We start from the raw sequence: 144,179 nt of genomic DNA on the forward strand, positions 1-144,179 counted from the left end.
ATTTGGATAGTTTCAAGCCAATACTCTTACTGAGTGGGAGGTGGCATTAGGGCCTTCCAGATCAGAATTCCTGGAGGGTGTCAGAGGGAGGGAACCAGAATGGAACTTTTGTTTATCAAAAGCATTGTGGATTAAAAAAATAAAATAAAAGACTGAGAAACTGCCTTAGATTGCTTTGGCTTTTTTCCATTTGTAAGTCAAGTTTGAGATGCCGTTGGCTACAGATGTCTTATTATTTTAAGCATCACTGTGAAAGAAAAAAAAATAGCTGCCCATTAAATTCTGACACAATGCTCATAAGCCACCTGTGATTGGACACATCCTACTTTTAATCACAAAAGTAAAATATAGTTGTTGATAGGCTATGGGATTTGCCTAGGAAATTGAATCTTTCTCTAACTTAAACTGTGTTTGATATTCCCATTTAAATGAAGAGAGTAATCATGGTATTCACCTTTCAGAGTGGTAAGGATTGAATTGGTTTGTGCAGAGTGCTCAGAAACATTCCTGAGCACACAATAAAGGCTCAATTAGCCATTGTGAGTCACTGTATAATCCACAAATACTTGCTCAGTTGAAGTGTGAATGTTTTCCTGCCAGGGGAACCAGCACGCTAACACCCACACATGGCAAACCATGATGTTAGGGAAATGAAAAGGCAGGCCAAATGGAGAAGATGGTAATAGATCATTTCTCTTTGTCCTTGTCTCTGGGTGATTTCTTCAAGTACAGCCTGGCTCCCACAGGCTGACCTGATAATGCTTGTGTTGTGGGAAGCATTTTTGCAATCATGATGCTCTTAAGTATCATTTCTGCCAAGTTTTTTGTTGTTGTTGTTGTTGTTGTTGCTCTAAGCACTTTTTGGAACCTCCCCAGCCATAGGAAGATTCTGACCTCAGGGAGATGCCAAGCAGGGCTTGATGCAAACAATCCATGCTGTGCATGAGCCAGATGGCTCCACTCAGCAAACACTTATTTCATTCACAAAAAGTCAAGAAACAAGATGATTTCACCGATTTCAGGCCCAATGAACGGAAAAGTGAACAGTCTCAGCTTGATGGGCAGTCACAACTTGACGTGACTCAGATTTGCCAATAGACAAACATAGGTGCAAATGAGAATTCCCAAAGCACTTGCCGGTTACATGTAGATTGCGCAGAACTCCCCCCTGCCCCGCCCCTGCCCCCTTCACATAGGGCAAAGCTCCAAGTTCACATATGTTTTCCAGTCTCTTGGAAATTCTTGCATTTTGCTGTTGTCTTTAGCCTTCTGCTATTCCTAGTTTCCTCCTGAGGTTATTCAAGAAATAGACATTTGGATAATTAGAATATCATCTAGCTGGCACACATTTAAAGGTACATGACTGTTTGTATACCCAACCAAGCTTAATAATAATAACAACAACAATAATAATAAAAATAAACAACTGAGTGGGAGTTGGCACACTGGAGCTTACAATGTTTAGATTCAGAATTCATAAAAGCTCTGGACAGAGGTGTAGGAGATCTAAGTTGTATTCTCCTTTTTTTTGGGTAAGTCAAGTGCCATTTCTCACCACTGCCTGGCTCTTAGATTTCCAATCAATAGACTACCCTAGCTCTAAGTTTCCACGAGTAAGGAACTTAGTCAGTTGATTCTGCTGGCATATTTAAATGTCAGATGAAGATTAATTTCAAATACATGAGGATTGTCTAGGTTCTGCTCAGTGTTTGGTCACACACTAGTCCAGATGTTGCTGTGAAGATATTCTGTAGAAACAATTAACATGGATAATTAGTTGACTTCAAGGAAAGCCGAGTGTTTGTTCTGCATGAGATGTGTGGGCCCTATCTAATCAGTTGAAGTCTATAAGGGCAAAGACTGAGGTCTCTTGGAGCAGAAAGGATTCTGGAAGGATTTTGCCTGAATTGAACTCTTGTTGGCCCACTCTACAGATTTCAGGCGCAATGGCAGCTCTTCTTTGAATTTCTAGGCTACCTGCCCTATGGATTTCAGAGCTAGCACCCTTCTCAGTAATAAAGGACAATGAAAAAAATAAATCTCTCTCTTTCTCTTTCTCTCTCTTTCTCTTTCTCTCTCTTCCCTTCCTTCTCTCTCTCAACCATTTTCACTTGACCTTCCTGGCTTTTGGCTGAGTTTTCCATACTTGCCTTAGTCCTCAGCATAATAGTTCCCATTTCAACCTTGTGTTTTTCTCTTAGATGACCATGATTTAAACTTTCATCTTGGCCTTAGCTGCTGTTTATTTACTGAATAAAACTTCTGATCTTCCTCCAACACCGAGGACTCACAGATTGACCCAGAGGGACCTGGACAGGTGTGGTGGGCAGAGTTCAGCTAGATCAAACAGGAGTATTCACATGCTCATGGCCTCCAGGACTTCTGCCTTTCGTGCTTCGATGGTTTCCAGAACTTTCACCCTACATATTTGTACTCAGAAATGACATTCTTTGCACAGTCTTCCCATACTCCAACAAAAAAGGGTTAAAACCCAGCTGGCTTCATTTCTATCTTCTGGTTGTTGTATTTCTTATCCATGTCTCAGGAGACATGTGGTTAAAGCAGTGCATGTTTGTTAATTAAAAGGGAGTGTGTATAATCATGCTTTTTCTTACTCACATAGTTGTGTGTGTGTGTGTGTGTGTGAATGTAAAGTTATTTCACAGTAAATGTTTGCAAAGCTCTTAGAGATCTCTGGAAGGAAGTTGCCTGGCCACTGCCAAAAATTATTAGAAATACAGGCATTACTATTGTTGGCCCTGCCCTAAGACTCTTATCATGTATTGAGTGTTTGTCTTAACAAGGGACACTTCATAGGAAGTCTAGGGCACACTAGGACTTCAGTGCCTTGCATGTCTGTCAAAATCCAAAGTGTTCTATACATAGTCTCCCAGTCTGTGGTGTGTTTAAGCCATTTAGATATTTTCCTCTGCCTTGTGCTCTAGTGGAATCAGGCTGAGCTCATGTTATACAACACCGCAGGCTCACTCTGCAATGAGCAACTTCTAAGGAGGAGGCAGCAGGGGAACAAAGCCACCTGGCCCTTGCCAGCCCCTCTGTGCTCTGCCAGTGCACCTGCAGAGAGCTCCCAGCACTTGGCCTAGAAGAGAGATTGCTTATTATGTTTCATTGCGTGAGATGACACAGTGCCTTTCCAGGACAGACTGGACTAAAAAAAAAAATCTGCTTTGTTTCTGGGCCAGGTTTCATGCAAGTTCTCCTGAGGCTTAAGGATCACCAAGCAACTGCCTCATTGAACTCTTGTCTCTCTCACCTCACCTGCTTTGAGAAATTTGATCAATTCAGACAGAGACATGACATATTCATAGGAAGCTCCCAGTGAGCAACATCTTAAGAGCTTGTAGGGTTAAATCAGGGAAAGAGTCATGTGTTGGTTTTATGCATCAGTAGAGCTTGTTTATATTTTATGTCAGACTCATTGGGGTGTTAAATCAGACTGCAGTTTCACCACCGTGTTTTCACTGTAAGAAAAATATCATACTCTCTCTCATTGCCTGCTAGAGTAAGATGGGTTATCAGCCTCCTTGCTGGTAAGGCAGAAAACTCACTTTAACTTGGTTTAACTAGGCATGGAATGTATTGGAGCAACTCACTAAAAAGCCTGAGGCCAGGCTGGCTTCGGGAATGGCTGGCTTCCTGACTCAGATGAGGCCCTCAGTACTTGGTTTCTCTCCATCTCTAGACTTTGCCTTCTGTTCGACTGGCTTCCTTATAATCCTTCATGTAGCCGGCTCTAACAGTTCCAGACTCCCCCTTGTGGTGGCAAGATGGCTGCAATAGTTCCAGGCTTCATAGAACAAGGCAGGCGTGTGAATGAACTTTGGTGCAATGAAAACACATCAGCTTCAGGGAGGAAAAGTTTTTTGTGGCTCCTGGTTTCAGAGGCTTCAATTCATAGTCACTTGGTCCTGTTGCTTTGGGCTGGTGGCATCACAGTATAGTATGGTGGGAGTGCAGGGAGGAGCTGTTCACCTCATGGCAGCCAGGAAGAAAAGCAGGAGGCAAGGTCCCAACATCTCATTCAAGGGTCTATCCTCAATGACTTAGCTTCTTTATGCCAAGCCTTTTCTCTGAAAGGTTCTGTTATCTCCCAATAGTGCCATAAACTGGCAGTGAAGTCTTTAACACATGGACCTTTGGGGCATATTCAAGATCTAAACTATAGTAGCAAGTGTTTTCCTCTCTTACCAGTACCCCACCCTCCCATAAAGGTGCCAGATAAGAACTAGTTTAAGATTGGTGGAACAGGTAGTTTTTACTGCAACTACTCGACTCTGCTGTTATAATGCAAAAGTAGCCAAAGATCATACATGAATGAATGAACATGGATATATTCTGATAAAACTTTATTCATGAATTCAGTAGTCCAGATTTGGTCTCTAGTTTTCTGACTCTGGAATTATAAAGCAGTTGGGAAAAGACTGCTCAGCCAGAGACTAATCTTTTAGCTTCCCTTGCAATTGAGCGTGACTGTATGATTGGATTTTTTTTTCTTCCAATTTTTTTTTATTGTGATTAAGTGGTTACATAATTTCCCAAATTTCACAGTATTGTGGGATAGTGATGTTTAGTTATGATTGGATTTTTGCTAATGGTGGAAGTTGTATAAAGACTCAGACATATCTTTTCACACCCACTTTACCTTCTGAAGATGAATGTATATAATGATGGCAGAACTTTTCAGGTAAAGAAATCTGATTCCTGAATCACTTTGGTGTGGAGTGGAGCCATCCAATTACCAGGTACAATTGCTTCAGACTGTTATGCAAGTAGAAAACAAATTTCTAGTGTGTCTGAGTTATTATATTTTGTATTTATTTTTAGCAGTTTTTCTACCTTAAATTAGTGCAGAAGTTATGTATGTAGACGTAAAATGGTTCTTAAAATTTTTCCCAGCATAATTTGGAAGTCCAATCAAGTAAGTACTGAACCCCAGGCTCTAAGAAACACCCTTATGAAGAGACAGAAGGTTGGTATGTGTTTGAGTTGGGTCCCTTGTTGCTTATAACAAGTGAGTGCTAGAAAAATATGACCCCTGGCACCTTTAATCACTCTATAAGAAGAAAAGAAAGGAAAAAAAAGAATACTTAGACTTGGAAAAGCCTGTTGATTCTGAACCCCAAATTGAGAGTAAGAATAGAAAACGAAAACACACACACACACACACACACACACACACACACACACACACACCAGGAGAAAAGATCATGAATAATTCTAAGTTACATATAACAGCTCAACTCTCCAACAAAGATCAGATTAAGGGTGTTTACCTGTCTGCCCAAATCTATTTTTCAGATGGCCTAAAGGGAGTTGCCATGAGGGAAGCTATGAAGACAAGAAGCAAATAACTCAGGCTTTTAGAACTCCCTCTAGGAGAGAACTTGGGTGTGGTTGCTGGCGATTAGAATTTACTGGAAGCTAGTAAATGAGATGTTCATTGTTTTTGAGGGACTTGTGTTATGGCTCAGTGAAATACTTATTGATTGTTTAAGCCTTACCTTTTAGTACTAAACTTGTATGAGCAAGAAGTGGGTATAAAAGCTGTACAGTCTTCAAGGAAGGGACTACAGAACTGGCTCAAATGCACCCTCGGGGCACAGTAAAAACTCCTAAAGAAAAACAGATAAGAAATTCTTCACAAAGAGCCAAGGTCATTGAGGGACTGACCGCCTACCTTGAGTATCCTATTACCCTGCTAAGCAGACTATGTTCTTCCTGTGTGTGTGTGTGTGTGTGTGTGTGTGTGTGTGTGTGTGTGTATGCGTGTGCCAGTCCTGATGCTTAAATGCAGGCCCTGAACAATGTCTTTGAGCTCTTTTTTACTCAAGGCTACCACTCTATCACAAGCCACAGCTCCAGTTCCAATTTTTATCTTATTGGAGATAAGAGTCTTACAGTGTTTCCTGCCTGGGCTGGCTTTGAACTATACTCCTCAGATCTCAGCTTCCTGAGTAGCTAGAATTACAGATACAAGCCACCAGTGCCTGGCCTTTTAAAATTACTTTAATTTTTTAATGTATGGGAGTCTTATGGCAGTTATTAAGTTTGTATTCCATCATGGTACTGCTACTATGTGTTCAGAGGGGAGATAACTGGTCTTTTAGCTAGTAAACTGTTAGACCAATGAGGAATGATATTTAAAAGTGGTAAGAAGACATTGTACTCTCAAGCATCCTGGATCTCAGAGCTGGGTGTAGTGACAGAGTGGGACTTTGGGTTATCTTTCTTGAATATAATCTCTGTGTGGGTTCCAGGGTCGTAATGGATTATTAGTGTCTAGAAGGGTTGACTGTAATAGACTGGTATTTATATACTAAAAATTCATTCATTAAAGATTCATTATCTTTTCTGGAAACCCCAGTTTCTGGGGCCATAGGAAGTTAGCATCATGAGGGAGCAATGGCACTAACATAGACCCAACATGTTTGTGTCCTTCCACAATGTCAGAGGTTTTTCAATATCAATAGATGCACAAGATTCACTCATTTCAACGGTTTTATTTTGTTGAATACTGCTGGTAGTTGTGATCATGACAATCATAATAAATTATTCCATTCTACCCTCAATCACATATCTATAACACTTAACAATATCTATAATATTCAATGGTTTTATTAGAGTTAGAATTAGAAAACAATAAACAGGCCATAGGAATGCAAGGACTCAAAATAAAGAGCCAGTATAAATGCAGAAGAGTCACTTTGGAGGGTTAAGTACTGGGCCATGTCTTATTCCAGGTTGTTAAATCAAAAGACTAAAGAGAACTTTCAAAGTAGGTGTAGTAATGTCACAGCAAGGACTATTGATCAGGTAGAACAATAGAAGTTCTTTTTGCTTGATGATCTGCTGAGCAGAGGCCATGATGGATATACCATATAGCAAATTTATGTTTGCCATTGAAGTATTCTCCCAGCACCTTTTTAAGGTTCTTACCCATGTAAAGAAAATTCTTTCCCTATGATGAATTCTGCAGCTGATAACAGTGTAAACATTCTTAAACCATTTTTAACCTGTACATAAAACTTTATTTAATATGTACATAATAGCATATGGTCATTTTTAGATCAGGAACAGTGGCTCACACTTGTAATCCTAGCTACTTAGGAAGTAGCATTAGGAGAATCATGGTTCGAGGCCACTCAGAGAGGAAGGCTGTTTTTATGATCTTGAGTAAATAAAAAAATAAACTCTTGTTTTTGTATAATTATAACATTTCGTGTACTTTTTTTTACCATTGCTGGGTCTCTTGAATGTAAGAAAAACAAGGTTCTCACTGTGTCTGACTAACTCCCCTTTTTTTAAGGTCTTACTTTGAAATGTTTATAGTTCATCTTGTAACTGTAGAGATACAGGAATCTACTTTTATGCTTCTGCTTTTGCATGTGTATATCAAATTTTCCCACCACCATTTGTTGAAAAAAACTGTCCATTTTCAATCTATCCTTAGCACTTCCGTTAAAAATCCAGTGGCTGAAGATGTTCTCTTTTTGGTTGACTGGTTTGTGTGTGCTGAAGTTGTTATGATAAAACCAGCTATTTTACACAAGCATGTTCCATGGGGTTTATCCCAACCCATGTGGTTTGTCAAAACATTTGTTACAAATGTACCTCTTTTTTTTTCCTGAGAAATTCTGGTATCCTGAAATTCCCTTCCCATTTCCAGTGACATTTTTAATTACTCTTGTGAAATTTCACTACTGATTATATACTATCATTCCAAGTAAAAACCTATCCGTTTTCACCTAATATAGCATCATTAAAATCTTTTTTTTTCTCTCTCTTTCTCTTTGCTTTAGGCAATAAACCAAGACTTTGCATTTGCCTCAGAGTGGCTTCCACCTGCTTCTGATGTCACAACAACAAATCATGTTTGGGGAAATTCTTTCTGTAACATGAATTCTAGTTCTAACTAGTAATATCATTAAACAATTGAAAGCTTGTTTTTAACCTTATTAGGCCATTGGTTAGTCTCCAGCCTGTAGAAGAAGAGCTCAAATCAGTATTTCTCATCTGAGTCCAGTATCCCAATGGCATGGGCTACTTACCAGAGAATCCCTTCCTTTGCCTAATTGAAATACTTGGGGCTTCTGCTTAAAATTTTGCTCTGTATCCTCTTTGCTGAGATTCTGCATGTTTCTTAGATCTTGTAAACCAACCTGTCCTAGAGACTGGACAGTGTCTCTTACATCTGCCTCTTCTGTTTGTCAAGCTGTTATGGTTTGGATCTGAAATATCTCCCAAAGGCCATGTACTAAAACTTTGGTTGCCAACTGATGACATTATTGGAAGGTGCTGGAAACTTTAGCAGGGCCTTGTTGGAGGGCCTTGTTGTTAGGTCACTGACAGCATGCCCTGGGTATATTTTGTCCCTGGCCCCTCCTCCCTTTTTCTCTTCTGCTTCCTGGCTACCATGAGATGAATAATTTTATTTGGCTACAGAATCCATACTTGCTTTACTGCAGGCTCAGAAACAATGGAGCCAAATGACAATGGACCTAAGCATCTGGTGAACCATACAAGTCTTTCCTGCATTAAGTTACTTTTGTTAGGCATTGGAATGGAATACAACACCGACATGGATTAGGCTCACTTCTGGGCTGACCATAGAAGGGAACAATGCTGCTGTCTGCCTGGCTTACAGGGCCCCTTCTTACATGCCACCAAGGAGATAGCTTAAGAGCCAGCAGGGCACAGTATTTTTGCATTGAGAATGTTCACTGTTCACCTTCTTATTGCTTCTCCCATCTGTAAATGCTTTTTCTGGAGCTCAGGTTTGCGATCCTGGATTCCTCTACTTGCTTCTTGCCCTATAATTTTTTTTTTTTGGTCAGTTGTGAGACTTGACCTCTAGGCCTGGGTACTGTCCCCGAGCTCTTCAGCTCAAGGCTAGCATGCTACCACTTGAGCCACAGCGCCACTTCCAGCCTTTTTTTTCTGTTTATGTGGTGTTAAGGAATCAAACCCAGGACCTCATGTATGAGAGGCAAGCGCTCTACCGCTGAGCCACCTTCCCAGCTCCTTGCCCTTTAATTTTGATGCCTCGTTTGTCTTTGTCTCTCCTTCGTGGCCTTAGCTGTTTCACTTCTCTTTTGCAATGACCAAGCCTTGGAAGGACATCTATAACTCAATTTGCTAATGCCCCCCTTGGCTGCCCCATTCTTGGCCAACAGAGTTATCAGATTTAATGAATTAAGAATAAAGAGTACCCGTTAAATTTAAATGTCAGATGAACAACAAATAATATTTGCATGCCCCATGTAATATTTGGGATTTTTACTAGAAATCATCTATCCTCATATGAACTTCAAGCTTAAATTTCGTGTACTTTATTCCTAGATGTACAGTTCCTTAAGCTCTTCTTCATTTTAGATTAATTAATTACATTTATTTTCTCCCTGCTGAGAATGGAATCCAGGATCTGGGACGTGGTAGGCTAGCACTCTGCAACTGAGCTATAGTGCCAACACTTTAAGCTCTTTTTTATGCAAAAGTAGGTAGTTAAGCTCAATTACATAGGATCACACCCACCTTCATCCACCCAGGTTTCATAGCTGATGGCTCAGAGGTGAACATAATGGATAAAAGCTAGTGCATAGATAGATCCTTTACAGTCTATAAGGCAGTTGGATACAAAAGATTTGGGAAAGAAATAAAGTGAACCAATCAGATGTTTTGGCTCAGGGATTTGAACTCATTAAGTAAGAGGATTAGTCAAAGGAACAGAAGCCAAATGATACTTAAGAGGAAGAGGCAGTGAGGAGAAATCATGGAGTTGTAGAGGCTCAGATCAAGTAGCTCTGAGGTGAGCTCAGAGGAAGGAAATGGGGAGGAGCTGGTCAGTAGAAACCAGAGCAGTATTAGAGGGAGTGAGGAAGGAAGTTAACTGAGCCCTAGTGATGGTAGGACATTAGAGGCCACTGAACCCTGTTCTGAGAGCCCACATAGCCTGGTGATGGGGCTGAACTACAACTGTCTCATTCCCAGACCAAGAGCCAAGCTCCTTGAGGTCCAGCTTCTTGTGCAATCTGCTGTTTCTTTTTTCTTTGGTTCACATGAAGGAGCTGTCTATTTAGCTGACCTTTCTTATCTCTATTTCTCTCCTTACAATGAACCTCCATTATTTCAGAGATTGGGCTGATTTCACCAGGAAAAAAACATCACTCTCAGCCTGTCTGTGATATTCTACAGCCCATCCAGAGGAAGGGGATTCATGGCCCTACCTCCATCTCTTAGACCAGGCAAACTTATAGATACTGATGCTTACGGAAACTAGCCTGGAGCTTTGCAGACTCTGCTGAATTCCACTGCCTGCCCTTACCGAATTTTGGTTCTAGTATCTTTCCGTCTCCTCTAACCTAATTCCTGGAATAGAACCTGGCATGTCTAGTGTTTACTAAATACATACATGAAGATCCTGAGTCTCCTTCAGGTCATGTAGTCAGTTGTGAGGTTGGGGAATTAGAAATCCTACAAGTTCTGGCTTTGCAGTCTCCTGCTTTCCTAACTAGCCACAGGCAAGCAATCAAATTTTAGGCATTTGTGAGGTTTTAAAAAAGCAGATGTGTGAACATCTATACATAACAAGCCTTCAAGATATTAACTATATCTGGGTGTGTTTTTTCTGTGTTTTTTTCTTTGAGATACTAGGTATTGAACTCAGGGCTTTGCACTTGCAAGGCAAATACTGTATTACTTGAGCCATGCTTCTAGCCTCTTTTTGCATTGGTTATTTTTGAGGTCGGGTTTCTCTTTGTGCTCAGGTTGGGCTGGGCTTTCATTCCCCTACTTCTGCTTCCCCACATTTCTGGAGTGACAGGTGCTGGCCACTGCACCCAGATATTGTGTTCCATGTATTGGGATAAAAAGCATGCAATACTGTTGCCAGCCATTGAGTGAGATTCCCAGGTTGGCCTGGAACCTGTATCCCAGGGTCCTTGCCTTCCAAGGAGTTAAGATGACTGGCTTGAGCCATTGTGTCCGGCTAGGAAACCACATTTTATTGGAGGCTTGCATGTTATAACCTCATGTAAGCAGTCTTACAAGTCTCTTTTTGACAAATAATGGCAGCCATGTGTATCAGCCAGCTGGAAAGAGAATAAGCAGAATTTATAGCTCGTTCAACTTTCAGGCTGAAAATGTTGCAATTTTGGAAACATTTAAAAATCTAGAGTTACTTGTATTATTTTCAAAATGGAATATTACTTTTACATTAAACTCTTAAAAACATACCCAAATTATATTTGCTTAAACTATCCCTACACCCACCTGCGTGATTTGAGGGAGATTTAGAAAAGGAAAAGTGCACTTTGTGGTGGGAGATGGATGGCTTTGGATGTCCTGAGCAGCTGCCTGTGCCGGTATTGCCTTGGCCTCTGGAGCTGTTCAGCATTCACTCTGGAATTTCTAAAATGCCATAACAGTGTGCTTTCGAGACAATATGCTCATGTATCCCTATCCCCCCCAAGTGGGTCATATTGTCACGGTGTCTTATCTCCTGCCACATATCTTGCGCATGACGAATCCATTTCCCCAAACAAACCATCACACATGTCCACACTGCCCATTAAAATGTTGAATTCTGACATCTATGCCCTGGCCCTCTGACGTTTGGATTGGCATACATTGGGTACAATTGGAGGGCAATGTTTTTGCAAGAACAAAGGGGATGTCATTCTTTTCTTTCTGATGAGTCCCTTCTGGAGAAAGTGATATTAGAAGCATGCAAAGCTTAGGCCCATTGGAAAAAGCCCCAGATACTTCCCTAGGGTAAGAGACTCAGCAGGACTAATCTGTAAGTATCCCCTCCTCTGGGAGGTGATAACAAGGTCACTGTGTACTTAGATTTGGCATTATACTAATACATCTGGCATCAATAGAGTTTCTTTCCAAAGTGTTTTCCTCTTTCTGATCTCATTTTGCCCTCACAGGAGGAGGAGGAAAGGGAGTTGGTTAGGGTAAGTAAATCTAAGTTTCTCCTGCTCTGCAGCAGGGAGGTCATTTCCCTATTCTCAAGTTCAGTTTCTCTATCTGTAAAGTGGTATTGCAATTGCTGTTGACTCTTCAGGGTTGTTTCAGTGCAAATGTGGCCAAGAAATGCAGTGGACAATACAAAACACAAAACCCAAACCAAACAAACTATAGCCAGAAATGGGCTGTGATGTTAATAGACATTTATGAAACATCCTGAAAGTTGTAGAGATGGAAGGAACCTACGAAATTACACAGTACACTTGGCACCAGTGGCTGTAATCCTACGTACTCTGAAAGTTGAGACCTACAGGATCACAGTTTGAATCCAGCTCATACAGAGAGATCTGAGAGACTCCATTTCCAAAAAGCCAGGCTCGAGGTGTGGCCCAAGTGGCAGATTGCCAGCTGGGCAAGCCTGAGTTCCTGAGTTCAAGCCCTAGGATTGCCAAAAAGGAAAGAACACATTAAAGATATTCTTCATCTTTATTTTGCGAAGACACACAGGTGGCTCGTAGGTATACACAGGGTACATTACTTTTGTAAGCTCTGATTTTTAGTCTCTCATTTTGAGAGACACCTAAACTGTAGATCAGCTGCCATTGTGGGCACTGGCACACTCTGCGCCCACTCAAGAATTGCATCAGAATGCAAATGAGAGAGGAGTTCCGATGATGACAATCTTGATTTTATTTTTAGAACAATGAAAGCACACTTTCAAAGTTTTCTTTTCTCTTTTTATTGGTACTGGGGTTTGAACTCAGGACCCTGTGCTTGTTAGTCGATCTACACCCTTGTTTTGCTTTTAGCTTTTTGCCTGGGTTGGCCTAGACTGAAGTTTTCCTACCACACTTGACTTGTTTGTTGAGCTGAGATTGTGCTAGCTTTATTGCTTGAGCTTACTTTGAACTATGATACTTCTGTTCTGCCTACTGAGTAGCAGGGATTGCACGTTTGAGTCACCTAGCTTGGCCTTACAATTCTTATATATATGTAAAAACTTATATGATCTAGACAGACTTAAGATGAAATTTATTGACTTATGAAACACAAGAATATCCAGGAGTAGATGTTTCAGTTATGGCTGGACCCAGAGACTCAGATGGTTTTTCCTTGGCTTGGACTATTTAGCTGTCTCTAGAATCTGCCTTTTTTTTGTTTTGTTTTGTTTGTTTGTTTGATATTGACTTTGTCAGACTGCATCTCTTTATGAGTGACAAATAGCGTCTGGCAGTCTTAGGCTTATATCCTCAAAGATTAGCACCTTCTATGAAAAGAGAGCCTTCTTTTCCTAATGGTTTCAATATAAATCCTGGGATTAAGACACACCGGGCAGATTTGAAATCACTCCTTCCTGCTCCTAGCTCAGCGATTACTATAGAGGCAAGAGGATGTGAGATCAGTTTGGCCTGTCTCCTCTCTATCCCTTCTTTCCAGATTGAGAGGCATGGGGAGATGGGGTTAGACTTATCTGAATTAAGAATGGGTGTAGGGTATCCCACCACAAAGAAGACAAACCCATCTGCCCATTTAAATTGTTTTCATAACAATTACAACATAAATTGTTTCCATGACATAAACCATTTTCATAACAATTTAAATTGGCAAAACCAATAGTTACCATAGCAAACATGATACTTGGACAGTTACTAACATGCATTCCCAATGGCTGTGGCTTACTAGTCTATTAGAACAGTATGGACGGATCTAATTCAACTCTCTTACCTGTAATGTTTTTATTGTTGCTTCATAGGCTTGTTTTGGGTATTATGAGGGAAGTTAGACTTGTAATTTTGACACCTCAACATTTCTCAATGGAAGGACCAATTTAAGAGCTCTTCTGGCAAGTTTCTCAAAAGATTGCCCTTTGGAAGGGGCGGAGGCCAGCGTTACCTGGACAGCATCTGGACTCTTGGTGTGGAAAACAAAGCCTTAGAAAGCATAATACCTTTACTTTCCCAACATTCTCATGACCCGGAGGTGGTGGAAGGAAGTGTGTTTTATCACCTAGATTTAGAGAAAAGAAAACTGAAATAGAATCAGGCTCATGTGTAGGCAGCAGATTTAGCTACCACCTCGATAGTATGATTGATAAGCAGTCCCGTGCCAAGACTAGGTAGTGCAAACCATGCAAAACATCCTACATTAGTAGTCTAGTCAGGATCTAAAGACAAGCCTTGGTGACATGACCCACAATAAGGGTGTCTTCCAGACCAGTTTCTTTTCTTTTAGCCTCTGCTTTTCATTGCTTCAGAGAAAGTCCCAGGGAGAGTGTTTCTGAGGCTCGGCAGAGGGAAGGCAAAAGTTCAAAGTTTTCAGGAATGTTAAAGTTAATGTTAATGTTAAAGACCTGTTCCAGTGAAATCATCTTCCTGCCCTTGACCTCAGACCTGCACTGTGGAGCCACGAGCCTCTTTTGAGGTACGGGAGGATTATAGAAATAGCAGCAAGGCCCTCAGGGGAGCTTCATTAGTTGGCCTGGTTAAAATCTGCTCTCCCCTGGGCGCTAGGTGCTGATTCTTGCAACTGGGAAGCTGTTAGCTTCTTCCTGGAATCTACACTCCACTCTGCACCTTGAAAATGGAATAGAAGGATTCCAAGGGCTCTAGGCCTTGTTTTCTACCTCTGTATCCACTGAGCCCCCTAATTGGTGTTGGCAGGAGTTCGTTTCCATATGTTTTTCTCAGGTAGCTAAACTTTGTAAAGAGACAGCTGTTTCTTCAACTTTGTACCTAGCTTGGGGAACCTGAGCTTTCTGGAGAAGGACAGGGTCCTGAGTATTATGGACAGTGTGTGTTACTTGAGCATTTATTCCTATATTGAATGAAAGTAAGCACCAACAATGTACTGGAAATTGTGCTAAATCCTGAGAATGGGGAAAAGAAGTGGCATAGAGTCTGCCACCAGGGAGCTTGTGGTTGTGAAAGGCTGACACAGATGATGCTTAATATGGTTGGGGAGACAGGGAAGGTTTCTTTATGGGAAAGCCATTTCACAGAAACCTTACAGATGAGCAATAATGAAGACATGTGTTAGGGCAAGAGTGGCTCATTCTAAGGGAACAGGCTGTGAAAAGGTTCTGAGGCAAACAGGAAGGTGAAATCAGAGTTCAGAGAGGGAACATGAAGTAGATGGAGGGTTGGAGCAACTCTTGCCTAACATAGCAGCTCCAGGTTTGCTATAGTTTCAGTGAGTGTCCCCTCAAAGATCCAAGTATAATGGCTGGGTTCCCAGGTTGGCAGAAGTTGGAAGGTGCTGTGGACCTCTTACCTATGGTGCCTACTGGGAAAGTTTTAGGTCACTGAGGATGTACTCTGAAGTGCTGCCTTCACTAGAGGCACAAACCCATGTGGCCTCCCAATCTTGGACTTAAACCTCCAAATCACGAGCCAAAACAAGCCCCCTTTTATTTGCTTAGGAGTCCGGTCCAGGTATTTTATTATAGTAATAGAAAGCTGACTAAAACAAATGTGAGACTTTACATTCTCTTCCCAGTTTTCTTTAATCTTATATATTTAAGGTATACAATAAGATGTTTTGTTATAGGTAGTGAAATGGGTATTATAGTTAAATTAGTCTATCCAATATCATTCATAGTTATCCTTTATTCTGTAGGTGTGTGTTAAGAACAAAATGCTGAAAGAAGTACAAAAGATGAGCCACTGCAACAATGATACTCACAGAACACTATGTCTGAAAAGGGGGGAGGGAAGGGGTAGTGGGAGAGCAATAATGGAGTAGGAAACAATGCTCACTGAGAAATGTACCTCACTCATGTAAATGTAACCCCTCCGTACAGCATCTTTACAATAAAATAAAATTTAAAAAAAGAACACCTAACACTGACTCTTTCCAGAATACAATAATACAATATATTGTAACTGTGGCCTTTACGCTTTTTATGCTTTCTTTTCCTTTTTTATTCTTTTTTTTTCCTCTCTTCTCTTTCTCTTTCTTTCTTTCTTTTTCTTTTTTTCTCCTTCCTTCCTTCCTTTCTTCTTTCCTTCCTTCCTTCTTCTCTTCTCTCTCTTTCTATCATTACTAATGTTGTTATTAAGTAGTTAAGGGATTAAAATACCATATGCCAACTTTTAAGAACAATGCTTCTTAGTCAATGTCACCCCTTCCTTAGTTGTCCCGTTTTCCCCCTTTCAGTTACAAAGTGTAAACATCATATTTTATATTAGTTCACTAGATTTAGATTTATTCATTCTTCATATCTGTAGCAATACTTTTTTGACCTACAGCTCTTCATTCCCTCCGCACCTCACACCCCAGTAACCACTATTTTATCCTGTTTCTATGTACTTGACTTTTATTTTACATGTCACATGCAAGTGAGATTATAAAGTATTTTTCTTTCTGTGCTTGGCTTATTTCACTTAGCCTAATATCTCCCAAGTTCATTCATATTGCTGAAAATGGCAAAATCTCCCTTTGAAGGCTGTGATACTTAGGTTGTTTCTAGTCCTTCGTTGTTTGCACTTGACAGGTCCCAGTGAACTGATGATCACAGTGTAAGACAAAATCTGTATAGCGATTTTAAAATCTATTCTTCTTCTTCTCTCCCACTTCCTTGTATCGTGTGATTCCAATCCCACCTAACTTCAAAGGAAGGAAGGAAGACCTGGTTGGTGACAGGTCAGGCAACAGCAGCTTTCTGTTTTGCTTTCTCTGTTTAGGAGAAGCCTCTCTGCCTGTAGCTGCTGGAAGCCCTCTTTGTGCCAAAGCGCTGGGAGAAGCCATGGGGACAGGTTGTTTTCACAGCTGTGCTGCACTCTAACCCCAGAGCTGTCCATCCCTCACACACTCTGCTCTCTGGCAAAGAGGGAAAGGATGTAAATCCTTCCCTCCCACATGTGTTCCCAGCTCACAGGACTCCAGGCCTCATGCAGGGGCCTCTGAAGCTCTATAAAGCAGGGGAGCCAAAACTGCAGGAAAGGTGACTCTTTAGCATAACAGCAAGGCCTGTGTTGGGGGCAAAGCTGGCTGAAGTCTGCAGGTGTGCCTCGCTTCCTACAATGAGAGCATTGACAAAATCCTAGACAGATGGGACTACAGGCTGGTCAGGACCATCGCCTTCCTTAAGGGGGGGGGGGGGGGGACTGCTTTTCTACTAAGCACAGCGAACAAGATGTTTTCCAAAGAATAATGTTGACAGTGTATGGTTTTCTGAAGATGCATAGCTATCAGATTTTTTTCTCAGTGCATGTAGGAGCAGAATTGTTTCAGAGCTTCAGACAGTACAAAGCACTTTGTGCTCTTTCCTTTAGTTTTTAGAAAAACCTTCAGAGTCAAGTGTCTTTTCCAGTTTACATGTGATAAAAAGTTGGCAAAGCTCTCATGGCTGGTAAGGAGCAAAACAGGTATTCTAACTTTAGGTATCTGGGATACAGTGAAACTCCTTTCAATGTCTGTGACCCCAACTGGTCACCTCCAAGGACAAAGGCAAAACCCCAAATGGGCAGCTGATTTGGCATATCTCGTGAGTGCAGAGGACCAGCTGGCAGCAAACCTGGGTTTGAATAGTGTTTTGCTCCATAGGATCTGTTGTTCTGGGATCTACTCTGGCCTGTAGGTTACCAAAGCTCAGGCCATCGATTAGCAGCTGGTGTTCCTCTATTGACAGCAGCAGCAGCAGCAGCAGCAGCAGGAGAGAAGGGGAGAGAGAGACAAGTCAGAGAGATAGAGAGACAGAAACAGAGATAGAAGGAGAGACAGAAAGAGAGAGGGAGAGAGAGAAAGGGAGAGAGAGACACAGAGAGACAGAGAGAGATATCAGGTAGTTTGTGGAGCCAAGTAAGGCCCAGCCAGGAAGGAGGGAATCCTAGACTAGGAGAGATGAAGGGTTTCAGATCTCCAGAAAATGCTATTCCCAGAGGAAACAATCCCCTCTAAGGGGCACATAGAACATGTTATCTATCTTTCCTTCATTCTGCAATCTGCTGCATATTTTGTGAATACAGGCCAAATGGAGGCACTGAGGGTTCCTCCTCTTCTGCTTCCTTGACAAGACTTACAAGCCTGGAAGGATCTATTAATCAATGGTCTTAGTTTTCTCCCTCCCTCCCTCCCTCCCTCCCTCCCTCCCTCCCTCCCTCCCCGCCCTCTCTCTCTCTCTTTCTCTCTCTCTCTCTCTCTCTCACACACACACACACACACACTTCTCTGTATCTTTTAACAAGGCTGTGTAGAGTGGAGGTATTTCTGCAGAGAAGAAAGGCACTAGATGAAAGTGAACCAAGCAACGTGTGGGTGGAGATGGGAGGGAGGGAATGAGAGAGAATAAGGGAACACACGATACTAAGCAAAAGGAAAGGAATGTACTTATTACCTGATGTATGTAAAGGTAACACTGCCATATATCACCTCTAAAACAACAATAAATTATTACCATTATTATTAGTTTTACTATTACTACTACTACTATGTCCCACTTGCCTGGCTTAGGGAGTCCCAAATTCATATGCTTTCAGGAGCTAGGCCAGCAGGTAGGATGATGAGTGAGGCCCACTTGGTATTATTCAACTCTAGTTTGTTTGTTGCAACATTTAAGCAGGAACCATGGGCCAGTACCAACAGGTTTCTTTTGAGTGGAATGGCTTTTTCTAAGTTGGAAATTGTGTCAATCAGTTTTCCATTTCTATCACAAAGTACCTGAAGCTGGGTTTTTAAATAAAGAAAAGAATTCAGAGTTCTTGATGTTCAAGGGCAGGATGCTGACTTGTTGGGGCTCTGGTAAATTCTCTAGGTAAGTTGCATCACGATGGTGGAAGTGTGTGAGCGTGGGGAGATCATGGGGTAAGACAGAAATCAGGACAATGAGGAAGGCTAGGCTCACTGTTTTATAGCAACTTGCTCTTATGGGAACTAACCTTTCATCTTTTGAACAAGTAGTGCCTAATGACTGAAACAACTCCCACTAGGCTCCATCTCTTAAAGGTTCCACAAACTCTTAATATTGTCATACTTGGAACCAAGATTCCAACACATGAAACTTTGGCAAGCCAAATTACATAATGGAAACCTTAAAAAAATCTTAAAATTCCATGTGAAAAGTTAAGTACATTTATGGGCTGTTCTCAAAGCTCAAGTACCCTGGAATCCCCTAATTCTTCACCTTGCTTTTTGTGAACATGGATGCAGCCTCTGCTCTTGAAATTATCATCACTCTGGTGCTCATTAAGCCTAGTTGGCTGAGAGACTTAGTGTGAGCTGATAAGAAGATTCAAGTTTCAGTCTTATTTTGTAATAAATGACTGTGCGGCCTTGGTTGCATGAATCTCTTGGTTTGGTTTGTGTATCCATGCCTATAAAATGAAGTACCTCATAAAAGAAACCTTAAGAACCCTTCTGGCTCTAAAATTCCATATCTATGGCTTTAATTTACATGGTTGAATTACTTGATTTTGTTTGTAGCTAAAATATCTAGGGTAGGCATTTGGAGTCATAGGCTTAAATGGTCCTGTGGAAACAAATCTTATTTAAAAAAGCGAAGGGATCTTTGAAGTGTAGTTTTTCCAATAGATTCTCTAAAACAAGAGGCTAAATAAAGGTTCATTCTAAAATTAAAGGTCACCACACTTCCCCAATGAAAAAAGCTATTTGGAATTTCACTTAAAATTGGAGTAGAGTTAATAGAGGAATCTATGATTAGCATATTAATGAATGAAAGTAACAACAGGTGATACTATGCTTATTAACACATGAATGATGTATTCATATGTTATTAACACTTTATTAAAGAAGCTGAGAACAGGTAAGGCCACAGAGGAACTGAAACTCTCACCCATTGCTGATGGAATGGAAAACGGTGCAGCCACATTAAAAAACATTTTTTGGGGGCCTGGGGGGTTTAGCTCAGCGGAAGAGCGCCTGCCTGGCAAGCACAAGGCCTTGAGTTCAGTCCTCAGCTCTGGAAAAAAAAACAACACACAACTTTTTTTTTTTCCCCAGCCAGGTGCTAGTAGCTCATACCTGTAACCCTAGCTACTTAAGAGGTACCTATCAGGAGGATCACAGCTTGAGGCTAGCCAAAGCAAAAAGCTTCTGAGGCCTCCATCTCAACCAGTAGCTGGGTTCAGTGATGTTTTCCTGTCATCCCAGATACTCGGGAAGTTAAGGAGAGATTAAGGCAAGTCTGGGTGAAATCTCATTTCAGTAGAAAAATCTAGGTGTGGTGCGGGTATATATGTCATCCCAGCTACAGGGTCCCAAGTATAAACCCAGCTAAAATGTGAGACTCCATCTCAAAACAAAACAACAAAAAGAGTAAAAAGGGTTAGAGGCATGGTTCAAATGGTAGAGTCATCAAATAACCACCAAAAAACAAAACAAAACAAAATCCAGATAAAACCACTTGGTCCATTCTTCAAAATATTAAACATGTATGACCCAGTAATGCCACTTTTAGGGTATGTACCCCCAAAACTGAACACATAGCTACAAAAAGCTTTACCTATGAATGCTCATAGCCGCATCGCTCACAATAGCCAAAAAAGTAGAAACAACTCAAATGTCCAGTTGAGTAGATAGATAAAATGTAGCACATTTATTTTAAGCGTTTTCTGCAACAAAAGCAGTGAAGTTCTGTTTCATGTTATGTTATGAATGGCTCCCGAGAGCCCCATGCTAAGTGAAAGAAGAAGTTCTGGCGGCTGGCATATTGTAGAATTTCATTCACACGAAATAATCAGAGGCAACTTCAGAGAAACAGGAAGCAGATTCATGGTTGCCAAAGGCTGGGAAGGATGGGGAAAATGAGGAATTATGCTAAAGGATATGAATTTTCTTTTGGGGGCGACAAAATTGTCTGAAAATTGATTGTGGTGATGGTTATGCAACTCTGTAAATAGACTAAAAACCACTGAATAGTATACTTCGAATTGAATGGCATATACAGTGGATCAAAAGGAATACTAAAGATCAAAAGAATATTTATGTGAAATATTTTAAAAAGTTAAATAACAGTTGATGAGAAGGGTAAAAGAATGTTATATGAGTAGATTACATTATATATATGCATGTGTATATATGTATATGTACATATTTAAGGATATTCATTTTATTCTGAGAGGGTGACTACTTTTAGCAGAAAAAAAAAATCTCAGGGAAAGTTACAGTTAACAATAAGAAAGTGATTTTCATACTTGGATGTGGTCCTAAGCACTAAATTGTGTTTCTGAGTTTATTTTTTAAAATTTTTTATGCAGTGTTTTGAAGCTTGGGCCGCCTGTTCGTCTGCTTTTCAGCTTTGTTTATTTGTTGGCTTGTTTGAGTTGGTAATGAGGAAGCACTGTGGCCAGCAACGCTCATGATGTCAGGACAGACAGGGCTGCCCAAGTTCTGCCAAGCCCCAGTGACCTGCCCCAGGTCTTAAAAAATCCAAATTGCAAAATAGAAAGAGTGGAGGATTTGCTAGTTGGTGCTAAGTATGGGGGAATTCTATGTTTAAAGGTCAAAGGCGACAGCATTCTGGCAAGTGGTGGTTTACTTTAATTCAATTGCAAGGGCAATTTCAGTGTAGCTGAAATCCATGCTTTGTCAGATTCTCAGGAAGGAGGGGTCCTGAATCAGATGCTGACTGGAGTCTGGCAGGTAACACACAAGAGCCTGTTTGTTAAATGGAATAGCCCTGGCTCCTTATAAGTTGCTTGTAGCCACATGGAAGCAAGGACCAATATGGCCAAATCAACCTTCTGATTCTTCAAAGGAGAATGAAGACTCCTGGGATATGAACTCAAGACCTGAGCACACTCTGTTAGGTTTTTTTCTTTTTGCTCAAGTTTGTCACTCTACTACTTGAGCCACTGCTTTACATGAACTTGTTAGTAGTTGATTGGAGTTAAAAGTGTCACAGAATTTTCTGCCCAGGTTGACTTTCAACAGTGATTCTCAGCTCTCAGCCTCCTGAGTAGTTAGGGTTATAGGCATGAACCACCAGCTGAAGATAGGGACTTTAAAATAGTGAGCTCTTCCTGTTAAAATGTTGAGACATAACTGAAGTGAAAAAAATTACAACAACCTATAGGATGAAAGCAAATATTGGAAATCATATATCTGATGAGAGATCTGTGTCTATAATACATAAGGAATGTTTATAACTCAATAATAGTAACTCAGTTTTAGATGGGGAAAGGATCTGAAGGGATATACTTCCCTATGGAGAAATACAATTGGTCAATCAGTACATGAAAAGCTATTCAATATCATTACCGTCTGGGAAATGGAAATCAAATTCATAATGAGAGACTACTTTTTATGCATGACGATGGGTGGAATCAAAAGGAAAACTAGTAACAAGTGTTGATGAGGAGAGAAGAAATCAGAACTCATACATAGAGCTGGAGAGACTGTCATTTTGCAAAACAGTGCAGCAGCACCTCAAAGAGTTAAACAGGGACTGAGCATGTGCCTCCACATTTGGCCTTCTAGGTATCAACTTCAGGTAAGTGAAAACACATGTGCACATAAAAAAATGTGTACATGAATGTTCACTATCGGAATCATTCACAGTTTCCAAAAGAGTAAGTCCATCCCAAATGTCCATTGATTGATTCAGGATAATCATTTAACATACTCGGAAGTAAAACGGGATCAAATATGAATGCCTGCTACAACACAGCAAAGCTTTGAAAATGCCATATGAAGTGAGAGAAGCCAATCAAAAACCCCAGAGGTTATACAATACCATTTATATGAAATGCCAAGAAGAGGCAAATCTGTAGAGGCAAAGTAGATTAGCGGTTGGCCTAGAGTAGGGAGGATGGGGGAGGAGAGCACAAAGTGATTATAAGGGGTATGGATTTCTTTTTGAGGTGAAGAAAATGGTCTAACATTGATTGTGGTGATGGTTGCACATTTCTGAAAAAATAATAAAAACCATTGAGTCACACATTGTAAATTGGCTAATTGTATGGTATGTGAATTATTTCTCCCTAAACCCTTACAAGAGAATACAGTGAGGACCACACAGAACATGTCATCCAGACTGCCAAGTTCAAGTTCTCTGCATAGTAGGTCTGGAAAGAATTCCCTCAAGATGACCTCCACCTCCCTCCCCCCCCAAAAAAAAAAAAACCTAGAGGAAACAAGAGACAGAGTGCTCTGCTTGTTCTGAAGTTACACATTCACTCATTGTCAGAAGCAAGGCCAGACTTGTCTTTTGACCTTGACCTCAAGGTCATGCTGACTCCATTCAAAGCCTATTTTTCAAGGGAACCAGGACTGTGAGAATCCAGCATTATGAACAGCTGGATGCACTTTCTTTTCTTGCTCACATTTTACAAAGGTCCTCGGAAAACTTCTTGAAGAGAACAATACGGTTAATAAAAAAAAAGGATTCTTCTTAAGGAAGGAAAGAGGCATAATACTTCCTCGAGTCTTTTTTTTTTCCCCAATAGCATGGGAGGGACTGTGTGTTCCAGAGAACACTTACTCTATGTGTCCGTGAGTCTCTTAAACTTAAATCATCAATATGTTGTTTGTGCAAGAATCATTTGATGTCCAAGAAACCCCGTGGGCCTCTTAAGGGTTTAAAACAAATCTTTTTTTTTTTTATTTGAACCAGAAGGCTGAACTTTGCCAAGAGCAAATGGAACTTAGATATCAAAAGGTCTGAATTCAGTTTTCACTGAATACAAAGGGTGAGTAGATGCTGAAGGGAGCCAAATGCATTCTCCCACCCTTAATTTACAGTACTTTGTGTTGGCAGGCTCCATGATTTTGAAAGTTGGCTCTCTTCTCTCATTCCTCTCTAGGGTGTAACCACAACCCTATCTTTTAGTTAACTTTACAAAAATTAAAGCCATATTATAACAATTTATGAGAGCCTCGCTCATCACTGCTCCTATAACTATCAATTTTATTAGAATAAATTGAAATGCTTGAGCAGGTTATAACTCTCCTCTGTAGCTGTAATTTTGTTTGATCATCTACAAGAATTTCTTTTCTTTTTTCTTTTTCACTCTTCTCATGTGCGAGTTTACTGAAGGGACGTTGGCACAGTCTCCTTCCCAATAAACGATCAGCCAGTAGTTACCAACTTGAATCCTGGAGGATCACCATTGGTTATAGTACAGATTCTCTCACTAACCTTGGAAGGAGACAGGGTCAGAGAAATGACTAGTATTTTTCATTTTCTCCTTTCTTCCCTCCTATCCTTTCTGTTCCTCCTCCCTTCTTTCTCTTTCTCTGTCTCTTTCTTCTTTCCTTTCTTTCTTTCAACAAGTCTTCCAGTATAGCTCAGGCTGGCCCTGGTCTTGAGCTCATGATTCGCCTGCCTCCATGTCTTGAGTGCTGAGATTACAGGCATGACCGACTATAATTGGCCTTCTTTTTATTTTCTTTTGTTTTTGTATAATAAGAAGTCTTCTGGGTTTAGTTCCTAGCTCAGGGCGGGGGGGGGGGGTGTTGGGGGGAAGAAAGGAAAGAGAGAGGAAGGAAGGAAGGGAAGAAGGAAGAAAGGAAGGAAAGAAGGTAGGTTAAATCCCAGTTTCATCCCATAACTTCAAGTTAAACACTGCTAGGATTTTTTTGATCACTTTCCTTTTATTCTTAAAATATGGATCAGTATATGTATAAATCTGTATCTACATTATTATAATAATCTACCTTTTCCATTCATTAGTTCATAATTATCTATATTAATGAAGTTAAAATTACTCACATTAACATTCAGTTGAACAGAAAATTGCTTAAATGACTCGGTAAGAAGGTTTTTGATTGCAAGCAACAGAAAACTTGTGTCAAACTGACTTAAACACGAAGGGAATTATTTTGACAGACATTTGAAAAGTCCAGTGGGAGATCAGGTTGAAGGCACAGCAGGGTTCAGGTATCAGATAGTGTTGTGAGGCCTGCTTCCCTCCTCTTGCTTTGTTCTGCTTCTGATGCCTCTGGACCATTCACCTGCCACATATTAGAGGCATCAATTCCAGAGTACCTGCATGCAGGCTCTTGCTGACAGGACAGATCAAGGCCCGGCTCCAGCACTTGCCATGAAAATGTCACTGCATTGCCCTGGTCCACAGCAATCTCTGAGCCCATCACTGTGGCTTCTCCCTGGCTACCATAGCATTCTCTGGGATGCAAACAGTTTCATCATGCCACATAGACTGACAAAGGGGAAAAGAAGAAAAGTTGGGCTCCAAAGAAATACAATGGTTATCAGGAGAATGAGTGACTAATAAGTGGTCAAAATAACCGATGCCTTAAGAAACAAGAAACTTAATGTCTCACAATTTTGGAGATCAAAGTGTCAACAGAATTGGGAGGATCTCTTCCATGCTTTGTTTCTATCTTTTTATGTTTTTGTTTTTGGCAGTCTTTGGTGTTTCTTGTCTTGAGGATGTTATCACTCAGATCTCTGCCTTCATGTTCATATGGCATGCTTCCTCTGAGCAGGGTGTGTCCAAATTTCTTTTTGTAAAAATAAGGACATTAGTCATATTGGAGTAGGAACCTAGCCTGCTTCAATATGATGTCATTTTAATTAATGACATATGCAAACACCTTGTTTCCAAGTGAGATCACATTCTGAGGCTCTAGAGCTTAGGGCTTCAATATATGGATTTGTGGGGATCATAACTCAACCTAGCATGTTTCCACATATTTAATGTTTCTGCTTGCATTTAAAAAATCCATCCAATCTGAGTTCAAGTGCTAGAAAGAGCTACTTCCCTCTTTCAGCCAGGAAGGTAGGGGGTTGGGTGAGGCCACCTCAGGGGGCTCATGTATAATTTCATGTTTTATTATGTGGGATCTAAGGATCCATCCTGCTACCTGAGTATACATCAGTTTCACCCTTTAGGAGCTCAAAGACTTGGGAAAGAGACTTGATCTTTGCAAACATCAGGCCCCTCAAACAGCAAAATAAGGACCATAGTCCTTTCCTAGTTTGTTTTGGGCTAGGTTCAGAGTGCTCAGTAAATGTCAACCCATGTTACTATTTTACATCTTCAAAGATGGGAGGCTTTCAGAGTACAAAGAACCAGTCAGGAACCCTTATTTCTCTCATCCCATAATGATAATTCAGCTGAAGTTCACTCTAAGGAACTTCAAGAGCAGGAATGGGGCTTGACTATCTTGCAAACAGGAATTCATGTCCAGTTCTGGGAACACCAAGTGCTTTTCTCTGTCCTAAAGCCCATGACATAGATTCTCAGCCAACTCTTTTCCTAGGCAACGTGATTATGAAATACTTGCTCCCTTTGTCTCTTTCTGGTACCTTTTTGAAATCACTTGATCTTTCCCACCAAATGTGGGTGGGAACCAGTCATTTTATTTACAGTCTTTTTCTTTGTGTCTCCATCAACTTGGGGAAATGGAATAGATGTTTTTGCTGTACCACATGCTCTGCTCTTTCGTAGTTTGTTAAAGTGCTTATTGAATATTAACTAGACCTTTGACTTCTTGCAGGTAGTAGAACCTATTTGATACAGGTGTATTAGGCATTAGCTAAGGTCAATGCAGAAGGAGGTGCAGATCACCCTTTAAAATTGTGGTCATTTTCATTTAGTACCAGATATTGTTCTAAGCAAACAGAAATATAACAATGAACAACAGAGTCACTGACCCTGATCTGGAGGAGTGTAAATTCTGGTGACACTCATTCCCACAGAATATATAAGAGAACTTACTAAATGTCAGATATTATTCACCAAACAGAAACAATTGTGTGTGTGTGTGTGTGTATGTGTGTGGTGGAAAGAAAGAGAACAAAATATAATACACATATTTAAAAATCTTGTTAAAAGGTGATAAATGCTTTGGAAAAAAATAGAGCACAGTTAGGAGATTAAGAGTGTCAGAAGGGGTATATAGGAATGGTTAGGGGTAAGTTCACGGGAAGGTGAGACAAGAAGGAAAATGAGAAAAAGAAGCTGTGTATTGGGGAAAAGCAAGCCCAGAAGCCTTGGGCACAACTTTTTCCGTACCAGGATTTGAACTCAGGGACTCTCTTGCTAGGACGATGCTCTACATTTGAGCCACTCTGCCAAGCCTCCCAGCTTTTTCCAAGGATGGCAAGGAGCCTAGCTTAGCTGCAGTAGAATGAGCAAGGTTTTGAGGTTGCGGGAGATGAAATGGAGCTTGTTGTCCCTTTGGTGAAATGAGAAACCACTTGAAAGGGCCGAGTGGAAAAGTGGTAACTTGATCCTGGGCGTCAAAGGGTGGGTCTGGAAGCTGGGTCCAGGGGAGGCTGTTCAGGTATAGGTTGCACAGGTGAGTGAGGCTGTGGCCACGCTCACTAGGGTGTGTGTGTGTGTGTAAATGGAAAGCTATTTGAAGACAAAGCCGACAGGGGAGATGAAATGAGAGAGGCCAAGATGTTTTTGGCCTTGCAGAGCAGGGTGGCCCTGGATTGGGACGGTGAAGCCCCTTTGGAGCGCGTTCTTCGGGGTACGGTGAGGAGCTGTCCTGTTAGCCACCCAAGGCAAATAAGGCCTCGGGGTGAGCGAAGTGTCAGTGACTCCAGAAGTGGCCTGGCTCCTGCTCTCCGCCGTCCCGAAGGCCGCACCGGGGAGGGCCCGACAGCCCCTCGGAACCTTCATCCTTCCTCTCCGCGGGAAATCAAAATGACGACGACGACGCTCCCGTACGCACAGCGTCCCCAGCCTAACTCCGCACCGCCCGCTCAGGGAGCGTGTGGGCGGGGCCCCAGGCCTCGGAGGACCGCCCAGGACCGCGGACCACGCCCCTCCACGGCGTGGCCAGGGCGATGGGCGTGGCAGTTGCGTGAGCACGCCACAGAGAGGGGCGTGGCCGACCCTGTGCGCGCGGCGGCGGGTCTGCTCGCGCACCTCCCTCCTTCCTGCCTTTTTTTTTTTCTTTTCCCGGGGCTGATCAGCTGGTCTGCGCTGCCCTGACGTGGGCCGGCGCACGTCACCGCCGAATGGCAGCCTCCAGAAAGCCACCGCGAGTGAGGTGAGGGGAAGCAGGTGTCCGCGTCTGCGAGGCCGCCCAGCCCAGACGCGCGGGTGGTACCTGGAAGGCTGAGACTGAGCGGGTGAGGAGCCGAGGCCCTGCCGCTGTCGTCGGGCGAGGGCCGGAGGTGACCGACCCCCCCCCCCCCCCCATTGGGAGCCAGGGACCCCGCCGTGCAGCCCGGCCGGATCCAGTCCGTTTTCGGCCGGGCCGGCGAGGCCCGGGGGCCGCCCGAGCCGGTCCTGGCGCGCGTGTGGCGGGAGGAACCGCAGCGCTCGGCCCGCGGCGCGCTCGGCCCCGAGGTGCGCTCGCGGTCACCGACCCCGGCCCCGCGGGAAGGCCCCGCTCGTGGCAGGAAGTTGGTCTCTGTTGGGCCCTCCCCGGGTACCGGGAGGTGGGTGGGCTCCTGCCCTCGCCTCCAGACGTCCAAGTTACCATCCTGGAGGTGCCCATTGGGCCCTCCCCACCCAAATGGAAGAATGCTCAGGAACATCCCACCGTTAGCTTGCCCTGGCTTCTCTTTGGACACAGGGACGTGCGAAGGGTCACCTCGTGTGAAACGTGTCTTGCGTTTATTCGCACCCCGCAACTGGGGTATACTTATCAGTGCATCCACCCAAGTGGGAGACGGAGAGAAAGGGTCGAAGTTCACAAAGCCTAGAATTAAAACTCTGGCCATCCACACGGGGTCGGGGCCCGGTCACCCCACTGAATCCAGACCCTGGTGTGTGCTATGTTTCCTGAGTGGATAGATCTCAGGCCTACCCTTACCTGGACTTGCCCTTGTATACCACACGTTAGAGGTGAGCAGAGACCCAGACCTACACGGTGGAAGGAGCTTTCCGTAAGGTAGATGTTAGAGAGGGAGTCGGGCAAGTGGATAATGAGGGATGATGATGACTTAGGCTCTAGGCTGTGAGGAAACCTTTGAGGACCACGGTGGCCTTTGCTAGGCCAGATCACAATATTTGTGACAGAAGGGTCTTTGAACATAGATGGTGGGCTAAGAGAGGGAAGCCTTTTGCCTCAGATGTCTTCCAGAGCCATAAAAGTGAGGATTTCTTTCAGTTTAGGGTCTGGAAACTGAACTCAAGTGGACTTAGGTAAAATTAGACTGGGATAGTTTCTAGTGAAGCTGAAACCAGAAGCACCAATACTGGCAGCAGGCTTTCCCTCTATTTTGTATCTTGACTGATTTTAGCCTGGCTTTATACCCAGGCAGACTTTCTTGTTGTGGCATGCAATGATATTTGTAGGCTGATAGCTCCAGCAGAAATGTTTGCAGAAGTCCTAGCTCTGATTGCCATTGGACTGACTTGATTCTTATTTCTATCCTTGAAGCATCATTGTGGCCAGAGGAGTGGATTGACCAAGCGTACATCTCAGAACATGGTGGGCAAGTGACTGATACTCATTCCAACCCCTTGGACTGAAATGGAGAAGGGGACATTTTCAAAAAGAAAATCTGAGTGCTCATGAAGAGAGATACCTTGTCCCCCAAACTTGTTCTGGTTTAACCTTTTTCTCATCACTTAGGCATGATTGAGCATCTAGGTCTTTCTTTTTCTTTCTTTTTTTAGACAGAATCTCACTATCCACCTAGGCTGGCCTTCAACTCGCAATTCCAAGTGCTGTACCTGCTATACCTGTACCACCAACTTCAGCTTGGTCCTTATTTTGCTCCATCTTGAACACTAGACATTTATGATTCTTCTCATGGACTGGGGATACTAGTGGGGGTAGATACCTAGAAACTTACTGGGAGTTCTTTTCAGAGAGGGAGACAAATATACAGTTTTTAGTAGCTCATCTATGGGCAAGTAGTATACACGTTGAACAGGAGTAGTTCTACTTCTTTACCATTACCCAACTTGTAGCCATTTGACTTGGAGAAGAAGGTGTAGAAATTGGAAGACTTGGAAACTCTAGTTCTAGCATTGTCACTAAATAACTGTGAGCCTTTAGGCAAGTCATTTGATCTTTCCGTTTCTTTGCCTAGAGGAGGGAGTTATGTGGTTCCTTAGGTATATTCTCTTAGCTCTCACATTTAATGGTAGTCCTGTTTTTACAGACAGCTTGTGATTATTTAAGTGAAGACGTCACAGAATATGTCTGTCAAAAACTGAAGGCTGGATGTGTTTTGAACTCTACAGAAACTAAGGTCTGACAGGAGCAGGGCAGCTGTACTGTTCAGGTGCTTATGACGCCTGGGATCCTCCTGAAAGAGAGTAGAGGTGGTGATGCTCACTTAGACAGTTTGAACTCACCTGTCAGATCTGGTTTCTGGTCTGGGCTTTGCAGGTACCCAGATATGTGGTCTGTAGGAGTTATTTTTGTTTCTTCTATAAATTAGTGAACAGGACTGCCTCTGAATAACTTGCCCCTCAAGTCCTATGTGGGAGAGGCAGAGGGAATATTGACATCCTTCACTCACTATTATATAAACTTACATATGAAGCTATGGGAAACTGGTTGAGAATTGATTTGTATCCTTATCTAAGATAGGTGTCATTGTATCATATATGATACAATTACTGGTACAGTATTGTACACTGAGTTGTATAACAATCATCACAAGCTATTTAGGGCAATTTCCTTGCCCTCCAAATATTTTTTTTTTTGGATGGTTGTGGGTCTTGAACTCAGGGCCTGGACACTGTCCCTGAGTTCTTTTTGCTCAAGGGTAATACTCTACTATTTTGAGCCACAACTACTTCCAGCCTTTTTTTTTTTTTTTTTTTTTCTTGTGGGATTTTAACTGAGGGCCTTAGGCTTGAGCAACACTTCCATTGTTTTTTGTTTTTCCCAACTCTTTCACCCATGGGTATGTGTCGTTTTCCACAACCTCAGCCCTTGACAGCCACCATTCTTCCCATCTCTGTAGGTTTGTCTATTTTGTATATTTTATACAAATGGAATTATTTACTAGCTAGTCTTTTTGTGATAGGCTTTTTCCCCCTTTGATATAATATTTTCAAGGTTTACCTATTTTTGTATGAATTTTTATTGTCAAATAATATTACACTGTATGGGTAGACTTTTATTTCTCCATTCAGCAGTTGGGGATGTGGTTTCTTTCTACTTTTTGGCTATTACATATAATTAAGGTATAGACATTTACATAAAATTTCTTTTTGTGGTGTTAGGAATCCAATTAAATGCCCCAAGCATATAGGGAAGTGCTCCTTCATTGATACTACCTCCTTATTGCTGTGTGGATTTTTATGAGGATATATATTTTTAGTTTTCTTCATGTATACCCAGGAATGAAATTGCTTTGGTTGGATACTAACCCTTTAATGTTTTAAGCAATTGTTAGATCATTTTCCAGAGCCACACATACCACCATTTTACATTTCCACCTTCAGTACTTGAGGGTCTGCATTTTCCACATCCTTACACATACTTGTTATTGTCTATTTCTTGATTTTTACCTTCTTAGAGGCTATAAAGTGATATCATTGTGATTTTTGATTTGCAGTTCTGTAATGACATGCTGAACATCTTTTATGTGCTTGGCTATTTATATATCTTCATTGGAGAAATGTTAATTCAGATTTGTTTCCCATTTCAAAGTTAGGTTGTATCTTTTTGTTATGGAATTGTAATATATTTCAGATATGGAATCTAGATATAATTTTATACATTATATCTATATTCTAGATTAGATTCCAGCAAATTTTCAAGTTACTCTGTTTGTGGATTGTTCTAGCTTTTTGGCTCAAGGCTGGCTCTACCACTTGAGCACTCACAGGGTTTCCTGTCCTGCCTGGCTTTCAACTTCAATCCTCAGATATTAGCCTCCTGAGTAGCTAGGATTTCAGGCCCTCATCACTTAGCGCTATGTCCTGTATTCTTTTTTCTTTTTTTTCTTTTTCCCTCCCTCCCTCCCTCCCTCCCTCCCTCCCTCCCTTCCTTCCTTCCTTCCTTCCTTCCTTCCTTCCTTCCTTCCTTCCTTATCTCTCTCTCTCACCTTTCCTTCCTTCCTGCCTGCCTGCCTTCCTTCTCCCTCCCTCCCTCACCCCCCTCCCTCCCTCCTTTTTCTCTCTCTTTCTTTCCTTCCTTCCTTCCTTCCTCCCTCTTTTCTTTTCTTGGGCCTGGGTGATGTCCCTGATCTCTTCAGCTCAAGGCTAATGCTCTACCACTTTGAGCCACAGTACCACTTCTGGTTTTCTAACGGTTAATTGGAGGTAAGAGTCATGGACTTTCCTGCCTGGGCTGGCTTTGAACCAATCAGATCTCAGCCTCCTGAGTAGCTAGGATTATAGGTGTGAGCCACTGGCGCCCAGCTCTTTTTTCTTTTCTCTCTCTCTCTCTCTTTTTTTTTTTTTTGGTTCCCATTCTGGGGCTTGAACTGTAGGCCTGAGTGCTGTCCTTGAGCTTTTTTATTCAAGGCTAGTACTCTACCACTTGAGTCACAAATACATTTCTAGCTATTTGATGCTTAATTGGAGAGTCCCATGGGCTTTCCTACCTAGGCTAGCTTTGAACTGTGACCTTCAGATCTCAGCTTCTTGAGTAGTTAAGATTATAGGTGTGAGCCACTGGTACTTGGCTATATCTTATATTCTTGATGAACTCATTTTTTTTTCTGTGTGTGTATGTGTATGTGTGTGTGTGTGTGAAGCCTTGAGGATTTTTTGTATTCAAGACAATGTTATTTGCAAATAGTTTCATTTCTTTTCCAATCCAGATACATTTTGTTACAGTTCTTGCCTAATTATCCTGGATAGAACATCAAGTACAATGTTCAATAGGAGTGAAAGATTAGTCAGCCCTATCTTGGTCTGAGAAAGCTGTTAGTCTGTCAATATCATCAGGGCCTTGTGTTTGCTAGGCACCTGCGCTTTCACTTGAACCATGTCCCAAGTCTTTTAGTTATTTTTCAGGTAGGATCTTGTGTGTTTGTCTAGGACTGATTTCAGACAACCATAGTTTCCTTTGTAATTGGGATAACTGGCAGGCACTACCATGCCTGGTTATTGACATGGGATCTTGAGATGTTTTTGCTTGGACTAGCCTTGTGCTGTCTGCTGAGTGGTAGTGGGTGTTAAATGCTTTTTTTCATGTCTGCTGAGAGAATGGTGTAGTTTTTGTTCTTCTGTATATATAATGTCTTCCATTAATTGACTTTTGATAGGTTGAACTAACTTTACGTTCTTGGCCACTTTGCAATGGTGTATGATTCTTTTTATATTATCACTAGTTTCAGTTTGCTCGTATTTTGTTGAAGGGATTTTCATTTGTATTATGAGGTATTGGGATGTCTAAACTTTTTTTTCCCCTTCAGTGCTGGGGATCAAACTTAGGGCCTTATTTTCTCCCACAGCCCAGTGTTTTACTTTTTTTTTTTTTTTTTTTAAAATGAAAGAACATGTGCTTTCCCCAGCTAATTACATCTTACTCAGTCTGGTGAAATTAAAGTAGCAGCCAATACAAGAGCAGGCTTGCAGTGATTGGTAAAATCCAGTCTTCTGGTTCTAGCCTTGTGGTGGATTGAGCTAATGTGAACCTAACTAACATGTAAAAATGTGGTTAAGGTGTTGACTTAGTTAAGTTATGGCTGTGTAAAATGTAAAACCTATGACTTAGTTCGATCTAATCTAACTGCTGATGACCACCTCATGACACTGCACACTGTGTTGGCCGCCTTACTTTTCCTCCACTACAGGCACACACACTTCTACCTTGTGCCCTTTGTACATAGTTTTCTTTTCCTGGCACATTCTTCTTCTATAAATGAGGATGCCCCCCTCAACATTGTTTTCATGTATGTGTTAAAATGCTGAGTGTTATCAGAGAGAGCTCCTCTGGATACTTCAGTATCTCCTAGTCGCCCTCTTTCCCTTGCCCTGCTTTCCTTTTCTCACAGAAAAAAATTGCTTCCCCTCCTTTCCTCCATCTAGTCTCCCACTCCTATTCCACCCTATTTACATGTTTTGAAATAAGGTATATTAGTGGTTTTATTCACTGCTGTCTCTGAGAGCCTGGGTTATAGACGATTCTCAATAAATATTTGAGTAAACCTGAAAGACAACCCTCAGGTCCCAGAAATTTAGAGAGAATTTAAAGCCTGAGTGGTAAGCTGGTAAACTGAATCTTGAAAATTTATCTAACCCAAACAGAGAGCTTCATGGCTGGAGTCCAGGGTATCAGGCTGTCCCTAAGTGGGGATAAGAGACTTGTGTACAAATCTTCTAGCTAAGAAATTAATGTGAATATTGAGCAGTGACAATAATGCTTATATGAACCAGGGACACATTTATTCACATAGGCAGTCTTTACTGAAGACCTCTTTCTTTCCTTTTTCCTTCCCTCTTTGTCCCTCTCTTACCTCCTTCTTGTTTTCTTTTCCCCCTTCTATACACTCCTCTCTCTCTTTTCTTCTTTTTTCTTTGATACAGGGTTTCATTCATAGAGCACAGCCTGGTCCTGAACTCACAGCCCTCCTTGCCTCAGCCTTTGGAGTACTAGAACCACAGGTACAGAATAAAGCAAGCACATGGAGTGGGTTATCTCAGATTGAGCAAGCATAAGGATTGCTAGCCCAAATGCAAAGTCAGAAAGGAATTATGAGGGCCTAAAATGATTCAGTTGATAGAAAAGGAATGGAAGCCAGAATGAAAGAACAGGACAACACAAATTAAAAATAAGTACTTGTGAAAAATACAATCACTGAAAATGAAATCTTTTTAGTTTACCTATAAAGAGATTAGACACAATTGAACACAATTCATAAAGTGGAAACTAGGGCTGAGGCTCACCTGTCATGGGGATGTTTTATACCTTCAAGTTGGATTTCGTCCATCACTGATAGTGGGGTGAGAGTTCTTCTGATTCATGGACAAAACTGCTAAGACAAGTTGATGCCTTCTTTGAGTCTTGCCACACTTCCTGTGGTCAAAGTCTTTAACTTCCTCTTCTTTCTCTTTGTAAGGGCGAATCACCAAGATTTTCAGCTGCAAAATTTAAGAATAATTGAATCTAACGAGGTGACATCATCAGGAGACACAGGTGTGGAAACAGGTAATAATAATTTTACCTATAAATTAGACAAGATTTTTGGCCACTGTGCCCATGAATGAGAAGAAATGGTAAGGGATTAGCAATTAGTTGATCAAGGTTGGGGTAGGATCTGGAAATCACTTTGTCCTTTGGCTCTCTGGGTGGTTATTTAATTCATATATTTATATATATATATATATATATATATATATATATATATCACTTTTTTAGTAATAAGTAATAAGTTAGTTAAGTAATGTTAGTTAAAAAGTAATAAGTTAGAAAGTGATAAATATATACATATATATTCTATTTGTGTGGAGACAGGTGGGGATAGTGGGGTAGAGATAGATTATTATTGAAATGTACTATTCTAGAACTTCGAATCTGTCTTTTATCTCTAACATAGATCCTTTTTGATCATGTTAGAAATTAGCTTTCAGTCTTTCATCAGATTCTCAAGTGAGAAAATACATTATTATGCTTTATAAATTGAATGTTCATTTAGGAAAACCATCTTGAAATCATCTCTCCTCCCTAGAACTTGTTAGTTTTGTGATTCTATTGTTAGAAACCTGAATTCTGAAAAGTGGTATATTACTGTATTTCGGTCCCAAGTAAGTTAGTGCTTTTCTATGGACATATAGGATAGCCATCCTGTTAACTTTTTTCAGACTGAAAAATTGATCCTTTAAAGTGTGCAAGAAACCATCATTAGTCTCCCTTTGGAATAGCAATGCTATTACTTTATTCAATTTTAGGTAATATTTTTTTCTTTAAAAATGTATATGTAGCCAGCATATTTTGGACCATAATAGGAAGTAGGAGAGGAAGGAAGAATAAGCAGGAAAAAAGAGGAAGTAAGAAAGGGGGAAAAAAGGATAGAGTCATCAATATAGAGTTCAAAAGAACTTCTCCTTATATTAGGACTATTATTAGTTATTTCAAGGACTTATCAGTTCAGTTTTCTGAGGTTGTAGATGTCAGCTGGCCACTGGAGCCCATGTGATTTGATTCTATTGATTTTAGAATGCTCTAATATTAAGTCTTCTAGGTAATATGCATGGACTTGAGAATTGGACAGACCTTGGGTCCTGGTTCCTGATAATCCAGCAGACTTGGGCAGCTGCTTAACTTATTTAAACTCCTGTTCCTCTAAATGGGAATAATGAACTCTCCGTAGGAGGATCATTGTGAGAATTAACCACTAATGTATGTAAAACCCTCAGCCCCTCCCCACAGCCATGCCACCTCTAGAACTATTGGTGCTGGCAGAGCATCTGTCCATGTGTTAAGAAGATGAAATTGGGGTAAACCAGCCCCTTCCATTATAACAAGATGAGTAGGAATCCCAGCTGGTGCTTCAGCTCTTGGTTCAACTATTTCTTCACCTCAAATACAATGTGTTATCTGCTGCACATGGTACTCTCACACATATTATCATGTTTAACTCTAGTCACCCAGTGAGGTAAATAGGGTGTGATTTCATGTGCAAGTGAAGGAAAAAGTGTTTGTGATACAGGCTGAGGTTTGGGAATCTATTTCTTAACAGCAGATCCACATATGCAAAAGCATTTTCAATGAGTCATTCCCTTTAAGTCACAGTTTAAAAATACCTGGCAGCGTATGGGCTAATGTTACATCACGGACTAGGTCTGTTGCTCTTGGCTTTCCAGTTCCCTGCACACTCTGCTCAGCTCTTGGCTGCTTCTAATGTTTCTGAAAAAAGAGAATGTGGAATGAGCAGGTGTTATAATATGACATCATCTAAATTCCTAGCTTGCTTCTTTCACTGCAGATTTGTTACTCTTGGTTATGTGGGTTTGTAAAGATCATAGATCCCAAATTGTGGCATTCATTTAGCCCATCTCAGTGATTGTAGGTATGTGTCAGGTGGAAGTACTTCTGTCGTATCTGGTATAGGCGACAAAGAAGAGGCTATATTGGACCAAAGACACCAGCCAAATATGATGAGTTTGAAGGGTGAAAAAGAAAAGGGGCATGTTGAGAGTGTGAAGGGACAGGTACATAGAGGAAGGACGTAAATACGTCACTGCAGCAGACTGAAAGTGTTGGTTGCAAGGCCTTATGTGTCAGTCAAGTGGAGCATGTTATGATGAGGCCAGAGATGGTGATGGCTGTCAGAATGGCTGGTGTAGAGGCAGGTTACAGTGCCCAGGAAGGCAAAAGATGCCTTTGACCAGGGCCACTTTGCCTTACAGTTTGTAATTGAACATGTTGTGCTTGCCGTGGGTTATGTTCTCTTTACTGATGAGGTGAGTGACTGATAATGTTGGTGCAAACGACTGGTACTCACTAAAAACAAGGAGGTGGTGCCATCAAAATCCTGAAGTCATGTGTGCTTTAATTAGAGGCTGCAGTGTATAAAGAAATTAATGAACTTGAAGCAAAGAATGTTGGCCCCTGTCATTTGGCTTCTGTATTTACTTTATAAAATTCTGTATGCCTGGTTGCACTCTAGGGCAATTAAATCAGAAGTTCCCTAAGTAATTCGGATGTGCTGCCAAGGTTGAACCACACTACTCCAAAGGAAGTCTTCATTTTTTGCCTGTCTCTTTCTAAAAATATTAACCTTGTCTGGTACATTAGTGTATGCCTATAAATCCTACCTACTCCATAGGCTGAGGAAGGGCTATCATTTGAACTCAGAAACTTGAGATTAGCTTGGGCAAAATATTGAGTCCCTGGCTGGTCAGGGGAAAGTTAAATTTCTTAGAAATATAATTTAGAAGTATAGTAAATCTATTTGGAAGTTTCTTGAAGATATCAGCTGCTGACAATATTATGAGATCATAGTAGGCTTCATATTGGACCCAGATTAGACTAGATTAGACTGGATACTGCTGACTTTTCTTTGTCTGATAATTGAGAAATTATGGGCATAATAGATCAAACGAAAGGAAAGGAATAGTAGTTTGAATAGTAGTTTTCAGAGGCAGTTGCTGTACTGCAGGGAATGTGGGCATGATTGAATCATGAGTTTTTAGCAACTTTTTCTTTTAGTAATTCTGTCTTTTTAAAACTCGTTAAGTAGAGCTCCGAGGTCTGTTACTGAAGTTGTTCTTGCTGGCAATAATGAAAGAGTCCTATAGTCAGTATGGTACCTGTTGGAGAATCTCTTGGAGATAATCAGAGCTGAGGGGAAAAGCCCAGGGTACTGATGGTGATGAAGAGGAAGAAGCTGTGAAAGTGTTACTGAACAGATACAGAATCATACCTAGCCGAGTATAAGCCTTAGCTAGTCAAGATGTCTGTCCTTGAAGACGATCTGACTGTCTCACTGTACCACGATGTATAACATTGTGTATTAGGACATTTTGGTTAATTAAAATCTTTTTCTATTCATTGAAAAAGTGAGTTGACAAAATCCAAAACAGTTGGCAAGGATATAGAGCAACAGGAACTATTCATTCATTGCTGAGGAAATGTAACAGTACATCAACTTTGGAAGACAGTTTAGCAGTTCTTTATAAAACTAAAGGAACTTATCATCTGATCTAACAATCACACTCCTTGGTATTTACTCAAATGCTTTGAAATTTCACATCTATATAAAACCTTCACATGAATGACAATAGCACCTTTATTTATAATTACCCAAACTTGGAGACAACATAGTCTTTCAGTAGGTGAATGAGTAAGCAAGTTACAGTACATCCAAACACTGGAATATTTTCAGGACTAAAGAGAATGAGCTGTTAGACCATAAGGAATCTTAAATACACATTATCAAGTCAAAGAAAAGTCTTATGTCCATATTACAATCTGAAAGGCAATAACTGACCTTTCTTACTGTTTCTGTGGTTTAGTCTTTTCAGAATTTTATATAGTAAGTAGCTTACAGGATTTTTAGGGCAGCTAAAATACTCTACATGGTACTACAGTGGTGGGTACATTATGTATTTGTTGTTAAAACTCCTATCATACAACACTGAGAGTGGAAGATTAAGCTGTGGACTTAGGATGATAGGGCAGATTTATCAGTTGTAACAAGTACGCTGATCTGGTAACAGCTTGATGGTGGGAGAGGCTGTGTGTATGTGTGTGTTGTGGTAGGGGCTATGTGGGAACTCTGTACTATTCATAAATAAGTTTGAAGCCAGGTATAGTGACATGCACATATAATTCTAATAGTCTGGAGGCTAATGTAATAGAATTACTAGTTTTAGGCCAGCTTGGGCTACATAACAAGATCCTGTCTCAAAAAAAAAAAAAAAAAAAACCAAAACAACTAAGACAAACCCAAACCTCCAAGAACAAGCAAACAAATTGGAAAACTCCATTATTATACTGTGAGCTATAACCATGTAGCTTTGTGCCTGTAGCCCATGGGATATACTAAAATATGAATGATCCCCAGTCTTTATTGCTTTTTGTGAAATTACTTTGTTTTTTTAAAATTTTTTATTGTAAAGATACTATACAGAGGGTTACAGTTACATGAGCAAGGTAATGAGTACACTTCCTATTGAGCATTATTACCCCCTCCATTGTTTTCCCCCTACCATCCCTTCCCTCCCTACCTTCCCCAAGGTTCTTTTTTTTTTTTTTTAATTGTGATTAAGTGATTACATAATTTCCCAAATTTCACAGTATTGTGGAATAATGATGCTCATTTAAAGTCACAAGTTCATTCTAACTTTCCTGGAGCAAATTGTCTATCACGGTCTATAACATATAACGGTGTACACATGTCCACCATACATGTGATCAGCAGCATGGGGATATTTAGTAGTGGTTCGACCAGATGAGTGGTTTTGTTTCTTAAGTCCTGTTAATTTTGCCGTATGTGAAATTACTTTGTAATGTGGCCATTGTACTGCCATGTGTTTATCAGAACTGTTAATAGTTATTTTGTTGAATAAAAATCTTTCTGAAGAATCAACTAAAGCAGTTAAGCAGTTTGTACCATGTGTGCTTGCAGTACAGAAGTAGTTTTTAGTTCTTAGTGGTATACAGTGCTCTTTTGATTTTTGACTACTTCAGTGTTTGTAAAAGTTCAAGAATTTCTACTGGGACCACATTTAATTTCTCTAACTTTTCTTTTTCATGACTTTTGATTTTCTCTTCCTGCTTTGTGTTTTGTAGAACTGTTAACTCCAGCTGATTGGATCTGCTTGGTTCTTGGGACTTCTTGGGTCTAGCCTAACACTTCCCTCACCCCATATTTTAAGAGAGAAGAACCCAGCATTGAAGCTCTGATCCTCTTCTTGAGGGTCAGAGCAAGTTTTGCTATAATAATATTTACTATAGTAAAAGACAGGACTTTGGTTCGTAGTATATTGAAAGTTCTACCCCAAATTTGGTGTTGGTTGCTTAAGAAAGCTGTTTATGAAACATGCTTTAATATGGACAGATGTAAGAAGCAGAAAAGCACCAGAAGAAAATACTCTAAATTTACTTACCCTAAAGCAATTCTAGCAACTCCATTCTTATTTATTCATATACAGCCTCTATGAGTTCTTTTGTAATCAGTGTTTAATCACTTATGAGTATTGTTTCCATGTCTTTCCAAGTCAAATAGAGATCTGTAAAACATTTTTCTTGTGTTGTAGTAGTTTATTGCTATATTATAGTTTATGTAACCAATCACATTTTCTTTTACTTTAAAAAATATAAACAAGGATCACATCTGTATTTTTGTATATTTTTCTCCTCAGAATAAAGTCCTAAAAGTGAAATGAGTAACCTTAAGTGAATTTGGAAATGAGTCTTAGTGGCTCAAATTTTCCTGCTGTATGATGGATGGGTATTTGGAAGTATTTGTGTGTATGTGTGTGTGTGTGTGTGTGTGTGTGCGCGCGCGCTCGCGCTGGAAGTAATATTTAAGAACTCCGAGGGTTTCTAGAAGCTTTGTGGTTAGCTTGGTGGCTTGGTCAGTTTGAGACACAGCTGGGATGGAGCAGAATGTAGAAGGTTCTTATCTCTGTGTCTGGCTTTGAACTTATTGAATTACTGGGGTTAGGCTAATTTAGAACAAACTCTTCTGTTGTTGCAGATAACAGAATGGCTCCAAAGGTGACTTCGGAGCTGCTTCGGCAGCTGAGACAAGCCATGAGGAACTGCGAGTATGTGGCAGAACCCATCCAGGCCTATATCATCCCGTCGGGAGATGCCCACCAGGTACAGAGGAGAGAGGGGCTGAAGATGGAACTCACCAGCCTTCTTCCTCTGAGCCATATGTATCCATGGAGCTCTAGTTGTCAACCCAAAGAATTCTCATTGCCCCTTTTAAGAGATCTGTCTCATTGTGTGCCTATAGTTTCAGTCCCTGTTGCTTTGTTTCCAATGAGTCTGCCCAGTTTTCAATCAATGGGGAGAGAATTAGTAGACAAATTTACAGGTAGAAGTCCTGGGCCTTTCTGATAGTGATACATTCCATGTCATGTCCCCCTATAATCCCCCTTTTCTTCCCTCTCTTCCTCCTTTCTGCCCACCTAGCTGTCCCAACAGTAATTAAGGATACTATGATAACTGCTACTATCTCTTTAAAACCAATTCAGCAATTTCCCTTTCCTTCTGAGAGCAGCAGTTATCTTACTGGAGGGAAGTTGTGATTGGAGAACCAGACAGTACGTGGTAGGGCTAAAGGGCAGGAGGATAAGCAGGTCCTACACCCACTGTAGGGTATCCAATTGAATTGAGGGCCTATACTGTGTTTATGGCACTGTAGGGTTACAAAGGTGAATTTAAGATTGGATTCCTGCTCTTACTGTGGTTAAGGTTTACTGAGACAAGATAATATATGAAGTATTCTTCTGTAGAGACATGCATATGTACATTTGTTCCAACCTTTTGCTTATGTGCAGGTTACTACCTTAGATACTGTACATGATACAAAGATGAGAATTGTTCCTGGTGGGAAAAAGCACTCATTATAATAGTGGAGTTTAGATGTGCAAACACATATCCATATTACTAGGTAGAGTGGGGTAACTGCTATTAAGAAAATTTGGACAGGGGCTGTGGAAGTTTGAGGGCTGGATAGAAGGATGATGGAGAGTGTGGGGCAGGAAGGTGCTCTGAACTAAACCTTGAGGGATGGGTAGAGTTTAGATAAACAGCGGTGAGGGGTTGGAGGAGAAAAAAGAGGAAGGAAGGGGTTCCAGGTAGGAGGATTGGTACGGAGGAAAGGCAGAGAAACAGGAAGCTTGGAATGCTTAAAGAATCAATGTGCTCAGTTTCCCCAAATCCTGAGCTAAATCCCACTAAAAACCAATTTCAAGCATGAGGCTGTTGCTGAGGCCGATATGACTGTACCCATCTTCTCCCAGGATGGTTGCACCTGCTACTGGAGCCCCTGGTGTGGCTGTTCTCTACTTCCTAGCACTTTGTCTGAGATGGAGACATCCTGTGAAAGGGGCTTTGCAGGCTCTCTTAAAGTCCTAGCTTAAAGATTTCTCAAGGCCCTACTTCATTTATGAACCTTACCTTCAGAAAAGGCCTGAAAGTGCATGTTATTTGAATTAAATGTTAAAAGATTTGTGGTTAAGGGGCTGGGAAGTTGCCTTGCATGCATGAGGCCCTGGGTTCAATTCCTCAGCACCACATAAGCAGAAAAAGCTGGAAGTGGTGCTGTGGCTCAAGTGGTAGAGTGCTAGCCTTAAGCTGAAGAGCTGAGTGACAACGCCCAGGCCCAGAGTTCAGGCCCCACGACTGGCAAAAAAAAAAAAAAAATGTGGTTAAGGCTGTTTTTGTATTTCAGTTTTAGTTTTCTTTTTGTCTGGGGTTGGGCTCCATAATCTGTACAATCTGTGTGTACTAGTAGGGAACATTCTTGTAGCTAAGCTAAGCCAAATTTGTCTTGATACTCTTAGTCCCACGTGCTGTTCCCAAAGCAGCTTTTCTTCTTTTCTTTTCTTTTTTCTTTCTTTTCTTTTATTTCTTTCCTTTTTTTTTTTTTTTTTTTAGCTTTTTCTTTCTTTGTTTTTCTTTTTTTTGAGACAGAATCTCACTATATATCTCCGATGGCAGCACTCATTATAGCCCAGGCTAGGCTTGTACTCTCCATCCCCTGCTTCTGTTTTCTGAGTGCTGGGATTAGGGTTCTACCATTATGATTAGCAATACAAACCTGGTTTTTAAAAAAATTTTAATTTTTTTTTTTTTTTTTTTTGGGTCCGGTAGTGGGGCCTGAACTCTGGGCCTGGGCGCTGTCCCTCGGCTCTTCAGCTCAAAGCTAGCGCTCTATCACTTGAGCCACAGTGCCACTTCCGGCTTTTTTCTTTTTGCTTATGTGGTGCTGAGGAATCGAACCCAGGGCCTTATGCGTGTAAGGCAAGCGCTCTACCACTGAGCCACCTTCCCAGTCCAAAAATTTTAATGTTTTTTATTGTAAAAATACTGTACAGAGGAGTTAGTTACATGAGCAAGGTAATGAGTACATTTCCTATCAAACATTGATGCATCCTCCTTTGTTTTTCCCCTACCATCCCTTCCCTCTCACCTCCACAACTACCCCTCCCCCAAATTGTAAAGTTTGTTTTTCAACATCGTGTCTTGTACATCTCATTGTTACAATGGGGCAACCTGTATTGCTATTTAAGCATTTTGTTCTGTGGGGGAGGAACATACGAAGCAACAAAAAAAAATAACGTGGTACATTATAAATATGTCAGAATCAATAGCAAGAAAGAAAAAAACCACTTGTCCCTATCTTGGGGTTCATTTCGCTTAACATCATCTTATATGGTCATATTTTCTGCTTGTCTCAGACATATACCAGTTATTTCAAATGAGGGAAACCAAGGGACCTATGTTTCTTTGGGCCTGGCTTACTTCACTTAATAAAATTTTTTCCAGGTCTTTCATTTCCTAACAAATAGGGCAATGCCATTCTTTCTGATAAGGGCATAGAATTCCATTATATATCTTAATCCATTCATCTGCTGAGGGGCATCTGGGTTGGTTCCATATCTTAGCTATGGTAAATAATGCTGCAATAAACATAGTTGTACTGGTAGCTTTAGTATGGTCTTGTTTGTGATCATTTGGGTAAATGCCCCAAAGTGGGATTTCTGGGTCATAGGGGAGCTCTATGTGGAGTCTTTTGAGGAACCTCCGTACTGCTTTCCAAAGTGGTTGAACAAGTTTACATTCCCACCAAGAATGCAGTAGGGTTCCCTTCTGGCCACATCCCCTCCAGCGTCTGTTGTTTGTTAGAGTTCTTGATTATAGCCATTCTAACTGGGGTGAGGTGGTATCTCACTGTTGTTTTGATTTGCATTTCTTTTATGGCTAGAGAGGTTGAGCATTTCTTCATATGTCTATTGGCCATTCTTATTTCCTCTTCAGAGAAGTTTCTCTTTAAGTCTTTAGCCCACTTATTTATTGGGCAGTTGTTTCTTTGAGGATTTGTTGTTGGAGGATTTAATATTTTGAGTTCCAGGTATATTTTAGATATGGACCCTTGTCTGTTGTATGGCTAGTGAAGATCTTCTCCCAATCTGTGGGTTTTCTATTGATCTTGCTAGCTATGTCCTTAGCCAGGCAGAAGCTTTGCAATTTCATGCAGTCCCATTTGTCCAACCTTTCTTTGATTTGTTGTGTTTCTGGGTCTCTATTAAGAAAATTTTGTCCTGTGCCAAGGAGACCTAGGGTTTCTCCTATTCCATCCTGTAATGTTTTCAGAGTGTTTGCTTTGACTTCGAGATCTTTGATCCATTCGGAGTTGATTCTGGTGTAGGCTGATATATAAGGATCTAGCTAGTTTTCTACAGCTGATTAACCAATTTTGCCAGCACCATTTACTGAAGAGTCTGTCTTTTTTCCATTCTATTTTTTTAGCTCCTTTATCGAAGGTTAGGTTGTTATAAGTCTGTGGGTTCATTTCTGAGTTTTCAGTTCTGTTCCATTGGTCTTAGGTCTGTTCTTCTGCCAGTGCCAAGTGGCTTTGTAGTAGAGTTTGAAATGTGATTGATATTCCTCCAGCACTATTCTTTCTGTTAAGGATCATTTTTGCTATTTGGGGTCTTTTATTGTTCCATATGAATTTTTGGATTGCTTCTATTTCCTTGAAGAATGAGGTTGGAATATTGATAAGTATGGCATTGAATTTGTAGATATCTTTTGGAAGTATTGCCATCTTCATGATGTTAATCCTTCCGATCCAGGAGCATAGGAGGTTTTTCCACTTTCTAACTTCTGCTTTGATTTCCTTTTTTAGGACAAACCTGATTTTTTGATACACTGATTGAGTTTAAAAGTGTGCCTGCCTCTGGTATTAGGTATGGCCGGAGACTTTTCTAACACAGTTCCTTCTGGGAATGGCAAGAAGCTAGCATCCTAGAGCACCAGAATTACATGGCTTCCCCTTGAAGAAAAGAATGAAGCTTTAGTCCCAGATATGTCTTGCCCATGTAATTGTAACCCCTCTGTATAGTATTTTCACAGTTAAAAAAACACACACACACAGAAAAGGGCAAGCATGCCCAGTATGAGTTGTCACTTACTGCAGAAGTTGCTGTTGTATAGATGTCACAGGCTTATATTTGTGTATTCTTGACATCCTTCTATCTTCACTCCTCTGCTGTTTTTCTTTTATAACCTTTAACTGGCATTTCTGTGGTTTTAGCATTGCGGTTTGTCCTTATGTATATGGTAGAAGTTGTATTTTACATTTTTGGTGCATCTTTTCTGACTGCTCAGGGCCAGGTACTAGGTGGTTAGTACCTAGATAACTTTAGAGACTGTCTTCGTTCATATGTCTGAGTTGCCACTTGCTGGTTGCTTGACATTGGGCCCTCTATCCTACTATCTTCACCTCCTGAGTATTACAGGCATGTGCCACCATTCCTAACTTCTGTTAATTCCAATTTTTAGCCATCAGTTAGACTCTCTCAAAAAGGGATAGTGACTTAACACTGTTTTTACTACTATAGCTGCTATTATTGTTATTACTATTATGGAAATTAAAACATTACAGAGATTAAAGAGTAAAAAAGTCATAGTCACAGAAGTGGAGACTGCTAACTGTTTTATTTTATTTACTAATTTTACTGCCTTCTTTGTTTTTCCCCTACTATCCCTTCTCTCTTCACCTCCCCAACTACTCCCTCTCTTCACCTCCCCAACTACTCCCTATCCCCTCCTCCCCCTGAAGTTGTGAAGTTCCTTTTGAACATAGTGTCTTGTATGTCTCATTGTTATAGTGGGTTAACTTGAATCCTTGTTTCAGCATTTTTTAATTTCCCTTCCCCTACCCAAATTAGAAAAACTGTATATACAAGATGCAGGCATCAGAATCAAATACAGTGACAACAGGAGTTATACCATGGGGAAGAACATACAAAAGAAACAACAACAACAACAAAATCACATAGTACATTAAAAACAATAGTGACAAAGAAAAAAACTCTTGTGTCCCTATCTTGGGGTTCATTTTGCTTAGCATCATCTTATATGGTCGTATGTAGATAGCTTTTGACCTTTTCTGCTTGTCTGGTAAGATTAAACTAGATGTATACTAGTTATTGCAAATAAGGGAAACCGTGGGACCTATGTTTCTTTGGGTCTGGCTTACTTCAGTTAATATAATTGAAACTGCTAAGTGTTATAGGAAACTGTTCACTGTTCAGTAAAAACATGTGAGGCATAAATATAAATTAAATTAACTTTGATACTATATTTTACTTATTCCAATACATACAAAATATTTTGACATGTCACCTATATTGAAACTATAGTAACACTTCATATTACTTTTGCTTTGTTGTACTAAGTCTTTAAAATATGTTATATATTTATTCTGCATTTTTTTTTTTTTTGGGTCCGGTCATGGGGCCTGAACTCTGGGCCTGGGCGCTGTCCCTCAGCTCTTCAGCTCAAGGCTAGCGCTCTACCACTTGAGCCACAGTGCCACTTCCAGCTTTTTTCTTTTTGCTTATGTGGTGCTGAGGAATCGAACCCAGGGCCTCAGGCATGTAAGGCAAGCGCTCTACCACTGAGCCACCTTCCCAGCCCCCTTATTCTGCATTTGTAAATATGGGAACATCCATACTTCACTGGAAATATTTGATCTGTATTTGTACTTCATTAAGTTTACTGTTGAAAAAGTAAACTCATACTCAAAATTTTCTAAGCATACTTTAAAGTTTCCAATAATGAAATCTTGAGTATCTGTTTTAAAATTTTCTTTAAGTTATTTAAAAATGAAATGGTTAATTAGCTACATTTCAAGTACTCAGCAGTCCCAGGTGGCTGGTGGCTGTTGTGCTAAACAGCAGAGGTTTTGCATGTAGTGTACAGGGCATCCATAGTGAGGGGATAATTAAGCCAGCAGGCTCAAGGAAGGCTGCCTGGAGAAAGTGGTGGTGAAGATTGGGAATAGTTGCGGGGCTCGGGTGGCTCACACCTGTAATCCTAGCTACTCAGGAGGCTGAGATCTGAGGATTGGGGTTCAAAGCCAGCCCAGGCAGGAAAGTTGGTGAGACATCTGTTTTTTTAAAAATATATATATATTGTATATGTAGACATGTATATTGTAGACATCGAATAGGCCTTTAGAGTCTACAAATTCCTCACTTAATCCCTCCTTAATCTTTATTCCATCAAGCCTTCCTAATGTCTGATCCATCTTTGGCTGGTGCCAAAAAGCTGTGACTCCTGTCACTAGAAAACTGGAAGTGGCGCTGTGGCTCAAGTGGTAGAGTACTTGTCTTGAGCTGAAGAGCTGAGGGACAGTACCCAGGCCCAGAGTTCAAGCCCCATGACTGACAAAAACAAACAATAGCAACAAACCTCCCCTAAGAATGTGAATAGAGTTTGGACTCATGGAGAGATAGAATTCTTTCTTAATGGGCAATATGCCTCCTACTTGTATTGTGAAATCTTTCAAATGATACATTAGAAGTTTTTTTTTTGTAGATTAGCAAAAATGCATTCCTGTTTTCACATTACTTTATTCAGAGCTAATAACTGCTTTCCTTAATTTTCTAGTAACTTAAGTGTAAACATCATATATTGCAGGTTTAGTTTTAAAAATATCTTAGATGTTCTTAAACTGTGAACCTTAATTAACATCACTGTCTTACCAGATTGCCAGCACTGTCTGTGACTAATCTCAACCCTCTGCCTCCCCGCACAGACAAAATTCTTGGTGGCTCTGCCTGCTGTGCTCCCTGTGGGGTCTTCAGTTCTGTTACCTGCTAGTGTTAATGATTTTTTGTACACCTTAACTCCTTGGCAGGGACATAGTGTTGAACCTTTCAATCATTAGAACAAAAAATTTAAAAAATCAACAGTTGCAGAGTTGTGGTATTTTACATTGATTTTTTTTCCCTAATGAAGTTAGTATGTTTTGCATGTATGACATAATAAATCCATGAATCATAAAAAATGTAAACAGGTAGAATTTTTATCCATAGCGAGAGACAGAAGACGTATATGCAAATCTATGGGAACAAAAGAACATAGATCATGTTAGGCTTGAAGAAGAAAGAAGTAGAAGGCCTGGCCAAGGCCACTGTGAGTTACCCATGCCCGGTCCTGGGGTAGCTATGACCCTCTGTGGCATAAGATTATGCATTGTTAGGAGGACCCCAGGGAGAGTCTTTAACAAGAGAGTGATGTGACCTGCAAGATGTTTAGTATGACTGAGAAACCTGTTCACAGGCCCGTGCAGGATCCTCCAGTAGGTAAAGAGTATTTTGACTTGGGTATTGGTAATATGGTCAGAGAAGGGGAGATCTAGAAGGAGATGCAGAAGAGCCTGAATTGAGTGTAGACTCTGCAGTTTTGAGGGTATAGGTATTTTGAGGGTATAGGTATTTTGAGGGTATAGGTATTTTGAGGGTATAGGTATTTGTGGTACCATCAACAGACAGAAATGGGTTTCTTGTGTCAGTCTCTGCTCCATGGATAGAAGGGGCTTCGATGGGTGATTATTCAGTGAGATTCGGGGTACTTGTCAGGCCTGTGAGAACACGAAGGGTTGGCTTTTGTGTGTGACTTTCCCAGTAGCCTCCTCAGTAATAGTGTGGCTCTGTTCTCTGGCTCCTAATTGTTTCATTTCAGGCTTGATTCAAGGTTGGCGGATTTTCTTCTAGGGGTGGGGAAGGGAGAGTGTTGGAAGTGAAAAGGAATCTTGAGTTCTATCCTTTGTATACTTTCCAAAGCACAAATATACATACCCACACACTGTTCCCTGCTAGAGAGAAAATGTACCCCAAATGCAGGATTACGCAAGGACTTGGCACTTCAGTGGTCTGCTTCTCTCTGTCCTGTGCCGCTTTAAGGGCTTCTTTTTAAACTCAGAACAAGGGTTGTGGTGTTAGTAAATTCGGCCCCAACACGACTTTTAAGTGAGGAATTGCACATTTTCTCTGGTAGTATGGATGCTTTCATTTACTGTTGTCAGTCAAACACTGTGGACATTGCTGGCCCCAAACCCGGAGAGTCATTGGTTGGAACCAGAGCTTTGCTATAGCACTTGACTTTTAGAGATGTAAGTTCTCTTCCTCTCCATTTGAAAGGCCCATGTGCTGCTCTTGGGCTTGGCTTAGTCAAAGGGTCAGTTTTTTTTTTTTTTTTTTTTCAGACTGACTGCCAATGTGACCCTTGGGTTGTGTTTGAAGTTCCTCCTTCTGGAAGACATGAATCAATTTTTCCTAAACTCTCTGGACCCTTGTCCATTCCTGTTGGAGTCAGCTTCCTGTTGTTTTGTTGGATATTTCTTAGAAGTTTTTTTTGTCATAATTGGCATAATTAGCATAATGCCAGAGGTAGTTAACAGGTCTTAAATTTCAGTGGCTTAATCATAAATACAGAGTTTGTGTTCCTGGGTTGTAGGAGATTTTCTTTAACTAGTAGGAAAAGTGATCCGGGCTGTTTTTGGTGGTGAAACCATTTTAGCTGGCATAAGAGTATGGTGAGGGCACACCCATATTTAACTGCCTGGATGTAGAAATCTCTTCTCATCCACATTCCATTAGTCTGGACAAGTGATGTGACTCCACCTAGTTGAAGCAAAGGAGCTTGGGAAATGAAGTCCTGGCAGGGAAGATATTTATACTAAGTAAGGTGGCTGTCTTTGGACAGCTATATGTTGTCTCTGCATAGTCTGACTCAGTTCTGTTTAGGAGAAAAGAAAATATCAAAGGGTTTCCTTATTATTGGGGCATAAGGAGATTTGTGTCTTCATTTCAACATATACCCTCTTATATTTCCTGTGGACAGTCTGCCCTTTGTTCCGTTTTTGTTGAGAACTTAGTATGTTGGAAACGTGTCATACTCATGGCCTGTGGAAGTGGAGGATAGGGAGGAGGAAAGTCATCCCAGCATGGATCTAATAACTAGTCCGACTTAGCACTGGCCATCCTCCTTTTCTCTTCTTCCATCTTCTGGTGGACATGTTGACCACTTTTTAAAAAATATAGCTCTGATCACATTAGCACTCTTTCTGATCTGTACTACCTCTCAAGAACTGTCTAGTTTTCTGCCTGCCTACCCTAGATCTCTTCCCTCTGACTTTCTTCCATCTTTTCCTTCCTTGCTCTTCCTTACCTGTCCATGGTAGCCCAGCTCAAACCTCTGAGATTATCCTGATGGACTTAAGGCAGATCTGAGCATCCTTGAATCTATACCAAATTTGGTCCTATATAACTGGCATAGTTTAGTGCTAATGTTTCATGGGATAACTGTGCTGTTTTGATGGCCAGATTGTCTACTTTGAGAAGATAGTTAGGTTTCCTCAGAGTCTAGTTCATTGCCTGATGCATAGTAATAAATGCATGTGTCCATCACAGCTGAGTAGATGATTATTGCTTTATGTCACATCTTAGTCCTCCAATGTGGTATCCTTATTACCTACCTAGTAATCTGGGAGCCAGACTTGACTGTAGGAATGACTTCTGGTTGTGGTTGTTACTTGTGTGGTTGATGAGGGCCAGAGTTAATGTGAGACATACTTTATATTTCTATTCCCTTAGATTGTATAATCCAGTTGTACAGATTCAATGTACTCAGTCTCTGCTCTGAATTAGAAGAGTTTGCTTGGCAGCATAGCAAGGATGTCAGCTTTGAAGAGTTGGGCTTGAGTTCAAATCTTGCCTCTGCCACAAGAATCAATTTTAATTTTGCATCTATAATTGGGGAGGTTGACTCCTTTCACATCTGCTGTGGGATTAGAATAGGAGGATATTAATCAATTACTCATTTCATTCAGTGCACGTTGAGCCAATTAGCCACTGTTGCTTGTTACCATCACCCAAAACCTGGTAAAATTCAGAGGAGAGAGACCCCCGAGAGCTGGAGTGGCTCAGAAAGATGTGAGGATGAGGTATATTTGAGCCAGATTTTGAGGAACGACTAAGGGTTTTTTTTTTTTAAAGTTTATAATATGCTTTATCTGGTTATGCTTCATTTATATTGTTTGGATTAGATGCCAACCCTGAAATAATGGGTAATTTCTCAAACACATGTATTTCTGGCTTCTCTTGAAATACCAAAGCCTGGCAACATGGAGGCTGCTCCCGGCATGGCAGGTGTCACAGCTGAGGTACGAGCCGCTCTCTGGTTAGAGCGAGTATTCCTGTCCTGCCTCATTTGGCTTTCTGCTGTGTGCTGAGGCATTTGAGACTGAAATCCAGATTGTCATCCTTTCCCTTTTTTTTTTTCATATTGCTAGTTTCATGTTACTGGTGTAACAAATGACTGTAGGTATGGTGCTTCAGACAACACAGAATCGTTCCTGTCCTGTTTTAGAGGTTTGAGGCCTACCATAGGTCAGCAAGGCTCTGTGTCTTCTCAGGGCTCTGGGGAGGATCCATTTCCTTGCCTTTTCCAGCCCCTAAGGGGTGACCTATATTCTTTCCATCTTCATAGAGATGGCCAAGATGTTAACAGAGCAGAAGGAAAAAGGGTTCATCTCTTCTGCTTGAACATTTATTCTGCAGAAGCTGGTTGAGGATCTGCTGCTTACCACTGTCACTGTGTACAGTGACGGTGACAACCACCCTGACTTATATTCTGGAGAAGGGGTAGAGGGATGGGGCTATGAAAGGGAGAAATGTTCACTAAGAGGAAAATCTATAGAATGTTCTACACCGAGTTTCAAAACGGACAAGTGTTTATATTATCTAGGCATTGAAAGCAGTGTTCTGTGGGGGTATCATTTGATCTGAAATATAATGATGAAAAGGAAGGGGATGGAGTGAGAGGGAGAGACAGACATGTGCAGAGATACAGAGACAGAAAGAGACAGAGAGAGAAAGAGAGAAAAGAGACAGAGATGGAAAGCCAAGAGGGCGAAGAAGCTGGTGACCAGTAGAATCTTTGGAAGTACACCCTCAGTGTACCTCAGGCCCCACTTCCTAGTTTCTAGAATCTCTCTAAATAATACCTGGTCACCATTGGGCAGCTAGGCACCAGGTGTTGGGTACATGAGCTGGTGGGGACATCCCCTATTTAAATCATAACTAATGCTATTGTTTTACTACCATCTGTATAAGTGTGTGTGTGTGTGTGTATTTTTGGAATACCTCCAATGTATGGGAAGAGTAGATGGGGCAGTGGTCTAGGTAGGATAATGGAGGTTTGGATTGAGTGCTGTTACTAGAGCTAGAGAAAAATGGGAGCATGCTTATTTTAGAACTTCGCAGTGCTGGGAAGAATGTGTTCTAACTTCATTGCTAGGAAAGGCCCCACAGCTTGTCTGGCCTCTGGTTAGTCCATTGGTGTGGCGCTGAGGCTGCCGCCAGCCACGCTCAGCGATGTCTGTCTGGCATGTTGACCACTTAGGTCATGTCTGGTTCTTGCCCCAGACCTTGTCTGGGGCTTAAACTACACGTTCTGTTAATTCCACCTCCCTTTGGACAAATTCTTCCCTTGCCTTCTGATGAGGAATCTAGGAAACCTGTGGGTTGCCTGTCCCCCCTTCCAGGTCATCCTGGGAAACGGGAGTGGGCCTCCTGGAGAGCTTTGTCCCCGAGCTAGAGACCCACAGATCAGAGCTGCCTTCCCTGGTTGCCAGCATGGCTTCCTCATCAGATCCTGGTTAGGGGCACAAGGTCAGGGATCCCTGTTGTCCTCATTGTGTGTTCTTCAAGGAGCACCTGAAGAGTTATTTTTGTTAATTTGGTTGTCCCAGGCCCCAGGATGCATTCTTACTGTTCAGGAAGGAGAGATGAGTAATCTCTCTTCCATTGTGTACAGGTACCACTTTCAGGTTTCTGGTGAGGTCTTCAAACATTAACTTACTGTTGCTCCCATTAGTCCTAGAAATGGATGAGACACCCTGCTTCCCATTGAGCCTTTTGTTTTTTTTAAGTTGCACACTGATTACTGGGTTAATAACCAAGTATTCTGCAGTCCATAAACAATGCCGATTGCTGTTTCCTTATTTCCTTGGAGCCCTCTGTTACACATTCTTTGTTTTGGGGACCAAGGAGAAGATGAGTCACCTTGGAAATGAGGAACTGAGGCTGAGAGGGGTGTCGGGCTTTGCCTCCGGCAAGACCTGGAGGGGAGGGGGCCCTCAGCAGCTCCCTGGCAGGTGAGGGGAATTGCAGCTGCCTTGCTGAAAGAACCAGCATTGCACACAGCACACAGCGCGACTGGAACACAGGGACCTTTCCCCCTTTGTACAGAGACTGCCCCTAAAATACCCTGGCCTCCAGCCAGAAGCTGTTTCCCATGTTAAGCATCCTTTTTTTTATTTTTTAATTTTTTTAGAGATGTGTACCCCTGGCTGGTTTCAGACTCTCGTTCCTCCCACCTCAGCCTGCTGAGTACTGGGATTACAGGTGTCTACCGCCATGGTCAGACTAACACTCTTCATTTTTCTGGGTCTTTTGACCTGGGCAAAACTGGCTGACAATGAAAGGAGGGGAGAAGAGCTCAGAAGCAGGCAGAGATGGCCTCAAATCCTGGCACTACAACCTGTCTGTGGGCGCGTTACCTAATGCTTGTTCGAATTTCAATTTTCTTACTTACTGTTTGTCGAGGGGAGAAGGGACTCTGTGTCACGCTGGGGCAGCGTGGCCTGGGTCTTAAGAGTTAAGGTTCTGGACCTAACTCCCTGGGTTCAAAGCCTGCTTTTGCTGTTTGCTTTAGGTTAGTTAAACTCTCTGTGCTTCTCTGGGCCGTTACTAGAAGCTGTATAGCATGGCCTCATGCTCCCCACCGGGTCAGAAGAGCTCCTCAGTTTCTTCACTACCTAACCCTTCCACTCAGAAGCAAGGAGAATCTCATTGAATAGGACCTGGTGTTGGATGTGTTTCCCTTTCTTTCTTTCTTTCTTTCCTTCTTTCTTTCTTTCTTTCTTTCTTTCTTTCTTTCTTTCTTTCTTTCTTTCTTTCTTTCTTTCTTTCTTTCTTTCTTTCTTTCTTTCTTTCCTTCCTTCCTTCCTTCCTTCCTTCCTTTTTTTTTCGGTGTTGGTTGTGGGGCTTGAACTCTGGGCGTGAGCTCTGTCCCTCACAAGGCTAGCACTCTACCACTTGAGCCACAGCACCACTTCTGGTTTTCTGAGTGGTTTATTGCCTCACAGACTTTCCTGCCTGGGCTGGCTTTGAGCGGCCATCCTCAGATCTCAGCTCCTGAGTAGCGAGGATGACAGGCGTGAGCCACCGGCACCCTGCTGCTTTTCTCTCTCTTTTTTTAAAATTGTATTCGATTTTCTTTAAGTAGTTGTGCGAAGGAGTTACCATTCAACCAATTTACAAATGCAGTGCATCTTTATGTCACCCCTTTCTTTTGCTGAAGCCCCCTCGCCTGGGAAGTGTTTCCCCCTGGTTCCCTGAGAGGAAGGGGCAGGGCCTGTGTGGGAGAGGCTGTGACCTTGGAGGGGGACACAAACAGGAAGTTCAGCGACTAGCCAATGTCTCTGAAAGAGACTGAAGTTAGAGAACTTTTGGCACTTCAAACAGAAATACAACTCTCCTTTTCAGAAAAATAACAGATGCCTAAATGTCAGAGGCAAGGGAAGGAGAAGACTCTTGGCTTGTTTTTGACTAAGAGCTTATTGAGGAGAGAGCAGTTTTTATCTGTTTCTCTTGCTTTGTTCTCTAGATGAGGAAATAGGGCTAGAGGAGGTACCTCTTTGAAACTTAAGTCTTTTGCAGTGTATGTATGTATGTTTGTTATTCAAGACAGGGTCATATGTATCCCAGGATGGCCCGAAACTCACTATGTAGCATGGACTGGCTCTGAACTCAAAATCTTCCTGCCACTATCCTCCTCAGTGTAGGGATGATAGGCACACCCCACCATGACTGACTAATTTTTATTGACTTTTTAATGTTCAGTTTGCCTTTTCAGCTAACCTCTTGGCTCCTAAAAGAAAGACGTAAACAAATCCCAACTAGAGTCCCAACTATAGTCCCCGCCGAGTCTAGCATAGGCTTGGCTAGTGGAAAAGTCAAAGTGTGATCGACAGAGGTCTAATTTCCTTGAGATCTTTGTTTTTCAGAGTGAGTACATTGCTCCGTGTGACTGTCGGCGGGCCTTTGTTTCTGGATTCGATGGATCTGCGGGTGAGTCACTGAATTCTGTGTTCTTGCTGTATGTGTGCCTTCCTAAAATAACCAAGTGTCTTTCAGCCTATGTTATGGAACCAAAAGAAATTGCAAGCCAGGTACAGTACTCCCAGTTGCACCTCTGCAGGGAGGTGTGGGTTCGCAGGCTTTCTCAAATTCTCCCCTCACCTTTTAGTGACCCTTGGTTCTTCTCCAGACCTTCATTTTCCAAAAAAACTTTAATTTGAAGACAGAAGTTTTGACCTTTTTATCAAATACTACATACAACAGAAAATCAGTTAAGCTGAGTATGCCTGTATAGATAGCACTCCAAATAAGGAATAGGACTTAACAGCACCATAAAGACTTAGCTTACTGGTGTTAAATAATTCTCCAAGTGCTTGACTTGTAGTTTTTCTGTTTTCACTCTTAAATTTAAATAACAAAGGCTAGCGTTGAGCTCCACTAGTATCCTGCCCTAACTTTTCCACAGTTACTAACATCCCTTGAGTTTTCCAGTGGTTTCCCCTTCGAGTTCCTGTCTCCGAAACAAGCTGGATGAGGTGGGAGCCTCTTTCCCCTGTGGTTTGCGCACTGCTTCCTTTGGCATAAATGCTTATGTTGGTTGGCACATTTGGGTTGGTTTTGGCAGACACCTCTGTGGAAAGCCCTGAGATTGCCAGGCCTGTGGGAACTGAGGGCAGGTAGAGGTGGGAGGCATAGACTCCAGCTGGTGACCGAGAAGTCACAGAATCAAGGAAAGCTGGAACACCTCTGTTGGGGAGCGGCAGAGCACAGTATATACATGTGGCTATAGGTACCAAGGACAAACCATTTCCTCTCTCTTGGTTATGAGACCACTTTGGCCATAGGCCTACAATCCTTTGTTCTCTTGGCCTTGACTCCCATTGCTTACATGTCTTTTCTGTGTAGAGACCAGCATCCAGGCAGCCTGGGCCTCTCGACTGCTTTCTTCTTCTGAGGTTGACACACAGCTGGTTCTTAGTGACATCTTTCTCTTACCTGGGGGTTCCCTGGTGTCAACCATCTTCCATGCTGGGAGCTGCTACCTCTAGTCTGACTATTGCTGTTTTTGGGAGGTTGCTGGGAAGTGGTCAGAAACCTTTCTCTGCTTTTCTCCTGTGCTCCAGGAACGGCCATCATTACAGAAGAGCACGCAGCCATGTGGACGGATGGGCGCTACTTTCTCCAGGCTGCCAAACAGATGGATAGCAACTGGACACTTATGAAGATGGGTGGGTAGAAGACAGCCAGCCCCCAGCTTTGTTGTATTGATCTGGCCAGGGACTCTGGAGCTCCTCCAGGCTGTTAACCTTTTTATGACATCATTGACCATGGGCACTGTATGTGTCCCATCACACATTTCATTCAGTTTTGGAGATTCCTGGTTCAGAATATGCCTTTTGTTCAGAGAAAACTGAGGCCTTTTCAGATTCCATAGATTGAGGCTGTGAGGTCTGTTAGCACTGTTGAGGGAGAGTGGCAAATATGACCTGTCTATTTGTTAAAATTGGAATCTGGTTGTTCTGGGGTGGATTGGATGGGGATTAGTTTTTTCTTCCAAGCTCCTCTGTGGTTGGCTGTCTGTTTCTCACCCTACCTTCCTTTTATTTTTGTTTTTTGTTGATTGTGGGGCTGAACGCTGGGCTCTTCAGCTCAAGGCTAGTGCCCTACCACTTGAGCCACAGCGCTACTTCCAGCTTTTTCTGCTTATGTGGTGCTGAGAAATTGAACCCAGGGCCTCATGCATGCAAGGCAAGCACTCTACCACTGAGCCAACTTCCCAGCCCCTCACCCTACTATCCTTAAGCGTGCCTCTTTATGGTGAGAATTCTAGGTGGGTTTCTCTGGCCGGTGAGTGTCCTACCCTTGGGTTTTTTCCAAAGAGCTGTCTACTAAGAAACAGCATGACTTCATCCTGCAGAAGTTATGCCAGAGACCCCAAGAAAAAAATTTTTTTTTAATTAAGTTTTTTGCTTAAGTAGTTTGAAAAAGACATAGGGGAAAAAAAATCAGATAGCAAAACAGACTTGCAGGCAGTTTTGTAGAACTGGGAATCATGAACTCATTTTATTATAAACCTTTGAACTTCCCTTCTGTGGCTTTGTGGTAGTCACTAGAGAGAATAATAAAGGTAAGTAAGCACTGTTTTAGAGTATGTAAGCTTTTACTCTCAATCTACATTTTACCAGTTTAGCTAAAGTCTGGTTAAAAAAAATGTACATCCCAAAGATATTGGCTAGATAGGCTATTGGCTTGATCAAAGAAAAACTGGACTATAAAAATAGTATTCCTTGGGCTGGGAAGGTGGCTCAGTGGTAGAGTGCTTGCCTTGCATGCATGAGGCCCTGGATTTGATTCCTCAGCACCACATAAACAAAAAGAAAAAAACTGGAAGTGGGGCTGTGGCTCAAGTGGTAGAGCGCTAGCCTTGAGCTGAAGAGCTGAGGGACAGCGCCCAGGCCCAGAGTTCAGGCCCCATGACCGGACCCCCCCCCAAAAAAAAAAAAAACAAAAAAAAAATAGTATTCCTTTTCGAAGCCTGTTTAGTGTCTTGCAACTAGAAGGAAGAATGAGTGGTCTTCTCTCTGCAGTTAGGAAGCCCAGGGGACCATGTGAAAGACTCATATGTACCCCTCCTACAACCTTTGGAAAGATTTCTTTTTGGCCAAGACCTGTGCTCAGCCTTGCAGTGGGCATCGGCTTACTCCCTCCAACCCTGGCCTTGCAGGTGAGGGGAGGCACTTGGTGACATGCTGTCTATTTTCCTGCTTTGGTACATGAGGGAAGCTCCTAGTCTTCACCAAATTACCATTTATGTTCTCATCAGGTTACCAGTGGTGGGGAAGTGGCCGAGAGATCTTTGAAATGACACCGTGTACCCTGCACAGCTGAGATTTTTTTTTTTTTTTTTTTTTTGGAGCACGGTGAAAAGCACATTTTTTTTTTTCTTTTGTGGATGTGTTTAGGAAGAAGGGGATGGGCAGAAGAGAGAGGAGGCAAGGAGGGGAATATGTTATGTACAAAGAGAAATGACAGAGGCTACCCCTTCCTTTAGCTCTTTGCAGATCTTTCTCTTTTTTTCCACGTCCTCAGGATATGCATGACTTCTTCCTGGGTTTATTATTTTCATCCTCCTTCATCTTCTTAGACTCTTCCATAAATGCAGAAATTAGTTCAGGACGATCCAAGTTTTTCTCAGGTTCCCAAGTGTTGTGCTCCTCAGAAAAGCCTTTCCACTTCAGCAGATACTCCACCTGCCCTTTAACCACGCACCTGTCTTAACACTTTTTCCATAACATACTTCTCCTCATCTATCAACTGTCCTCTTACTTTTCTTTCCCATGTTGTGCAGTGTTCCACCTGAAGGAGTAAGACCACTAGGTTCTGGGGTTCGAGAATAATCAGGCACACTAATGCCAGCCCTGTTCCTCTGTGGTGAGGCTGCACCACAAGCCTTCGCTACCACTGCTTTCTCTGAAACACCCAGCTGAGATGTTTTTACCAAGAGCACAAAGACAAATGGTTTTTTTTCTGCTTCTGCCTACCTCAGGCTTTCCTTGCATACCATTTCCTACTTCACCCTTCAGGAAGAAGAGAGGCTCAGATTTTCTAAGGCCTGCTAATCTACCTTGAAGAAGGTCCTTAATAAAGATCTTGCTGTCAAGGAGCCAGTGGATTGCATTGTTCTGGGAGTTGTTTATTGGCTCTTGTCTCCTAGGTCTGAAGGATACACCAACTCAGGAAGACTGGCTGGTGAGTGTGCTTCCTGAAGGATCCAGGGTGGGTGTAGACCCACTGATCATCCCTACAGGTGAGTGAGTGTGGTCTCTGCGGCATGGGTGAGGAAGTGGTTTCTAGACTCCTCTTCATCCCCCCTGTTTAGCTGTGGGAAGTGGAGCTGTTAAGGCTTAGCATGACTTGCTGTCATTATGGAGGGCAAGGAGAGCTTGTGGGAGAGGTGCCCTTCAGAAGGGGTCAGAAAGGTCCTACCCTCTGCTTCAGATGACACAGGAGTTGAGTTAATGGCCGGCTGGCCCCATGTGTGTGAGTGTGTGTGTGTCTCCTCAGATTACTGGAAGAAGATGGCCAAAGTGCTGCGAAGTGCTGGCCACCACCTGGTTCCTGTGAAGGAGAACCTTGTTGACAAAATCTGGATGGACCGTCCTGAGCGGCCCTGCAGGCCCCTCCTCACGCTGGGCCTGGACTACACAGGTGGGAACTATGGCTGTGCCACAGGGTTCAGGCTCGCCTCATGTACTCTCCCCATCCTGATCCTCTGAAGTAGAGTTGAATCTGAGTTGACAGGGCTCTCTGCCCCACCTTGACCCAGAGGAGATTTGACCGACAGAGGGGCCTTTATTGTTCTCTACTGTTGTCACGGACTTGCTGCCTGCTTCGGCTTAGCTTATTTTTGTACAGCTCTTCTGGGTGGCTTTTGGGTGCTGCTGAGTGGACTGAGCTTTTTAGCCCTCAGCTACTGACTGCCCCTACTGTGTCTCATCATGAAAATGGAAGTGGAGAGCCTAACATTTCTAGGCTCCATTTCCTTTCCTGTGATAGCATTTGTAGATTTACCTTTCAGGCCCTACCCTTTATCTTCGACTTCTGTAGAGGTGTGAGTGTGGGTGCTGCCTTGGTTCTGTATGACAGTGGTGTGTGAGCAGTGTGTGCTGTCAGCATTTGTGAGAGACAAAAGTGTGGGTTTATGAAAACAGTGAAGGACAGAGGGAGGGAGGTGGGGTTTCAGGGAAGAGGGCCTTGTTATAGAAATGGAGAGGTGGATGGGGGATGTCTGGAATGTAGGCAGAGTGCCCAGAGGGGTTCTGCGAAGAAAGCATTATAGCCTAGATTCTGGGCCAAGTTTTAAATGGCATTCCCGAGTGATCTTCAAAGCTTCAAAGTTGTGGGGGCAGCCCCAGCCTGCTTTCCTGTGTGACAGCCTCCTGGAGGGTGCTGTCTGTGGGATGGGGGAAAGGGGCCAGTGAGTACCCAGGGCCAGCTAAATGTTTTCCATCAGCATGGTTCCAGTTGTTTCTGACTGAAGCAGAGGCTCTCACCTGATGCTATAGGAAAGGGGAAAGCAAATATTGCTGGTGAACTTTTTTCTGTCAACAGTTGCATTCTTGCTCTGTGCAGGGAGAATGTTCTGGGTGCTGGGTGTGTAAGGATGCCTAGCCTATTCACAAGTGGCCATAACCTGTCCTGGTGTCAGGTGCAGTAGAATGAGTTCCTCTGGGGCTGAAGTGTCATCTCAGGGAGCAGCAGGGCAGCCTTGGCTGTGTCTGAGAGGGCAGGTGTGATTAGGAAGTAGTATTCACAGTGATTCAGGCTTCCAAAAATTCCTAGGTCTTAGGAAAGCAAGTCTGGGGCCTAAGGAATGTAAAGTGATATTCTCCTGACCTGCTGGGAGCTTTCTGTGCTCGGTGTGTGTTCACGTAGCCCTCTGTGCTTCCCTGATTGCATCAGTTTTTATACAACCATGTAATTAATACCTGCTTAGTCATCTGTCTTCTCTTGTACATGGTAATCCCCCATGAGGGCAGGGACTGGGTCTAGTCCAGAGTTATAACTGTATGGACTGGCCTAACCCCTGGCAGATGTCTATGCCTGGCAAGACTAAGATGAATAAATGAATGAATTGTCCTGGTGAGGCAGTTAGAGCTCACCATAGTCAAGTGGCCACCTGCCTGTGCAGGCAACATGTGCCCTGTAAGATGGTAAGCTGGGGAAGAATATATGGAAGCAGCCTGGGACCAGAGCTGGAGTCACAAAACAAGCATGTTTGTGTCTTGCAGGTATCTCCTGGAAGGAGAAGGTGGCAGACCTTCGGTTGAAAATGGCGGAGAGGAACATTGTGTGGTTTGTAGTCACTGCCCTGGATGAGATTGCATGTGAGTGCTCTGGATTTACTGGTTGTGTTACCTGATCTCTCCTTTGTGTGGTTTATAACATTCAGCTTTCTGAGTAGCCAGGGAATAAGCAAAAGATTGCCTCTGAAAGGTAATGGGAGATGCCAATTAGGATAAAGAAGTAAATTACATGGAGTTGGAGAGGAGACTTACCCTTGCCCAGGGTGGTGTTACAGCCAGGAGTTCATGATGAATCCATGGTGATATCCACGTCCAGCCTGTCTTTTAAGATTTTGTGGAGAATTTGCTTTGAGGAAGGCATTTTCTTCAAGCAATTTCCTATATGTCAGCCTTTCAAAAGGTATAGGATCATAGGAGATAGTTTTTTCTGTACACTTTTTGTGTAGTTTTCCAAAGTCTCCAATAGTGAATAAGTTCTAGAAACATTTCTACCATAGAAAACTCAGAAACTGAAAATTCTTTTGCAGAATTTTTCCTGAGGTCATAACAGTGCTTTAGTCTTTAGACTTTAAGGTTCCCCTGTGTAACTTATTAGAACTTGGTATCATCTTTAAAATCTGAAGGAATCTGGTTGAAACTTCCATGTCATTTTCTGGCTGGATTTGACTCAGGGCAACTGAAAAGGAGTTTTTGTCATTTCTCACTAGAGAATGAGACCCTATCTCACAGTGTCCTGTCTCTTCAGTTCCCTTCTTACCTTTTCAGTCCTTGAAAGTTTGTCAACTATTTTGTCATTTATACCCATAGTTAACTTAGTAAGTCCCAATATCAGAAAAACCATGCAAGTGAGATTCTCTCCTGGAGAATAACAGAAACACATTCTCATTGTGGAAAACATGAAAAAATGCAAGGAAGTAGAATGAAGAAAAAACTCACCCATAGTCCTGTTGCCAGAGATGGTCATGCTAATATTTCTGTGCATCTGTCACCTTTTTGGCCTGATTTGAAAAAATATTTCAGTGTGTATCTACATATGTAAGCATATCTGTAAGAATTAGATATCCTATCAAATGGTTATAATTAATCATTTCTCTGTGGACTTTTGGGTTATTTCTAGTTTTCCCACAGCTTGTTAATATGCCAGAAGCATAATCTTGCTTCATAAATCCATGTCTTAGTTTCTGATAATCTAGTTCCTATTTTTGGTTGGCTTTTAGGGATCATTTTATGGATTAGGATGTGTGTATGCTAGGGCTTTTAACCTATTCCATCATACCTCTCCAACCCTGGTGATAACTTTTTTTAAAAGAAAGGACTGATAAGAGAGGTTAAAAATGTTGTCTCTCTGCTTTGTTAAGGAAGCCATTATGTAAAAATAGAGGTAGTATCTTTAGTGATAGGGCCTTTTTGCCCCCTGCCATTTTTGAGAAAAAAACAAAACACACTTGTGAGCTAGAAGCACTGGGACTAGAGCTGCACTGGGCTGCTCTGCTCTGCTCTGGTCCTGCAATCTCCTCTAATGTTCTGTGACCTCACCGAACCCTGGACCTGATCAAGGTGGGTCCTTCATGAAGCCTGGTAACAGAGTAGACTGTGGGTGGGCCAAAGGCTCTGGTTTCATTCAAGAGCTGCAGCCTCTTGACTCACTTCTTTTCTAAACTCAGCTTCCATGGAACTCAGGAGGGTCCTTATTTGGCCTCTCTTGTGGGTGGGTCTCAGTTTGTCTACCCTGGGTCATTTTGCCCCAGAAGGGAGAAAGTACTTAGCTCCCTCTCCTCCCTCCATTTCTGGATATAAGAGGTTTGTGTTTGGCTAGGATTCCCTGGCAAGTCACCTTGATGATGTGGGCCATTTTTAACACTCTGGGGATGTATTTCTTAACCAGGAACTCTCCTGTCCTCTTGGGGGCAATGATACAGTGGCATATAAACAGTTCTGGTGCCATCAGGTGGTAGGCACCAGCAGTTGCAGCTCAGAGGTGGAAGCTGGAACAAGATTCCTGGGCCTTTCTGAGTCAGATGCCAGCCATTGAGTCCGTTGATGTAGCAGTTGGATTCCAAGCTGAAGCCTGCTCTCTCCTACAGGCTATTTCTTATACTTGGAAAGCTTGAGCCATTCAGGTGACAGTGGCTTTGCTTTCTTTTTTAGGGTTGTTCAATCTCCGAGGATCAGATGTGGAGCACAACCCAGTATTTTTCTCCTATGCCATCATAGGACTAGAGACAATCATGTGAGTGCTTTCTTCCCACCTGAACCTCCTCCAAAGCTCAAGCCCCAACCTCTCCTTTGTGGTCCCCCCTCCCCGCCCCCACCAGTCACTGCTGTTGGTGTGCTTCCTTGTTCCTACCCTTCCTCCTTTCCCTTCTTGTCTTTTATTAGTACTAGATGTTTATTTATAGCCTGCCTCTCCTTTAACTCTGTAGGTGCTTTAGAATATATGAAGATGTTTATAGTACTATGAGATGTCGAGATAAATAGGAAAGGATGATGGGACAAAGCTGGCGTGAAGTTAGGTCACAAACTTCCTGTTCCATTGTCTTGTTCCGGGCATACTTTGGATTCCGGGTTTTCTATCAGTCATATGAAGGGACATACAGAGTCTCAGTTATGCAGCTCTGGGCAAAGCAAATGAGCCAGTCATTTTGAAAGCCAGAAATGATAGAGGGAAAGCTCCCTGACTTGTGCTTTGTTGAATTTTCTGTTTATCATTTTAGAGTGTTTTTTTTATATCCTTCCTTTCATTGTTCTTCTATTGTGTGGCTCTCTTTTTTCAGATAGCACATTCATTGAGAGCCCATTATATGCTAGGGACTTCTGTTTATGTGCGAGGATGAGTGGTCCTGGAGTAGAGTTGGGGAGATTGAGGCTCATTGTAGGTGCTAGCCCATCAGAGGTGTATAGAGATGCCGCGGGAAGATGCTAGCTTGGACTTGGGGGCCAGAGGAGATGTGCAGTGAAGCAAAGGTTAAGGATAAATATGGGTTAGCTAGAGGAGTGGTGGGGCAAAGACTCAAGCAGAGAGAACAGCATTTTCAGACGCTCTGAGCAGGAGAGAGCAGTATGTGGAGAACCTGAAGGGTGGTTTGGCGTGGTCCAGGTGTAAAGTATGAAACCAGAAGGTGAGCGCGGAACCCCAGAAAGGAAAGCCTGGTGGGGGCCAAGCAACGGAACTTGGGCTTCTGTCCTGAGGACAATGAGGAGCTACTGAATGAGGGGCTAAGGATTTGGCAGAATGCCTGCCTAGCAAGCATGAGGCTCCGAGTTCAAACACCAGTAGCACCAAGACAAAACCAAATGAAAATGAAAAGCAGAGGGAACCACATGTGATCAGGTTTAGCAATTCTGAGGAATGTTACAGATGGGAAGAATAGGATGTCTGGGGCAGTTCATGGAGGCTGAGAGGTGGGATTGGCCCACCACCAAATCTTGGTGGTGACTGGGTAAAACAATTAATAGCTAGGCAGACTTGGGTGATAGGTTCCAAGATCTCTGTGGAGAAGGAAAAGGAGGGCATGGGAAGAAACTGTCTAGGTTTCTGGCTTGAATTGGTGACTGATGACAACATATCCAGGGACAAGTAACACACTTTGGGGAGGCAGGAGTCAGAAGGGGAGTGGGGAGGGAGGAAAAGCTACCTAGTTTTTTTGGTGGTTAGACAATAGAGCCCAATCTGTGTGTGTCATGCTCATTCCCCCACATGCTCTCCTTTTCCTGTTACCACCTCTGTCCCCCACAGGCTCTTCATTGATGGGGACCGCATCGATGCCCCTGGTGTGAAGGAGCACTTGCTTCTTGACTTGGGTCTGGAGGCTGAATACAAAATCCAAGTGCTTCCTTACAAGTCCATCCTGAGTCAGCTCAAGGCCCTGTGTGCTGACCTGTCTCCGAGGGAGAAGGTGTGGGTCAGCGACAAGGCCAGCTATGCTGTGAGCGAGGCCATCCCCAAGGTTCGTGGTCTCACTTTAACCTGCCTCATCCCTGCCTGCCCCTTCCTAATCTTGCCTCTGTTTTTGGAAGAGAGACTGTAGGATTAAGCTGTCATCTCTCTGGGTGAGCCCTAGAGCTTACTGAGGCCCCTGTCTTCCAAAGGTAACTTGATGGCACACACGAGTCTTAATTTCAAACGGGAGTGCCCCCATTTTTTTTAAGAACATACTCTTAGCAGTAGATGATGGTGATCACTGGACACCTTCCTTGTCAGGTCATCCACATCTCTAGACAGAAGAAAAAAGCTCCTTTGTGCAGCAAGAAGGGAGATTTCGCTCAGGCTCCTGGAGGTTAATGAACTCCAAGCACAGCTACTGGGCTTGGAAGGCATCTCTTGCTGATGGCAGGCATCCAGAATTCTCAGAGTGCTGAGAGGGTGGGGTCTGGAGGAGGCCACCTTGTTTGATGTACTTGCCTTTTGGATGAGCTCAATCCCCTTTTATCATGCTCAGGGGCATCCACTGAAAGGGGAAGGTCTTCAGCTCTGAGGTCCGAGTGGGAGCTCTTCAAATGATGTGTCTCAAGTGCACTTTTCTGCCATGGTCTAGGATGAGTGCTGAGTAGGCTCTGTTTTCCATTCGCCTGCCCTTGCCCCTAGGATCATCGCTGTTGTATGCCTTACACCCCCATTTGCATTGCCAAAGCCGTGAAGAATGCAGCTGAGGCAGAAGGCATGAGGCGGGCTCATGTGAGTAGAGCAGCTGGTGCTGACAATGGGATGGAAGGTGGTTAGAAGGTCTAGCTCACTCACCTGCTGTGTGGCCCTGGTCCCAGCATGAAGTTGGACTCTCCCTTGAGCATTGATCCTCTTGGTCTTACAGAGTCAGGGAGAAAGTAAAATGAAATGCTCGATGGGGAACTGAGTTACGGTGTGTCACATCTACAATCCCAAGCACTCAGGAGGAAGAGGAGGAGGCAGGAGGACCATAAATGTAAAGCTAGACTGGGCTTCATAGTGAGACCACAAAGAACAAAAAACACAGAACTTAATGAGTTAGAGCTTTACAAAGCATAACATGCGACACAGAAAGACTGCTGGTGATAGTGTAGCAGAGCATGGGGAGGCTGTGATAATAATGATAATAAAAAGTATTGATTAAGTTTTAAGGCAGAAGAGGGGTCTAGAAAGATCTGGGGCCAGGAGACAGCCGGCTTTTAATAAAAGCCTGCCCTTCCTCACTCCTGTGATGCAGGAGTCCAGTCCTTTGGGGAAGCTGCCCGTGCTGTGAAGATGGGCCCTTTCTACCTGTGCTTCAACTACTGAATAGCAGGGGAGCCCTTTCTCTGACAAAGTAGTTTCCAGGAAATGTCTACAAGCCCTGATTGCTGATGGTCTGTGGCTTTTGTAGGTGCCAGCCTACCAGGGTTACTGCAGGGCCGGGCTCTGAGTCTGACTCTTCCTATTCTCAGTAATAATTTAAAAAAGGTCTCTATTTTCCCACACAGATTAAAGATGCTGTTGCCCTCTGTGAACTCTTTAACTGGTTGGAGAAAGAGGTTGGTTGGTTCTTACGTCTTTACTGAGCATGTGGCTGTAGATGATTCTATGATATCTGCCTGTGTTATGACTGTGGCCTCCTTTGGGCTGTATTGACCAAGAGGTCTAAGATGATGATGGTATCTTAATGCTTTTTTGGGTAACTTTTTAGGTGTTGTACATATACTTAAAAATGCTTCAGTAGAAAATATTAACAAGGAGGAAGAAAGCAATTCTATGATAGAGTAGATCTGAGCTAGGAAGTTATAACTAAGTGGAACTTCAAGGGAAAAGGGAAAAATGACTATAATAATATTATAAGCAAGCCGATTGTATTAGAAGAAAAAGATCTTTGTGCACATTTTTTTTATTATTGTGGAAATACCATACAAAGGGGTTACAATTACATGGGCAAGATAGTGAGTGCTTTGTGCACATTTTGAACTTCTAAGTTATAAACCTTTTTATATTAAATTGACTCTTGGCTATTAATTTCTTGCCCGTCCCTTCTGGAGTCAACAACAGGGTATCTCATAGTGCTGTTATTAAACAAAATCTTCCCTTTAAGCATTATATAAACAACTCTTGAATTGGAAAAAAAGGAGTAAACATCAGTGTGATTTTTTTTTTTTAAATCTAGATTTCCTTCTGGGCTCTAGTTTATCTGTTTAAATTGTTTTCTGTGTATTGGTGTATAGTCATGAATTGTGTAATTGGATCATAGTATGCAGTAGTGTGACTGCATTGAGTGCCTTATTTACTTATTTCCCCATCCCTTCTATTTTTATTTCAGTTGTTTTTGATTTTTCCATGATGACTAACCCTGCAATAATATCTTTGTACTTATCCTTTTTTATTTTCCTAAGATAATTTTCTTCGGATGATTGCTTATAAGTTTAAAACCTTAGATGTATTCATTTAGTTTTGGGAGGTTTTGTGATATAAAATAGTTGAGTGGAAAATTCAAAATTGAATAGAGCTCTTCCACAGCAGAGTTGGTGAGAGCCTTTGAAGGTCTGTCTCTCTTAAAGAGGAGATTCAGGCTGCATGCAGTAGATGAGACAGTTGTGAGATGGGCACTGAGGAAAAAAGTAAGCTTTAAAAAATGGTTGGATTCTCTTTATTATAAACACATGTATGCATACACATTTGTCCCCTATTTAGTTCATATTAAAATGTTTTGACAAAAATTTTATATGAACTAAAGTTTTTGTTCATACATTTAAAAGCAGTTCCTATGGTACCAGTCTAGGATTACAAAATACTGGTTGTGCTTCAGCTTTGTGTTTTATCATAAGATTGACTGCATATTATGTATTGTGTGTGGAGCCAGTCTTAGTTGCAGGATGTTTAAAAATATTCTTTTAAAACATTGATATTAGGGGCTAGGAAGGTGGCTCAGTGGTAGAGTGCTTGCCTTGCATGCATGAGGCCCTGGGTTCAATTCCTCAGTACCACATACGCAGAAAAAAGCTGGAAATGGTGCTGTGGCTCAAGTGGTAGGGCACTAGCCTTGAGCTGAAGAGCTCAAGGGACAGCACCCAGGCCCAGAGTTCAGGCCCCATGACCGACAAAGAAAAAAATTGATGTTATTAAAAAGAAGTTGTACATAGGGGTTAAATGAATGCAATGAGTACAGTGCTTCTTGGGCAATGACATGCCTTCCTTTGAAAAGTGAGCTTTTATAGTATTTCTTCTGACATGTATGAGGCACACAGGAATCGATCTTACTGGGCAATTTACAAGCTCTTTTCTTGTAGGTTCCCAGAGGTGGTGTGACGGAGATCTCAGCTGCTGACAAAGCTTTGGAATTCCGCAGGTAAGGATCTGCTTAAGAGATCTATGAACCTTTCACTCATTTCTTTGGTAAGATGAATGAGGATGGAAGGGGCCCTGATTCTTGGTGCTGTAAAAACCTTCAAGCCTCTGCTCTCTGTTCCAGGCAACAGGCTGACTTCGTGGACCTGAGTTTCCCAACCATTTCCAGTACAGGACCCAATGGCGCCATCATTCACTACGCGTAAGGCATGAGGACAGAGGAGCACGGGACTGGCTTTGCTGCTGCTTCTGCAAAGGAGCCTGAGCAGGGGAGAGACATTATTTCACCAGGGGCCTATGTGCCTGTGTGTGTGTGTGTGTGTGTGTGTTAGTTACAGGAGGATGGAGACATTATTTCACCAGGGGCCTATGTGCCTACGTGTGTGTGTGTGTGTGTGTGTGTGTGTGTGTGTGTGTGTGTGTGTGTGTGTGTGTGTGTTAGTTACAGGAGGATGGAGACATTATTTCACCAGGGGCCTATGTGCCTACGTGTGTGTGTGTGTGTGTGTGTGTGTGTGTGTGTGTGTGTGTGTGTGTGTGTGTGTGTGTGTGTGTGTGTGTGTGTGTGTGTGTGTGTGTGTTAGTTACAGGAGGATAAAACTTTGGAAGTCTTACTTCTTTCTAAATCCCAAAGCCTCTGACTTTGCGAAGTTTCCTCTTAGGCTCTGAATGTTATTGGCATTCTGCACAGGTTAAGTCAAATGCATGTCCCTGTCCCTGTTCCCATTTTGGGGCTCAGATACCTTATCTATAGCCCCTGTACCTCAATAACTGGAGTATAACTCGAGTAAGAGTACTATTAGTTAATGCTAATACTAACAGTAACTAATAGTAATACCGATGCACTATTCCAATATCTTGTGAGCTCCATCACTAGCATATCCAAACAGTGTATGCTAGGTGATGGAGCAGCCTATTTTGGGTTGACATGCGATAGGTAACCGAGCCCTGTCCTCCTGCTCACTGGGCCTTTGAAGCTTGGCAGTTCAGTTTAGGAGAGTTTTTCTGACATGATCTGAGAGCCCAAAGCTGAGCTGCTCTGAACTGTGAGACAAGAGGGACACTGCTGTGTCCTGTATGCGACCTGTAGATCTGTCTGTCTGTGGGGAGGAAGGTAGTGTCACTGGGCGTGGCCTCTGGTCTCCAGCATCACTTTGTGTAGCTTAGCCTTTTGGCTTTATTTACATTGAACACTTAGAGTGTTCAGTACCATTGTGGTTGTCATGTGTACAGTTAAGGAAAGATTGTCTTTCTGGGCTATACTTGGGGATAACTTTTCCCCTTTTAAATAATTGCCTTTAGTACTTTTAGTCTTGGGATGGCTTTTGAAGCTGTGTGTGGTAGATAGTCACAGATGTGTAAATAATTCCCTCAGACTAATGCTTTTGATCTAACATAAAAAATATCAAAGGGACTTCAATTTAACTCAGATGATGAATTTCGTGGCTGGATACTATACTGGAATTTTTCATGGGTTGATAGTATTAGGAATTTCAAACCAAAGGGGAGAATTTTGCTTCTCATTGTGGGTTTGGAGTCAGGGCCCTACAGGCTGGCTTAGGCCTGTGTCTGACTGTCTTGCATGCCCCCTGGTGCCCTCATTGCTGGAGAATGAAGCTTGGAATTCTCCCATGCCTTTGGGCATTTCTCAGCACAGGGATACTGTCTAGAAAGTGGCATGGAGAAAGTGAATCACTTTAAAAGTGGGTTCTATCCATTTGAAAAAAAAAAAAAAAGAGCTCCCATATAAGAGAAGCACGAATCACTCTTTTTTCCCCTGGTCTTGGGGCTTGAACTCAGGGCCTAAGCACTATCCCTGAGCCTCTTTGTGCCCAAGGCTAATGCTCTACCACTTGAGCCACAGCACTACTTCCGGCTTTTTCTGAATAGTCTATTGGAGATAAAGAGTCTCACAGACTTTTCTACCCAGGCTGGTTTTAAACTGCAATCCTCAGATCTCATCCTTCTGAGTAGCTAGGATTATGGGCATGAGCCACCAGGACCTGGCACAAACAAGCCACTCCTTTTAAAGAGGCATTTACTCCCTGTGTGTCTGGTGGTTTCAGACGCATCTGAGAGGGTCAGAACTAAAGGATACTTGGAGTGCTCAGAGATTGGCTGCAGTAACTATCTCCATTCTCGTCACTCAAACTTGGACTTACTGTTGCTTTTCATCCTACCCTCTCAATCATTTGTTATTGTTGTTTTGAGACAGACCCTTGCTAAGTAACTGAGGCTGGTCTGGAACTTGTTACCATCCTGCCTTAGCCTCCTGAGGGCTGGTGACACAGGTGTATACCAGCAGTCCGGCTCTGGATTCTTACTTTTGTAGCTTTACTATTACCTTGAACAGCCTGTTTTGTCCCAGACACAGATAAGTTCAAAGACATATGTTATTCCTTCTTCTGTTGTGCTCTTTATCTAGTTGGTGAGATAAGTTGATAAGTCTTTGAATAGTAGGAGCTTTTAGTACTTGTTGGAATAATTCATTTACTGGGTAATTTTTAAAAATAGATTTCTGACTTCAGTTATGCTGTTTTAAGATTAGCACAAGAAATATTTGTATACACTCTCAGATCCCTCAAGTGTTTACAGTTGTGGAATAACTAATTTTTAATTCACTTTGTTAGGCCAGTCCCTGAGACGAATAGGACGTTGTCCCTGGATGAGGTGTACCTCATCGACTCAGGCGCGCAGTACAAGTAAGTGAACCAGAGCTGCTGTAGCACGTGACCAGGGACTCAGGGCAGTCAAGTGGGTGGGCAGGCTGCGCTCCAGTCAAGGGTGTCCAGCTGCTAATCTCATTCTGTATCTTGCCCCTAGCTCAATTGTGACTGTTCACAAAGTTTGGTGGAAATGTTTAGTCCTTGGCTATAAGTAAAGCATGAGATAAGTAACTATGAAATAAAGCAAGCTTTAGGAACTTCACAAAACTGCCTTTTCAGCTTCCCAAGCTTACAGCTGCCCCAGGGCCTTATGAAGTAGGGTGAATTTTGACTAAGGGGAAACTTGGTTATCACACAATCTCAGCCAATATGGGGTCAAACCTGGCCTTAGCACATGTGGCTGATTTTTGACTTAGAGCTCAGGATATGGGGCTCACAAGTGTTTGCCTGTATGTAAAGTTGAATTTTAAACTTATCCTTTTTGGGGGAAAGTGGCTCAGTGGTAGAGTGCTTGCCTTGCATGCATGAGGCCCTGGGTTCGATTCCTCAGCACCACATAAGCAGAAAAAGCCAGAAGTGGTGCTATGGCTCAAGTGGTAGAGTGCTAGCCTTGAGCTGAAGAGCTGAGGGACAGCGCCCAGGCCCAGAGTTTAGGCCCCACAACTGACCAAAAAAAAAAAAAAAAAAATTCTTTCTGTATCCAGGGTATGGGCTCTAAGGTATTTTTGGGTATTTTAAACTCTGTCTAGTAAACCCTTTGCCTTTCAAAGGAAGAACTGGATTCTGGCCCTCTTTTGCTAGAAGTATGTTTGGATATTTTTAACTCTGTCCAGTAAACCCTTTGCCTTTCTAGAAGGAAGAACTGGATCCTGGCCCTCTTTTGCTAGAAGTAGGCTCCCCTGTACTTATTCATAGCCCCAGTGGTGGTGTTGCTTATGGAAGAGTCCTCATGTTTTATACCAAGACTGTGTGTGTTAAGGCTTAGTTAATGCCATTCACTCTGATGTGTTTTCAGAACAACTTTATTTAGATAAAATACACCCATGTAAAGTATGAAATTAATTTTTTTGTGTATGTACAGAGCTATACAATTATTGCCACACATATTTTCATCACTCTAAAAGGATGAGTCTTTGTCTCTTATGATTTACTTCTTCTGGTAACTTTATATACATGATTATATTAATATTGTCTTCTGTGTCTGACTTCTTTCACTTAGCTTTTTAGCATAATGTTTTCAAGGTTTACCATGTCATAACATGTATGAGTACTTCATTCCTTTACATGACTGAAGCTGAGTAATCCTCAGTTGTGTGGATTTGACATTCTGTTTCTTCACTTGTCAGTGGATGGGCCTTTAGGTTGTTTCCACTTCTAGGATATTATGACTAATACTGTTGTGAACCTCATGTATAAGTTTTTGTGCAGACCTATGTTTTCAAGTCTCCTGTGTATATAGGTAGGGGTGGGATTACTGTCTCATATGGTAACCACATTGAGTCCTCTAAGGTTAATGGTTCATGCAAACTGTTTTCCAAAGGGTCTCTTCCATTTAATGTCCCCATCAGCAGTGCAGGAAGGTTCTAACTTTTCTGTGTCCTCACCTCTTCATATTTGAGAAAACTTCAACTGAAAACCAACTCTTTTTTTTCTGTTCTGCTTCTGAAAGGGATGGAACCACAGATGTGACCCGGACCATGCATTTTGGGATGCCTACAGCCTATGAGAAGGTGAGGCAAAGGCAAAATTCAGGAGGCCTTCTCCCTTTTCTCACAAAGAACATTGCTTTTATGAAAAGGAATTGCATAAATAAGTAGGATTATATGTTGGATCGTAAATTGCTCCTTTTTGTGGAGTCAGGCTTATCTGCTTTGTGAGATCTATGTAATTAATTATTGGAGGGTAAGACATTTGGAGCAAATGTAAAAGCGTTCTGTTAAGGTCAAGGCAGCTGAGGTTCAACTTGAAATAGCTTTGGCCTTCTCCTTGGGGATGGGGCATAGTGAAATGTATGGTTTATGAGCAGTGTCAACATTGGATTCGGTCAGCTGCCTCCTTTTTTCAAGGACAGCATTCTTATTCCCAGGCTTACTTCTCAGAGAACTCTCTACTCAGTTTCTGGGTGACTTACATAGCAGAGGCCAGAGAGCTATGAGGTAGAGACATGTGCTGGGCTTCTAGAAACCTGCCTTCAAATCTGTTCTGTTGTTTACTGACTTCACAACCTTGAACTAGAACACCTTTTTTTTTTGCTCATGAAAATGGAGGTAGCTGTACCTGCCTCTCCCAGGCTGGTCGGGTGAAGTTCCGTGAGCCAGTGAGTTTCTGGATCCTGGTTTCTGCTTGGTAAAAGTTGGTTGAGTGTCTGAGTAAATGTGTCTGTTGAGGAAGCTTCTTTAGGAACCTGGTAATGTGGTGCAGTGGGTAGATTTTTATAGTCTTGTTGCCTTGCTTTGTCTGTTTGTAGGCACTGATGCCCGAGAAGAGTTTGGGCCTCAAATATTAGGCCCTTTTGTGATGGCCATTCCGTGAAAAGAGCCTCAAACCAGATTGAGATGTGTGGAATTTCAGTTCTTGCCTCTTCCTGGCAAGTCATGAGCCTTCAAAGCAGGATTTGCTGTTTTTGTTTTTGACCATACTAAAACTGAGGACCAGGCACTTGCTCAGCAATCACTCTACCACTTGAACCACACCCAGAGGCCTTTTTGCTTTAGTTCCTTTTCTTGCACTTTTCCTTAGACCAGCCTAGACTGCGATCCTCCTATCTTTGTCTCCTACGTAGTTGGGATGGCAACTTATGGCAGCTTATTGGTTTCAGGGGAGTCTCATTAACTTTTTGTTTGAACTGGTCTTGAACTTTGATCCTCTAGACATCTGCCTATGGAGTAGCTGGGATCACAAGTATGAATTACCATGCTTTCCTTTCAAGTAGACATTTCTTTTGCAGGCAGTAGAAATAGCCTATCCTGAGGATAGCATAGTGATGTAGAGCCCTTTGTAAGTGAAGGGCAAAGATGGTTCATTGTCATGAAGAGTGGGATTAGTGTAAACAGCGTAATAATATAAAGAGCTTGATAGGTGCTATATATGTATATATGTTAGACAGGTCATCAGTATGGTTTATTACTTCTCTCAGTCTTTTTTGTCAGTCATGGGCTTGAACTGTGGGCCTGGGCACTGTCCCTCAGCTCTTCAGCTCAAGGCTAGTGCTCTACCACTTGAGCCACAGTGTCACTTCCAGCTTTTTCTGTTTGTTATGCTGAGGAATTGAACCCAGGGCCTCATGCATTTGAGGCACGCACTTCATCACTGAGCCACCTCCCCAGCCCCTTCTCCCAGTCTTTCTAAGGTTCATATAGCATGGAATGTTTCGGTATGTTCATTTCATGATAAAGCCCATAGGATCATTTTTCTGATGATAGTCCATACCTAGACCTTTTATCCACTGGATATATTGTTCTCTTCACATCAGTTTTCTCTGTGGTACTGGTAAAAACTTTTTAATGGCAAGGTTTTCTGCACTCTCCCAGTAAGCTGTGGAATTAAACTGTGTCTTCTTCTGCAATATGCCTCTCTCTTGGTTTTCTTGGCAGGAATGCTTCACATATGTTCTGAAGGGCCACATAGCTGTAAGCGCAGCCATTTTCCCGACTGGTACCAAAGGTAGGTGGTTCCTTCTGTCACGTGGCAGGATCTTTTTCTTGTTCAGGAATCAGATATGTCTGAGTAGAAAGACATGTCCTTCCTTTTGCTGCGTTCAGTCCCTGTGCACTTCATGCCCAGCCAGGACAAGTGCACATTCTGTATAGAAAATCTCTTGGTCCCATTAACTGAGCTCAGAGTACCTTCTAGAGAGTCAGGTGTAGATTTGGGCCTGGTGTCAGCTGTGACATTTCCACAATTCCACATTCCTGTGGAACTGAGTGACTAAGGGCGGGGGGGGGAGGAGGGGAGTTCCTTAGTAGAGGGACGATTGGACACAAAAGCCTTAGGACCTGAGTGAAAAATGGAGAAGCTTCCCGTCTGCCCTTTAGTAGTAGGCTAGTGCCTCCTTGAATGATCCCTATAGTTACTTACTTTACTTGGATCCTGAATTTACATATCTATTGCTTTGCTTGAGGCTGGGGCCTGAACATTCCATAGTTGGACATACCTGGGCCTTGAATCTAGTTAGATGGGCACATGCTCATCTCCCTGAGTTTCAGTTTCCTCATCTGTTGTGCCTGCCTGACTACTTGCAGTCTGGCTAGAATCTCATCTTTGTATTTCTAAACCTTAGGGTTCCAGAGTTGGTGAAAGACAGTCTTAAGTTGACCCAGCATAGCTGTAATCGACAATGGGTGTCTGTCTTCTTACTGGCTTTCTGGACAAATGATGCTCTAGCTTTAGACTGAGCTCTGACTGGCTCCTCAGGTGGCTCTGATTGTTAGAAAGTTCTTCCTTGTGCTGGGCTGAAATCTGAACTCACCGGTAACTTTTACCCATGAGTTTCTGTTTCACCTTTTAGAGCCAAATACAATGAATCTAATCTCTGAAGTGCTGTACAAACATCAGGCAGTTCTTCTATGTCTTTTCAGGCCACCTCCTAGACTCCTTTGCGCGTTCAGCTTTGTGGGATTCTGGTCTGGATTACCTGCACGGAACGGGACATGGTGTTGGATCTTTTTTGAATGTTCATGAGGGTCCCTGCGGCATCAGTTATAAAACCTTCTCTGATGAGCCTTTGGAGGCAGGCATGATCGTCACTGATGGTAGGTAAACTCATGTACAGCACGTGACAGTCCTTTGGTGTTTCTTTTTGTTTAACAAAAATATTATTTTAAAGGAAATTTATAGTATATCTCCTCTACTGACACACTAAATGAACAAAAAACCAACTCTTGAAAATGACTCTTCTAGAAAGAGATAGAATAGGATAAAAAGACAATGAAAATCATTTGTAATCTCACCATCTGGGAACAACATGACAATATTTTGCCATGCTAGCTTTGGCTTTTTACACACACACACACACACACACCTTATTTTTAAAAAATAATTGAGATCATACTAACATTGTATCTTGTTTTATTATTTTAATATATTGTCATTTACCATGTTATCCTTAGGTCTTTGTAAACAGACTTTAATGCCTACATCCTTGTGTCCTGTGATTATGCAATATGATGTATTTAACAGCCCCCCTGTTATTGTATGACCTGCCTTGTGTTTCTGTATCTCAGGTACCTATGACAATGTGGCCACGTGGGTGCAGGTGGCGTCTTTAAGCTCATGCACACAGATAGGGTGGGATCTCAGCTCTTTCTTCTCTTTCAGGGCCGGGTGGTCAACTCAGGTGAAAATGCTTCTCTGTACATCTTCCTTGTGGGCTGCTTCTCATTTGGGGTTTGTTTGTTTTAGAGCCAGGATATTACGAAGATGGGGCTTTTGGAATCCGCATTGAGAATGTTGTTCTGGTGGTTCCTATGAAGACCAAAGTAAGTATTCATTTATGATAGAAATTTCCTGTTCCTTATTGTGGGAAGATGAAGATGGTTGTCTTGGGAGCCAAGAATATGCCATTCTGAACCCCAAATGAAGTTTTCTTCCCGTGATATTGATAGAAGTTGCTCTGCTCCCCCTGAAAGCCAGAGTGAAAATCTTTCATGAACTGGGACCCAGGACTGTTACTCATGGAATCCCAAACAGGCTCCTGCCTGATGTGATTTGAGGCTCTGAGTTTGTTGAAGACAGCTTGTATTCATGAACCACAATCCCCAGTGCAAGGCCTGGAGTCCGTGTTCTCATTACATCCCTCACATGATTTTTACCAGGTGACATCAAGAAAACCTGAGTTATGCCGTGGTTCAGGTCTCACAGGCTCTGTCAGTGTTACCAGGACAGATAGGATTTTAGGTACAAGAGCTTACCTGTCAGACCTGTTAGCTTCCTACCTTTCACTGTGGAAATGAGCAGCTGAAGAGAAGTAGCTTCCCAAGTCTGCAAGGAGGTTGACCTTAATGATCTGCTCTGTGCTGTGGAAATCACTGTTCTTGGAAGTGGCCTAGCACCTTCCTCCCAAAGGCAACAAAGACCTAGTTTGCTCACTTTTCCCCCAGTGCTGGGATTGAATGCGGGGCCTTGTACATGTCAGGCAAGTGTTCTGTGCTACATCCCCCTCGCCCAGCTTGCTCTTGAGTCTCTACCCTGTCAACTGATGGGCCTCGCTGGGTTAAGGCAGGCCATGTAGCTGGCTGATTTTAGGGACTGAAACTCCATCAAGTCTTAAAAACCCAGACCAGAGATGCTCTGAGTCCAGACACCTGTGACCCAGCCTCTGCCTCCTCCATCATAGCAGACATGACCCTGTGGACCTGTTACTGGCACAGGCTGTGTTCCTTGGGGCAGCTCTTGGAACGTGGTATCAGTTGTGTTTGTGCACCTCTATTAAAAATGGTGACTCGCAAACTTTGCCAGTGTTTACGCTTGGCTCTAAGGGGTACCAGGCCTGGTAGAGAGATGTTATGGTGGGTAATTGTGGTGACGTCACATAAAAGCTGCCGATTTCCTCCTTTTACAGTATAACTTCAATAACCGGGGAAGCCTGACCTTTGAACCTCTAACTTTGGTTCCGATCCAGACCAAAATGATAGATGTGGATTCTCTTACGGACAAAGAGGTAATGGAGAAGTCTTGGGAGGTGGAAGTGTTGTCAGGGAGGCGGACAGCTTCCCTTAATTCCCTGCTCCATTCTCACCTTTTAATTTAGAGGTCGGGGCCACCTGAGGCTACCCATCAGATCTCCTGAGAACCTTGTCATTTTCTGTGTGGTTTTTGGGCTTCCCCCAGCCATGCAAGGACTGGAGGGTATGTGGGTAGGAACAGTAAGCCATTGCTTTTCTGGGTGAAATGGCCTTGCTTCTCCATAGCTTTACTGAGGAGGCATTTAGCACACTAAAGCCTGGGTGTCTTCCCTACAAAGGACCAGCCGGACAGTGGGGCCTCTTGGTCACTGTACATGCCAGATTGCTTTCTTGTGTTATGTGAAACATTAAGGAAATGAAAAGCAAAATGTATTCAATGCTCAGTTTCACCCAGATGAGAGTAAGAGGTTACCAACTCTTACTGCATGGTTTCGTCACAGTAGTGCTCACTTAGCAAGCTCCAAGAATTACAGGTCTTCAGATCATGTCAGATACTAGAGTTAGTGTCCAGGTTGTATGGCCAAATGAGACAGGAGGCCCGGAGAGGCCTGGAGTAAGGCAAGGGATCAGGGAAGTACTGAAGGTTAGAGAAGAAACGAGGGTCAGAAATGGAGCAGGAACAACCTGTACAGATAAAACAGTTCTCAAGCTGGGAACTGGAGAGCCAGGATACAAATTCCAGAGCAAGGCAGGGGTCAGAAGATCAGTGAGAAGTAGATGCCTAGTAGGCACCAGAGGCAGGATACGCATGGCATGCTTGTTACCCAAGGAGCCACGGGCCTCATGCCAGGGGCCTTTGAGTGCTTTTTTGATCATGGGGCTTGAACTAAGGGCCTGGGTGCTGTCCGTGACCTTTATTTGCTTAAGGCTGGCGCTCTACCACTTTGAGCCACAGCACTACTTCTGGTTTTCTAGTGGTTATATTGATGAAAGTCTCACAGACTTTACTGTCTGGGCTAACTTTGAACTGCAATCCTCAGACCTCAGTCTCCTGAATAGCTAGGATTACAGGTGTGAGCCACCAGCTTCCAGCTCTTTGAGTGCTTAAGGCAGGACTACTTCTCAGTGGGGCCTGCTTGGACCTTGTTTTTCACCCTAAAAAGCAGGGCTCCTGCTTACACTGTTGAATGGGATTCACCTAACTAGAAGCCTCTTGTCCTTCCCAGCTCACAGAGGAAAGTCATCTGCTTCCTGCTTCCGCTCTGCTCGGCCACCTCTATCTGATGATCAGTGCTATTGGTTCAGCTCAGCATTGTCACAGGATCCTAAAGGCATCTGGTTCTCATGGTGGTTTCTGCTTGTAGACAGATGAGGGTCAGGAAATGGCCTGTCAGCAGCCTGGAGTCATGTGTGTGTCCTGTTTAGTGGGAAGAGTCCTACCAGCTGTTCAGGGGCTGTTAACCAGCTTCCCAAAGTGATGCTTTAGGTGAAAGGGACCAAAAACACAGTTGTGAAAGCCACCCTGTGCCCCATGTGAGCCCATATCTCTTGAAATGACCCTTAAAGGCAACTCCCAGGATCTTAGCGAGCACTCTTGGAAGCCCAAGACTGCTGCTTCCTACATGTACTTCCTGTTCACAGAACAGTGTACAAGTCAGGAGGGATTTTCCCCTGTGATCTGCTTGTACAAGGAACTAGTTCATGAGGAAGGTGAAGCCAACTATTTTGTTTTTCTTTGAAGGGAGGAAGTGAGACATAGCCCAGTGTGATCTAGCTGAGCTAATGTTCCATTATTGTATGTTGAATACCCAAACCATAGCCAAGTATTATTTTGGACGATTGTACTCTATTGGGCCATAAGCAAGTTTTTGCAAATACAGCATTCTTCCTATCCTACTCAAGCAGAGTATTGTGTCAGCTATTCGCTCTTTTCAGCAAAAGGCCCTTTTCTATACTTACTAGGTCTGAGGCTTCATTATGTCTGAAGGCACAGTAATTCCCACCCGAAGGGGAGTTCTGTTCCTTTCCTGACTGTTGTCTTTGTAATGGGCTTTTGGTTTGGAGCTCCTTCCATCATTGCTCACTAGATGGCAGCAGAGGACTTCAGAGGGATGTGAATTTGCCCACTTCGGAAGGCAGGCTTCATGCTGCTCAGGCCCGCTCAGGCCGTCTGCGCTCCCTCTTCTCTCCCCTCAGCCAGCAGGACTCATGAGTATCCCTGTGGCCTCAGCGTCATAGTAGGCTGCTGCAGCCCGCACCATTGAGTTGTTTGGATGGCAGGCAGCTTTGTAGCCCTGCCTGGCCTGGCAGCACAGAATGAATTACTTGGCTTTGACATTCCTCCACCACTGGCCCAACTCCCTGCTGGACGGAAGTCTCCAGGCTGTATCAGAGTCATCACCGCTCCAGGTGTCAGTTTCGTCAGCACCTTCTTTATTTTCTTTGGTGGTTCTGGGGTTTGAACGTGGGCCCTGTACTTGCCTAGCTTGCTTGCTGTGCTGGTGCTTTACCACTTGAGCCACTTTTCTAGCCTTACTTTTTGCTGGTTAAAATGGAGTCTCAAGGGCTTTTCTGCTTGGACTGACTTTGAACCATGATTCTCTGGACCTCAGTCACCCAAGTAGTTAGGATTAGTTAGCACTTCATTTCTTTTAAGTTGCTTACTCTCAGTTCTGCTCTGTAGTGCTGCGTTTATTGGCCACTAAAGGTTTTGGGTCAGTGAAACATCAGTGGGTGAAGAAAAGGAAACTCAGTAAGTTTGCAGAAGAACTTCAGATATGTCTGTTAGCAGGAGTCCTTACAGCTGATGAAGCTATTTCAGTCTTCCAGCACCTAAGCTGGCTCAGGAGTAATGAATGGGTCCATGTGGGTAGGTGGAGGAGCTGCTGATGTGGTGATCTGGCCCCATCTCTCTTGTAGTGGCCTGGGGCTGTGGCTGGCTGGTGTCCTATCACAAGGGAAGGCCTGGTTACAAGCACTGCACTCAGGGGAGCTCACATCGACAGATTATTGGCTATCTCACAGTCATTGCTAGTCCACTGGAAGCATGTATACCATTAGCAGTGTAGACTGGTTCCATCCAGTTCTGGGGAAATACACATGAAAATTGCCTGTCCATTAGCAGGGAGAAAGGATTTTGTGTACCGTAGCCCTCACGTGTGGCCTCAGCGTGTGGGTCCCTTTCTGTCAGCACTGTTGCTCTATGGTAATGATCCGATGGCGTATTCAGTACCCTCCCTTCTTTCCTTTGCAGCTCGACTGGCTCAACAATTACCACCAGACCTGTAGGGATGTGATTGGCAAGGAACTGCAGAAACAGGGACGCCAGGAAGCTCTCGAGTGGCTCATTAGAGAGACACAGCCCATCTCCAAACAGCATTGATCCTCCCTGGTCTTGCTTTTATAAAATGCTCTGCGGAAAGGAAGAAACAGGAGGATCTCCAACGTCTTCCTCCTGTCCTCTTCTTCCCTAACTTCCCTTTTTACTTTTAGACTCTAAGAAGAGCGGAAAAATCTTCTTATTCTCTTTGATATTTTCTTGCAAACAGTCTTTTATGGTTTTTTTAATTGTCAAGAATGAGCCAGGAATTAAATTGCTATACCAGGAGGGTTCCCACAAAGCTGGAGACTTGAGGAGGCGACACCCCAAGCTCTCTGGCCAGTGAGGGTGAACCAGCGAGGGCTCCATGACAGTCACGTTCCAGGTGCTAGTACATCACTCATGATCAGCTCGATGTTCATGGGCCTATTTATGATCAACGAATAAAGTGTTGCAACGCTGCGTTGTCTCAGCTGTCTTTCCTCAGGGTGCTCTCTTGTTCCCTTTCGTGTCAGTCAAGCTGATTCTCAAAGATACTTGTCCTCTTCAGTACGTCTTTTCTAGACAGAGGCCCCAATCAAAAGGGGAGACCCCTGGCCTCTCTGCACACTTTCTGGCTTAATTGCAAACATGTTTTGCTTTTCTCTAGAAAACCTAGTCTTTCTATTAACTCAGTTTCTTTTTTCCCATTTAAGATGTGTCAATGATAAAGCAATAACAAGTATGCAGAAATTGTCAGTTGTACATAATGCACCTGAGAGGAGTTATTGTGTCTTGCTCATTGCCACAGCTCTCAGTGTTCCTTTACTTAATTAAGACTCTGCACCAAATGCCTGCCTGTCCTGTTTGGCAGCCTTCCTCTTAACTTACACAATAGAGGAAGCTCCCAAAACCAGGAGAGGTCATAGCACAGGACCTCAGATCATCATAGCGGAGGATGGGAAAACAGACTTCCTTGTCCCTTGGTTGAGATATCTGAGGTATGTCACGCAGTCTCCTGTGTCTCCCAGGGGTATTGAGCTTTACTTGTATACCTTGATAGCTATTTCAATAATAGGCTGTGTTTTTTTCTTTCTTTCTGTATTGTTTCCCCTCTTTTCTATCCGTGTTTCCTGGTACCCCATGACACCATCCATATCCAAATCCTTTTATTTTTGTCGGTCATGGGGCTTGAACTCTGGGCCTGGGCACTGTCCCTCATCTCTTCACCTCAAGGCTAGCGCTCTACCACTTGAGCCACAGCAACCCTTTCAGCTTTTTCTGCTTATGTACTGCTGAGGAATTGAACTCAGGGCTTCATGCATGCGAGGCAAGCACTCTACCACTGAGCCACCTTCCCAGCCCCTACATCCAAATCCTTTTCTCAGAACCTGCTTCTTTAGGAACCCAAACTAAGACTTACTCCGTAGATAGAACCATCTCCCATAGTTTTGCAATTTCCTTGTATTTAGCTTCACTGAAATACAGTAAAATTCAGTAAAATATGGAATTAGTATGTTTATTTGTATAAGAGAATATATGTACACACATGAACACATATACAGATATGCAAATAATTGGATCATTCTATACATAAATTATTCTTTTTTGGTTTTGCCTGGGATCAAACCCAGGGTCTCATGCATGAAAGTCAAGCAGTCTTACCCCTGTGCTGCACCCTGGTCCTAACTTGATTTTTTAATTTGACAGTATAATTTTCATATCTATCTATCTATCTGTCTGTCTGTCTATCTATCTATCTATCTATCTATCTATCTATCTATCTATCTATCTATCTATCTATATCTAAATTGGCAATACTGGAGCTTGAATTTGGGGCCCTGTTTGCTAGGCAGACACTATTGAGCTGTGCCTCCAGCCCTTTTTGGCACTGAACACTTGGGAGACTTGAGAGAGGGTCTTGCTTCCTGCCCAGGTATATTCCTGGACTGTAGTAGTGCTTTTACATTTTACCTCCTGCAAACGGGAATGACAAGCACACACCACCATGCCCAGCTTTATCTGTTGAGATGGGACCTTGTGGATTTTTCTACCTGGGCTGTCTTGGAGCTTTGATCTTGACGTTATCCTTGCACATAGCTAGGGTGATGGGCATGCACCATTGCACCCAGCTTTTTGGTTCAGAAGGGGTTCACATGTGTGTCTAGGCCAGCTCCACACTTACCTCAGTCTCCCAAGTAGCTAGGATTACAGGCATGAGCCACCGGCAGCACCTCATATAGAGTTCATATATATTTTTTTTTTTTAAAAAAAACAATACTTCTAGCTTTTAGACATAAAAAAATCCTATTAGTGGTAGAAAATGAAAAGTAAAGCCGTAAATCATTGTTCAAACAATGCTAGCCTTTATAATTGGCCCTCTTTATTGAGATTTTTAATTTATATCGTGTCCTTTCTGTTCACCTTGCAGGATCCCTTAAGCATTACGTCCTCCTCACAGCTTTCAGGAGATTTTGGTTTGGGCTTGGAAAGTTTGTAAGTTTTCTCAGTGTGAGTGTCGCGTTGACCTTACCGGAGTTGCTTGAGTGTCCCAGATGTATGCTCCCGTCTTTCATCAACTATGTGGACACTCAGCTATTCCTTCTTTCTCCCTTCTTCTGGGACTGACGCTTTGTGTGTCAGTTCTCTCAGTGGTGCCCCACCTGTCCTCTGGGCTCTGTGCTCTTCAGTCTTGTCTTCTTTCCATTTATCAGACGTGATCATTTCCATTGACCTGTGTTCAAGTTTATACATTTTCTCTTCTGTTTTTCATTTCAGTCACTACTCTCTCTACAAAATTTAGTTTTGGTTTTCTTTTTATGATTTCTATATTGCTCTTTCCATTTTGTTTACACATCCTTTTGATTTTATACACTTCTTTTTTTTTTTCCTCTTTGAGTGTCTTTAATGCAGTGTTTTGTTTGTTCTTGTGCTGGTCTTGGGGCCTCAAACTCAAGAGCCTTAGCTTTTTCTGTTCAAGGCTGGTACTCTACCACTTGAGCCACAGCTTCACTTCCAGCCTTTTGATAATTAACTGGAGTTGAGTCTCACAGTCTTTTCTGCCTGGCCTGGCTTTAAAACATGATCTTCAGATCTCAGCCTCCTGAGCAGGTGGTATAGGTTGTTAGAAAGAATTATGTGGCGGGCTGGGAAGGTGGCTCAGTGGTAGAGCGTTTACCTTGCATGCCCGAGGCCCTGGGTTTGATTCCTCAGTACCACATAAGCAAAAAGAAAAAAGCCGGAAGTGGCGCTGTGGCTCAAGTGGTAGAGCGCTAGCCTTGAGCTGAAGAGCTGAGGGACAGCGCCCAGGCCCAGAGTTCAGGCTCCACGACTGGACCAAAAAAAAAAAAGAATTATGTGGCATAGAACTGTTTGTCAGCCAGGGGAGGGCTGGGGATGAATCAGGGCGGCTTGTTACAGTCCTGGGAAACTGCTTTTCAGAGCATCTGGTAAGGAAGACAGATCACTTGTTTTTTTTTAAAAAACTAGCAAGACTAAGCAAGAACTGTTGTTAACACTTGAATTTATGGAGAATACTGTAAAGACAGACAAAAAGGCTTCTACTAAGATCATGTATTGAAAGCAGAACAGTAAGAAACATTTTCTTTGAATATCTATGTACTAGGAGAAACATTGTTTCATTTAATCCTCTCAAAACCCCTCTGAAGCAAGTGCTGAATCATGGTCCAATTTATCATGTAAAGAAGAGCCAAGAAAGATGCAATGACTTACTTAAGGCTACATAGCCAGGAAATGATAGAACCAGGAATTTCAATTGGCAGTCTTAAGTCTGGAGATGATACTGGTATCAGATGCCATGTGGTGCCCCTCTACTTTATATACTGGGCTGAGGTAGGCCTCTGACATTTGCAGATGTGGTGGGAAGGCCTGGGGAACATAGATGGGACTCTATGTGGTCCTGCTTTGAAGGATATTTTTACTATGATTTTTGGGCAAGAAATATCATCTACAAATGTGGGCATTGCTTCTGTAGTTGTTTTTTGACAGGAAAATAACAAAATATTTTTCAGTGGGTAAAAAGACCCATATGCATAAACTGAAAGAGATCATTACTTCCCTTCTACCTGGATGCAAGTATAGAATCAGAGGGTGCATACACACACACACACACACACACACACACACACACACACACATACATCTACAATACACATATACATATCTACATGAGAGACATAGACCTGATACTCAATGTAGAAATGCTTTTATCAGTGCCTTGAGAAGCATGGTGCATTAACTAAAACATGTTCAGTGTGACTTTATTATTTTTAAAATTCATTATCTTTAGTTGTACAAAGGAGTTTCAATTTGGCAAATCAGGATATAAGTATAATGCATCTTGGTCAATGTCACCCTGAAGAAAAGCCTTCCTAGCTCATGGGGCAGACATAAAAAGTGTAGTTATTTCGATATTTGGACTTTAGTATATGAGCTTATGGTATTATTTAAAATCAAAACCTCTCCAGGTAAGTCTAGGATACTTATATTCATCCACTTCTCAGTGAACTTCATACTTGGATGTGTGAAGTTATTTAATCCTGTGGATTAGTGTTATCCCGCTCTTGCTGAACATCTATTTCACTGGTGTAATGGAAAGTGATCACAGAAAATGTGGTTTTCACCATTAAAGAACGCATAGTATGTTGAAGGAAGAGTTTCTTGGGCAGACATGTGGCTTCATTCAACCTGTGATGGGAACGACACTGCTGTGTTAATCATCAGCAAGAATCAAAAGCTACTCTGTCCATGTTTAGGTGGCGACATCAGTAACACACCAGAAAAAGTTGGGCTAAAAGGCTGTTGTTATTCTGTTGAATTTTCTCTTCAAACAATCCCTCTATCTAGCATCACTTGGCCTAGGCCCAAAGTTCCAGTAATGAATTCCCAATCATTAAAATCACCTGCCTGCCATAGGTGGTGGAAAAATGCCGTTAAGAATCCAGTGTGTATCCAACAAAATTAGCCAGGCACTCCTGGTGGCTCCTACTTGTAATCTTTGCTACTCAGGAGGCTGAGATCTAAGGATCATGATTCAAAGCAGGAAAGTCTGGCAGGAAAGTCTGTGAGACTTTTATCTTCAATCACAAAAAATACTGCAAGCGGAGCCATGGCTCCAGCATTAGAGATCCTTGAGCAAATAGCTTAGGACAGCATTCAGGCCCTGAGTTCAAGCCCCGGGACCTACAAAAGGAGTGAGGGAAGGGACGGATAAGAATGTTGAAAGGGGTGACATTGATCAAGATATATTGTATACATCAACTGCTTTAAGTGATAATTCCTTTATATAGCTTCTTAAACAGCAAAAAGTAACCTGGCTTCCCCTACTTGTGCTAGTAGACGAGACACCATAAGGGAACAGAGCTGGATGTACATTCTGCCAAGACCTTACAAGCTGGAGATTTCGCCTAACCAGGAGATGGAGGTTCTAACAGAGTGGTGACTGTTGAATGCTGGACAGCCCCAAACAAAACTAAATTGAACTGCTTTCTTAAAATAGAAATAACCAAGAATAGAGCTGGTGGTCTCTCTCTTTCGCTTTTTTCAAGCTGCAACATTAAAAAAGAAATGTGTTTATAAGGAATCCTAAATCAGATGGACCAAGACATAGCATATTAAAACTACTGAAAGCTACATATGAAAACTACTGAAAGAGCAAACTATGCAAAAGAGCCTCAGATGGCTTTTTTATTTTTTCCAGTGGAATCATCCTTTCATGGGTTGCTCCAAAGGAGATCCAAGTACAAAACTGTGCACTTAGGGGGAAAAGAAATCTGAGTGTTCCCTGAGAAATATATCTACTAGAATAGGTCTTGATGGGAGACTCATTCTATCACACAGGCTACAATTTTTTTTGGTTGGTCATGGGGCTTGAACTCTGGGCCTGGGCGCTGTCCCTGAGCTCTTCAGCTCAAGGCTAGTGCTTTACCACAGCTAGTGCTTGAGCCATAGCACCGTTTCCATTTTTTTCTGCGTATGTGGTGCTAAGGAATCGAACCCAGGGCCTCATGCATGTAAAGCAATACTCTACCACAGAGCCATCTTCCCAGCCCTCTATAATCTTATCATACAATTATTCCCTAAGAATTGGTGTACTGGGATTCTTTCTTTTTAAAAAATCTTGTTTTCTTCATGGCTCCGTGGGGGCAGGGACTAAACCCCTTTAAGTTTCCTCCACTGGATGCTTATGTTGGTTGGAGAGATGCCATGGCAGGTGGACTCAAACCTCTCATGGCAACTAGTGGCGTTTCAACTAGCACAGGTAAGCTTTGCTTCTTTTCAAAGAAGGCTTTCTTTACCTCTCTTTCCCTCTGCCAGGAAAGTCAGGGAAGTAAGCTTTCTCCTTTTCCATTTTTCTCTAATCAAAATGCCTGATTCCAGCTCTGAGGACTTCCTAGGGCTGCAGTATACTTTGTCTTCTTTGTAGGACTGCACTGGGTTCCTGTGTTTGAGGACTGTACACTTGGTTGAGTACATGGGTTGATTGTTTCTTTCCACATAGTCCCTCCCCAGCTCCCGCACTGCTTTGCTGCTGGACAAACCTATCCAGTTTATTTTAACCAGCAGCCAAACTTACTATTTACAGTCACTGTAAATAGTGACAGTATGGGAGGCCATAAGCTTCCCCTCTTTTTTCCTTTTCTCCAGAAAAGTCTTTTATTTCTATGGCCTCTGCAAGCAGGGCTGATGAACTATGTCAGAGGGGCCTCTGATCTGGAAATGCCAAGTCTCAAGCACAGTCTAGCAAAGCCCAGAGCTTGAGAGCCTACTTAGACCATATCACTGTCTACACCTGGGGATTGTATGTATGGCTCAGAGAAATTGCAAGGCAATATAATTTAGAGATTGATTTTGCTAAACGGGTTAGAACATTCATCGACAACAAAATGAAACAAACAAAACACTAAAGTTCTAATAGTGTAGGAAGATTTTTTTTTGGGGGGGGGGGTCCAGTCGTGGAGCCTGAACTCTGGGCCTGGGCGCTGTCCCTCAGCTCTTCAGCTCAAGGCTAGCGCTCTACCACTTGAGCCACAGCACCACTTCTGACTTTTTTCTTTTTGCTTATGTGGTGCTGAAGAATCAAACCTAGGGCCTCAGGCATGCAAGGCAAGCGCTCTACCACTGAGCCACCTTCCCAGCCCCCAAGATTTTTTTTTTTAAATAGTTATTACAGACCAGATAGAACAATACTATCTCTCAACAAAGGGCAATCATTTAAGATGCATCTAATTTGTTAGTAGTTCACCATCATGTCTTTTATTTGGAGCTGTATAATTGTAACCTTCCTTGTTACTCACAGCATGATAAATGGTGTCAAGTGGATACACAAGAGTGCCCAGGATAAACATAAGTGAGGTAAATCGATGTGGTTAGTAGTAAAGGAATGGTTATTAGTTCCTTGAGTACAGGGGCTAGGGAGGACATGTGTCAGTGACCGCAAAGCAGCAAGAGAGGACTTGTGAGCTACTGGTGTCTTTCACTGAATGCTCAGTTTGTAAAGATTTAGAGGACTATATACTTAAGAAATGGGCACTTTTCTATCTGAATTACAGTTGAATTGTCACACACACTCACACACACACACACACACACACACACACACACACACACACACACACACACACACACACACATTCTATTAGCTAGCTTGGGCAGTCAGTCCTTTGGGGCCCAGTGATCAAGTTCTACCTTCTATTGAGGAGGGGAAGTGCCCTTCTGGGTCACGGAACATGTCAGTAGCAGGACTAGAACTAGTTTCCCATGTTGTAGCTTAGTCTAAGACATCTTCAATGCTTAGGACCCCCCAGTCTTTGGGTAACCCCATGGCTGGAGACTTCTCTGGCAGAAAGGAGTTCCCGCTGGCTGCTTTAGGAGATTGTTCTTGAGGAAGACACTTGATACAAATTCGTAGGGTGATATGTGGAGTGCATTTTGCTGTCTTTGGTGTTTGGCTCCTTAATCTCTCTGATGAAGACCTGACTCACCCCTACCTGTAAGTCCTTTGCTTCTGATAATTTTCTTATTGCTTTTTTATCTCCTTATTTATTAATTTAGTTTATTTTTTTGTATTTTTTATTTATCCCCCTTTTATTGCTTTTTTAAAATCTCTTTTCCTTTCCAAGGCAAACTTTTCTCCTTTTGCTTCCTTATTCTGCAGATTCCTCTTGCATTTTCATCTTTCATCCTTCCAAAGGGTCCTCCTCTTCTGATTACAAATACAATTGATACTTTTCTATTATTTTTCTGTTCATTTTTATTTTCTGCCCTGATTTGTGTGTCAGCAGATGTTTGTGAAGTACCTATATTGGGCATTGTGCAAGGTGCTGTCCCTGTTTATGGAGTGGAATCTTTCCTTCAGCTTTGTATTTCATGAAATCTGCAGATATATCACATATCTTTTAAGGCCCAAAGGCCAGTACAGGAGGTAGGGTTGCTGAGGATCCTCTGGGAGATGATTTCAGCTATACTATTCCCTTAGAAACAGAAACAATTTAGCATTGAGAGGTGACACACAGCTCAATGATGAATGCCTACTGCTATTATTAACATTCTGGCTAATATTTCCCCTCTTGCCAGGCTTTTCTGCCGCTGCTTTTCTTTCTTTGTGGTGACATTTTTCACATTGGTTTTGAAACTCAAATCCAATTATGTCAATCTCCCAACACTTCTGTGACTTTCTGGACCATGGACCATGGACCTGGACCATGCACGGCTTGATGTTGTCCTTCTCCAGACTTCTCTCTTACCACTTTCTCTCTGACTGTCTTCATTCCCCTCATACCCTTCTTTAAGCGCATGGTACCTCCTGGGTTTCTCCCTGGGTCCCTGTGCTTGCTACTTGCTCTGCCTGACATGTTCATCTTCTCTGTCTTCTGTCACCTCCCACTTCACTTTCTCAGGGAAGTACTTCCCAACCTTCCCAACTAGCTTAGAGCTCTGGCCATAAACCCTTCTACTGCGATAAGCTACTGTTATAGCACTAAATGCATTTATGAGTCGGCCTTTGCCTTCTGATAATGACCTGTCTTTCCCACTGAACTTTTAGTACCACAGTGGAAAAAGCCATATTTGTCCTTGCCGCATCTTCATCTCTAGCATAATACCTGGCACATGGTAGCAAAATTTCATAAATAATGTTCTATTTGTTCAACAAACAGTTATTGAGTAGCCACTACATGATTTTAGTGATTATTGTACAAAGCTAGAAAGAAATTTAAATGAAAGGTAATGGTGGAATCAATGGAGGAAAAGAACTCATAGAAGTGATGTAATTTAAAGAATCAAATAGTAAAAATAGTACTTAGGTAAACGGTGCTAGGCTCTGACGATGAATGGCTCCCAGTATGCTCCACTTTCACTTGCTTCTATACCAACTACTTGTGGCTGCCCAAGGATCACAAACTTGCCAATGGAGCCCATGCTTTTATGAGACATCAAGACAGTAGTAGTTCAGAACCCTGGGGAATCCAACTGAGAATTTTCACTTTACTTAGCCAATATGTACCTAAATGCAGCTTTTTACAGGGTAACTGTAAAGTGTGAGGAGCAGCAGGAACATCATTGCCTTTCCAGATGTGGTTCAGCCACAAGGCCGCCTGTGCTCCCGTGGCTGTGGAGGGAGTTGCAGCTTTGATTTACTAATGTCATGATCTATCTAGAGAACACCGTCTTTCAGAATGGAAATCAAATTCTGGTCATAAAGAACTTTTTTTAAAGGAAAATTTGTTTGCACTGACATAATTTGAGAACATTTGAGATTTTGTATCTGGGATTTATTGAGTTGTGGGATACAATACATCAGCGCTCAGGCATTGTATTATAAGTATGTGCCATGATTAGGCATGTGTTTTAGTAGCCAGCTGAATAAGGGTTTAAAGCAATGAAATGGAAATATATCCTTTCAGTTCAGTATGTTTTCATCTGGGGCCTCTAAAAATACATCACAATGGTAATTGTATATATCACAGAGAAAACTCCATCTCTAAGATCAATGTGGTTCTGGTGATTTCAGAATTGAGAAATGAGATCTCAAGTCTCCGTCTTTACTGCTCCCATCTGTTACAAAAAAATCTCCTAAAAAGGCTCATATGAATCCTCAGCTTCCGCACAAAGAATGATAATGGGTTTGAGGTAGGAGTGACTCAATGAAATGGATAAACATTCAACAAGTATCATTATGTATACTATGATAAGCTGCTTGGTATCCAACTTGAGATGCCAGACAGGAGTTCCTGGCACCCTTAGTGGTCCAGATACAAGTGGGTCAAATCTTGAAACCCACATCTTGGGAAAAAGTGTACTTTCCTGTAGTTGTAAAGGAACGTTCCACTTAAGATGGGGCATATGGCAAATGTCAACAACAATAACTGAGAAGCAAGAGGAATGTGTTTGGAGAAGAAAAAAGAGATGAACATTTCAAGATGAAATCAGAGGTTGTTTTGTGGAACTGTGGAGATATATGGACTAAGAAAAATGGTTAGGGACTGTAGAGAAAAAAAGATTGAGCAGGGAAATGGCCGAAAAGAGTGGCACTGACCCAGGAATAGCTATCCATGATTTACCTGGAGCACTGTGGGATAGTGGGCATTAGACTAAAGACAAGAGGATTACTGGGGATTGGAGAAGTTAAGATTTTCCCCTTTCTTGTGTAGTATGGAGAAAAGGACAAGGTATAAAAACAGCATAAATTTTTTTTGTATGTTTTTGATTGTAAAAATGCTGTACAGAGGGGTTACAGTTACATGAGCAAGGTAATGAGTACATTTCCTATTGAGCATTGTTGCCTCCTCCTTTGTTTTCCCCCTACCATCCCTTCCCTCCCCACCTCCACAACGCACCCCCCCAAAGTTGTAAAGTTCGTTTTCAACATAGTGTCTTGTACATCTCATTGTTACAATGGGTCAACCTGTGTCCTTATTCCCTTCCCCTCCCCCAATTAGAGAAGTATATATACAAGATGCAGTGCACTGGAATAAAATACAGTGACAACAGGGGTTATACCATGGGGAAGGAACATACAAAGAAACAGAAAGATAACATGGTACATTATAAATACGTTAGAATCAATAGCAAGCAAGGAAAAAACCACTTATGTCCCTATCTTAGGGTTCATTTTGCTTAACATCATCTTATATGGTCATATATACATAGCTTTTGACCTTTTCTGCTTGTCTCAGACATATACTACTTACTGCAAATAAGGGAAACCATGGGCCCTATGTTTCTTTGGGCCTGGCTTACTTCACTTAATATAATTTTTTCCAGGTCTTTCCATTTCCTAACAAATGGGGCAATGTCGTTCTTTCTGATGGAGGCATGGAATTCCATTGTGTATGTATACCACATTTTCTTGATTCATTCATCTACTGAGGGGCACAGGGTTGGAATGCTGCATTAAACATAGTTGTGCTGGTAGCTTTAGTATGGTCTTGTTTGTGATCATTTGGGTAAATGCCCAAAAGTGGGATTGCTGGGTCATAGGGAGCTCTATGTGGATTCTTTTGAAGAACCTCCATACTACTTTCCAAAGTGGTTGAACAAGTTTACACTCCCACCAACAATGAAGTAAGGTTCCCTTCTGTCCACATCCCCTCCAGCATCTGTTGTTATTAGAATTCTTGATTATAGCCATCCTAACTGGGGTGAGGTGGAATCTCAATGTTGTTTTGATTTGCATTTCTTTTATGGCTAGGGAGGTTGAGCATTTCTTCATGTGTCTATTGGCCATCCTTCTTTCCTCTTCAGAGAAGTTTCTTCTTAAAACTTTAGCCCACTTATTTATTGGGCAGTTGTTTCTTTGAGGATTTGTGGTTGGGGGATTTAATTTTTTGAGTTCCAGGTATATTTTAGGTATGGACCCTTGTCTTGTGTGGCTAGTGAAGATCTTCTCCCAATCCATAGGCTTCTATTGATCTTGCTAGCTATGTCCTTTGCCAGGCAGAAGCTCTGCAATTTCATGCAATCCCATTTGTTCAACCTTTCTTTGATTTGTTATGTTTCTGGGTCTCTATTAAGAAAATTTCAGCCTGTACCATGGAGACCTAGAATTTCTCCTATTCAGTCCTGTAATGTTTTCAGAGTGTCTGCTTTGACTCTGAGGTCTTTGATCCATTTGGAGTTGATTCTGGTGCAGGGTGGTATATAAAGATCTAGCTTTAGTTTTCTACAGGTGATTAACCAATTTTGCCAGCACCATTTACTGAAGAGGCTGTCTTCTTCCATTCTATTTTTTAAACTTCCTTATTGAAGATTAGGTGGCTATAGGTTTGTGGGTTCATTTCTGGGTTTTCAGTTCTATTCCATTGGTCCTGATGTCTGTTCTTGTGCCAGTACCAAGCTGTTTTGATTACTATGACTTTGTGGTAGAGTTTGAAATTTGGTATTAATATTCCTCCAGCACTATTCTTTCTGTTAAGGATTGTTTTTGCTATTCAAGGTCTTTTATTGTTCCATATGAATTTTTGAATTGCTTCTTCTATTTCCTTGAAGAATGTGGTTGGAATATTGATAGGTATCGCATTGAATTTGTAGATTTCCTTTGGAAGTGTTGCCATTTTCATGATGTTGATCCTTCCAATCCAGGAGCTTGGGAGGATTTTCTACTTCCTAACTTCTGTTTGATTTCTTTTTTCAGGAAAAACAGCATAAATTCTTGTGATCCTGGACACTAAAGGCATTCAAGTACAAGTAATTTATTCCAGGACTTGTTTTTTTTTTTTTTTTGTCGGTCATGGGGCTTGAACTCTGGGCTTGGGTGCTGTCCCTGTGCTCTTCAGCTCAAGGTGAGCACAACTGCTTGAGCCACAGTGCCACTTCTGGTTTTCTAGTGGTTTATTGGAGATAAGAGTCTCACAGACTTTCCTGCCCAAGCTGGCTTTGAACCGCGATCCGCAGATCTCAGCCTCCTGAGTAGCTAGGATTACAGGCATGAGCCACCAGCACCTGGCATTGCTATTTTTTTCTTTTTCTTTCTTTTAAAAAAATTTTTATGTTTTTTATTGTGAAAATACTGTCTTTTTTATTGTGAAAATACTGTACAGAGGGGTTCCAATTACATAGGCATGATAATGAGTACATTTCTTATCAAGCATTGTAGCCTCCTCCTTTGTTTCCCCTTCCCATCCCTTCCCATCCTCTCCCCACCCCTCCCCAAAGTTGTAAAGTTCGTTTTTGTCATAATGACTTGTATGTCTCGTTGTTGCAATGGGTCCACCTGTATCCCTATTTAAACGATTTGTTTTTTCCCTTCCCCTCCACAAATTATAACACCATCAAATACAGTGAAAGCAGGGGTTATACCATGGGGGAGGGACATACAAAGAAACAAAGAGATAATCTTATAAATGTGTTAGAAACAATTGCATGAAAGAAAAAAAACATTTGGATACATATCTTAGGGTTCATTTCCCTAACATCAACTTAACTGACCTTTTCTTCTTGACTCTTGCTTTTTCTTATTTTTGGCACAGACTATACCTGGTTGCATAGGCAAACTCCATCCTGGACTTAAGGACAAGCCCATTCCATGTTTGTAGTTAGTTCCCAAATCCATCCTCATCAAATATGCAAAAACATTGTTTCCCCCTTTTCTGGACTGTGTTCTTTAAATAGTTCTCATCTTCAGAAAGGCACTGTGGGATGGGATAAAGGACGGGGGATTAGAAGACAAAAGACCTGATGTCTATGACAAGATCTATTATTTGGCTAGGTAATTGTATCCTTCAGTTTAGATGAGCCTCAGTTTGGTAGACTGTTTGCCCCCTTTCTCTCTAGGTTGTAATTAGCATCAAGACAATTGGTACTTTGTAAATCATTTCTCAATTACTGGTGATTGCTCCTGGTAAGGATGTACTCAGGCCTTCCAATTTTAAGGCAGATGCAACTTTCAGAGATGAACTATTGCAAAATGCTGTCTTCTCACACATCAGAGATCCGACTTTGAGGTCTGAATCTATTCAGCTTCACCACTGCCAGACTGCAGCTTGAGGCTCAATCAACTCCTTTGTCCTTTCTTCTTCTTATGGGAGACAGAGGATAGCAGAAACTATTTCTTGGAGCCATTCTTTGAGTCAGCTGAGCTCAGATGTGTCTCCAAGTCTGGCTAGTTTGTGACCTTTCTTGTATTGCCCTCCCCGGGTAGGGGAGGGAAGACAGGCCGTTCTCCAGTTTCAGTGGTTAGTGTCACTGGAAATGCTCTTATTTGTATTCCTGTCAGGGCCACATTTAATACACCAAAGCTTGTGTTTAAAGCAATAACCAGTCTGCAGTTTATGAAATAAAAGATTGATATCAGCTCCATGAAACTCAGGCAAAAGCAATATCTTTTCTATACCTTGCTCTGCCTTTAACTCCAGGAACCTTCATACTCTGTGGCTACTAAAAAATGAAATAGCAATAATCATAACAACAGTAATAAAAAGGGAGAGGCCTTCCAAGGACCGTAGTGTTAAGTGATGTTGTCTTTAATTTCTTTATTGATTTAATGACAGCAGAAGATTATACCTAAATGACTGTCTTCATTTTCCAAGTACATTATCACTTACCAAAGAAAGCTTGGCAGAACATAACTTAAAGGTTAATGTTTTGTTTGCCAGCTAGCTTATTTATGCAGTGGAAATCCGAGCAGCCAATATATCATAGTTATCCTGTTACTCACGAGGAAGGCAAAAACTTAGGAGATAGGAGAAAGCTTTGCTTTTCTTATGGCATGAAACAGTCTGGAAAGCATTCCTCTCCCAGAGTGCATTCCTTTTCACAGGCTGGACTGTTTGTTTTGTGAACAGAAGATGCAAATGTCTATCGTAAAGATAGGATTCAACCCCTGTAACCCAATAGAATTTGGCTCCAGTCAGACTTTTCAGTCTATCTCCCAATACATAACTTTCCAAATGATGAATTCATTAACCAGGTACTTTATATTTTCTTTACAAGTAAGTTTTTCTCCAATCAGACATCTTCCACCTTTTACCTTTTAATTGGGTTTAAGCCTACCTCTTGATATTTGCCTTCTGTTTGGGAAATCTGTTCTTTCTTTCTTTCTTATTTTTTGTTATTATAAATGTGATGTACAGAGGGGTTATTGTCAGTAATGAGTACATTTCTTTTTAGACAATGTCACCCCTTCCTTCCTTCTCTCCCAGTTTTTCCATCCCATCTGTACCCACAAGTTGTATAGTTCATGTTCATCGTAGTTTCTACTGAGTACTGCTGCTGCATTTGTTCACCCATGTGCCTTCATTTGCTCTTTGTTTCTTTTCTCCTCCCCTGAATTCTTCTCAGTGAACGGAGATGTTTTTGATATATTATTTAATAACTGGTAATAGCTGCTTAAAGTCCTTATGCAGAATCCATCTTTCCTTTCATTTCTACATTTGTTTCCTTTGGGTTGGTCAGATTTTAGATTTTCCTTTACATACTTAGTGTATCTTGATCCTGCAGTGGGTGATCTGGCCTTAGTTATCTGAATTTCATTGACTTTCTTAACATATCTTAGCACACCAGGAGGGTTCATCAGCTTACATTGCAATAGGGAGGGAAAATTCATGACTCCAGACTATCTCCCTAAATTACTCAGGGAAATCTAGAGGTTGTGTCTCTAGCCCAGAAGCAAAGTAAGATCCAATGGAATTGTTTATTGACCATCCATCATGACTTTAGTCCTAGCTTGATAGGCATAGATTCAGTAGGTTGGTTCATTCCTTTCCAAAACTGAGGAGAGAGAAAAGGGGAGATACATCACTAACCAAAACTAGATTGTAGAGGGCAGTCTATCATAGCTCCCAGAGAATAATAAAGAACATAAACTTTGTCACAATCACAAATGTGCATAAACTCAAATGCACATTCTAGCAGCTGAAGCCTAGCCTAAATTGGTGTATTTTTGTTTCAATAACATTTGATTATTCTTGGGATATTATGATGATGATCATAACGATCACAATTTGCCATTGTATAAGAATGGCTTGCCCAAAGAGATTTAGTGTGAAATCAAGAATAACAGGAATGATTTGCTGTAAGCACCCATTTGGAGGGCAATTTGGTCAGGCAGCTCACTCAGTGTGAGCTTGACCACTTCCAGTTGGAGAGAAAGATTGTGGAGGGAGCCATCCTTGATTCAGCCAACTGCTGCTAAATAGCTAGAGGATCTTGGACCTGTTATAGCACACAAAGTCTCCACTATGAAGTTCCACAAACACAATGCATTGCAACTCACCATGCCAGAATTTGCATATTATATTCTTCTTTGTGGAAATTACCATTCTGTGTTTTCTCAAAGGTTCACTTAGTATATTGTCTTCTTTCAAGTTTCTGGTAGAGCATTTTATTAGATCTTCCCCTGCTGTCTCTATATAAAGCAGATGGTGAAATTGTCTCAGTAAATCTAAGAATAACCATAAATGATTGTTAACAAACTTATATATATGATATATAATTATATATATATGAATGATAGGGCTAACTTGTCACTTGCCATTTATCATGTCTGTACTCACTGCCTTCCTTTCTATTAGGCTATAAGTGTCATAAAAACACAAAATTCAACTGTCTATTCCAGTAAAGATACTGTACACTATTGGAATAAATGTGTTCTTCACTACAAGAAGAAAAATCGCAGAATTGTGCCAAAGAGCTAGTGGAATGATGGCTATCAAAGTATCTGATAATAAACTGGACACATAACAAATTTTTTTTGGGTAATCCACTGGTAGATGAAAGGAATATGGAGAAGGAATCATATCACATCACTTTTCATAAATGCAGCTCAGTATTTCCATCAGCATGTGCATAATAGGAGTGAATGAATGAAGAACTAAATTCAAGGATGACCGCTCTTAAAACCCAACTGGCTTTATATTTGGGAAAAATTTGACAGGAGGATGAGGCAAATGTAGGGGAGAAATAAGGCCTAACACTAGACCTCATTATCCCAGGAGTTAAGCAGGGGCCTGGCTGGAGAAAATGTGGTCAGCATGTTCTGCATAGGAATGGATGGTGAGAGGAAAGGCTCTGGAGGGGGAGAAAGTAGAATCGAGTTGTAATTCATCCCATAGATGCAGGATAGCCTGGCTGAGACTCTTTCCTTTCTGGAGTCCCCTTTGATTACCAACAGAGAGGTTATGCACTCAGTGTGGCTCTGACATTTCTACTGGGTACCTGGTTGCAGACAGGAAAGAAGGCCTCTATGTTTGGTGTGACATAATGGAAAGCCTAAATAAACCCATATTGCTGGACCAGTCTCAGACTAAGATCTTCCTACCTGTGCCTCCTGTGAAGTTGGAATCCTGGACATGTGTCACTATATCTGGCTTGTTTGTTTTGCTGAGATTTCACTAGCTTTCTTCTTGGGGTGGCCTTGAACTAAGATCTTGATCCTGTCTGCTAAGTATCTAGGATATAAGGATGAGCTACCGCACTCAAAGATAAGCTCATATTTTTATTTTTCACTCAATTCAATGGTTTTTATTTTTATTATGTTAGTGATTTCTTTTTTAGCAAATAGATTATATAGCAATGCCATTTAATTTTAAAGATTGGGAAATGTTCTTGGCTTTTGTTGTTAATATCTAATTTAATTCTATTGTAGTTATAATATACTTTCTTTGACTTTGGTCTTTTAAAACATTGATACTTGTTTTATAGCTTAGCATCTGGTGAACATTATGCTTGTTATTGAAAATAATGTGCACTCTGCAATTTTGGATGGAATGTTCTAGCACTATCTAGTCGGCCAAGTTGGCTATGGAAAAAGAGGAAGAGGATAAACTGTAGCTATTCTGTTATAGCTACAAGCAAAATGTATTTGAAAATACATCCTAGAGTTAAACTGGACTGAAACAGGTCCCAATGTCAGCTTGAATCAAATGTAGCACTAATCTATATTTGAAATTATTGTTGATTCATTGCTTTTTACTGTTCCTTGATAAAAAGAATGGCTTTTATGTTTGAAGATTTTTTTGCCATTGAAAGCAAGCAAAACAAGAGATCCAAAGTCCTATCTCTGGCTCTTATATCTTGTGGAATTCTTTTGCTAAAAATTGAGAGAGAGAAAAGTTACAGCTTCTAGATAAATAAAGTATTACTTTTGTGGGTAGAGAATTTAATTGTATTTGTAGGTAAGAAGGGTAGACAAATGGAGAGGAGAAGAGAAGGAGAATGCAGTAAAAAAAATCTGATATAAACCCTACAAAATTAAGAAGAGTGAAGGAAGGGGTGGGTAGGAAAGAGATGAGTAGAATGTTAAAAAGGTTGACATTTATCAAGATATATTGTCTTCATAAACTGATTTGTTAAATGGCAACTCCTTTGTACAGCTACTTATAGATTACAAAAATATACAAAAATAAAATTTAGCCATTAACAAGGTTGGGAATGTAGCTCAGTGGTAGAGTACTTGCCTAGCACACTTGAAGCCCTGGGTTCAGTCTTAGCATGGGAGTCCTTTTCCCCCAAACAGCTGATTTATTAAATTGAGCATGACAGCTCACATCTATAATCCCAGGACACTGGAGGCTGAGGTAGGAGATTTGAATTGGATACCAGCTTGGGTTGCACAATGAGACTCTCGTTATATGATAAAAGATTTATGATAAAGGAGAATTATGGTCAGGATATAGATCACTTTCCATAGTACAGTTATTCAAAAGTCTCTATTAAAATAGATTAAACTTTGCCAATTACAATTGACTTAAATTTTTTGTTATCTCTACATAATTGTACAAAGGGGTTTCAATTCTCCATGTCAGTTTATGAGTTCAAGACATCTTGATCAATATCACCACTTTCATAATTCCTCCCAATATCTTCCAACCCCACACATCCCCTCAATTTTCCTAGTTTAATTTTCACATATATACATTGCATTTGCCCACTCTTTCTCTCTCCATTCATCTATTCCTCCCTTGAATTTGCCCCCTAACACACGAGTCCCAGCTTCCTGATATTCCTTTTGTCAAACTGCAGGTTACTTCTTCGAAGGAGTTACACCACTGGAATCCTTCCTGCACATATTATACTTTAGTTAATATGTCATATGCATATGACCCTGTATATATTTATATATATGTATTTATAATTTAGATCTAACTTTCACATATGAGAGAAAACATGCATCCTTTGTCTCTCCAAGTCTGACTTCACTTAACATAAGTGAAGTCAAGTTTATGGACTAAGTAAAATACATTCTGTATCAAATGACAATGATGGTAATGGTGGCTGAGAGCAAAGAAAGGTGAAGAGAAATTAAAGTCCATGAAATAGTCTAATTCTTGTTCCAATGAGGAGCAGAAATAAATGACAGCTAGATGTGATGGCTCAAGCCTGTAATCCCAGCTACTTGGGAGCTGGAGATGGGGAGAATGAGGTCCAGGCCAACTCAGGTATAAAAGTTTGTGAGACTCCATCACAGCTAACTGCTGGAAGTGGTGATGCATACCTGTCACCCCCAGCAAACGCAAGGAAGCATACGTAGGAGGATTACAGTCTTGATGGGCTTTGGGAAAAAAGCACGACCCTACCCTGAAAATAATCAATGCCAAAAATGCTGGGGCAATGACTCAAGTGGTAGAGTACCTGCCCAGCAAGCACAAGGACCTGGATTCAACCTCCAGTGCCTTTACCAACAAAAAAGAAAAAAGAAAAAAAGTGGCCGTTCTAGCTGCAGACAGGTGCTCCATATCCATTCTGAGAGTCTTATGAAACTTTAAACTTTTAAAATTAATTTTTTTTGTTGGCTATGGGTCTTGAACTCAAGGCCTGGGCACTGTTTCTGAGCTCTTTTGCTCAAGGCTAGTGCTCTACCACTTTGAATCCCAGTGCCACTTTCTTAAAATTAAAATGTTCTGTACACGAATAGCTAGTAAAGCACACATTGATGGTATATGTACAGTGTTAGGCCAGCGCATCTCTGTGCTCTGGATCACGTCATTACCCCAGGGAGTCCTTCTGCTGCATCATCCCCCTTCTTTTATGGAGAAACCACTGTCCTGATTTATACCAGCACTCAGGATCACAATATCTCTTCCTATACTTTAAGAGAAGCAGGGAGTTTGTGCTCTTCTGTGTTTGGCTTCTACATTTAACACTTCTATCTTGTACATACATTTGTCTAATTTGGGGAAGGGGAAGGGGAAAAACAAAACATGGAAACAAGGACACAGGATGACCTCTGGCTACAATGATACCCACAGACAGTATGTTGGAAATGAACTTTACAACTTCGGGGGTGGAGAAGGCGTGAAGGAGGTGGGGGAGGGAAGGGATAGTGGTAGAACAACAAGGGAAGAGTAACAATGCTCGACAAGACATGTTCTCATTATCTTACTCATGTAACTGTAGCTCCTCTGTACAGCACCTTTACAATAAAATAAAATTAAACCATTTTCTATTTTGTGGAATTTATCCATATACTATGTGTTTTCAGGCGTTTCATTTCATTGTTGATAGCATTCATCACATGAACATAACAAATCAATGCATCTATTCCTTGGCTGTTTGGATAGCTTGAAGAATTCTTTAAAAATATGTTTTCTAGAAAAAAATAGCAAGGAAGAAAAAAACCGCTTGTGTCTCTGTCTTGGGGTTCATTTTACCTAACATTATCTTATATGGCTATATGTACATAGCCTTTGATCTTTTTTTGCTTGTCCTAGCCATGTATTAACCCTTTTCGTGATAGGGTTAAAATTCTTGTTAAAAAGAAATTTTGGGGGGAAGGGAAAGTGGGAGAAAACAGAAGGAGAGGGTAAAAATGTTCAACAAGAAATGTACTCATTACCTTACATAAGTCCCTGTAACCTCTCTATACAGCACCTCGACTAAAAATTTAAATTAAAAAATACCTTGAAGTAACACAAAAAAGATTTTTTTGGCCAAATTTAAAATATATTTACATATGTATATATCTACATCTGCATCTACATATGTTTCATGTTTTGTGGGAAAGCATTTGTAGAAAATCTATCAAACTATTAGACCTTCTTACCTCTGATTGTTCAAATTGCTTTCCTTCTATGTGTACTTTCCAATTTTCCCTAACTAATATCTATTCATTAAGTACTGACAGCCAAAAAATCCAACCTCATAAAAAGGAAAAACAGCCTTGTCCAATTAGTACAGCAATAAATTATTGTCTCTTATGAACACGTGATGACTCGCCCGGACACATCCATGGCATAGTCGAACCTCATTCAGTAACAGAAGCCTGGAAACAAATGGCATATCCTGGCCCATGTGACTCAAAGCTTACTGATCTATGTGAATGGAATTTGCCAAAGTAGACCATCAGTCTGCAGATTCTTTCCTCTGTTTATTACAAACAGGAAAATCTTGTTTTTCACTTGTCATCATGTAGCATATGGAGAAAGAGCAAAGACACACCAAACAAACAAGAGATTAAAGCTGAGAAGATGATATTCCAATGTTGGCAGCAACTCTTGTCTTTTCTGGGTATCATTATTATCTGTTTCTTTTCAAGAAATGGTAGGAAGAATTTTCTTAGCTAAGTTGTATAAAGCTTTTATTTTTGAAAAAAATGGTTAAAAACATTTTGTGCAAGAGATCAAAATATATTTTTTTGGTTATAAATCTGTTATATTTACCATTTCCCTACTCCTTGCTCTCAGATTTTTGCATTAACTTTACTTTGAAGCCCATGTTTAAAGAATGTATTCAGACTATATATATACATGTTATATATTTATATATATTTATATATGTTCATATATTGAATATCTTTTCTTATGTATATATACTTAATACCTTTTCTTATTATGGACACATGGATTCTTTAAAATCTAGTTCCACAATTTCCAGATACTTTACCAAAAAATACCCACTAGTGTGAACAGTGTTGCCAGGTTTTCTTTGTGAGAAAAATTTGAATATTCATGTATAGTAGAGAAACACCAACCTTAAACTGTCTGAACAAGACTGTTCCTTGTAGTGCTTTTAGAACCATAAGTGAATTTTGATGTTCTAGATGGCTGAGGATTTATTACAAAGTCTTTTCCAATACACATGACTCAGAAGACACGTGTATGTGTGTGTGTGTGTGTGTGTGTGTGTGTGTGTGTGTGTGTGAGAGAGAGAGAGAGAGAGAGAGAGAGAGAGAGAGGGAGAGAGAGATGTGTTGCATGGAGTGAAAGTAGAATTTCTAAGAATATCTTTGTTAAGTGTTGATTTGAGTTCCAAAAATCTGAAGCTGACAAGAGCTGGAAAAAAATCCAGACTAAATAGGCCTGTGATCCAGGGGACAGCGTGTCTTTGGGAACACTACTCAGGTCCAACCAAGGCTGCCATGTTAGACTTAGAACTGCCAGACCTTCTGATTGGTCAGGAAGAGTAAAATGTAGATTTTTATGTAAAATGTCATCACTTTTGGATGTTGGAAAATAATTTGAATGTCTTCAAAAACACTATATGGATCATCTAAAACATGCTTGCCAACTGGATTCAGCCCACAGGCTGGCAATTTGCAAACTCTGAAGGCAATACATCCATCATTTACCACTCAGTGCTTTGTGCCTTTTGATATATTCAAGTGTGTGCTACATATTTCAACCATGCATCATATAGCTTGTTGTATACATAATGAAGAGAATACTATTTCACTGAATAACAGAAGACATAGTTTAAATACTCAAACATAAGGCATTTAACAGAGACTTCATCATATAAAGGTGCACACTAAGTAAAACTTAAGGTGAAGAAATCAAAATCACTAAAGGTAAAAAGTTAGTAAATGGTATTAGGCAGTAGAGGTAGGATTTAAATATGGGGATACAAGACTATCTATCTTGTTCATTTTTTCTTGTCTTAAACTGTGCTGAAGAACACTATTGCCAATTACATAGTCTATTTCTATTGCCAATAGACTTGGTAGATAGCACTTACAATACTGAATGTAAACTCTTAAGAATAGGAATGGCATCTTTCACTTCCATCTTACAGTTTCTTCCACACAGGAAGCAATGTCGTTAGGTAAATGGATAATTTAAGAGCTGACTAATCATTTAGAGGAAAGAATCCACACAGCTGAGCACAGACTTGGATTTAGAAAATTATTGCTCAATAAGATATTCAATGTAACATTGAAGAACTATAGGGTAGTGAATAAATCACTTGGATGTCAAGTCAGGGAATGTGATTTTGTCATACAGCATCTCACCTACTCATGGACCCTTTTCCAAACCACCGTAGACCTTAAGATATCAGTAAACTAAGGGGTTTGGACCAGAAACTCAATGGGTTTTCTGATAGCCCCTCCCTCAAACATCTATAACTCTGATCATCATAGCTATGGAGATCCACCTGGGAAACTAGACATTTGACTTGAATTTACTATTGGCAGTGTATTAGGACAATTCGTTAAGTAACAGAAAACAAGACACCTCAACCATCCCAACCCCCCCCTTCACTCTCTCCACAGAATGTACTGGTTCATAGAACTCCAGCTCTAGACTTGGTGTTGGCTTTGGTACAGCTTAGAACAATGTCATCAGGGCCTACCTTTCCATCTCCCTTTTCGGTACCTACTTCTCCATACGTTGGCTAAAGCTTCTCTCAGTCACGGGGTCTCCAGTTTTATATTTTAATGCCATTTCCAGCCAGAGAGAGAGAGCTTTGTCTCCTCTATCTCCTCTTCCAAATGGACAAAGTTTTAAAGTCATAGTTTCAATCTGATCATGCCAGGTTCCTATTTTCAAAGCAACGCTACAGCCACAAGGCTAGGATATGCTGACAAGCTCAACCAGTGGTTGTGCATTCTGGCTTTACAGTATAACCACATAGAGTCGTTAAAAATTATTATGACAGACTTCCCAAACCCTACCTGGGTGATTTGACTGTGAATTCATGTGGAGAACAGACTGGGTTTGAACCGGGCAGTCACAACTTTCTTTTGCTTTAAGAAGTGACAACTTTGTCTACACAAGTCATCAGAGGATAAACTACAGTCTTCTTTCTGGGAGTGGAGGCATGGGTCACAGACTTTACTTTCGCCTATAGACATCCCTGCCTGTGATGAATTCTATCCCTAGGATTCATGTCATTTCAATTTCTTTTGAAATATAATATTTTTGTGGCCAGCTAACCTGTAAAATATATTTCCATCTTTATGAAAATACAGGACATGAACTCCTAGCTTCATAAACTGATCTTACTCTCAAGTAGTAAAGCATATGAAAGAAACATAAAGTACCAAGAAAAATGAGAATGTGACTTAACCTCCAGATCCCTGACTTCATTTTCTAGCAAGCAAGGATGCCCCAAGGCTCATGTTGATTTCATTCATGGTCTCAGAAATCTCTGGCTATGATTAGTCTTAAAGATCTTTCAGTAATGCCTACGAGGTTGAGTTTAGTGGCCCTTAGTTCTCTTTTCAATGCTCTAGCCAAATAAATTCTTTTTTTGCTGGTCCTGGGGCTTGAACTCAGGGCCTGGTTGCTGTCCCTGAGACTCTTTTTGCTCATGGCTAGTGCTCTGAGCCACAGCACCACTTCCCCAAATAAATTCTTACACTCTGAAACTGCATCTGTGCCTGACTCCTAGTAACCTCCTATCTCTAATTATTCCCATTCTAGGTTTTGTCTTATCCTTACTCTGTTCTCTATATAAATCAAATATTGGCTAATTTTAGCTGTGGGATAGATTTTCTTTTCTGCTGTCTATTAGAAAGATAGGAAATGATAACTTTGTGGATATGTCTAGAGCTCTTATATCCTTTGCTCAGGGAAATTCAAATGAAAGATGAGGTAAGAATCTTGAGAAGATCTTATAGTAAGTCCTGGTCCTCTGGCCCTATGACCACTGATTGCCTAGAAAAGGAGAGTCTCACAAGAAAGACTGTGAGAAAAGCATAATCACACCCACCATAATCACATCAGTGTAGTCTGGAATAGGGAAGTTCCTGTCACTTGTAGCACCACGGTTGCAGATGATACGATTTGCCTCATGCAATACTAGATACTCTGAAATGCAGCAGCCAGAGTATCTTAAGTTCCTTTTGCAGTCTCTGTGTTAAACAGGGATGGAAATCAGTATGTGACCAAATGTAACCTAATTAGGATGCTGACATGGAGTAGAGAATTGCCTGGCAATGGGTAGGAGATAGAGATTCTTGTCATAAAGATAATAAAAATTGGTGAAGTAATAATGGCTAAATGAAAGTACTTAAAGTTAATGAAAATTGATAAAACAATATGTCTAAATGAAAGTACAGTGCTTATCAATATTGATCAGATGTCTGGATTGCACCCTACCTGTATTGGAAACATACCAAGGTGAACCCCACTGATGAGATATTTCTCCTCTGTTCTTATGTGCATGTAGGAAGACCTGGAAGTTTTTTCTAGCCTATACAGTATGGCCAAAAAAAGGGAAGGAAGAGATTAAAGAAAATGCAATTAGCATTTTATATGAGGTGGGGTGGGTATACTGTTAATGCTTTCTAGTATTTTCATATCCTGGATGTGAATTTTTTTCCCCCGCTTTGAGGATGTGTTACTTTTCTCATTGCTGTGACCAAAATACTGGACACAGCTACTCAAGGAAGAGAAGATTTCAGAGGCGTGAGCTCCTCATGGTAGGAGGTGTTGTGGAGCAAAACATTTCTCATCATGGTATCCAAGAAGCAGAGAACAGATATAGAGGAAGGAATGAAGGCAAAATATAGCCAAGAATGTGTATCCAGTGACTTATTTTTCCAACTAAATGCTACCTCTTATCTTTCATCATCTTCCAATGGAGCCATCACCTGAGGAATCGATTGAGAGACAAATCTATTCACTTAGTCAGAGTCCTTATGATCTAATTGTCTCTGGAGATGTCTATTAAGTGGAGTTAAGTATCTTAAAGGTACAGTAACCAAGATGTAGAGGGGCAAAGCCACTCACTCAAGGTCATTTATTTGTTTAGCAAAATAACGAAAACATTGTGGTGTACTGTTTTAATGTCTAAATGAGCCATTATTTAATTTTTAGGTGAATGTACCTTTTTATGATGTCTTAGTTTTCTATTGCTGGATTCATAGGCCGTTTCCCTGTGCTTTTGGACTGAGGGCCACAGCTTCTGTTTGCTCTAGATTGAAGGTTGCTTTCAGTTGCTAGAGACTTCCTGCAGTTCCCGAAGGCTACTCATCATGCCAAGAGGCCACTTGCAGTTTCTTGCCATGTGGTGATGTGCTGTGAGGATGACATCTGCTATGACATAACCCAGTCATGGAATGATGTGCCATATCCTATTGGTTAGGAGTGTGTGTCACACACAGCTGGCTGGTGTTCGTTTGCTCTGTCTGGCTAGACGCCACAGATAGGCAGAAGGGCAGCTCCCTCAGTTGGTGGAGATAAGGGGGTGAGAGGAGAGCAGTAAGAACGTACCCATTTCTCAATGATCAGACGGCAGCTTACTTGCTTTAATGAGATACAAATCCAAATTAATTTGTGTGATTGTATCCCTCTGAGTTAAAAAAAAATACGTTTGAAAGCAGACAGGCAGCTGTTCCATCTGGACCTCTGGTTGAATGCTATTTCTATCAGAACATGGTTTGCATTTGAGTGTGTAATTTTTTTTTTTTTTTGGTCCGTCGTGGGGCTTGAACTCTGGGACTGGCTCCTGTCCCTGAGCTCTTCAGCTCAAGGTGAGTGCTGTTCCACTTGAGCTACAGCGCCACTTTCAGTTTTCTGGTGGTTTATTGGAGATAAGAGTCTCACAGACCTTCCTGCCTGGGCAGGCTTTGAACCTCAATCCTCAGATCTCAGCCTCCTGAGTAGCTAGGATTACAGGTTGACTCACTGGTGCCCCGTTGAGTGTATAAATTTTGACCTGGCATGTATATGTATTTATATATACATATATGCCTATATGTATATATACAAAGCTCATCATCAGGGTGTGTATAAAAATCATTATCTACATGTTTCTTCTGTAAGCCTCCAGAAAGCAGAAGGGAAAGGCGGTAGAATGAGAAGAATCCACAATTTTGGAGACCGATCTGAGATTGAGTTTACACCAGTTCTGTGCCATTGAGAAAATTATTCTTCCACCTTCAAACTTTAGACCTTCATTTGTAATAATGACCAAACTGAAGGTCAAAAGAGTGGATTCTTGTGAAAGACCTCGTAAAGCACAAATGCTGTATGAATGAGATACTATTGGGTTATAAAATCATTGTAGATTTTCTTTTCATTGATATTTTGGGTAAAGTCAAAATATACTTTCACCTGATGATGTCAATATAGAACACCATAAGGCTTTTCTTAGACCCTAGAGAACTAGGCAACAAGGACATTGATTTGTCTGCATGTAGTAATGTTTAGGTTTCCCATATTTTAAATCTGATAAGAATTCTATAGTGATTTGCAAGGCTGTGCCTAGAAAAATTAAAAAATGGCCCTATAAGAAATGGCAATACCATAAACAGGTACTGTTTATGCAATAAAAATTTACTAGTTTTGGATAAAAATCGTAAGTATAACAAGGAAATTTTTTACTTTGAAATGTTTCCTTGCCATTTCCAGAGGGAAGAGCAGTCTAGAATAAAAGCTGGGAGCTAACACTGAGGTTCTCTCCTGGGAATAGATTGCTTCTCGTATTTGAAGGAGCAATACTTTAATATCCTTCCCCTTGCATTTGTGCTACTTCCTGACAAATTTGGCCACAGGAAAGCAGCGACTCTGCTGTCTATGGATATAGCTGATTTCAGCACAAGTTCAAAAATTCAGCCTAAAGAAAATGTGAGACAAGGAAAGAAAAGTCATATTAGAATCCTTTTTTTAAAAAAATCCCAATATGCTTGAGTCTGGAGCTTTCCTTCCAGCTCTTCCTTGGTGACTTTTTTTTTGAGTTGATTTTTAAAAACTTGAGCAATTGTCCTCTTTTTATTTCTCTCAGGAACTCATTCTACCATGTAATGCAGCTGACTCTTTGGAGGTTCTTCTTAAGATAATAATATTATAGCACACAATTTCTTCATAGATTTCCCTTTACTCAATTTTATTGCCATAAAGAAATCAGTAAGAATGAAAAAAGAAAAAAGGAAAGCAGTTAGGATGAACTGGCTGGTGGGAGGAGGAAAAAGAAGCAGGCAGTACTAAAATCAAGGACTGGGTGGCAGGAAGTACCCCTCAGGATGGATCTGAGAAAGCAGCGAATCCCCAATCAACAATAAATTTCCTACCTAGTTTTGAGTGTCTCCCAGCTGAAGTGGGCCTCATGATGCTGACTTTAGGAATCTTTGTGGGTTTGGTCAATGCTCTGATTGCTAACTTCAAACGGATGCTTGAATTCCTTTCCACCTCTCTATAGCTATCCATGTTGGCCCATACTGAACCCAAATTTGAACATCAGCTCTGAGGAACCTGGGGAGAAATTATAAAGAAGATAGAACTATTCTCCTCCATATTGTGACTTTGACTTTCGTACAGACCCACTTATTTTTGTCCTAGTTCAAACTCTACTATTGAACTTCGGCTAGTAAAGTCAGGGATTTCTTGAAGGAAACACAAGAGGGCAGACATGTAGCACACAAGAACAGCTATACTGTTTCTAAGCCTAAACAGAACCGGATCCATTCCCACTTTCCTTCCTGTCATGGGCAGTCAAGTGCTAAGATTCCAGATGGAGGTTGAAAGGGTAAAGGTATCACATGCCAGGCTTAGTTGGGGGGGGGGCGGGTTCCCTTGAAAAGGACACCTGCAAATGGAAAAGATACTCAAAGAACCATGTATTCATGATCAGGCAAAGTTGAGTATGCTTTAAACATTGGAGTCTTGCTTTACTTTTCATTGTTGCTGAATTCTAAAGCTAACTAATGTGTAACACCCCCTCTGGGATTTGCTATTGATCTTGGGATGAAATAAAAATCATTTATAATCATAAGATACTTCCTTATTGTCTCCTTGTTTGGGTCTTTCCATGTTTGGCCAGTCTTGTTTAGATTCTGTTAGTTCATTATACGGGCCTCCATATGCTGTTACTCTCTTATCTTTCTCTGAACCCTATTCCCTTTCACACCATTGCTTAATTGGATCATCTAATATAAATCTCTGATTACCTTTGCTCCCAGACTGACTTTTATAAAACCCTGTCATGTCGATATACCTGCAAAGCTTGTATAAGCACATAATCGTGGTACACATGTAGATGTCTCCACGTCCCTGGATTGTAATTGCCATGAGAACAGAGATGGTGTTTACTGTGTTTGTCACTGTGACCCAGATTCTATGGGTGCCTTTTGCACGTTGGAAACTCACTCTTTTCTGAAGGAAAAAAGACCTTGAAGGTTATAGTTCATGCTCTGAAACAGAGCTTGTTTTCACCTGTTTTAGCAAGGTGCCACCTATTTGGGACCAGCCAGAGAACGACCCCACGATGCAGAGGCTTGTGATGGTTGTTTGAAGGGATTAAAATAAATGTGAGTCAAAAAATAAAATAAAAATGAGTCAAAGGAGACTTTTCCAGCTAGAAGCTAATTTTGCTGCCCATTTAAGTCATCAAAACAACACTCCAAAGGTCTCATAAGTATCTTCCTGATGGTTCCTGAGTTGACTAAACACATGATCCAAATAACCCCGTCTCTATGCAGAGAAAACATCCATCACAAAAAAATTACCGGCGTATCAAATAACAACACGAGATTGGGAACGATGCTTATGGACCCCATCTTCCCGTATTTGAACTGGTAAGCTCACTAAATAGTGAGTACATCTTTGTTTCTTCACAACAGCCGGTATGCTGTTAAATAATGCTTATAGCACTACTTAAGGGAGAACAACCATAACATATGTCTTGGGAAAATTAAGAGGCTCTTAGAGAACCTTTGTATTTTTCTTATATAATGGGGAGCTCACTGGGATATTTAGGCCCAAGTTAAACATGAGGAAGAATGAAGAGCTCTGGTGGTGGTCCGTAGATAAACACAAGTCACCAATTATCCTGAAGTTAAATCATCCACAGACACAGAGATAATTGGTACAAAAGCAACCTAGTGCTTGCTAGAATCACCTAGGACACAGATAAGCTAGTAAATTCAGAAGAAAAAGCACTGTTCCAGAGGCCTTATGAAGTAAAGGGGTCATGATGATACAGAGAAATGGGAGTGGATGATGCTCAGGAGCCTTAGAGGAAGACATGGAGCCTGCAGGGTGCCTAAACAGGACTGCGAAACTTTCATTATTGTAGGTTTGGTGGCTCTTCTCACACAGCAGTGCTCATACTGGGGACATGAGAAAGTGGTCTGGAAGTTGAGATTCATATATCCAATTTTTGACTGTAGTAGGTCCTGAAAGGCAGCATGAAGGAACATCATGTACCAATAGTGGCTGATGCTGTGAAAGCCTGAGGTAAAACAAGAAAGATGAGGTACCTAGGCCCAATAGGAGATAATTAAGAAAGGTAGGAAATCTAGAACTTCATTTTTGAAGTCAAGTCCTCAAAGGGCTTGTGAGGAATAAAGCAGTTCTAATTCAGTAGGGAAGTTTAACACAGTTAATACACATGTCACTAGAAACTGGAATACCTCTGAACGGATGACCTTCATTTTCTAAGGAGAAAAACAGCTCCCACAAATGCAGATCTAATGTGCAAAACTATTATGCACATAGGATTATGCACACAACTTTTATGGGTGTGGTGGCTCCCAACTTGTAATCTTTCCAACCTGTAATCTTAGCTACTCAGGATACTGAGATCTGAGGATTCTGGTTCAAAGCCAGACCAAGCTGGAAAGTACATGAGACTCTTAACTCCAATGAACCAGCAAAATGCTGGAAGTGCAGCTATGCCTCAGATAGTAGCATGCTAGCCTTGAGCAAGTGTCCAGGCCCTGAGTTTAAGCCCCAATACCAGCACAAAACCAAAGCAAAAACTCATACAATCTTATTACACAAGTGAAAGAGAAAGCAGCAGGAGAGACAGAGAAGTACTTACTTTATATACTAAGTGTAATATATATGTACATATACACACATACGTACATACATACTCTTATATATATAGTACTAAACACCTTGAACAAATTATAATGTTCATAGCTTATAGACATTATACTTCCTACTTGACAGGTGAGAAAACTGAAGTCTAAGGGTTAGCACATCTTAAATTTAAGATCACAAGGTGCACAATTAGTAGGTTGTATATTTTAGACTCAAATTAAAATCTTTCTCATTCTAAAGTTTCTACTTGAAACTCTAATTAAAAAACACTATCAAACAATAAGGGAAGGCTCCTCTCTTTCAATCTGAATTTATTGCAAGTGTCTCCTCAAAGGATTTTGAGCAACTACAAGAGAAGTATTGACTCATTTTTGTGGTTGAGGATTGGTGGAGGAGATGGTCTTTTTGACAACCCTTTCCAAGTCTCCACGGTGCATCTGCTTCATTACTGTTGCAGGATGTATTTTTTTCCAGTGAAGCTGCTTCATCATCATCATCATTTGGATTTGGTTTGTTCCCCACAGCTTCCTATATTGGAAGTTAGGGCCCAGGCTGTTGATGTGGGGGATGGTATGGAGTACTGAAGAGGCGTGGCATTAGTGACAGGCCCTTAAGGCAGTTGAAAGTAGTTGTGGGAGTTCAGTGTGCTCTCTTGCTTCACTTTTTTGAGATTTCTTTTATTATTGTCAAGGTGATGTACAGAGGGGTTACAGTTACATAAGTAAGGTAATAAGTACATTTCTTGTCAAACTTGTTGCCACTTCCCTCATTTTTCTCCTACTTTCCCTCCTCCACTGCAAGTTGTACAGATCATTTCCGACATGCTGTCTTGTGTATATTGTGTTGCATTGGTTCCCCTTGTCCTTTGTCTCACCATTCTGTTGGTCCCCTTCCCTTCCCTAATTCAGATAAACGTGTATGCAGTACCAGCGTACCAAAACCCAATACAGTGACAACAGAGGATCCACCACAGGGGGAAGAACATATAAAAGAAACAAAAACAATTTGCATAGTACGTTAAAAACCACAACAACAAAGAAAAACCTCTTGTGTTCATGTTTTGGAGTTCATTTCGCTTAGCATCATCTTATATGGTCATATGTATGTAACTATTGAGCTATTTTGCATATCTGCTAAGATTAACCTAGATGTATACTAATTATTGCAAATAAGGGAAACCATAGGACCTATGTTTCTTTGGGTCTGGCTTACTTCACTTAATATGATTTTTTTCCAAGTCTTTCCATTTTCTAAAAAATGGGGTGGTATCATTCTTTCTGATGGAAGCATAGAATTCCATTGTGTGTATGCATATATATGCATATATAGATGTATACATTTATGTATATATGCATACATACATATACACATGTATATGTGTATATATATGTGCATGTATATATACATATATATGTATATATATATATACCACATTTTCTTGATCCATTCATCTACTGAGGGCATCTGGGTTGGTTCTATATCTTAGTTATGGTGAATAATACTGAAATAAACATAGCTGTTCTAATAGCTTTAGTATGGCCTTGTTTGTGAACATTTGGGTAAATGCCCAAAAGTGGGATTGCGGGGTCAGAGGGGAGCTCTATATGTAGTCTTTTAAGGAACCTCCAAACTGCTTTCCAGAGTGGCTAAGCAAATTTCTACTCCCACCAACTATGACTTCATTTTCTTTTTTCTTTTTTTATTTTTATTTTTTGTGAGCATACTGTACAGAGGGGTTACAATTACCTGGGCAAGATAATGAGTACATTTCTTATCAAGCATTGCTGACTTCATTTTCTAGGGCGCATTCTCTTCCTCCTTTGTTCTTAGGCCCTCACCAGACACCAGATATATCCCACTTAATCTTGACTTTAAACTTCCAGAACTGTGAGCTAAATAAACCCCTTTTTCTTTATAAAATTAGCTTGCCTCTGATGTCTTATTATAGTAACAAAAACTGGACTAGGGTCTGGCTTGATCAGAAAGCACATGATGTGATCTCTGCAGGAAACACAGGGAAAGCACACCACTGTAGAGATACAACACTTTGGGGACCACCCCATGTCTTTTATTTAGGTTTAGTATAATACACAAGTTCTTCATTTTCTGGGAGCATCAGAATCCCCTAGAGGACCCATTAAAACAGATTATTTGCCTCCACCCTAAGAATTCTTTCATTCAGCAGTTCTGGGGGTAGAATTCATACTTTACATTTTTTACAAATCCCCTGATAACGTGGAGAAGTATTGTTGTGCTAAGTAGAGGGCTTCTTAGGTCCCCTGGAGTAAAATATGACTGCATGTACCTTTACATATGAAGAGAACTGCAGGTACCTTCTTTTATCCACAGAGTAGCTCTGGCAGAGTAGGAAAAATATCATGTTCATGTCAGGCCTAAAATCACATGATGGCATTGTAGCTGCTGTATGTTCCTTTCTAGGTCACAGTTCTTGTTGACACTTTGCTTCCAAGCACCTTACTTCCATTCTTAACCCATCTCTTACCTGCCATCTAAACTACTGGGAAGAAGTTGAAGGTGAGTAAATTTGGTTGGTTCATTAGTTCTTCTTGTAGCACACAGCAATTTTACCTCTTACTCCCTGTCAAAATATCTGGGAACTTTCATTGTCGCATACGTTCAAAGCCTTGTTTGCTTTGTTTTCTGTATATACAAATACCATAAAGGTGAAGTTTGCTGGTTCTAGTTCACTGTTCCTAAACATTCAATGCTCTTTGGAAATCCTACTTTAATCTATAAATTTTTCTCTTTTATCCACACACCTGCATATGTCAACAGTCCTAAGGCAATAGGAACATTTTGAATCTAGGAAAAGAAAATCAGTGAAAGCTTAACTAATTGGTCATCCTTGGGCTAGGAAGTTGGCTAAGTGGTAGAGTGCTTGCCTCACATGCATGAGGCCCTGAGTTTGATTCTTCAGCACTACATATGCAGGAAAAAGCCAAAAGTGGCGCTGTGGTTCAAGTGGTAGAGCACTAGCCTTGATCTGAAGTGCTGAGGGACAGCACCCAGGCCCAGAGTTCAGCTCCCACAACTGATCAAAACAAAAACAAACAAACTACTTATTGATCATCCTCAAATCAGAAAATGTTGTACAAGAGCTGGATTAAATCCAGCACTAAATCTAGGAAGACAATATCTGTTCTTCAGCTCTATGAAAAGAATTTTTATTGTTTCCGCTTGGGTCATGTTCTGTGTTCATTATATTCTTAGTTCCAATGCTAATTTCACTCCCATTTCAAAGAGTTACATATCTACAACATTTTCATAGCTTTTGGTAGACAGGTGGAAGTGGCGAAACTGTTGGGGCCTGCCTGGGTGTTTCCCTGAGTTCTTCAGCTAGCACTCTACCACCTGAGCTGCAATGCCATTTCTGGTTTTCTGGTGGTTTATTGGAAACAAGAGTCTCACAGACTTTCCTGCTGGGACTGGCTTTGAGGTGTGATCCTCAGATCTCAGCCTCTTGAGTAGCTAGGATTACAGGCGTGAGCTATTGGTGCCTGGCAGCCACTTGAAAACTTTTGTAAAACTATTTACTATGGAACCTGAAAAGCAGAAAGTGTTTTTTTTTTTTGAAACTTAAAAAAAATCTTTTTGAGACAGGTTTGAGGCCTAGATTGGCCTCAAACTTGTATCCTTGTCTCTATTTCTTGAGTGCTGGCCTTATAGACATGTGACACTATGTCTGTGTTCTGAGTGTTCTCAGTGAACTTGACATTATACTGGTCAGTTTTCTAGCAAAATCTGAAAGTATGGGCTCGTTGCTATCAGAAGCTTTTGATAAAATTGTCCAAGAAATAAATCAGCTTTAGAAAAGGCAAAAATAGGCAAAGTTGAAGTGCTTTTATCCCTTCAAGGGTGTGAACATTAAAACCACAGCCTTTGATAAAGCCAAACTCAGAGCACTACCTTTGGGACAATCTCAGAGCAAATAAAAATCATAGCTTTCATGAATACTTCTGAAAAGACTAAACACTTTCATCTAGACAAAGGCTGTGCTAGAAATATTAGAGATAAGTACCCCACTACTCATGGAGTAGATACCATTGCTCTTGGAACCCAGGCTCCCTCCCTCTCTCCCTCCTTCTTTCCCTCTCTCCCTTCCTTCCTCTTTCCTCCCTCCCTTCCTCCCTTCTTTCCTGTCTTCCTTCCTTCCTGCCTGCTTTCCTTCATTTTTCTTTCTTTACTTTTTGATGGTCATAGGGCTTGAACTCTGGGCTGGGTACTGTCTCTGAGATTTTGTGCTCAAAGCTAGTGCTCTATCATTTGAGCCACAGCATCATTTTCTGCTTTTTGTGGTTAATTAGAGATAAGAGTCTCATGGATTTTCCTTTGAACCATGATCCTCAAATTTCAGCCTCCGGAGTAGCTAAGATTACTGGCATGAGCCACTGGGACCCTGCTCCAGGTTTCTTGATCAGACACATTCCCTAGCTGCTGCAGGTATAGGTAGCAAATGACACATGCTCATTTCCAGTTTGTTCTTAGCTGAGTGGACCTGTCTTGACTTTCTTTTATCCCAATAGCTTTTCCACAAATAATTCTCAATGCTTTCAAAAGGGAAGTATGAAGGCAGAGTTTTACATGGAAACCCAAAGCAGCTCCTAATGTTAAATGGCCAGGGAAGTGTATTGCATGTATATCAACTATATGAAACCCCAGGAAGACAGTTCCCTGGGATTTCAGCATCTAAGCACTTTTACTCTCTGAGATGTATATAAAAATAACACCTAAATTGTAGGCATCATACTTTCTCCCATTTTCCCTGATATTTTTGCTGAAGTTTGAATGAGAATAGGAGAAGTGCCGAATATTACATTATACAGAAGACTTTCACAAAGCCAGCGCACAAAGCCTTGGTGACTATAACAAAAGGGAATTGATAAGAATAGCAGAAAGGGGAGTTATTACTGCCCAAAATATCTTGACAGGTGAATGTGGCTGACCTTCTGAGGGAGAATTCTGAAAAGTGTGAAAGAGGACACAGCCTCCTGAACAAATGTGCAGCCCTCTTCAATCTAACACAGTGTACCTTTTTAGTTTCGATTGTGCTACTGGCTCCATGGCTCTGATACCACTTTTCTCCCAGTCGCAATTGGTGTGAAGAAAGCTCATTGCTCTAAGGAGCTCCTGAGCAAGGACTGTCCCCTGTTAACAGAGTCCTCTGGCCTTTTGTGTCATGAAATTGGTCTCATTTTCATGCACCAAAGTATCATCTTCAGGCCTGCCTTGCTAGTGGGAAGAAACCGTACATACTAAGCCATCCTCTTTGTAGTTAAATCATTCTTCAGTTCCAAAGATGTCCAGTTTGGGTCTTTAAATGGAACAAAAGTGATCTGACCTCTCAGAGTATTGCATATACAGCACCGATTTGTTTGATGGGCTTTGCATTCTATGATGGATAGAGCCCCCAAGTCCCTTTCATGGCTAGCAAAGTCCTGAATCATCTACTTTAGTTTTCTTTTTATGCCTCATTTCATGATCTCTTCCCATATCTCATACGTCTGTAGCCATACTGGCATCTTTCTATTCCTCTATAAAAACACTCAGGCCTTGGTTTAGTCTATTCTCCCAACCTAGAAGAAGCTTCTTCCTATTCTTTTTTGCTTAATTTCTACTCATCTTTCCAGTGTCTTAACATGACATAGATGCAGACAAAAGACCTGGATTTGTATGGATGTGTGCCATTTATAGTCTTTGACCTTGGGAAATTGGCTTACTCTCTCTTGGCTTTAGTTTATTCATATATTTGATGGGAATGATGCAGGCAAGTGTTTCAGAAGGTTGTTTAATGTTTTAATTCAGTGGGTGAGTGTATTGTATAATGGTGATATGACATAAGTTTCAAAATTTTCAAAACACTTTCATAAAATTAAACAGTGCCATTAGGTAGGAAAAAATACCCCAGCCCTCCCCCAAGCTCTGGTCAGTTTTTACAATAACACTAATTGACAAGACATTCTCATGACCTCTAAGTAGGTGGGGACCGATATTCCAGGTCCAGAATACTTGTCTATTCAGGAGAAAGCAAAGGAAGGCTGTGGGCAGCCAATGTATGTCTCAGCACCCAGACAAGCAGGCAGGCAGGCAGGTGTTCCCTTAAACCCCAGAGGCTAAATAAGAGCAGTTATTCAGCTGGGAGGTGTTTCTCAGACCTCACTAGTGGTGAGTGAAAGTGTCTAGATCTGGAAAGTCTTGAAAGTCTGGGCTCCACAAATGTGCGAAGCTCACCAGACAAAACTTCCTTCTAAGACAAAGCTCCAAGGTGAATAGGAACTGCTAAGAATAAGCTCCAAAGTGAGTAGTGCGGGGTCAATCAAGATAAAGGGGCTGGGGGGGGGGGGGAGAAAAAGAAACCTGGATGAAAGTAGGGGAGGAGACAAGAGTCAGGAGACTTTCAGAAGGGAATCCAACATCCTGTGAACACTCCACAGAAACAGCAGAAGAGGGAGCTCTAAAGACATGAAGAATAACCAAATTCCATATTAAAAAAGGTTCAGATCAGACTCCACACAAAGATGCTAGAAGTGATGAAAAGAAAAGGACTAAGGCACACAGTAGCACTTCTGCCAACCATTAAAATATGCCGACACGCACATATTTACAAAGCCGGTGGGAATATGTTCTTAAGAGGAGAGAGAAACAGGAGGAACTGGTCAGTGTGGAGATGCAGCTGCTCTAGGGGGCATACGTGGAGCAGATCCCCAGAGAAGCTGTTGGTATGTTTTAGTCCTCTCCCCGATGAGAAGTAGCAAGAGTCAGATGAAGGGCCAAGAGATTTAGACCCAGAGCTAGCTGGAGAGGTGCTTCCCACAGAGTGCAGGACCCATGATCTTGTATAGATAATGGACAAAAGAGCTTAGACCATAACAGAGTCCAAGAGCCATAAAGAAAGCAGTGCCGTTAGACATCAGGAAGAAAATAGCTCTAGGACAATGTCTGGGCACTCAGACATACGTTGGTTGCCCTTTATTCTCTCCTGAATAGAAAAGAAGTATTCTGTTGAAGGGTCTGGAATATCTGTAGTTGCTCCCCACCTACTTAGAGAGTTCAGGAGAATGTCTGTCCATTAGTTTTATTGTAAATACTAACCACAGCTTGGAGAGGCTGGGGTGTTTTTTTTTTTTTTCCTATTTAATGGCACCGTTTAAGTTTACAGGAGTGCTTTGAGAAATGGAAAACTTCTGCCATAGCACCATTTTACCAGACACCAACCCACTGAATTAAAACTGAACAACTGTTGGAGCCTTTTGAACCACTGAGTAATGGTTAACGTATGGGGATCCCACAGGCATATTAAGCTGCTTTAAAGTCTCAGAGTGACAATATCTATGGATGCATTGGCATCTGAAAATAGGAAAGCTACTTTAGAGTACAGCATCAGCACTGACCTGGCCAGGGCAAGCAATATGGAATGTGTAAGCCAGCCTGCTGCAGTGGAGGTCCCTGCTCTGCCTCCTCAAGTCCATCTTGTGTCCCAGCTCCCAACCTCCTATCACACTTACTCCAGCTCTCACACTTCAGCAACTCCATACCCTTGCAGTGACGTTCAATCCTCTCCTCACAGATATCTTCTGCTCACAGATCCTTCTCCCCTTGCTCGTCTGGTTAGGCTCCATGATTATGACACTCACAAAATATTACTGATGTCAGTCCCTCCCTCTATTTGTAATCAAGTAGCATCCCAGACGCTGGAAAACCCATTTATGGGTCAAAAATTGCTCAGTGTATTTTTCCAACTCTGACCTTTTCTAGCAGTTCCATCTTCTGTTTGACATTTCCACTTATATCTAAAATATGCCTCAAATTTGACTTATCAAAACAACATGGACTTCTTCCCCTTTCTTACTCCTTCCAATCCTCCTCAAGTCAATAAATATGTTGCATTCTGAGCGAGTGAAGATCTTGGTGATTTCTCTTTTCCTCAAATAGCACATGCAATCTCAATGCATTTGGGGACATTGTCTTTCTGAACAGAACTGAGTCCATCCACCTCTCTGAACCTTCACTATATACCATAAGTACAGTCCCATTAAATATTCCTGTGCAAACAACAGCTACCAACTACTTCTAAAGTTGTCCCCTACCTTGATCTGTTTCCACATACTAATTGTTTATGGCATAGATCAGTACACACCTCCAAAACGTTCAGTACTTTCTGATTGTCCTCAGGATAAAATCTTAAACTAAGCTTTGGGTGCATGACTTCTCTGGCCTATTTGTCTTTCTGTCCTAATATCCTCCCATCCCCTTATAGCGCAGCCACAATGCTCCTATTTAGGTGATTGGAAACTGTAAAATATCTTTTAGGACAAAATAGGGATGAATCTTAGGTGCTGTGAAACTGTGGCTCTTTGTCCTGTGAACGTCTTAGAGGGCCACGTAGCAGGGAGGCTGAGGTGAGAAGGATAAGTTGGAGTGTTAAATAAATGTGTAGTGTCACAGAATCTTGAGTAGAAAGAAAAGTCTTAGGGCTTGTGGCTGATGGGAAGCTCTGTGTTTAAGAGGACAGATGAGTCATAGCATGTTAGTCAGAGGCCAGAGTCCATACCAAGGAGGATTCCACTGGGCCTACACATAAAGCTGGCTATCACATAATTCTAGTCTTAACAATGAATCGTTTAAAACTTGGGCTTGAACATGATTAAAATGTGATCAAGGAAGGAAAGTAGCAGCATCTTGGTGTAAATGATGTAAGGAGATTGTACTGTTGGAGAGGTCGATGCTCCCCGACTTAGTAAGAGGCCCCTGCCGCAAAGCCTGTGTGAGGGCAGGACAGCCAAATGTATCCTGGTTGCTCCTGTTGGTCAAAGCCAGGTCAGGAAGCAGAGCCCTTGAGCTGCCTGCTTATGTTCAGAAGACCCAGGGGCAGCCATTGGCTTACTTAATAGGCAGAATTTATTTTCCAGTGATTGATCACTTCCTCTATAAATTATGGGTATGCATCTCTGCCGAGGCCAATGACTTATGGAGAAACCATTTAAGTAGTAAATCCCTTTTCTCATCGTTCTCTGCTGATACTGACATAGCTCAAGTCCCAGAGATATAACTCCACTGTTCTTTGCAAGGAAAACATTGTCCTAAAAACAAAATCTCGCTTGTTAGATCCTCTGCAGGTAAGACTTTGCGGGAGGAGCTGCAGCCTTAGCCTGGGCAGTTTGCTTTTCTCAACTCTCATTTAGCATGGTGGCATGCCTGAACTCAGATGTGATCCCAGCAAGCTTAAATTTGAACTCCATGAACTGAAGCTCATGACTTTGGGTTCATGGTTATTAGTATTCTTTTTGCAAAAAGAGTTATTTATTTGTGGTATTATCTAGGACAAATGATATATAGAGAAAAACACCTTTGACTGTTTTGATTAAAGTTACTTGTCTCAGTAGCAAACAAAACCTTGTGAATGGAGGCTGTGGATAATATGGCAGGAATAGCAAACCTGACTATTAATAATTTTAAATCCATTTGTTATAATGTTAGCATATCAATCTCTTTTAGTGGCAGGCTATTCAAGTATACTTTCCCTCTAGTTTTTCATCAGCATTTTGTGTTAATTAGGGCCAACTTCATACACAGTTGAAGATTAACATTCTTCCAAGTTTACTTGTGTGAATTAAAATAGAAACAGGCTAAAGTCAAATTGCACATTTTTATAATAGAGAAGGAAAGGGGAATTGTTTTAGTAATAACGAGTCGGATTTGCTTTGTTCAGTGAGAACAGAGCTTTCCTCTACCGGGAAGAATTTCAAGTCTCAAATGGCAAACTACTTAGTGATTTAATATTTATAGAGAACCAGATGGGTGCACAGACATACAAGTTTGTGTTGATTGCTTATTTTGAGATAATAAAGGCATGTAAGGCAAGTAGGTACCTTTATTTCAGCATAACATTAAGATGTGTTTCTCAAACACATTAAAATTCTCATTTTACTGAATTACTGGGAAGGAATGATAACTTTTCTCGCAATATATGGACTGATCAATGACTCCCTCTGAAACTAATAAATTGTATTTTTATGTTTATGAGGTAACACACTGAGTCGTGATTGAATTTATTTTTCTTTGCTTTTTTGGGGGACATGTCAATTAAGCCACTGCTGGCATTCCATGTAAAGGGCATGGATTCTTAAGCTGCCGATTTGATAGAGGGTGGTGTGTGGCATTTTCTAATTTTTCAATATATTAGTTCTGAAAGCTCATTTTGTTTTATAGTCAACATTCATTGCCTGTGTCCATGATTGTTTGACTTCTGTACGTCAATTAAGCTTTTGCCTTTTTGGCTCATTTGTAAATTCTGACAGAGCCAGTTGGGAGATACCCGGCTCTAGAGAAGGTCAGATTTGCAAGGATGTCAGAGGTCTTGATACCTTCATTCTACAGGCGAACAAAACTATTCTGGAGTTGTCTAAGGCAGAGACTGGCAAACTATTGTTCTCAGGCCAAATCTGGCCTATCACTTGTTATCATAAATAAAGCTCGTGGCACACGGCCATCATTCATTTATGTGTTCCCTCTACTGCCTTTCACATCACCACAGCAGCCTTGAGCAGCTGTGTAGTTTCGTAGAGATGGCAGAGATGATGTGGCCCACTTGGCAATGCTGATGCCCTTGGGATGGATGATGGAACAACTTCCACTAATGAGGGTTCTGAACTAGCATTTGAAGTAGGTGTCAGATGCGAATAGTATGGAGGTATGAAATATTCAGACCGTATTGGTTATAAAATCACTTTACAAACGGTATTTGAAGTGACGGTCTTCCATTTGCTCCCTGCTCAACCATCAGAAGATGACGGAGAAGGTCCTCAGGCTCCTGAGTGTTTCATAGAATGAATGTTTATTCCAAGCAGAGTAAAACACTCACCAGTGCTTGTTTCTGAAGCAAGTTTCTTCTTCACAGACAATAGGAGAACCACCTCAACTGCCCTTGAATCCAGTAGCTGGGTAGACTTGGGACTAGAAGGCTCCATCTCTCAAGTAATGTTGCTGCCATCCTGCCTTCTTGCTTTCTCTTTCTGTTCTTTGTGAGCCTTGGAGATAGGACTGAGTGCCAATAAGCTGTCGCCTGTATGTTTGTTTTTCTTCAAGTAAATTCAGTATAACTTGGCTCATTTTGATACATCCAGTGTAATCCATGAAATTATTATTATTATTTTTAATCAGGAAAGAAGAAAAACAACTAAGAGTCTAAATGAATGACTGCATATTCTAGGAGTTAATCATTTCAAGGACATTGGATTGACTGGAGATACAAATTATGGTGCCATGTTTCTAGAGTTTCCAGCCTAGTTAGCAAAATAGAATATTAACAGTAAAAGTATAAAAGTATAAATAATAGAATCTGAGAAGCTTCAGAAACTGGACAAAGGAAACTGACCAAAGAACTCTGAAAATTTGAGTGGCATCTGATGGATTTTTTTTTTTTGTCGGTGGTGGGGCTTGAACTCTGGGCCTGCGTGCTATCCTTCAGCTCTTCAGTTCAAGGCGAGCACTCTAATACTTGAGCCACAGCACCACTTCTGGTTTTCTGAACGGTTTATTGTAGATAAGAGTCTCACGGACTTTTCCTGCCTGGGTTGGCTTTGAACCAGGATCCTCAGCTCTCAGCCTCTTGAGTAGCTAGGATTACAGATGTGAGCCACTGGGGCCTGGCCTGTATGGGGTTTTTGACCCAGGCAGGCTAGGCCCTGTGTGCTCAACATTCCCCTCACCCCCCACCCCCTTATAGACTACGTTATCATTCATGCCTCTCTTCTCACCTTGAATATTTTTTCTCTACTCATCATCTGGCTACAGCCCATACACCCCACCTCCCTGCTGAAACTTTCATTATTCTTGTACAACGCTGGTCTGCCAGAACTGCTCTATACTCATCCTTCCTATTAGTTGTTTTTCTATTCCTGTTTCAAGTACTCAACCATCTGCAGTAAGACAAGCTGTAACTTTAAAATTTCCCGTTTTTTTTTTTAATAGTCCAGATTTTGAGCACAGAAGAAGCAGGAAATTGGTGTCTCTCAGGAATGTCTGACCAGACCTTACATTTGCGCATGCTCCTTCTATACCTGTTGAGCTCATACTCTTTGGAGTTCATCGGTTCCTCTCTCATTCCAGTTTGCTTTCTTTACAAAGGCCACTTTCTCTGTTGTTCTACTGTTGGACTTCTTTATGTTCTTTCCATGCTCCATGCCTCATTTCCTTTTTTCAGCTGCACAAACCTTAAAAATGGAGCCATTCTGCATGGGTTTATTTCTCCCCTTTTATTTTTACTGTCTTCTCATTTACATCTATTATTTGTCAGTTTTATTCTGTAGGCAAGCAAAATTTTTTACACGAGTTATGGAGGCACAATTCCAAATAAAACGAGGATGTTAATAAGAATGTATTCTTGAGGACAAAGAATTAACTCACCACAGACTCTTATCTATGTAGGTGGGATTCTTTTCTAGAAAGAGATGGATCAGAATCTTGAAGGAAATGTTCCCAGAGTTTATTATACAAAGAAAATGAATTTCATCAGCTCCAAGAGATAGACTGTAGTGAATGCTGTGGTTACACTCATTTCTTCTCTCTTCACCTTTTGGGTCTGAGACATTCATCCCCCCAGTTGCTCAGACTGCGAGTAGCTGATGACATCAGTCTCTCCATCCACATGAATTTCCCACAGGTAAAGAGAGATCCTTTATCCAAGCTCACATTCCTTTCCTGTGGCAACTATTTGAGAACTTCATGACCTAATCCCAGTTCATTCCCACCATCTCCACAACTTTATTTTTTCCCTTAAAGGTACTGATTATGGAAACATTCTCCAACTAATTTTCTGCATGCCAATCTCCATCTCAGAATCTATTTCCTAGAGAAAATCAACTTGTGATATATTCTACTTATGGCAGCATCTCAGAGTTTTCATGAAATTCCTTGGTCACACTTTGGTATTCTCTTACTTTTTTTTTTTTGCCGGTCATGGGGCCTGAACTCTGGGTCTGGGCGCTGTCCCTCAGCTCTTCAGCTCAAGGCCAGCGCTCTACCACTGGAGCCACAGCACCACTTCTGGCTTTTTCTGTTTATGTGGTACTGAGGAATCGAACCCAGGGCCTCATGCTTGCAAGGCATGCACTCTACCACTGAGCCACCTTCCCAGCCCTCTCTTACTTTTTAATAAGCACTGTTTACTGACATGATAACATTTTTCTTTTACTCTCAAAATGAAATATTCTTTGAAGGTCCAACTGTTTTTTTATTTTTATTTCCAACTGTTTTTTTTTTTTTTTTGTCGGTCGTGGGGCTTGAACTCTGGGCCTGGGCGCTGTCCCTCAGCTCTTCAGCTCAAGGCGAGCGCTCTACCACTTGAGCTACAGCGCCACTTCCGGTTTTCTGGTGGTTTATTGGAGATAGGAGTCTCACGGTCTTTCTTGCCCAGGCTGGCTTTGAACCGCGATCCTCAGATCTCAGCCTCCTGAGTAGCTAGGATTACAGGCGTGAGCCACCAGCGCCTCGCTCCAACTGTTTTTTTTTTTTTTTAAATTCAGCTTGATGTTAAGCCGATTTTGTTTTACTTCTTGATGATGGCTTCTTGTACATGGCTAAATCTTTATGGTTGTGCATTCCATCTAATAGTCTTCTCTCCAATATTGTTGCAACAATAGAGTATGCACTCTGGTCATATCTTGGTTGTCATTTGTGGAGGAAACACACTAGTATAACTCAGTATCCATGTTGGTAACTACAGTGAACTATACTCTGCTCAAAAATGCATGTAGTGGGTTTGTTGTCACTGGCATGTTAAAGCAGAGAAAGAAAAAAGGATGGGAAAAAGAATGCATATTTATTGGGCACGCACTATATGTTCAATTTATCTACGGTATCTCATTTTATCCCCCAAATAACTTTGTTCACAAAGAGCCATTAGGTTCATTTTATAAGAATCAGGAGGTTAAGAAATTTCTAGGCAAAATATTGAGAAAAAAGGAGAATTAAAAATCCAACCAGATTGGGGGTGAGGAAGAAGAATTTGGGGAGGTAGGGAGGGAAGGGATGGTAGGGGGAAAACAAAAGAGGAGGTAACAATGCTCGATAAGAAATGTACTCATTATCTTACTCATGTAACTGTAACCTCTCCGTACAGTACTTTTACAATTAAAAAAAAAAACAATAAAATCCAACCAGAATTTATATGACTCTAAATTCCATATTTTAAAACATAATTTATCCCAAAGTAAGACAAATAAGTATATGTGTGTATGTGTGTTTACAAAAAAAACCGCCTTCATAGATGATTAATGCATAAAGGCAGTTTTATATCTGTGTGGACTAATGATTAAGAATGATAATTTTGGCTTCAGATTACTTAAACACTTGTGCGTTAGCAGAGGAATCCCTTAATTCTTCCATAGCTATTTTCTATCTGTAAAAGTGACATAATACCAATATCTAACTCATAGGGTTACTATGAGAAATCCATGAGATATAGAACTAGAATAAGGCCTGGCACATCAGTAACATTCAACAAGCATAAGATTTAAAAGTTTTTGGTATATAAAGATTAGAGCTAACAAGTGGTTCAGAACATAGTGTGTGCACTTAAAGAACTTGTTGTTAAAGAAATTACCTGGATCTCAGATACATTTTAGATCTAAGTTATGTTAGATAGAACAGCTCGAGTATAGCCTCAATGTTTGCATGTGGGAAAAGGAATATTTCCAAATAAGCTGACTGCAAACAAGTGAGTAGGGATAATTCAATGAGCAGAATCCTGTGGATGTTTCTGCGATTCTGTGATTCTAAAGGCAAGTGATAAAATATTGCTGATCATTCATTCTCAATAGAGGTGATATTTACTCTCAAGGGGCCAGAAAGTTTATTCTTTTGGGGCTTTGGTAAAAAGAACAATGTGTATAAGTAGATCAATAGGATATCTGAAGTATTACAATTTCATGGGAGGGTGGCAATTAGGAGTCTATAAGGAGGATATTTTTATGGAAAGATAATGAAAAATGGGGTAAGAATTGAAAAGGAGTGGATTTGATCTTAACCTTAATGATGCACATTTCCCACCTGTCTTTCTGCTTGACTAACTCACACTAATGAGTACTTGTGCTGTAAGTAGGAAAATGGAGTTAATTGGGAACCCAGGGATGTGAGAAAAGTACCCTTAGGTTTCAGGATAGCTATGGACTATAATTAAGTAGACGTGACATATCGGAGAGCTGTTTGTTTTGTCTTGTTTGGTTAAGGCTGGTAATTATTATTATTTTTGACCTAAGTGGCTGCCAGCTGGTGGCCTATATAAAAAGCAACAGACACAGCAACAGGAGGTAGAGGGATCTCACAGCCATAGAAGGTGGTATTTCTTCTGGAACCTACATATTAATGTTTTCCAAAGGAAGTGCAGAGAGGTTGGGTGTAAATTAAGTGGGAAAAGCTCATAATCAAGGCTCAATTACTTATTTCTCAAACAGCTTAGTGACAATCTAGTTAGAGTTCTCTATTTCTACTCAAGTCTCTCACAATAAGCCTCTTCCGTGAGACTTGATGGACATCTCTCTGATAGATTTATTATATTAACTTCAAGAACATCCACTTCCTTAAATGCCATGCAGAAGGAACTTGAGCTATGAAGCAGGTGTGTCTGCTGGTTAGGGATCATGGCAAAGACAGAGAATCTGGAAAACCTTTCTGCAAGACTACGTTTTGTGCCAGAATTTGAACTTGAAAATTTCACATTGTGAATATTTATAGTTTGAAGAAAGATTCCACCCCCCTCTTTCCACTCCGCAAAGAAATGCATACATAATAGACACATAACTTTAACTGAAGCAGTATTTGCATTTTAAAGCAAACAATCTAATGTTTCCAAAATTGGTTAAGTAAATAATGATGCATATTTTCATTATGGGATACTAAGCAACCATTAATATTATATATGTGACTATTTAAAGGTAGAATAGGAAAAACTTACTGAGACATAAATTGGTAAGTATAATAGAGCCTATATATTTTGTTAAAAAGCAGCTGGCTAGCTAGCTGGAAAAGTATTGCAGTGTATTATTATATATTATTATCTATTGCTACTTATCCATAATAAAGAACAGAAAGTATTTATAAGAAAATATATTCTTTCAAAGAAAGATTATGATTCATTTTAATTTTCATCTAAGTGTTTCCTTCTCCATGTAGTTTCTGAGGATTTTGCTCTAACTATGTATTAGCTTGCTAATCATAATCAAGTAATAACGTTATTAAAAATAAAATATAGTTCCTCAGATCATTTTCCTATTTCACAGTTTCCAGTCTTAGTTCCTTAAAGGCCAGCTGCATAAGGCCTCTTAGTTTTTATTAAACTTTTAAAATAAAATCCACTCCAAGCTTACCACCCAGAGATAGTAATATTCTGTTATATATTCCTTGAAACTATGTCATGCAATACATGTGTGTATACACATTTATTTTGTTAAAAAGAGGAAGATTCCCATCCGTGACTAAAGAATCACATTTATTTAATCTCTCTTTCTCTCTCCTTTTTGTAAAATCATAGGTTTATCATTATATTTTAGTTTGTGTATGCAATGTACTTTGGACAAATTTATCTCATTATCTCTCTTCTCTCCCTTATACCTTCCTTCTGTTGCTCCCCCTCCCCCCACGCTGCCCTGCGTCATAGTCTCCTGTACTGATTTCTTTTAATTGTTCCGAAATGAGATAGGTAAGTAATGGCGCATTTCCAACATGGAATGCAAGGCCATCACTAAAATTATAAATTTGTGTGATTATTTAAAAGTAGAGGGGAATTTTCCAGTGTTTTATGTAGTGAGATGTCTATATGTAATCATAAAGCTAGAATAAATTTCTTATTTTTGTTAAAAAAATGATGTACCTGGATGAATCAGGGTTTTCAGGAGAAATAGAACCAGCAGGGAATACACACACACACACACACACATACACACATATACATGCATACAAATGATGGGAATTGATTTGTATGATTATGGCCACCAAGAAATCTTAGGATCTGCCTTCCAGTCAAAGCCCAGTAGTAGTTGAACCTTTGTGTCCCAGACATTGGGGGAGGCCTAACTCCAGCAGCCAGAACTTAACAGTATTTACACTTGCCTTCCCAGGTTGAAAATATCATGTGGTAGTCTATACTTTTTGTTTTTATTCATATATATATATATATAGTTGGTCATGGGGCCTGGACTTTGGTTCTGGGCGCTGTCCCTCAGCTCTTCAGCTCAAGACTAGCACTCAACCACTTGAGCCATGGTGCCACGTCTGGCCTTTTCTGTGTATGTGGTCCTAAGGCATCAAACCTAGGGCCTCCTGCATGCAAGGCAAGCACTCTACCACTGAGCCAACTTCCCAGCTCCAAAATATATTTTTAAAAAGGTGTTATTTTTTCAATAGATCTACAGGTCTGTTCTTTTTGTGTTGTCACTTGAAACCACTGTGTCATGTAAGCTGTGATGTGGTAAAGTGATAACCAATTGTTTCTGGTCTGTGTCCTCAGAGCTCACTGGTAACTTATTGCTGGGTTTTAAATGTGTTTTTAACTACATGTGGGTTTTTTCTAACTTGTGTGTTTAAAATGGATTTAATAGTAGTTAAAAAAGAAATCTTAGGATCTCTGTTTATGACCTGAATAACCAGGAAAGTTGGTTGTACAATTCAGTCTAAGACTGAATGTGAACTCGAGGTCTGGAGTTAAGTCCTGGAGTCCAAGGTTTTGAGATATAGAACAACTGATGTCCAGTGGCAGAAGGTGATAGATGTACCAGTTGCCTTAAAGAAAGAGGTCGAGGGGAGAGAAAAAGAGAGAAGGAGAGAGCTTGGGTTAAAACACTTTATTATGTAATTATACAAATTAGGATAGTGGGAATACTTTGTTTTCTTTATTTCTACATAGGGGAGAGAAATTAATTAAAAGTTAATTATTAAATCAATGAGGAAAAGACCCTGATATATGATATATATTGCATAATATGTGTCAAATATGTAATTTGGACATAAACTTAGCACTGGATGAGTACTTTGTACATGTTATCTTATTTAGCTCTCAGCATTCCATTAGCGAGTTTTTAATGTCTTAAAAGCTCAGAGTTGTTGAAGGATGTACTCAAAATTTACAAAACTATCAACTTGACAAAGCAGAGTCTGATCTTATAGCCCTTTTTGTCACAGATGGATTAGGGAAACTTGTGGCGATGCCATGGCTTCGTGAGCATCAATCTGATTAAATGTTTCTCTAACTCTTAGTATGTGCAGCCATAAAACCAGAGTTCTGACAGTCCAGAGCGGAAAAGTCAACAGTATTGTTTTCTGTCTATTTATTTCGTTCTACTTGCCCTTGATTTTCCATCTCTGCTTAGTTTATACGGATACTTAAGATTATATTCCATTCTTGAGGAAGACTTGAATGGCACAACTAGTGGTAACTGGTAAGAAGTGTGATGAGAATGCAAGTTGAGATTTTGAACAAACTCTTGCCTTGATCTTTCTGGGTGACAAAATGACATAGGGCATTTATAGATCTCACACTCATCTCATGCTGAATTTCACTCCCATCCAGGAGAGAGGAAGAGATGATATAAAAGTCAAGAACAGGATTCAAAATAAAAGTAGAATTGGCAATTTGTGCTGAGATGAAACTGGCTTATCTACCTTCTAATTCTTGGTTATGGAGGCCACCAGTAGCCAAACCTTGACTAGTCTCAAGGAGGCTGCCAAACTTAGAAACTGAAGGCTTCTAGGGCCTAGTAGATGTGGAAGCTTAAAAATGTGCATAGGCAGTGAAACCCACTAGACACTATGTTGGAAATGAATTATACAACTTTAGGGAGGTGTGGGGGAGAGGTAGGGAAGTTGGGAGGGGAAAAACTGGGACAGAATGAGGGAGGGGATGACACTCTTCAAGAGGAAATGTGCTCATTGCCTGACTTACGTAACTGTAACCCCTCTGTACATCACCTTTACATAAATGTAATAACTGTGCATAGGCCAATAGAAGCATAGTGTACCATCACAATTGTCTTGCAGCTATTTATAGGCATGTTACTGTAGCAATGTTTTTGTACTTCTAGAAATATCGTCCCATTTTCTGGGTAGCCCTCAAGCCATGAATTCCTGGTTAGGCACAGTAGGGTATAGCAAGGGAGGGAGGCTTAACTATCAGTCCAAAAGATGACTTGTGCTTAAAAGTTCAGTCTCTAGTACTGTTTCTCTAACATACATCATACTATTTCAGTGGGAAAACTAGATAGATACCTTTATTCAAAGATGTTTTCCCAACTAATGATGCTATGTGGCTTAAAATTATACTGACAGAAAAACAATTGCCGTGACTTTCAAACTAATGATAAAATCCCATGGATAATTTCCTCTAAATAGCTCAGAGGTGTGAATGAATGAATCATATAACATTGCAGGAAGCAATTTCCTCAATGGATTCTACCTGATGGAATCCCAGTGCATTTCAGTTTGGGTAAAACTTTCACTTGAAAAAAGATTTTGACATTGCTCTGATGCAAAACCTCTGCCCTGAGGAGAGATGGCTGTGAATATATTTAGAACTTTACACTTTCCAGAAGTACTTGCGATCCAGATGTCCCAGATACGTATTTCATGAAAGACATACAGTGACATTGGTATCTTTTCCACTATTCTTCCCAAGTTTCATTACTCTTTATTTAGGTTGGCATTCTCTCACATGTAGACATCATACAGTGTCTTATCCATGTTCCCCCAGGGGGCTATTGCTTTTTTATTTACATGTTGTTTCAGATATATAAATGCTCATTTGGAAGTAAAGGATTTGAACAAATCAAATGGAAATACCTGCCAAACGTCAGTAGTAGCAGTAGAAAGTAAAAGTTTGCTCTCCAAGGTAACATAGCTTTATAAAAGATAATATAGGGCAGTTTATCTTTCGCTTTTCACTCTATCATGCTAGTTTTTGTAGTGTGTGTGTGTGTGTGTGTGTGTGTGTGTGTGTGTGTGTGTGTGTGTGTGTGTGTGTATGTAGAGATCCTTTTCTTCTAACTTGGAGCAAATCTTAAGTCATTCTGCTATCTTCGTTTTCGAAACTGTTCCATTGATTAGCCTGTATCTATGTCTTTTCTTTTAGGAACAAAATAAGAAAAACAACTTCTAAACAACTTTCTATGAGTAACTTGAAACTTAAGGAAGACTTACAAATTAAACAAAACAGAGCACTCAATTCACAAGGACTCAGATTCTGTTTTCTAACGTTCTTTAGCTTACATTGTGAATATGGAATCTATCTATTTTATGCTGTTTTTTCCTGAATATTTTAACAGTTATACTTGTCTCTCAAAGGAGACTATAGGCACTTTATAAACAGAAGTACACCAGAGTCACGACTGTCCTCTATAATAGTTGTAGTACTCTAATCATTGTGTTGGATGCAGTGCGTAATAGCATTGCTCAATGCAGACTAATAACAGATGAAAAGAGTCAGAGTGATACAGTTGCTGTTAGCTACCGATCCAGAGGTTTTGATAGTATTTAGAGCATAAAAAGTTATCTTTTTATACAGAACCAGAGCTTAGAGTGGGAAATGATAAAACAGGGCCTCTGGGCCCTCCTTCGACCTTAACTTACTGACCAGATGATCTCCAGTGCCAACATTTAATCAGTGAGATAGCACTTGCTCAGATGCTCCACAAAGCCTTTGATGGGGGTATTATGGAAACATTCATGTCTTCAAAATACCCAAGTGTCACTATTGACATTAATCTGTGGAGCTTTCTGAGACCCTGGAATGACCAGAGACATAATTTACATATGAATGTAATATAGCATTGAAAGCATTAGCTTTTCCATACATTTGTGAGGAAAAAGATTTTGAAATACACAGCACCCTTCCATAAACACTTGTTCAGCACCTACTATTTTCCAGGAAGTTTTATGTTTTACTAGCCTTAATAATAATGTAAGAGCCATGATTTACTAAAAGCCTGTTATGTGCAATAGCAGGCAATGTATTAAGTATGATAAAAACTGGACAGGGTTGGAATCTTTGACATACTTGAGTATTTGTGGTGACAGTAAGCTTGACCTAAGACACAGTTCAGACCTGGGGAAGGGCAAGATGATATTTCCCTTGCCTGTATAGTTCAAAACAAACCTTGAACTATATATCTCAGTGATTCCTCCTACTGTGTATTTCAAAAGACCTTAAAACCCTTTCTTTTTGTATTCTGACTTTAATAAGATTCATGGGAATTGGAGAAAAAGATGATTATTGATGGCTGCCATTCCTTGGTTGCTGTGGACCAACTGGAGGAACATGGCTTAAGGGCAAGCCCAACTTGATTGAATCTAAATCCTCTCAAAGAAAGATGAGAGGAAAAAAATGGGGGAAAAGAACCCCAAAACAGTATTGATGAGAGTCTAAACTCCTGCAAGCCCTATAAATGTCTATGTGAGATATATGAATTTCCTTAAAAACTACAAATACAGTCGTACTAAGATCTAGCAATATTACTCTTGGACATTTATTGGAAGGATTGTAGGTGAGGATATATATTCACAAAAGCCAAGGTATAGAAACAGCCCAGATATTAAATAAGGATAATAGAAGTTGCTTATGTCCCTGATGTGTGTGTGTGTGTGTGTGTGTGTGTGTGTGTGTGTGTGTGTGTGTGTACAATGGAATATTATTGAATCACAAAGAAGAGTGAAATTACATTGCTTGTAGGGAAACAGTTAGATCTGGAAATTATCATCTTAAATGAAGTAAGCCGTTCTCAGAAAGACAAAGGTCAAATGATTTTCTCATATGGAGATGTTAAAGCTAAAATACAAACATATACATAAACACGTATAAGATCTGACTAAAGTTTGGTGTGTGGTCTGTATGAGATACTGCAGTGAAGCTTCTTTGAATGTTAACATTCACTTTAACTAAAAAAATTAGTAACTTTAAACATGTCTGGGGTATAGGAGAGGGAGAGTGACAGAGGGGATGATTACGACCAATGTTAAAATGGAACCCCTTTGTGCAATTAATTAATGATAATAAAACCATTAAATAAAAAAGCTCTATATCTGTTACAATCGCTGCCATGGTTCTTGACAAACAGATGCCACCGTTGACAAAGGACAAGTATGAGAGTATTTCTAATACCTTACAATGAATCTTGGGATGCATGCATTTAGCACATTGTACAGTCCACACATCTTATCTTACCCAGGGGAAAAGTAACTGTTCTGTTTTCAGGCCTCACTGAATGGAACAATCTTGGCTGGCCAGGAAAGAAAAATCAATTTATTTGAGAGTCAACCCTAAACTTCAACACCAAATTGGGGAGGAGGGAGTGTCAAAAGTCACTTTCTTTTTTTTTTTGGGGGGTCCGGTCGTGGGGCCTGAACTCTGGGCCTGGGTGCTGTCCCTCAGCTCTTCAGCTCAAGGCTAGTGCTCTACCACTTGAGCCACAGCGCTACTTCCGGCTTTTTTCTTATGTGGTGCTGAGGAATCAAACCCAGGGCCTTGAGCATGCAAGGCAAGTGCTCTACCACTGAGCCACCTTCCCAGCCCCTCAAAAGTCACTTTCAAATGTCAGCTTGGCTATCTACAGTCATGACAGATTGTAAGCTTGGTGTTAGTGAACAGAGAACGGGGTTCTTGTCACAACTCTTGTACAAATGGTTAAGATTTTTCTATTTAACCCATCTTGGGGTCTCAATTTACTCATCTGCACAATGTTGCAATGTGATGGTTATATGTAATCTTCTTGGACAGACTGTATGGCTGTAACAAAAACTATTACACATGTCCATGTTATTAAAGCATTTCAAGTGGTGAATGTGAGTAATATTAGTAATGTTTAACTATGACTTTTTGTTAGATATCTAAATTAGATAATGAAGAAGTAATATTGTTTAAACCACAAACTACTTTTGGACTTTCTGTATGTTGTTTAATAATAATGAACACCTTTGGAATGATTACTCAAACAGGAATGCATGTTATTCCATAGTATTGCTTGTTGCTGCAAACATAATACAGAGTATAACAATGGGTATATCTGTTATTCCTTTCTCTTGAGTAAAACAGAGAACCCACCTGATTCCATCCTGATATCATGCAATGGCCAATAACATCCCCCAAATGGTTGTCAAGATGAGTTGAAAACTCCTACGATGCCCCTCCCTTCTGCGAGGAAGTGCCCAGGCTTTCAGCCTGAAGCAATATGCTCTTATAGTAAGTACTCTGGGGGAAAAATAGCTGCTAAGTGCTCTTCAAAAACAAGGCATTAGAATGACTGATGAATATGGCTCATCACTGTTATACCTCCATGAGAAGCATTGTGACATTTATATTGAAAAAGAAGCACAACACAGCATGAAATCACCCTTTGTGCAGAATTTCAGCTATTGTAAAAAGTGTTTGAAACAGCCCAGGCCTGAGTGGAAGCACTTGCCAAGTAAACAGATTGCCAAGCAACACGGCCTGTTAGAAAGAAGCGCCAGGAATCCAACCCAGGATTTATGTTCGCTGTTTCGTGGAGTTGGTGTTACCTTTGCTATGTCCCAAAGATTCTAGTGATTGTGTTTCCACTTTCATTTGCTTCTAGGAGTTTTTTAAATTGCGACTTTACTTTTTCAATGCCTATTGATTTTCCAAAGTGAACTGTTGAATCTCCATATGTTAAAATATTTCTGAAGTTTATCTTGTTGAATTCTAGTTTTGTTTCATTTTGCTCTGATAAAATACAATTTTTTCCAGTATCTTGTATTTGTTAAGATAAGCTCTATGTCCTAAAATATGATCCATTTTTTGAGAATATTCTGTAAGCTGTTGAGAGGCATATGTATTCTGAAAGCTTCTCTTGAAAAAAAATTATATAGATGCCTATTAATTCCATTTGATCTAACAGAATTAACTTTAGAGTTAAGTGAAATTCTTAATTATGAAATTTTGTTGTTGATTTGTTTTATGGTCTGGACGACTTATTGGTGAAATGGGGTGTTAAAGTCACCCATTGTTACCATGTTGGTGTCTATCTGAGGTTTTATGCATAGTAGTGTTTCCTTTATAAAGTTAGTTGTGCCAACATTCTGTGCATAAGTTGATTAGTCAGATCTTTCTGATGGACTGTTAGTTTTATCAAGATGAAGTGATTCTCTTTGTTCCTTCTGACTAATTTTAGAGTCTGCTTTATCAGATATGAGTGTAGTTACTCCTGCTTGCTTTTGTGCTGCATTTGTTTGCAAAATCTTTTTCTATGCTTTCACTTTAAGCTTCTGTTTGACTTTGTCAGGGAGATTCATTTTGTGTAGGGATCACACTTTTGGGTCTTGTTTGTTAAACTAGTCTACCAGTTTGTCCCTTTTGATTCTAATATTGACACTATTAACATTCAACGTTTTTGAAAGGTAAGTAGTAATTCCTACCATTTTTCAGTGTTTGATTTATCTCATTTGCTTCTCTACTTACATGGTGTGATTTATTTTTTCCCCACCTTATATTATTCATGGTTGCATTTATCTTCCTCTTCTTCATGTGGAATTTCTTTGAATATTTTCTTTGAATATTTTCTGCAGTACTGTTTTACTTGCTATAAGTTTCTTTAGTTTTCCTTTATCATGGAAGGTTCTTATTTCTTCTTCAAATACGAATGATAGGTTTGCTGGGTAATGCATGTTGGAACTTAGTTTCTTTCAGAGCTTGTCATTCAGAGCTTGTCAGAGTTTGTCATTCCATGTTATCTTTACCTCTAAGGATTTTGTTGATAAATGGGTTGTTGTTTAGATTGGTGACCTGGTGGTTCTCCCTTGAGGCTTTCTATATTCTTTTCTTGTTCTCTATACTTAATATTTTAGCTATAATATGTTATGAAGCAGATCTATTCTGGTTTTGTCTGTTGGCATCCTAAAGGTGTCCTGTATCTGTACTGGCATCCCTTTTCTCAAGATTTGCCATCACTAGATCCAACACCCCTTTATGATGAAGGTTTTGGAAAAATTAGGAATCCATGGAACATTCCTCAATACAATAAAGGCTGTATATGACAAACCTACAGCCAGCATTATACTCAATGGTGAAAAACTAAAGCCATTTCCCCTTAACTCAGGAACAAGACAAGGATGCCCACTCTCTCCACTTCTCTTCAATCTAGTATTAGAATGCCTAGCTACAGCAATAAGACAAGATGCAGACATAAAGGGGATCCAAATAGGGAAAGAAGAAATAAAACTCTCCCTCTTTGCAGATGACATGATCTTGTATTTAAAGAATCCCAAAGACTCCACTCCCAAATTACTCAAGCTGATTCAAAACTTTGGCAAAGTAGCAGGTTATAAAATTAACCCCCCAAAATCAATGGCTTTTCTGTATGCCAACAATGAGAAAAGTGTGGCTGAAGTTAGGAAAGCAACTCCATTTGTAATAGCCCCACAAAAAATAAAATACCTAGGAATTAACTTAACTAACGAAGTGAAGGACCTCTATGATGAAAACTTTAAAATCTTGAAAAAGGAAATCAACACAGAACTTAAAAAATGGCAAAACCTCCCATGCTCCTGGATTAGAAAGATTAACATCGTGAAAATGGCAATACTTTCCAAGGCTATCTACAAATTCAACGCAATACCTATCAAAATTCCACCCTCATTCTTCAAGGAAATAGAAGAGGCAATCCAAAAATTCATATGGAACAATAAAAGACCCCGAATAGCAAAAACGCTTCTCAACGGAAAGAACACTGCTGGAGGAATATCAATACCAAATTTCAAACTCTACTATAAAGCCATAGTAATCAAAACAGCTTGGTATTGGCATAAGAACAGACCTCAGGACCAATGGAATAGAATTGAAAACCCAGAAATGAACCTACAGACCTATAGCCATCTAATCTTCGATAAGGGAGCTAAAACAATAGAATGGAAGACAGACCTCTTCAGTAAATGGTGCTGGCAAAACTGGTTAACTACATGTAGAAAACTAAAGCTAGATCCTTATATATCACCCTGCACCAGAATCAACTCCAAATGGATCAAAGACCTTGAACTCAAAGCAGACACTCTGAAAACATTACAGGATGGAATAGGAGAAACCCTGGGTCTCCTTGGCTCAGGCCGAAATTTTCTGAATAGAGACCCGGAAACACAACAAATCAAAGAAAGGTTGGACAAATGGGATTGCATAAGGTTGCAGAGCTTCTGCAGGGCAAATGACATAGCAAGCAAGATCAATAGAAAGCCCACGGATTGGGAGAAGATCTTTACTAGCCATACAACGGACAAGGGTCTCATATCTAAAATATACTTGGAACTCAAAAAATTAAACCACCCAACAACAAATCCTCAAAGAAACAACTGCCCAATAAGTAAGTGGGCGAAAGACTTAAAGAGAAGCTTCTCTGAAGAAGAAAGAAGGATGGCCAATAGACACATGAAGAAATGCTCGACATCCCTAGCCATAGAAGAAATGCAAATCAAAACAACATTGAGATATCACCTCACTCCAGTTAGAATGGCAAAAATCAAGAACTCTAACAACAACAGATGCTGGAGGGGATGTGGACAGAAGGGAACCTTACTTCATTGTTGGTGGGAATGTAAACTTGTTCAACCACTTTGGAAAGCAGTATGGAGGTTCCTCAAAAGACTTCACATAGAGCTCCCCTATGACCCAGCAATCCCACTTTTGGGCATTTACCCTAATGGTTACAAAAAAAGACCACACTAAAGCTACCAGCACAACTATGTTTATTGCAGCATTATTTACCATAGCTAAGACATGGAACCAACCCAGATGCCCCTCAGTAGAGGAATGGATCAAGAAGATGTGGTATATATACACAATGGAATTCTATGCCTCCATCAGAAAGAATGACATTTCCCCATTTGTTAGGAAATGGAAAGGCTTGGAAAAAATTATATTAAGTGAAGTAAGCCAGGCCCAAAGAAACATAGGTCCCATGGTTTCCCTTATTTGCAATATCTAGTATAGGTATGAGTCAAGCGGAAAAAGTCAGATAATGTGATGTTAGGAAAACGAACCCTCAAATATGTATTTTAATGTTTTTGTTTCTTTCATGCATGTGTTTCTAACGAATTCATAAGATTATTTCTTTGTTGCTTTGTATGTCCCTCCCCCACAGTGTAACCCCTGCTTTCACTATATTTGATGTCAGTATAACATGTGGAGGAGACGGGGACAAACAAGTCGTTTAAGGATTCAGGTGGACCTGTTGCAACAATGAGAAGTACAAAATGTCATGTCAAAACCAGCTTTACTATGTTGGAGTGGGGGGGGGAGGGGGGGTATGATTGGGTGGGGGGGAGGGGGGAGGGTGGGAAGGGAGGTGAAGGGTAAACAAAGGAGGAGGCTGCAATGCTTGGTAAGAAATGTATGCATTATCCTGCCCATGTAATTGTAACCCCTCTGTACAGTATGTTCTCAAATAAAATAAAATAAAATTAAAAAAAAAAAAGATTTGCCATCACTGTTTTTGAATATATACATCTTCTTCTGCTATGGGTATGCTTTGTAGATTTGGTCTTTCAATAATTTTAAAATTTTCTTTCTATATATTTTTTTTGTCAGTCAAAGGGCTTGAACTCAGCCTAACTTAAATATGGAATTTGGTTAGGAGTCAAGGTTGGTCTCTGCAAGCTTGTGAAATTGGAAATTGTTGGTTTTCATTTCTTCAACCAAGATCCTAGCACTCTAGATATTTCTCTTGTGGTGTCTGGAAGTCTCCAAATTGTGATTTGAATGTAGCTTTTGCCTACCCTCCCTGGCTCCAATGCTTTACTCTCAGCTATTAGAGAGGACAAAAAAAATCTGACACATATGTTCATATAAAGTCATTTATAGCTGACCAAAGTTTCCTGTTTTACCTCTTTGGGGGGATATTTATCTTTAACTTCTAGGGATTTCAGATACTTTCCTGACAGAGATTTTAGAGGAGTGTTTTGGTGTTGGGCAATAGGAGAGGATGCATGCCTTGTAGATATTTCTCTTGCAGATTATATACACTCAAGCACACATTGACATGCGTATTCACATACAAGTACAGGCAGAGAAAATAGGAATGCTACCCATAGAGCCTAATGCATTCTGTCTCTTAACTATAATTGTCAATCCAGCATTATTTGTGCCAGAAAGATCAGGTCTATCAGTCCAAATCCTATAAGTAAGTTAATTTCTTTCCCTGACAGATCTTGAACTTTAAGCATCTTAAAGCTGATGATATAGAATAAAATAAATATTTAATTAGGAATACATTTGTTAGTGCCAAATAATTATATAGTTAGAGCATATAAAATTAGCTCTTAAAAGAGAGACTTAAGAAGATGTTGTTAAGAATTTTATTGGTTCTAATGAAAACTTTAAATTTTACTGGAGAAAAATAGAGTCCTAATTAGAATTGTTTTTTTAAAATGGGTTTCTAAGTCCTTTTTCAACGAAGTGTAGGCAATGACTTTGAAGGAAAGGGTGCTCTAGTTGGATGCTCCAGTTGTGTTGTTAGGGTAGGTGTTAACGAAGCCTGTGCCTGTCATATTTCCCATCTACATTTCATCTCAGCTTCAACCTTCCATGGATGGTTTTTCTTACTCCATTCTTCACATTTATCCTGGTCAGAGCTATCCTTGGTTCTTTGGTGGATTAGTTCAGTAGTCTTGTAATTACGTCTTTCAATTGGTCTGTATCACACTCCATCCTCCACATTTTGGTTCAGGAGAAGGGACTTCCAGTGTTTGTCTATATTTCTTAGGATAAAATACCAGGTCACTGCTAGGGTCAACAATACTTCACTGTCTTATCCCCGCCTTCCCCTGCCTGCTCATCTCATAGAGATGATGCTCATCCCACCAACTTCACTGGTGATTTCAGTGCCTGGGAGAGACCTGCTTCCTCAGGGCATTTGTGTGTGTGTGTGTGTGTGTGTGTGTGTGTGTGTGTGTGTGTGTGTTTTCATCTGCTTTGAACGCCTTTTACTTTCCCTCTGACCCCTCCAACTGTTTATTTTCTACTCATCCAAACAGATTTCAGTTCAGTCATTTCTTTTCTTTTTTAATTGTGAAAATACCATACAGAGAGGTTACAATTACATGGGCAAGGTAATGAGTACATTTCTTTTTTTTTTTTTTTTTGGTCTGGTCGTGGGGCCTGAACTCTGGGCCTGGGCGCTGTCCCTCAGCTCTTCAGCTCAAGGCTAGCGCTCTACCACTTGAGCCACAGCACCACTTCCGGCTTTTTTCTTTTTGCTTATGTGGTGCTGAGGAATCGAACCCAGGGCCTCAGGCATGCAAGGCAAGCGCTCTACCACTGAGCCACCTTCCCAGCCCCATGAGTACATTTCTTATCAAGCATTGTTGCCTCCTCCTTTGTTTCCCCTTTCCATCCTTCCTATCCCCCCACCCCCAGACCCCCGAACCAAAGTTGTAAAGTTCGGTTTTTGGCATAACGACTTGTACATCTCATTGTTGCAATGGGTCCACCTGTATCCCTACTTACACAATTTGTTTTTTCCCTTCTCTTCCACAAATTATACCAACATCAAATACAGTGAAAGCAGGGGTTATACCGTGGGGGAGGGACATACAAAGCAACAAAGAAGACATCTTATAAATATGTTAGAAACATTCGCAAGAAAGAAAAAAAAACATTTGAATACATATCTTGGGGTTCATTTCACCTAACATCAACTTATCTGACCTTTTCTGCTTGTCTCAGACGTATACTAGTCATTGCAAATAAGGGAAACCATGGGACCTATGTTTCTTTGGGCCTGGCTTACTTCACTTCATATAATTTTTTCCAAGTCTTCCATTTCCTAACAAATGGGGCCATGCCATTCTTTCTGATGGAGGCATAGACAGTCATTTCTTTTCATGCAGTCTACAGCCTCTGCCCAGATATCTCTCTCTCCATCCTCTTAGTACCATCCTTTGTGGAACACAGCCCTTGTATTTTTATGCTTATTTCTCTACTGTGCATTTGTAATCAACATTAAAAGAACTATTGAGAATATACTTTAATAAAAGAGTGGAGAGGAAGACACTATTAGGAATATATAAACAGGAAATTACACAGCTAAATCGAAGTAAGTATTGACAATAACTACACTCTCTACTATGGATATTATTGCCACATATAGAGGATTCTAGGAAAGCCAGATTTAGAATATTAGGCATCAATAAAATGGGAGATACCTGGCTATGATTTTAACAAAGCTTTTTAAAGTCTTCCTTTTGTTAGGAGGCTAGTGATTAACTTTTAACTTCCAAAGACAGGTAGTCATTCTAGTATTAAAAATCAACCACTAAAAGAACAGAATATTACAGTGACACAGCTTTGCCACTGATAGAAGTAAAAAGGAGAAGTAAAAAATAATCTCACCTATATAGTGGAGAATAAGAGAGAAGAAATAAAATCATTTTAATAAATCCCATTGGCATTATCTTGAATCTTTGATTTAATTCTCTTTTGAAAAGAGAATTAACTGAAGATATTTTGGGGGATAATGGGGATTTTGAATATTCAAGAATCATATGTTTCTTAAATGCAACCATGGTCCTTCAATTATGTAGAAAAAGGCTTTAGATTTAAAAGCTAATTTTAGGTGATGAATTCTGAAATATTATGTGCTATAGTACCTGTGACTTGCCTTGAAAAGAAAGATGGCCATGCAAATAATGAGAGGATGTAAGGGCAGAGGACCCTCTACAATGGGAAGAATGGGGAACTCTTCTCTTTCTATGATTTGCCCCAAGATTAGCTGCTTACACCATTTGCAATAGTTGCAAGGAGCTGCCAGCCATCCTTTTTTGTCTTCAGTACTGGGATCTGAACTCAAGCCCTTGTACTAGCTAGCACTCTTATCATTTGGGCTACGTTTCCAGCCCTTTTTACTTCCTTTTTCTTTGTTTCTTTCTTTGTTTCTCTCTCTCTTTGTTTCTCTCTCTCTTTCTTTCTCTCTTTCTTTCTCTCTCTCTTTCTTTCTTTCTCTCTCTCTCTCTTTCTTTCTTTCTTTCTTTCGTTGTCTTGAGCCTTTATCTGGAGCTAGTCATAGTCTATCCTTCTCTTACTTCTGCCTCCCATGTAGCTGGCATTACAATGTATGCCAACAACACCTAGTTCCCTAACTAGGAAGTTCTACTTGCTATTACAACAACAACAAAAACCCAGAAAATTACTCCTCAATGAAAGCTTCTTTGATCAGTTATCTTCTTCTGAAGCATATGTTTGTGAACTATTTGAGTCCCATGAACCAAACAATATAGCCATGACTGTACCTGTCACATCCTATCTACCAATCCACAGGATTAGTGGTCAAGTGTCACGGTTAGCATTGTGAGCTAGAATAGATGCCTAGGGTTTGAATTCCAACACTTCTACTTACTAACCAATGATTTCAAGGAAGTCATTTAAAATTTTCTATGTCCTGATCCCATGTAAAACAGTAATGGGTTTTGCTTTATGGTCTGTTATAGTTTATTCAGCAATTAAGATAAAGGACTTAAACAACAGTGCTTCACACCCCTCATTCCCCATTTTTTTTGAGTGAAGTTGCCTAGAATGTTGTCTGGAATAGGAAACCAAATACATGGTAGTGCATTTTATACATGCATTTTCAATTATATAGAACTTCAGTCTTTTTAGATAGCCTATTTTGTTATTTTTCTTTTTCTTTTCCACTTTCTCATTTTAAAAAATATAAGGGAATGTTGATGCTAGTGCTTATCTGTCACAAGAAATCCAAGGCCTGTAATGGTTCAATAGCTGATCCGTGGTCATTTATTTGGGGACTGTAGAGTAGGGTTTGATTTTCTGACAGTGGGTCCAAGAATGGGAATAACAGTGAATTTGATATGGCCAATGATTAAATTTTCTCACTTTTCTGAGGATTGTCTGGTTTAGAACCTCACTGATAAAATCATTTCTAGTATATTCCTGGGATCTAGTAAAGGTATTTGTTGGCTCTGCAAAAATATATTCCTGTGAACAATTGGGAAATCATCACAAGTCAAGCAATACCACAATTTGGATGCTATCTACTAAAAAAGCAAATGTTAATTGATTCTTACAATAATTTTTCATGATTCACTATTGTTACTACTCTTGTCATGACTAGCAGATATTCATAATATAT

At 41.0% G+C, this 144,179-nt stretch overlaps 1 protein-coding gene across 6 annotated transcripts; it reads left to right on the plus strand.

Moving 5' to 3' along the window:
* The first annotated feature begins 27,811 nt into the window (after positions 1 to 27,811).
* On the plus strand, positions 27,812 to 81,577 carry Xpnpep1 (X-prolyl aminopeptidase 1). Of its 6 annotated transcripts, XM_042689327.1 has the most exons (23): positions 27,897 to 27,915; positions 29,257 to 29,307; positions 34,320 to 34,397; positions 34,853 to 34,941; positions 40,940 to 41,064; positions 55,346 to 55,409; positions 56,543 to 56,647; positions 59,134 to 59,226; positions 59,484 to 59,627; positions 61,211 to 61,306; positions 63,374 to 63,455; positions 64,962 to 65,172; positions 65,811 to 65,900; positions 66,659 to 66,709; positions 68,450 to 68,508; positions 68,632 to 68,709; positions 71,138 to 71,209; positions 72,843 to 72,903; positions 74,767 to 74,836; positions 75,751 to 75,924; positions 76,574 to 76,650; positions 77,733 to 77,831; positions 81,050 to 81,577. In XM_042689327.1, the coding sequence occupies exons 5-23, from the start codon at positions 40,948 to 40,950 to the stop codon at positions 81,176 to 81,178; spliced, it is 1,872 nt and encodes a 623-aa protein (XP_042545261.1). In that variant the 5' UTR covers positions 27,897 to 27,915; positions 29,257 to 29,307; positions 34,320 to 34,397; positions 34,853 to 34,941; positions 40,940 to 40,947; the 3' UTR covers positions 81,179 to 81,577. The 6 variants fall into 6 exon arrangements, with proteins under 6 accessions (XP_042545260.1, XP_042545265.1, XP_042545263.1 ...); XM_042689329.1 differs by lacking the exon at positions 29,257 to 29,307 and having other exon boundaries at positions 27,877 to 27,915; XM_042689326.1 differs by lacking the exons at positions 29,257 to 29,307; positions 34,320 to 34,397 and having other exon boundaries at positions 27,812 to 27,915.
* The last annotated feature ends 62,602 nt before the right edge of the window (positions 81,578 to 144,179 follow it).

Source organism: Dipodomys spectabilis, unplaced genomic scaffold, assembly GCF_019054845.1.
Source record: "Dipodomys spectabilis isolate Male_0828 unplaced genomic scaffold, ASM1905484v1 ptg000125l, whole genome shotgun sequence".
NCBI classification, from domain to species: Eukaryota; Metazoa; Chordata; class Mammalia; order Rodentia; family Heteromyidae; genus Dipodomys; species Dipodomys spectabilis.

Coding starts and splice junctions, on each gene's coding strand:
- Xpnpep1 (XM_042689326.1), top strand. CDS start 27,884: ATGGCAGCCTCCAGAAAGCCACCGCGAGTGAG. Junction 41,065..55,345: donor CGTCGGGAGATGCCCACCAG/GTACAGAGGAGA, acceptor TTTGTTTTTCAG/AGTGAGTACATTGCTCCGTG. Junction 76,651..77,732: donor TGGTTCCTATGAAGACCAAA/GTAAGTATTCAT, acceptor CTCCTTTTACAG/TATAACTTCAATAACCGGGG.